This window comes from Anolis carolinensis, chromosome 2, assembly GCF_035594765.1.
Source record: "Anolis carolinensis isolate JA03-04 chromosome 2, rAnoCar3.1.pri, whole genome shotgun sequence".
In the NCBI taxonomy this organism is placed as follows: domain Eukaryota; kingdom Metazoa; phylum Chordata; class Lepidosauria; order Squamata; family Dactyloidae; genus Anolis; species Anolis carolinensis.
The window spans coordinates 155,466,093-155,605,171 of NC_085842.1; the positions used below are offsets into that span (position 1 = coordinate 155,466,093).

General features: G+C 40.1%; 6 protein-coding genes and 1 long non-coding RNA gene across 9 annotated transcripts; 3 read left to right on the forward strand and 4 right to left on the reverse strand.

Moving 5' to 3' along the window:
• Window positions 1-5,871: 5,871 nt before the first annotated feature.
• LOC100337546 (keratin, type II cuticular Hb5) lies at window positions 5,872-21,391 on the reverse strand. 2 transcript variants are annotated; one of them, XM_062969247.1, is made up of 10 exons: window positions 19,529-21,391; window positions 15,939-16,147; window positions 13,470-13,530; window positions 12,973-13,068; window positions 11,599-11,763; window positions 9,505-9,630; window positions 8,334-8,554; window positions 6,875-6,906; window positions 6,593-6,757; window positions 5,872-5,955 (listed from the first exon to the last, which is right to left on the reverse strand). In XM_062969247.1, the coding sequence occupies exons 1-10, from the start codon at window positions 20,006-20,008 to the stop codon at window positions 5,897-5,899; spliced, it is 1,614 nt and encodes a 537-aa protein (XP_062825317.1). In that variant the 5' UTR covers window positions 20,009-21,391; the 3' UTR covers window positions 5,872-5,896.
• A 6,517-nt stretch (window positions 21,392-27,908) lies between these two features.
• LOC100562208 (keratin, type II cytoskeletal 8) lies at window positions 27,909-43,633 on the forward strand. The gene is made up of 10 exons (XM_062969381.1): window positions 27,909-28,343; window positions 30,585-30,811; window positions 32,406-32,466; window positions 34,527-34,622; window positions 37,148-37,312; window positions 37,427-37,552; window positions 38,876-39,069; window positions 39,822-39,848; window positions 41,019-41,050; window positions 42,940-43,633. Exons 1-10 carry the CDS (start codon window positions 27,909-27,911, stop codon window positions 43,158-43,160), a joined length of 1,584 nt encoding a protein of 527 aa, XP_062825451.1. The 3' UTR covers window positions 43,161-43,633.
• A 2,509-nt stretch (window positions 43,634-46,142) lies between these two features.
• Window positions 46,143-55,303, reverse strand: LOC100337545 (keratin, type II cytoskeletal cochleal). Its single transcript, NM_001293121.1, is given in 9 exon segments — window positions 46,143-46,420; window positions 46,543-46,574; window positions 48,032-48,252; window positions 48,652-48,777; window positions 49,543-49,707; window positions 50,569-50,664; window positions 52,222-52,282; window positions 52,850-53,058; window positions 54,833-55,303. Coding segments are annotated over 9 exon segments (1,659 nt in total).
• A 6,853-nt stretch (window positions 55,304-62,156) lies between these two features.
• LOC134296307 (uncharacterized) lies at window positions 62,157-67,587 on the forward strand. Its single transcript, XR_010003005.1, has 2 exons — window positions 62,157-62,602; window positions 67,271-67,587. It is a non-coding gene; the product is annotated as an uncharacterized LOC134296307 (long non-coding RNA).
• On the reverse strand, window positions 64,546-86,135 carry LOC100562008 (keratin, type II cytoskeletal 5). The gene is made up of 9 exons (XM_008104077.3): window positions 85,712-86,135; window positions 83,003-83,211; window positions 77,522-77,582; window positions 76,231-76,326; window positions 75,287-75,451; window positions 74,216-74,341; window positions 73,330-73,550; window positions 71,504-71,538; window positions 64,546-67,474 (listed from the first exon to the last, which is right to left on the reverse strand). Exons 1-9 carry the CDS (start codon window positions 86,084-86,086, stop codon window positions 67,242-67,244), a joined length of 1,521 nt encoding a protein of 506 aa, XP_008102284.3. The 5' UTR covers window positions 86,087-86,135; the 3' UTR covers window positions 64,546-67,241.
• A 9,886-nt stretch (window positions 86,136-96,021) lies between these two features.
• Window positions 96,022-113,042, forward strand: etaa1 (ETAA1 activator of ATR kinase). Of its 2 annotated transcripts, none has more exons than XM_008104079.3 (6): window positions 96,022-96,184; window positions 103,100-103,237; window positions 105,304-105,380; window positions 106,995-107,113; window positions 107,809-109,796; window positions 112,431-113,042. In XM_008104079.3, exons 1-6 carry the CDS (start codon window positions 96,154-96,156, stop codon window positions 112,541-112,543), a joined length of 2,466 nt encoding a protein of 821 aa, XP_008102286.2. In that variant the 5' UTR covers window positions 96,022-96,153; the 3' UTR covers window positions 112,544-113,042. The 2 variants fall into 2 exon arrangements, with proteins under 2 accessions (XP_008102286.2, XP_008102285.2); XM_008104078.3 differs by lacking the exon at window positions 96,022-96,184 and adding an exon at window positions 99,685-99,957.
• Window positions 113,043-117,362: 4,320 nt separating this feature from the next.
• LOC100566287 (keratin, type II cytoskeletal 6A) lies at window positions 117,363-128,088 on the reverse strand. Its single transcript, XM_003216971.4, has 9 exons — window positions 127,495-128,088; window positions 124,068-124,282; window positions 123,351-123,411; window positions 122,546-122,641; window positions 121,644-121,808; window positions 121,104-121,229; window positions 119,908-120,128; window positions 118,310-118,344; window positions 117,363-117,959 (listed from the first exon to the last, which is right to left on the reverse strand). The coding sequence occupies exons 1-9, from the start codon at window positions 128,008-128,010 to the stop codon at window positions 117,688-117,690; spliced, it is 1,707 nt and encodes a 568-aa protein (XP_003217019.1). The 5' UTR covers window positions 128,011-128,088; the 3' UTR covers window positions 117,363-117,687.
• Between the last annotated feature and the right edge of the window lie 10,991 nt (window positions 128,089-139,079).

A 139,079-nucleotide genomic window follows, 5' to 3' on the forward strand; every position in this document is an offset into this window, starting at 1 on the left:
CTCCATCTGGCTTAGGCTGGCGGGTTCAGCAGTCTCAACTTGATGGAGGGGCACAGAAGGGTTTACACGTGTGATTCTAGCAAGCTATTGAATCTAATGTGCACCTGTAATTTTGCTTAAAAAGATTAGCATTAGATTCGAGTAAATATCATATTTCCATAGAAGTCACTCCCCACACAAATCCTCCCTTTTCCCATTTGTGAATATTCTTTCTGTCCCTATCAGGCACACAGCTGATGTGATCACAATTATTCTCACTTTTGTGAGAAACATTGCATTTCTGTTAAAATCTAATTACCAGTAGTATAATATTTCTAAATGTCATATCTTTTAGAGGAAGTTAGATACATTGTCACTTGATTTTTTTAACAGTAAAGCCATCCAATGTTTTGCATTGCCACGCATATAATTTTGTATGTGAGCTTCAGGCTTGTCTTCACTTGTACACAAGACAGAATATACATCTGCTTGTGAAATCTTGATCCTATGTGTTGTTGTATACTTTCAAGTTGTTCTAAGGCATATCTACCATAGGATTTTCTTGGCAAGATTTGTTAAGATTTTATAGTGAGGATCTTAGTGCTGTGGAAAACTTCCATGTCTCATAATCAGTACTAAAGCCCTCTTCTGTCACTGAGTAATGTGAGGAGGGAGCCAAGACAGAATCAGTTTAGTCCAAATTCATCAGAAAGAAGTGCCAGGACTTTTCAACAAACAGGGAAGTTGTAAGACAGAAATATATGAACCATTTGTCTCATTTTGGGGTGGGATATGTGATTCTTCAGCTATTCCAAGGAGAACTTGGCTATGAAAATGTACCTCTACCATACTGAACAGAGAACATCAATGCTGTGGATTGAATGTGGGGACTGATATCATTCCAGATTTGGTTATGACATAGTTTATTTTAGTGAACGAAAACCAGTATTATAAATATTCAGTGTAGTGCTTTGAGAACTGAACTAACCATGTTGATGCAGAAAAAAACTTGCACTGTACATTAGTTTATGGGAATAGACAGAAAAACTGCATCTATTATAACCTCTTCTCCTTTGTTTACCATCAATTCATGCTGCATCCCTCAGAAAATTGATATTCTGGTTGAGGCCAATTCTGAAATCGTCCACAGATTGAGATTTGCTGGGCAATACTTGGGAAATAGTCCAAATTTATTGTGGCAAATTGGTTACTAGGGGTGTGTACAATATTGGGTCACTGTTCCGGATTAGTGAGATTTGGTTGATTTGGCAGCTGAATCCCTGGAAATGGGGTGGGCGGGGGCAGCCATAACGGAGTGGGCAGAGGCCAGTGTTCAGCTGTATCTGCTGCATTTGGCTGCCACAAGAGAAGAGCAGTCGTGCACGAGTTTTCCCTCCCCACTTCAGACTTGCCAGAGCCAATCCAAAAAAGAAAGCAAATCATATGTCATTTTGCAAAGCTGGCATTTGAAAGGGAGAGATGTGCTAGCTCCGTGTGTGTCAGTGGCACTGTTTAGTGCTTAGGGAATGGATCGCTTTTTTAGAATTCCTTTTTCTTCTGCATTAAACTTTCTTAGTTAAATATCTTTCAATCCTTTTTTACTTTTACTTGTAATTTAGCTAGGGAAGGCCTGAAAGACATTAAACTAAGTTATTTTCCCTCTTTCACCTCTTTGATTCTCAGTCACTGCTTTACCCTCCCCAGCCCTATCTTCTGACTTGTGTGCCTGCACCAGTACACCAGCCTTCCACCACCCCCAGCCCTTCTTGTTAGTTCACATCTTTGAATTTCTCTTTCCTTTAAAAAAATCCTTAAAATCCATGGATAATCCAAACACTCTGAAGCTTAGGGGGCTTAGAGTGGTAAATGTGTTCTCCAAGTATGGCCATTTTCGTCCTGATAGCCATAAATGACGGAAAGAGGAGCCTCACTATTTTCCCCATTGAAACCAATAGCTGGATCTTCCCAAAGTGAAAATTGAGCTTCTGGCTGCCAGATCTGAGAAACGGCATTTCCCCCCCCCCCCTCCCAATTTCAGGAACTTCCTGAAAAACAGAACAGGAGAATGGCTGAAAATGGGATTAGTTTTTCCCGAATTGCACACCCCTATTGTTTCCACTATAATGTGTACTGGTCAGGTTTCCTCTGATGTTCTGGAAGCTTCATTTTAAGGAGGATATTGAAAGCTGGAACAGTCTCCAAGAGTGCAACAAGCAAGATAAGTATGAAGAACAACACTGAATCATAAAGTTGTAAGAGACCACATGGGCTACAAGTTGAAGGATGTAGGCATGTTTGGCTTGAAGAGAAGACTAAGGGATAACATCAATGCATTATTTAAATACCTCAAGGGCTCCAAAAATAGAAGGATACAGGTTTGTTCTCTGCTGTCCCAGATGATAGAACAAGGGATGCATCTACACTGTAGAATTAATGCACTGACATGTCTCAGTCCTATGTAATCCTGGTATTTATAGTTTGATGAGGCGTCAACTCTCTTTAGCAGAGAATGTTAAAAACCTTGTGAGCCATGATTCCCATAATTCCATAGCAATGAGCCATGACAGATAAAGTGTTGTCACACTGCATTAATTCTACAGCATAGATGCATTTGTGTCTAATGGTTTGAAATAAGAGGAAAGTAGATCTCAACTGATTGTTAGAAGCAACCTCTTGACAGTAAGAGTGGTTCAGCAATGAAACCAATTAGCTAGAGGTGATGGGTTCTCCTTATCTGGATATCTTCAAAAAGAGATATAAAAGCTCTACACAGGGTTGGGAGTTGGACTCAATGACCCATGAGCCCCCTTCCAACTCTATAATTAAGGCTTAGCAATAAAAAAAACTAGAATGGAATTTTAGGTCATACAATGTTCTCATTTGCTATTCTTTGCTAACTAGCTTGCAAAAGGCAGAGTTGGCAGATTCACAAGTAGCAGCCCTGCTTCTGTGTCCATTCACCACAAAAGATTTCTTTCTTCATTTGCCGTTGTGACAGGTAAAACATTTAGACTGTCTAATTCCTTCCTCGCTATCACAGAGACTGCTTTGTCTCGTTTTACTATATATTCTGTGCTTGAGTTAAAAAAGTAAACCAGAGTCTAGCTTAAACCAGACATTAAAAAGACATAGGGCCTTATCACATGTTCCTTTTTGTTGCACTATTCATTTTGAAATTTGTTTCAGCCAGTCTCATGGGGGTAGCTGATTGTGGACATTCTCTATCGCATCCTTACTACATTTGCACTTGAAGAGCATCATTTGCCTTATTTTTTCATCTGAATTAATGGCAACATTTCTAATTCCTGTAGCCTGTGCCTTGCTTTGTGATTGGTTTTTGTTTAAAAAAATATAGTTGTAATAATGCCATGATTCTATGACAGTAGGATGTGCTATAACAGGCACACTGAATAATTACTGAATTGCTGTAGGAAAGGGGGATCAGTAATGTTTTATTTCCAGTGTGGGGGAAAAGCACATTTTGAACAACAATGCAACAACATCATGTTATAAGGCTAAGGCAAAAGTGATCCTAATACATCGATTGCTATAAAACAGCATGCTGTGATATTGCCCAAATGCCCATAGACACATTTTTGTTGCATATTTTATTAATAGATAATAGTTAATATAAAACTACATGTAAGGTAGAATACACATAATAAAGAAAAAGAAATAATAAAGCATACAGCATACATACATATTTAGAAAACTATTTACTAACTACAATGACACTACATAAACAAACTATCTAACTTTTACATAAACTAACATAGAGATATAGATTATTTCTAACATGCTTGTATAACATATCCTTTACACTTTTCTCCACTATGCTGTTTGGAAAACACAAATATGTAAACTCTATCATAGTATTGCTTCTACTTATTTATAAATTTTATTATCCACCAGAACCTAAAATTACTTTTGTTCTCTATTTTATTCTCATCTATTCACTCACTAGTCTCCATTATTCTTTAAACTTTTCCAGTATCTTTTAGATTACATTTGCCAGTTTGTTCACTTGCACAAAATTGTATAATTTTGTTAGTCAATTTTTGTAGGTACAGCTGTATCTTCCATCTTTATGCATATAAGAATGTACCTGAAATTGTCATATACTGAAAAAAATCTTCTCTTTGTGCTCATGGCATAGTCGAACAACAAAAAAATCACATTTCAATTGTATCTTAATTTTAAAATCTTTCTCATCCCATCATGAATCTGAATTCAGGTTTTTTGCTTGTTCACAAATCTATCACATATAATAAAAGGTTCTTTCTTTTTGTTTACAATCTATCACATGTGATAAAAGGTTCCTTCTTTTTGCTTACAATTCCAACATATACAGTTTTTCTTTAATATCATAACATAAATTTCAAACCTTCTTTCCATATCTTTTCCATCATTTTATTTCTATTTTGAGCCATTTTGCAGTACAATCCTTAACTTGTTTACCTTCCATTTCTACTTTTAATAGTAAGTTACACATATCTGCAATTAAAGGATCATATTTAGTACACAGTAACAATTCAAAATTCCATTTTTTATCTCAAAACCATGTAACTCCTTATCTATTTTAAAACATTTTATTAATCATGTATAGAAGTACAAGGGGAAAGATATTCCTCCTAATTCAAACTCTTTAAATTTTTTCATTCCAAATTGTCCTCCTTCCAGAAACAGATCCTTATACAGTATATTATATATTTGTTCTTACATTTTTGTTTTCTCACATAAAAAGTTTCATGCAGTTAGACTCATAAGGGCATCCTATATTTATTTCATATTCTTTAAAAAGCTCTTCTAATAAAATAACAAAATGATTAAGATCAGCATGTGCCTTGATCTTATCATACCATAAATAACCATGTCAACCAAATCTCAAATCAGAACCTTCTAGTTGTAATTTTTTAACGTTATCTCATCTTTTGTCCTAACTAAACTACAAAATTTTCAGGCCAGAGAGTTCCAAGGCCACATTTTTGCTTATCATTTTGTAGTAATTTAAATCTAATTTTTGGCTTTTTGCCTTGCCAAATAAATTGTGTCATGGCCGCCTGCCATTGCTTAAATGGAAGCCCATAGCCAAATCCTAGAACAATGAACCAAACCCGGCTATTAATTAAAACAGTAAAATGGGACATTCAAATTCAAAGGCTATATACTTTTAAATCAAAGACCCTTCTGATTTCAGATTTGAATTGGCCCGCAACATTTCACCATCTGGCCTGCAAAGGTTTTGAAGAAATCCCCCCATCAAGCCGCACCCCTTCCTCTAAAATTTTTCAACTGCAAGGAGAGCCAAAGCATAGGGGGATAATCTTCCTCTTATTGCTGATCCCCTTCCATGTGTGCACTTCCAGCCCTTCTAAAAAGGATGACACTAGATAGGTTGCAGTGCCAGGAAGTGGGAGCGGGGGGGGGGGGGGTTCATTCTTATCTCAGATCACTTATTAATGTAAAAACAGTTGCATTTCCCCATTCCAAACCCTACTGCTCAGTACAATGAAAACAGTAAAGTGGACATGTTTTATGTTTTGTTTTGTTTTTTTTAAAAAACAATCTCATTGTCCTCATCAGTCAGTTGAAATGGCAAGCCCCAAAGAGATACTTTTGCTAGTGCTTGGATGAGCACCACTCAGAGAAAATGGGGAAGTGTTCAGCTTGCCCTCATTTGATGTCTCCAAGCTCATAATGGAAGAAAATAGTTCCCCATTTTTTAGGGTCACATAAAAATTTATCAGGCGGAAAGGTTTCATGAACGAAAAAAGTTTAAGAAGCCCTGGTCCAAACAAGGATGCAAATCCAGATCAGAGGGAAAAGAAACTCAGAAGGGTGAAACACAAAATGCTTTTAGATGAAAAATAACCCTTTGATACATTTCTCCCCTGAATGACCAAATTTCCTTTTTTAATCAGGCAGACACAGAGGCAGAAAAAGAACTTCCAGTGATCTTCGACACCAATAGTATTACTTTAAAAAAAAGGGAAAAAAAGGAAACTGTCAGTATATTGCAGTATTGTAGCTGTTATAGTTTGATTTTTCTAATCAGCCAACCTGAAACAAACAATATCTACTCTACTAAAGGTTTATGAAAGCCCCTATTTCACCATTACCTTTTTTGCCTTAAAATATACGAGAATATGGAAAAACCTGGTGGCATTCAGAATACACTGAAGGCATTCTCTGAACTGAAACAGGCTTGATTTAGAGAGCAAAATTTAAGAGAAACTCACTGGAATTATCAAGAAATGTTGAAGGATTACTAACCCAGGTTGAGAATGCTGACTGTAGTAAGTTGATAAAGTGGACTGGAATCCACGTTGGTTTATGCTAGAAAAATTTTCTTTCTTTCAATTAATTTCTTAAAAAGATATAATGTGTCCTTACATCTTTTTAGGTGTCAGCAAACTAACATGACTATGTTTTGGAGTGCCACTACAACTGTTTAGGCAGTGACTTCAGGCCTCCCTGTACAAGAAGACCCCTGGAATAGCTTAACCTCTTGAGGCACAAGGAGCAGGTGTAGCTCCAACATTCACATTAGGGCCCTTCCCACTTTTGATTCCATGTGGCTGAGGTGGTGGAGGAGGGTTACACATGTCTCCACCTGGGGGACTTTGAACTGCACAAGGGGCACCACATGATGACAGGCTTTGTTTGTATCCTGCAGGGTTGCAGGTGTCTCTTCCATTCATCATAATGCTTCCTCCTCTCTTTGGCCCACCAATGAGGTCACTGTTGCACACAACGGCCCCTTGGCTCCTTTGGACGGCTGGCAAAAGAAGGAGAAAGAAAGGGATACATGGTAACAGTTACAGGAAGGTTCCACCAGAAATAATGAAATTAGTAAGACTAATTTGGGGAAAGGGGATCTTTCTGAGTTACTTACAGATATTCACCGCACATTCTCCATCATTGATCCTGGAGGGATTTCAAGAAAGAGATTGAAAGATCGCAGTAGCTAATAGATGAAGACTCAATTCACAACCAGTGTCATATCTGCACTCTGATGAGGCTTCAGACCTAGGATGGGCTTTTACCAGGTGGTTGGGCCAAAACATACAGCACTAGAAAGTGGATTTATAACTTAACAGAACGGGCAAGTGTCAGAGATAGGATTTTTTTTCATCAGCAGGGATGAGGCCCCTCAGACTTCTCTTTACTCTTTAAACTTTACTGCTGTTCTCACACCAGTTTGTAAACATGGACTTTCTTTACCGTACCTTGGTGCAAGCTATCCCTATTGTCAGGGGATCAGCTGGTGAAATCTGTGAGAACTGACTCCTATTGCTTCAAAGAGTTAGTAACGATGGAGCTCCCATGCAACTTTGAGTAGCTACCAGAGAAGCATCAGTAAAATACACTGTGGATGACCTGCTGCATGATGGCAGATCATCAAGCATCTTGCCTAATGTACTACAATATATTTGGTACTGAGATTCATTAGCTGCTCAAAAAAGATCTGTACCTGATGGAGGTGAACTGTTAGAAACTAGCTTGTTTTTCGTGTGTTTTTGGACTCTTCAGGAATCAGATGGATTCAGCCCATGTGATCCTCCAGATGCTGTATTGAAATTTGCAGTAGCTATGCTAGCTGAGGCTGATGCGAATTGCAATCCAACAACATTTGTAGGGCAGTATACCCTATCCTTTTTCTACCACTGCAAACACACATATACTCGTATCAACTAGAGTTACCTGGGCCTTTAAGGCAGCAAGCTGCATTGTCCAGATCAGAGGAATAGTAAGAGTTTACATATAAATAATATCAAACACAATCAACAATAATACAATTTTAGAAAGAAAATCACTACCACTGTCAATACTACCCCTGCTTAGTCTGGATGACTATAGGGATAGTATTGGCATTAGTGGCGAGTCGTGCAGCACCTTAAAAGATGGCAATGCATACGCTCTTGCAGACAATATCTACATCCCTGTATACTTGTAGAAAGCTTTGTTTATACAGAATGAGTAAGTGTGAAATTTGCTGCAACAGAGCAGATGAAATCCAGGGAGAAAGAGGCCTATACTTTGCAGTTTTCAGTACTGAATTGTTGTTCAGACTTGAGCACTGCATCAACTTATTGCAAGCCTTCAAGATATTTCTGACTTACAGTGACCCTAAGGCAAACATAAGACAGATTTCTTCACAGAGGGCTAGCCTTTGCTCAGAGACACAGTATGACTCTTTCAAGGTCACCTATACAGAGATGTATATTTCCAAACAAGCCTAACATTTATATCTGTTGATTGTTAATCTGCTGCCAATAACATTACTTTAGTTTTCCAACAGAGTTTCATAAACAGCTGTCCTATTATATATCAGAAACCTTTCTGTCTTTTACCTGCATTCCTCTCCTTCTAGCAGTTTTCTGTAGGTTGCAATCTCAATATCTAGGGCCAGCTTGAGATGCATTAATTCCTGATATTCTCGTAGCTGGCAAGCCATGTCTTGCTTGGCCTTGTGCAGGGCATCCTCCAGATCAAACAGCTTGCATTTGGCATCTTTCACAGCCATCTCCCCACGCTCCTCTGCTCCAGCCACCTCCTCTTCCAGTTTGCAGCGCTGTAAGGGATGGGAGACAGAAGAGAGATGAGAAATAAGGGGAGGAATGTGCATGTGAAAGGTGGCATAGCATTAACAGAGGAAAATAAATACAGTATACTTGTATTGCACCCTGGTCATAATCACATAACTATGATTTAGGAAAACTTCTGCAACAAATCGTGAATGGGGTAATATTTGAATTGTTGTTGTGTTACTACAAGTTGTTTCTGACCCCTGGCAACAGGGTTTACTTGTTCATAAGAGGCTTGCCATTGCCTTTCTCTATGTCTGAAAGAGTGTGTACAAGCATATTATTCAAACAGCTCAAAGCACAACTTCCTCTTGTTTCTTGGTGTAGTTTTTTTTTTTACCATTGTCTCTTATTAAACTTGATAGGGACTGGTCACTGTACCACCACAAACTCACCACAACAACACAACCATAGGTCCACATATAAGGGCTCAACTAGAGATACAAGTACCCAACCTAGGAAGGGAGTAAGTGGTAAACAAGGATAGGGTGAGTGACAGGATTTCAAGGATTGAAACTGCCAGGCTATTCTGGAAAGGTGATCTGTCACAGTCACCTTTATACTTCATACAGAAATGTCTGTCTATTTCCATGCAATTTTTAGGATATTGATCCATTCTTGTGTATTTTCTTTCAAATGGACAGATTTTTTCAAATGCATTATATTTATTTTGTGAAGTTTTTTCAGCTCTAAAATACTGACAGTTGTGCTTATTTTGTGTTTGTTCCATAAGATATATATATTTGCATTAAATGTGAAACCAACCAATTTGTCACTACTGGAAACATGACCTCAACTGATGTCCCCATTTTCCAATACAGGCCCAATAGTTCTCCAGGAATACATTTCTTTGCTAGCTTGACAGCAGTTAATTAGGAATCCCATTTTATGTACTCACCATGGATATGACAATCTGTGTAGCATTATTAATGCTTACCTGAGCTTTCACATTGGCAATCTCTGCTTGCAATCGGTTAACTGTCCTGGTCAGTTCTTCAAGTTCATCTTTGAAATTGCGGAGATTGTCAGAGTGTTTGGCAGCTGTTGTCTTCAATTCTTGATACTGGAATTATACACATATACAGATGAGCATTGTGTCAATGTACCAGAAATCTTCATGGATATATGGAGGCTTGACCTTGCAGCTGAAATCTTTGGTATTCTCATACAGTAGACCCATTGAGTTAATGGGATTTAAATAAATGTTGACTAATAACTATACAATTGATCCAACTAGTTTGACTCTCTTTGGGACCCACCAACTTAGTTCTGGCCAATGTGTGTATTTCTATTAATTGGAGGTGGAAAATTAGAGATGCTAAGCCTTGAAGGTGGAAAATTAGAGATGCTAAGCCTTGAAGGCAGTCAATCACAGTTCAGTATGGTGGAGAGGGGTACAGATATATCAAAAGGTAAAGTCTTGCCTCTGTGATTTTTCAGTGTTTTGAAATGGCACTGAGAGATGTTGAACTGACACAGACAGAGTTTAAGCTGACAAAGAAAGGATTTGGATAGAACAGAGAACTGCTTGTGCTTTTGGGGAACCTAAAGAACACATTTTCAAGGTTATTTCTCTCCTGAGTTTAACAAACCTGTTCTTGTTGTTTTAAACCTTGCTCTGGCTCTCTATCAAGCCTGAAATTGAGTCAGGCCACATGTATCAAGTCTCAAGAAATGATACAAAACACTGACACAAGACTATGGGGGCTTGAGGAGTCTAAAGAGGAGGGGGCACTTCAACCCAGCAACCAAATCCAGCAAGGGAATAATTGGGGGAACAAAGGCAGGTTGAGTGGCAGGATTCCTAGGGTTTGGAATTTAGGGACAAACGAGGCTAAAGGATCTGTTATTCTCTGCAAAAGGTTTTAAAGTTTAGCATTCTATTAAAAACAATTGTTTTTTCTTCTGGAACTGATAGACATGCAGCAAGAAAAGAGTTATGGTAGATTGCTCCAATATATAAAAATGTTAGCAAGATTATTGCATGTGCTAAGACGGAGGAATTCAGCACAGCCTATCATAGAAGAATGGTTGATAAAATTGATACATTTAGCAAAAATTGAAAAATTATCCGATGTGATTTTTAAGAGTTGATTTTGGGTTCATCTACATTGGTTTACCCCATGGAAATCTGCCCTGGAGCAGCTTACACTGAATCTGGGCTGTTGTCAGGACAGCTCAGGAACTTATTTGCTCAGTCATGGTTTCATCTCATCTCCTCCATGTCATCACCACCACCAGTCCCAACTGATCACAGAGCACTGTGTAGGTTTCTGGTTATTGTGGCTGCCTTTGCTCACATCAGAAAAGGATGCCCCCATGCCCAAGAAGGGGACAATCTCCTCTCCTTACTGGTTTTTCAGGTGCCCCATTCTGACATCAGGAGAGGTACCTGTGATGTGTTCAGAAATTCCTGGCAAGGTAGGAGTGGCAGCAGTGGTGACATGGATATGATCTAGCCTCCTTTCTTGCACTGATGAATACAGGGAAAGGGTACTGGTGCTAGTTTCCAATCTGGATAGTGGATCAGGCCATTCCAACTGTCCAGACTGATTTGAAGCCATGGGATACACCAAAGTTTCTAGCAAAATCAAAAATCAATTTAAATTTTTTTTAAAAACCCCACAATACTCAATGGTAGACTCTAGATGTCATGGGAACAGCTTTATTGTTCAACCCTTATAAATGCTGATAGTTGGGTTTATATCTCATCAAAATTCAGCTGAAGCACCTTCATCTTCAAAGATCCACATACTATTTGCTCCCTGAATCCATGAATTCTGCATCCATGAATTCTGCACCCATGAATTCAACGATCCATAACTTGAATATATATATATATATCCCCAAAAAGAAAACATTGATTTTTTTTCATTTTATATAAGGGACATTATTTTACTATGCCATTTTATGTAACGGGACATGAGCATCCACAGATTTTGGTATTGGGGTGGGGGAAAGGTGTCCAGAAACCACATTGTAGTGAATACCACAAGAGCACACTGTAGTAAGGATGGTGAAATCAATATACCTGGCACTGACACCAAGCCTCGGCTTCTGCTCGACTTCGGGATGCAATATCTTCATACCGACAACGGAACTCTTCAATGATGCAGGCCACATCCAAGTCTCGACTGTTGTCCATTTTCACTGTGACACAAGTGTCTGAAATGCTGGACTGCATCTCACAGATTTCCTGTAAAGAACGCAAACTGTTTCACATGATGCTGTTGGACTGTCTTGTTTTCATGGCATAGTTCTTTTGTTGTTGCTAAATGCTAACCAATACTGACCTATAACAAAAAAAATAATAATTCAGGGGCAGTTTGCTACTGCCTTCCTCTGTAGCCTCTAAGAGAATGTGAATTGCCTAAGATCACCCAATGACCACACTCTGACATAACCCAGTTTTTAATGTTGGAGAGTATATGGGCCCAAAGAAAGCCATGTCTTTGCTTGGAGTCCCCAACTACCATATGCAATCATGTATAAGTTGCCCTCGTGTACAAATCAAGGGAAGATTTTGGGACCATACTTATGAATTTTAATATGATCCATGGATATGTTATGGTCATTTCCCCGAAAAGTAAAAGCACCAATGTCACCACAGGGCACCAGCCATTCCTGGCCACTTAACCATTTCCCAATCAGGCTTTCAGAAAGACCAGAAGAAGTTTCACAGAAGAGGGAATCTACTCCTTCTTTTAGGTTCTTCCAGTATAGACTAAGCTTTTGTTTTTCACCACTCCACACAGAGAAGGGGATGGTTCCTTTTTTAAATATGAGTTAAGGTACAGTATTTGTATTGGACCATGGATAAGTAAACCCAGTTTTATTTTGTTGATTTTTTTAAAAATTAAAAATTCTAGACTTATACATGAGTTATATAAGATACACTAATTTGTCTTTGTCAACTCAGAGTCTAATCATAATATCTTTTAGTACATTTCCTAGTCTCTCTATTTAAAGCAGGATAGGCCACCAAGATGGGTCTGGGGGATTAATTTTCTGTCCCTGAAAGCTTTTGGGGTTGAAGTGCATGACAAAAATACCACTTCTGTCCCCACCTGGGAGTGGCTAGAAATCTACTGCTGATTTTGAAAAGCAGTATTGCAGTTAAACAGTGCAAGAGCCTGCAATCTATTTATCATTTAAATTGCCATTTCTATTGGCTCCCCCTTCATACAATTGTAGCATTGGCTGTCTCCTATGAAAATCTCAAGATTGGTAGTTTGCGCAGAGGCAACAGAGTAGATCTTGAATTTAAATACCTCATGAAACTATGCTCTGTGAAGGACATTCATCCTTTTTTTTTTTTTTTTTTTTTTGCAGGGAGGAAAGGGGAAACTGGGGAGTTTGGGACATGTCAGGAGCATTATTGATGGAACCAACAAATTGTTGTTACCTCCTCAAAGGTAGTTTTATAAAAGAAAATGTCTTGCATCAATGTCTCCACCTTGGCTTCTTTTTCAGATTTCTCCATGAAAATATAATCCACTTCCTAGAGGAAAGCAGAAATGTGGAATGATAGTAAAGCAAAATGTAATCGACATTCAACATTCAGTAAGTCTCCAAATGAGAAAATATCTAATTTGTACTCAAAAGTCAATATATTATGTTCAGGACATAATGAAAAAGAAAACCAACTATTAGAACAAAGCATTCTTTTCCCACAAACATTGTCTCATCTCTGCCTCAACATCTGAAATATATATAGTTTTGATAAATCTAATCCGGCTTTGGTCTGGAATCCTGCTGATGATTTATACGTGTGTAAATATCTTATGGCTAACTGATCTTTCCTAAACCCAGGACATTTTCATTTTTAAACTAAAAACTGACTGCTCAGAATAAAGTGATTCTTTCAATGGCTAACAATGATATATTTTTGTCACTACTCACCTTTTTAAGTGTCACATATTCATTTTCAGCACTGGCCCTCCTGTTGTATTCTTCTTCATATCTGGGATCATTAGCAAGACAAAGTTTATATATTAATAAGGAAACTAATAACCATTAGTCAGTAATCCTATATCCACATAACAACAACAACAACAACAACAACAACAACAACAACAACAACAACAACCCTCCTGTCCCTGTGCCTTTAGGCGGCATACAACATCATTCAAACAAGATATAAAACACTATTAAAAGATATAGAACAAGATACACAGATGTAAAATACAAGTTAAATCCACTGATAAAATGCAGATTAAAATTCACTACTTAAAATTAACTGGGTAGGCCTGCCAGAAGAGATGGGTCCTCAATTGTGTCTTCAATTCTGACAGCTGGTCTAGCTGTCAAATCTTCTGGCAGGTCATTTCATAGTCTTAGGGAAGCTGATGGAAAAGTCAGCTTTTGACAGCTGCTAGTCGGGTTCTGGCAAACTGGAATAGCCGGACCTAAGCGTGCGGAGTGGATTGTACAGGAGAAGGTGATTCTGTAGGTAACCTGGGCCCAAACCATATAAGGCTTTAAATGTCAAGATCAACACTTTGTATTTTGCTTGGAAACTGACACCCAGTTGAGTGACTTTAGGATAGGTATAATATGCTCACTCCTGGATATTCCTCTGACCATTCTGGCTGCTGCGTTTTGAACTAATTGGAGTTTCCGAACTTGGCACAGAGGTAGCCCAATGTAAAATGCATTACAGAAGTCCAACCTTGAGGTTACCAGCATGTGCAGTGCACTACCATTTTTAGGTCCTCCAAATCTTGGAAAAGGCAGAGCTGGCGTATCAGCTGAAGCTGATATTAAGCACTCCTGACCGTCACATCTACCTCAGCTGACATTTGGAGAGATGGATCCAGGAGCACTCCCAAGCTGCGAACACAGTCTTTCAGGGGGAGTGTAACCCCATCCAGAACTGGTTGACACACCTCCATCCCTAGATGGCAAGCACCTCTGTTTGGTCTAGATTCAGTTTCAATTTGTTTGTCCTTATCCAGCCAATTACCTTCTTCAGGTATTCATTCAGAGGAAACATGCTATCTTTAGCTAGATACGTGACTAGGCGTAAGACATACTGAACTTACAGGAACTTTTTTTTCTAAGCATGTGTTAGATTGTATTGTCGACCTATTATGCTGCAGCTTATTGACAGCAAAGCCTTCAGAAATGTAAAATATGCATGTAGCTGAATACATGGATGTGGTAAAGCTGTCTTCTTTGTGGATTGGACTAGAGGGACAGTGGTCTCAACACTCCTACTCAGCATATCCACTAGATATTCTAATATAAGATGTGATCTAACCCAGTGGTTCTCAACTTTTGGTCCTCTAGATGTTTTGAACTCCATTTCCTACAATTCTTAAAAGCTGTTACGCTGCCTGGGACTTCTGGGTATTTGAAGTCCAAAACACCTCGAGGACCAAAGTCTGAGAAGCACTGATATAACCCTTCAAAGGGGAGCAGTTATGATAGACCTTATTAATTCCAGATCTTAGAAACATTAGTTTTTTTGGATCACAACTAACACTGCCTCTAGATATGTTCATAGATGTGAAGCGATCAAATAGTGCTGATCCAAAAAAGTAACTGTTCCTCCGATCCTTGCCTGTCTCCTGGAATACTATCATATAAGGTGCTTCTATGGCTACTAATCAAAAGGTCCAATAGATAGATAGATGATATAGATATAGATGCATTCTGAATTTTCTCTTTAAAGGATTTCCCCCGATATACACAAAAAACAGTGGTGTGGAAATCATTGGAAGATTATAAATGGAAGTCAGCAGTGTCAAAGTACCGTCCGCCCTAAAATTCCATTTTAGATAGAAATAGGACAAATGAAAATATTGGAAAGCACTTCTACACTTCAAACACACTGTTCATCAGTGTCAATTTACAATACACTTACTTTTCTCCCCATTATTGTGTTGTTTTTGAAATAATTCAGTGTTGTTTTTCAGACAATTCGGTACCCTGCCCCCCCCCCCCCCCCCCCGGAATTTGAGTTAATTTCAGACTTCCCAATGTCTTTAATGTTTAATAACTCTCTCCCTTCTATCCATTTCTTCCTTTTTATTTCCTTTCGAGTGGTTGCCTTTGGCCATCTCAGTTTAATTCCCTGGGTGAAACTCATCACCACTATCCTTTGCCAATCTGTCCCCTCCTATTTCTTTTGTAGGTTCCAGTTTCTTCCTTACTTTCTCCTGACATCTGAGCAATTCAGTCAATAATACACTTATACCTTTTGGTTTACCCTGTCCTTCCCTAATACTGCCCAATTGGAAAATCTATTTGTACAATATGTTAAGCACAGTAGGCCTCCAGATGATTGAAGTGAAGTAATTGGTGTTGCATTGGAACACCAGTGTTCAGAGTAATTAATATAATACTTAATACAGCCCCACTGCTCACTTCTTCTTGTTCCCTTCCATTGTATCTCTCCAGTTGTTCACTTCCACCTGCAGCTGATTCCTCTCCCATTGTAGGCGCTCCAGTTCCTTCCTTAGTCTACTGATATATTCATGAAACATGGGGTCCATGTTGCTTTTCTGGCACTTTTTTTCTTTCAAGAAATCCCATTTGGTCTTCAGCATCAAGTTGTGCTGCTCCAGAAATCTCACCTAAAAAGGACAGGGACAGCAATGATTGGTGGGAATATTTACAAGAAAACTGAGCACATTCATTTTCTTACTTTGGTTTCTTACATTTTACTATACAGACTGATTAACCCTTATTTCAAATGCTAGTGCTGTGGCGCAGGCTGGTTAGCAGCCATCTCCAACAAATCACTCTGACCAAGAGGTCATGAGTTCGAGGCCAGCCCGTGCCTATGTTTGTCTCTGTCTCTGTTCTATGTTATGGCATTGAATGTTTGCCTTATATGTGTGCAATGTGATCCGCCCTGAGTCCCCTTCGGGGTGAGAAGGGTGGAATATAAATACTGTAAATAAATAAATAATAATAATAATAATAATAATAATAATAATAATAATAAGGACCAGAAGTGTCTTGGATTGTGGATTTCTTTTCAAATTTTGGAATATTGTATTTGTACATATCTATATAATGATATATCTTGAAAATGGGACCCAAGTCTAAACATGAAATTCATTTATGTATGCACCTCATACATATGGACAGAAAGAAATTTTATATACAATATTTTAATCCTTTTGTGTAACATTAAAAATTACTTGGTAACACTTTTGCGCATGAAACAAAATTTGTGTACATTGTATCATCGGAAAACATAGGTGCCACTATCTCAGCCACCCATGTGCACAGTTTGGGGGCATTTCAAATTTTGGGATCTTGGATAAGGAATGTTCAGCAAGGATAAACAAGAGGAACAAATGCTAACTGGGACTAAAGATAAAATTCTGTGTTGTGCATGTGATAGTATTATCCCTGTGTTTTCAACAAAGGAAGAAGAGGTTCATGGGAAGTGATGCTTTCACTGGGCTTCCTGCATTTGAAATGATCCTGTGTGTCCATTGTATATATCATGCAACCATTGGCCATGAAAAGTAAACTGTCTGGAGCAGCATGACCCTGAATACCAGATGCTACAGATCAGAGATGTAAGTTTTCATAAATGACATTCTCACAGGCAAGAATGAAACATTTTTGTCCTTGCTTCAAGAAAGTCATTAAAATTGCAATCTTTTTTTAGTACAGAAGATTCGTTTCCTTGACAGAGAAGAGCTTTTTCTAGGCAGAAAATCCTTTTGTCTTTGTTGATTAGAATAAATAAAACTGTAAAAACATTGCAACATTCAAGAAAGCCATTGCTCATGTAAATTAAATGAATGTTTGTGCATCCTTCAGACTGATGTTGAAATAGGGTGGAATGGAGTTATGACTGATTATATACAACAGAAAAATATTGTTTTGCTAATTGTTACCTCCATGTCCTCTGCTAGTTCTCCCGGGCATTCTAGCAGAATACTGGACTAGACTTGCCCAAGACCACAAAATAAGCATACAGAGCAGACATGAGGTCTGAACCTTAAAATCCCATTCTTTCCATATTTCTTTTTTCAGCATCTTTTTTACAGAACACATATGGAATGAGTGACTTGACTAAAATCACACAAATCTAATCCTATGGCACCAAACCACCTGTGCATTTAACTGTCAAAATACCAGTATTAATGACTTCAATGGAGAGATAGGGTGGTAAATCCATTTTAGTGCCAGTTAAAAAATCTTTCCAAGGGTGCAGCTACACTGTAGAATTAGTTCAGTTTATACCACCTTATTAATCAGGGTTCAATGCTATGGAATGTGGGAGTTGTAATTTTATAAGTTCTTTGGCCTTTTCTGGCAAATGGTGCTGCTGCCTCTCCAAACTACAAATCCCAGACATGAGCCATGGCAAATAAACTAGTGTTAAACTGGTGTTCATTCTACAGTGTAGATGCACCCTTGAATGGCTTCCATAAAGTTCAGACTAAAACCCACAGGAATTACAACCACTGAAGGTATTTGTTGGCATTGAGGCCTTTCCCCTGATAAGCTGAAGATGACCTCACAGTCATCATGTGAGCCTACGCTACCATATAATCCAGTTCAAAGCAGATAATATGGATTTTATATAGCAGTGTAGAAGGGGCCTGACTGGCCCAAGATCACTCTGTGAATGTATGGCTCAGGCCCCTTCTACATTCCCATTTTTGTGTGTGTGTCAGGAGCAACTTGAGAAACTGCAAGTCACATCTGGTGTGAGAGAACTGGCCGTCTGCAAGGACGTTGCCTAGGGGATGTTTGATATCCGGATGTTTGATATTTTACCATCCTTATGGGAGCCTCTCTCATGTCCCTGCATGGGGAGCTAGAGCTGACAGAAGGAGCTCACCCACTCTCCCCGGATTTGAACCCCTAATCTGTCAGTCAGCAGTCCTGCAGGCACAAGGGTTTAACCCATAGTGCCACCGGATTTTATATTGCCATATAAAATCTACATTATATGCTTTGAACTTGATTATGTGGCAGTGTAGAAGGGGCCTCAGTGGTCACTTGAATGCAAGCCTCCATAGTCTTACTGCTCTGGGGTCCTTTTCACACTACATATTTACAGCACCATAATTCCATTTTAATTACCATGGTTCCACTCTATGAAATCCTGGCAGTTACAGTGCAACAGGGATTAACCAGTGTTCTGATACCTCACAAAGCTATAAAACTCCAGCATTCCATGGGATGGAGCCATGGCAGTCAGAATGGAAAAATGGTGTTACATTGTGTGATGCAAAATCGTTTGGCTCCTTTTCAATATGTTTCTCAGTATTTTATATATACAAGTGCAATTGCTTTGAAGGATTTGAAACAAATGTGATACACACGTTGGGTTTCAAAGATCTAAAGTTTTTGCAACCACTATACAATAAGGATGACCAGATCTGTCAGTTTTGGTTTCTCTACACTTATCCTTTTTCCAATCTGAAGTGTGATTTTTTCCCCAATGTTACACCTGATTTTTCAAAATGGATGTTGTTATTTCTGTGACTGGACACATTTCTGTATGTATTTGTCAACAGAATAACCAAATGGTGAAATGTCAAGAGTCTATGTATTGCTGAACAAATAACATTTGATTCATAAATCAGTTCAAAAAGATGAATTTATTATGAATACATAAATAAAAAGAATTTAACCTTCAGTTGGGAGCTCCCAATGGTGCAGTGGACTAAACCGCAGAGCTGCTGAACTTGCTGACTGAAAGCGGGGTGAGCTCCCGTTGTTAACCCCAGCTTCTGCCCACCTAGCAGTTCGAAAACATGCAAATGTGAGTAGATTAATAAGTACCATTCCAGTGGGAAGGTAACAGCGCTCCATGCAGTCATGTTGGCCATATGACCTAGGAGGTGTCTATGGACAACGCTGGTTCTTCGTCTTAGAAATGGAGATAAGCATCAAGCACCAGAGTCGGACATGACAAGATTTAATGTCAAGGGAAAACCTTTACCTTTGCTATCCTTAAATCTATTTTATTTCCTTACCTTGTCAATGAAACAGGCAAACTTGCTGTTCAGGCACTGAAGTTGGTTCTTCTCTTGGCATTTCACTGCTTGGGCTGCTGAGTTGATCTCTAGGTTGAGTGGTTGCAATAGAGTCATGTTACAAATTACTGGTGTGATAGCAGGAGTACCAGATGTACCAATTCCGGCTTGATTGAACCCGTAGGGGCCATATAAACTGTAACTACATCCAGTGCCAGAGTAGCCATATCCTGCACCAATTCCTCGATGGCCATATCCATATATTGCAGGATGGCAACTAGCCCCTGTGATCTTAGGACCATGAGAACTCGAACCACTCAGACTTTGGCTGCTAAAGTAACCAGCTCCCTTGAATCCAGAGCTGTATCCTTTGGAAGTGGAAGGAAAACCAAAGTAATTTCTGCTCTCAGTTGATGGGAGGAGAGCTGAGCAAGAAGTAAAGTTACTGGGTCTTTTTGCAGGACTTGGTGGAGAAGACATGGTTTCTTCAAAGAGGGTGGTTCCAAAATGAAGAAGTTAAAATTGCAGGAAGGGCAAGCAAGAAACACTCTGATTCCTTCTGAAAAGTGTGTGGCCTTTATATTTCTTTGTGGATCTGGGCTTGGTTGCTTCATTATAGGGAGATCAGAAAAAATTTCTAGCATTTATGAGCTTCAAAGGTTTTACTTTTGCTTCATAAAAAAAGGAGAGTGTGGCTCATGGAGTCTATAAATGATACTCAGAACGCTACCAATCATGGGAGAAAATGCAAAGCTTTAAAAAAATCTACACTTTTCCCACTAGTTACTCTTCTTCCCATGATTGATTAGAGCATTAAGTGATTCAATTCAGTAGGTTTGAAAACTGAAAATGCAACACCAGGAAAGGAGATGTATTTTTATGCCTGCATTTTCATTTTACTACAATGAAACGTGGACAAATTACATTTTGGGAATACAATGAACTAGAGACACTCTGCTCACACAAACATTGCTTCTGCAAACAGTTGTATCTTGTTTGCACAAGAAGACATCTATTGATGTATTACTCAAGCAGTTCTCTTAGAAAGTTGTTGCTTCCACCCCCAAAACCAAGGTGGTCATTCAGAGACCTAATAGGGGATGTGCATGGAAGATCTCTGGTGGCTCTTGAGTGTTGCTTCTGTTCTCCCATTATTCCCCTCCTAAGCTCAATGTTCCCAATTTTTCCAGGCCATAAGTTCAAGATCTTGTCTAAGTATTGTAATGTGGCCTGATGCTCCACAAGTGTTCTATTGCATGTCCTAGGTTGACATCCTCAAATTTTCTAGTTGGCACAGCCATTGACTATGTTGCCTGGATCGTTCTGGTAATGTAATACCCTAAAAAGTATATTTTCCAAGCTCCAAAGGTTTCAGAAGGTCCTTCTACACTGACATTACAGTAAAGTTTGGAGGTGGATTTAAATGAACTGGTTTCCCTGTGTCCTACAGCACCTACCATCTCATCATACTGGGGATTTTAGGCCCCTAGCACCTCTTTGGGACGGGGCCTACTGAGAGCCATTAGACAACGCTGGTTGGCCCAGCCCACATTCATCCCTGAAGTTGCAAGTAAGTGGGTTTTGGTTAGCTTTGACAGAGCTAAACACATTTTTGGTGCCTTTTCCTCATTTGATGGAGAAAGACCAATGCGTCTTGTCCCATTCCCCCATCTGATGGGGAAAGCAGGGTGGGTGCTGGTGAAATGGCACAAAATGGAGGTTATTGTGAAGAGGCCCCTTAACAAATGTCCCAGGACCTGATTGAAGGTTGAGATGGTGGCCACTGGGCACAATATCTGCTGATTGAGGATCAGAATTGAATACCATTTCCCCCACTTAAATAGTCCACTGAAATGTGTCGATGTGCATCAGCATGTCCATTTGGGATCAGTGTTGAAGCATAGCAAAGAAGAGAAAATGAAAACAAAGGAAAGGAAAGAGACAATTCCTTTGGGAATGATGTGTTTCCCCTCCCTGGGAAGTACTTACAGGGAGTTCCCAAGTTACAAACATCCAACTTACAAATGATGCATAGTTAAGAATGGGGTGAGACAACAGGAAGTAAGAGAAATCTATTCCTCAGAAGGGAAATTCACTCCTGAAAGAGTTCTCATGCAGGAAAGGAGCTGATCACCAATCTTTGTTTCCACTACAAGCCATTTTTTCATAATCCAATTATCACACGGACAGTTGATGACGTGAAATCTTTTGATCAAGGGCAGAGACATAAAACAAACACTACAGGAGTGTTAATCTTCCCTATGCTATTCAAAGCTTATATATGGAGTTACACTTAAAAATGTACCTGTTCTGACTTATAAACAAATTCAACTTAAGAACAAACCTACAGAACCAATCTTGTTCCTAACTTGGGGATTGTCTGTATTTACCTTCTAGACAGCTGTTTTTCAGTGTTTTTAAAGCATATCAGTGCACTTGACAAACATTCTCTCATCTCAGGATATACTCTGCATGGGATATACTCTAATAATTGCAGTGCATTATCTAACTCATTCTGGACTTTTTAATGAAGTTTTTAAACTTGTTGTTTCAAGCTTAATGTACACTACAGCATGCATTGGGTATGTACAGTTTGTCCTTCAGCCGGCTTCTAGCTGGATTATAGTGTCTGAGCCTCTCCGAGTCAACTCTCTCCTCATGGTTATGGATCAGGAGCAGGAAACTCCACTGCAGGAATGACCAAAATCAGAAAGGCCCAGACACACTTTTTTGTTGTGACTAATGGCTTCTTTTAATTGTTGAACAGTGTGAGCACGTGTAAATAGGCTGTAACTTACTTTAAATTTGAGTTGCTATTCTTGGTGGCTACCAGGACAGCTGATTCACCCTGCCTGTAAATGGTTCAAAAAAAGAGGAGGTCCAATGAAACTGGAGGGTGGAGAGATGTAAAATCACCCTTGGGGTAGGGGAATATCTAGCCTTGAGGCAACCCTTTACCCCCTAGGGGTGTGCAATTCAGTTAAATATTGTTCTGTTTTGGGTATCTGGATTTTGGTGGACCCCCAGATCCATTTTCCAGGAGCATCCCGAATTCGGATGGGGAAAAATCCATTTTTCAATCCAGCAACCAAAAGATCTGGGAAGATCCAGCCCATTGGATCTTCCTTCACTCTCCTTTCTTTCCTCAGCCTGGGTTTCATGTTGCCAGAGGCAGCCCACAGCACCGTTCTGGCTTCCTCCACATCACATGGGTGGAAGCCTCTTTAAGCCAGCTCAACACATCTTTCCTTATGGAAAGACGGGAAGCCTCCCATCCTTTCTGGGGTCCTTTCTTCTTATATCCTTCAATAAAACCTGGATTAAAGACATCTGACTTAAGAAACCACCCTTTCTGGGTTTGCCTGCCCTCAACACCCTTTAATGAAGCTGAGTTAAGGGAGGCACCCTTTTTAAACACTTATTTCAGTGGGAGCCACACCACCTGAAGGAGCATTAGACATTATTTTAAAAAGATATAAATTACTTCCTCATTTTATGGTGGCTTTAGAAATGGTAACATACGCCCTCTACCCCACATTTTCCTATCTCACCCCATGAATGCCACACATCATATTGACTCATCATGTTAACATAACCAGCCATGCATTTCCCCCTTGCAAATTTACCTTGCTGTTAGCAGGGCCATAGCCAGAAAAAAATTTCGGGAGGGGTTTTGAAAATTTCGGGGGGGGGGGGGGGTTTAACCCCTAGCACACACCCCTCCCCGCTACAAACCTGTCAATATCTGCTTGAGATAGTGCCTGGAGGGACTCTTAATGTTTTGTGTCTCATAGACTTAGCATGGGGATTTGGTTGACCAGTTAAAATTCATGAGTAAACCAGGTTTTTTTTAATAACCTGAAAAATTTCGGGGGGTGTTTGAACCCTTAACCCCCCCCCCCCTTGCTACAGGCCTGGCTGTTAGGGATTGTCCTACATTTCCAATCCCTCACATCATTTTCAGCCACACAGCTACCGGTATGAATAAATGTTTCATTTGTTCCCTGCTCCCATCATTCATGCAAACAAACATATTTTCTGTTAAGCAAGATGCACTTATGCTGATATACCTATATCTACACAACTTAAAAAAAGTCAAACTGGGAAAGACCCACTTCTTGGAAGGAAGGCTCACCTCCCAATGACCAGTGCCACCCACCATTAACTCCTTCTTTAAACTCTGTTGCTACATCTGGACTTTCTGTATAATTTCATGATGAACAGCAAAGATTTTTAAATTGATTGAAGCCCAGAGAAACACATTGCAAATGAATAGCCACAGATGTTGTGTGTCTGTCAGGATCAGAGCACCTACAAGGTAATTGTGATTTTTTTTTTAGTTCATGTAGAAAAGCTGAGTGCATTATTTTTGGAGTGTGAAACTGAGTAAAAAAAAATTAAAAGCACCATCTTGTTGGCAAATCAGATCCCCATCTCTGTTGTCTACAACTACTAAAAATGGAAAATTCTGGAACATTGAAAATGTTGAATACCAGTTTGATGGATGCTTGGAGGTAACCCAATAATTCTTCCCCCATCACCCTCCAAAACACCACCAGCCATTCTTTAGCAAATTTCTTCCGGCCCTATCTAAAACTCTCCTTCCCTCTATTCTACAATGTGAAAAAACATTTTAAAACTTTTTTCTTTATCTTTCCTTATGCTTCAGTACACAGAGCAGGGCACACACTTGACTTGGTTTTCTGCCAGGAATGGGAGGAAGGTGGTAGTGTGGAGGAGCTTACCATCGCTCTGTTGCCATGGACCGACCATCACCTGATCAGGGTTAGACTTGGTGCGCCCCCCAACCTCCGCAGGGGTGGAGAACCTATTAAAATGGTCCACCCCAGGAGACTTATGGATCCGGATGGATTCCTGACAGCTCTTGGGGAGCTTCCTGCCATCTCGACTGGTAATCATGTTGATGCTCTGGTCGCTCTCTGGAACAAGGAGGTGACTAGGGCAATAGACACGATTGCTCCAGAATGTCCCCTCTCGAGTACCCAAGCTAAACCATCTCCTTGGTTCAACGAGGAGCTGGCAGCGATGAAGCAAAAGAAGAGGGAACTAGAGAGCGTGTGGCAGTTAGAGCCGAACGAGTCAAACCGAACACAGCTATGTTCCTATCTTAGGACATATGCAGCAGCAATAGATGCTGCAAAGAACTCCTTCTTTGCAACTAATATTGCGTCCGCAAAGAACTGTCTGGCAGAGCTGTTTCGAGTTGTCAGAGGTTTGTTATATACCGTCTCCCAGGACGGGACCCCTGACAACTGGGGCAGCTCGCTGTGAAGCATTTGCTCGGTTCTTTGCAGACAAAGTCGCTTTGATCCGTTCTGGCTTTGACACCATATTAACGGCAGCTTCCGAGGATGTAACGCAAGCACCTGCTTGTCCAATTTTGATGGATTCTTTTCAATTGGTTGAGCTTGAGGATGTGGACAAGGTGCTTGGAGAGGTGAGGGCTACCACATGCATCCTAGACCCCTGCCCATCCTGGCTGGTGAGAAAAACCAGAGGGGGTTTGGCCAAGTGGGTGAAGGTGGTGGTGAATGCCTCCCTTCAGGAAGGCATATTTCCAGCGAGCCTTAAATTGGCTATGATCAAACCGCTGTTGAAAAAGCCATCACTTGACCTTACTCAATTGGACAGCTATCGGCCTATTTCCAATCTTCCCTTTTTGGGCAAGGTCATGGAACATGTGGTGGCTGCACAACTCCAGGCATTCTTGGTAGACACTGATGACCTAGATCCAGCGCTTCAGGCCGGGGCATGGTACCGAGACAGCCTTGGTCACCTTAGTAGATGATCTATGCCGTAAACTAGACAGCGGGAGTGTGTCCCTGCTGGTTCTGCTGGACCTCTCAGCGGCCTTCGATACCATCGATCACAGTATCCTTCTGGGACGCCTTGCCGGGATGGGTCTCAGAGGTACTGTCTTACAGTGGCTCCGGTCCTTCCTGGAGGGTCGTTCCCAGATGGTGTCACTGGGGGACAGCTGCTCAGCCCCAAAACCATTGACTTGTGGGGTCCCGCAGTGTCGTTTAACATATACATGAAGCCACTGGGAGAGATCATCCAGAGTTTCGGGATGCGGTGTCATCTGTACACATATGATGTCCAGCTCTGTCACTCCTTTCAACCTGTCACTAAGGAGGCTGTTCAGGTCCTGAACGGGTGCTTGGCTGCTGTGTCAGACTGGATGAGGGTGAACAAATTGAAATTGAATCCAGACAAGACAGAGGTCCTCCTGGTCAGTCGTAGGACCGAACAGGATATAGGGTTACAGACCATGTTGGATGGGGTCGCACTCCCCCTGAAGACACAGGTTCACAGCTTGGAAGTTCTCCTGGACTCATAACTGAGCCTGGAACCCCAGGTTTCAGCAGTGGCCAGGGTAGCATTCGCACAATTGAGACTCGTACACCAGCTGTGCCCGTACCTTGGGAAGTCTGACTTGGCCACGGTGGTCCACGCTCTGGTTACATCCCATTTGGACTACTGCAACACTCTCTACGTGGGGTTGCCTTTGAACACAGCTCGGAAGCTCCAATTAGTACAACGTGCGGCAGCCAGATTAATAACTGGGATGGCATACAGGGAGCGTATCACCCCCTGCTAAGCCAGCTCCACTGGCTGCCGATATGCTACTGAGCTCAATTCAAAGTGCTGGTCTTGGCCTATAAAGCCCTAAATGGTTCTGGCCCAATTTACCTGTCTGAACATATCTCCTTCTATGAGCCATCAAGAATCATCTGGAGAGGCCCTGCTCTCGGTCCCACCTGCCTCGCAAGTGCGGCTGGTGGGAACGAGGGACAGGGCCTTCTTGGTAGTGGCCCTCCAGCTGTGGAACACCCTCCCTAGCAACATCCGACAAGCCCCAACTCTTCTGGGCTTCAGAAAAGTGTTAAAGACATGGCTGTGTGCCCAAGCATTTAATGAATAATCATCAGTCGACATGGTCTGAATTAAGGTTTATATATGAGGTTCCGGATGAATGGATCTAATTATATATATGTTTTTAAGGTTTTATAATGTACTTTAATAATATTATTAATGGATCTATATGTATTATTTTGATTTTATGATTGTGTTTTTGGGCATTAAATTTTGCCATTTTCTGTAAGCCGCCCTGAGTCCCCTCAGGTGAGAAAGGTAGGGTATAAATATTGTAAATAAATAAAATAAAATAAAATAACTGCTTTCCTGGAACGAGGACTCATTACACTGAATGGCAAGAGACTTTTGAATAGGTAATTAGATTACATAGGATTACATTGACATGCTCTCTGAGTTCCTGTTTTCTTCGTTTCTCTTCGTCTTCTCACTGAATTTGTCAGCTACTGCACTAGGTTTTCATTCTTCCAGTGATCTGTGTACCACGAAAATCTCAGCGGTCAGAAGTGTGCTGGAAAAGATGGGGCATGCTCTTTATCTAGGGAATGGAAAAACAAAACAGTTCCAGGCATCCTTCCACTTCCATAGATGTCCCTTACACTAATATATATTATACCCTAGATTCTCAAAACAAAAACAACAGTACATTAGCTAGTCATCATAGAGCAACTGGTGAGCATACCTGAAATAATTGTTCTTTATTAGCTTTGCTTTTTATTTTCCTGGGACCATTAATAACAGCAAAGCAGGGCTTCCAAAGGGCGTCAGCGGCACCAGCAACAGACGCTGTCATCATAGTTTTTATTAGTAAATGAAACTAGGATGGTGTTAAAAAATACAAAGTTAATTATTACATCTGCCATATCCTCCATCATGAGGACTGGCCATTTGACTCGAGCATCATAATGGCCGTCAACATGAAACCAGTTCAGCAAGAATCACATGGTATTGCACACTTCAGAAATTATTTTTGATGTAGCCATCACAACAACTATGAGCATGTTTTCAGCCAGGACCAAAAGGATTTCTTCCTAGTTGTCTTTTCTGCTTATGGAATTAGTTAGCAAAGATGCACTTTTTAAAAAAAAGATACATGAGTAGAGAAAATCATTTTATTGAAAGACTGGCAATCACAGTAGGTTTTATCTTGCTCCAGATATCATATCCTCCAGGATGCATTTGACCCAGTAATTTTATAGGAGTTTCTTCATGTGCACACTCAGAAGAGAAACTATATTTGGCCTGTTTATTAAGCCCCGCACATGAGAAGCATTTCTGAAAGCCCATAAATGCTATGAAATTGCTGTTCCCTCACAAGCAGGCAACCAAACCCAGCTTCTCGAAATGCATATAAAGGGCAACTTGCCTTTCTTAAACCCACAAAGGCTTCACCTCTCCTTCTTCCTCTCCTCCCTTTTCTTCCCCCAGGATGCCTCTTTTATAGTTCCTTTCATCTGCTTTCATCTCAGTCCACTGACAAGCCATGCCTTACCACATCAATCCTGGATGTGGTCCAAGAAACTACAACTTCTATAATGGAGGCCAGGGCCCTGCCAGCCATGGCTTTTGCCCTCCTATAGATACTGGAATGTGTAATGGAGGAACAGGTGGCTTCGGCAGCCAAAGTGTTGGCTCCTGTGGACCTTGGCCTGCCTTCAAGAACAGCTTCCCTGGAAATGGACATCCTGGCAATGTTGGAGCCGGATACAACCACTGTGGCATTAGGCCCAGCCATGTCTTCATGAACACTGGAGGAGCAGGCGCTCCTGGGCAATCACGTATCACTTCTGTAACATGCAATGAGTCCCTGCTGAAACCTCTCGATCTGGGAATAGACACTGAAGCCCTAGCTGAGAAGAGTGAGACCAAGAATGAACTTCAGAGCCTTAACAGCAAATTGGCCAGTTTCATTAACAAGGTGAGTTGAGGGTGGAAAGGAAGAACATGGGTTTTTCTTAAAATCTAACATAGTAACATGTGTGATTGGTGATTATCTTGAAAAAGGGTTCTGAATTAGATTGTTATATTAATTATCAAGCCCATTGCAAAATCCAAGGAATCTATTTCTACTTTTTAACTCGATTAATCTAGAATTACAGCGTGCTGTAAAGTTTTTGCTTGCAAAGAGACAATCTCATCAGACAAGGCTGTTTTCTGCAGCATATGCTGGTTCCATTGTAGTTTAGCCATGGACCTCCCATCCCACAGTGTTCAGCTACTTACAATGGGACTCCATGGCTAAACTACAGTGGAACCGGTGTATGCCATTGCCGCTGAAACACAGGAGACTTCCTGTGTTGCACTAGCAACAATGGGGGAGGGGATGGACAGTAGACACTTCTCCCCTTGGGATGGAATTTCAGGTAAGTCAGGCGATGCAAGGCGTGGGGCGATGGGTTCCCCATGTGCCCCCCCAATGGGCACAGCTGGATTTGCCATGATCCATGGAGATTCCAGCAGCCAATATGATGAGGTCAATAATTAAAGGATGTTGCTGTTGTCTCTTAGTTACATGGCAGTTGATATGGGCCTGGTGTTAATATAAATACTTGATTCTGGCAAATAGCAGAACTGCCATGGAGTTTTGTATAGCTCAATGCCTTTAACAGACCTGTTTTGCAGAGCGAATGGTTCTATTTCTTGCTTTTTTGTATCAGGTTCATGGGAAGCCTCTACAGAGACAACCCCCCCCCCCCCAAATTAGGGGTCTATGGACCAAAGACCATAGATTAAGAACCCGTTTCTGAGACCTAGAATATTCATGTTTCCTAGAAGGAAAAAAATCTTGCCAGGTGTGACTTAGTAAATAGCTGTTCCCCTTATACCAGAACTTGAAGCAGCAGCTCTGCTCCAAAAGGAACCTTGAAGCAATTACAAAGAGACATAGCAATTTTCAGGTGAACTTAGTCTATTAAAACTAAGATTACTTAGTCCATGTCTACACAGGCATAATAAAGTGGATTCACCATTCAGCAGCTGCATCTAGTCATGGATGCCGATCAAGAGTACATGGGATTTACTATAGAGCTCCCAGAAAGCTCCAGGATGATCACTGAGCTTAAGGGCCCTCCCACATAGTCATATAACTCTAAATATTAAGGTAGATAATCCACAATATCTGCTTTGAACTGGATTATCTGAGTCCATACTGCCATATAATCCAGTTCAATGTGGATTTTATACAGCTATGTGGAAGGGGCCTTAGAGTATGGGCAGCTGGATCAGGCTGGCTCTGACTTGACTCATTGTCCACACCTCCAACTGATCTTTCAGTACCTCACAGACAACAAGTAGCTTCTTGCCAGTGAGTTGCTGGCAATGTTGCTTTTGGTGAGTGGCATGGCATCTTGTACAATCTTTCAGTGAAGTCCAACTTCTTGCATAACAGCATTTTTGCCTGTGTAGCTCCAGCAATGGTTGATATACTACATATAAATCATATTAAGTTAGGCATGAAAACATTTTCCAGGTTTCCATAAGCTTTGGCTAAAATGAGAAGCTGTGTGTTTACACAGAGAGTTAATCTTTAAAGTAGAAATATGTTAGTGTTATAAAAGTTTATTTTCTAATAAATTGTAGAGAAGAGTTAATATAATTGCAATCTGGCAAATCAGAAGTGACATATAACTTATTTTTGTTTACTTCAGTTATAGGAGATGTAGCATGTTAGTTGTAGAATAGGTATACAGTAGCTATGTAATTTTTTGTGACTGGTATTTGCTGGGTTTTTTCTTTTTGACTTTTTTGTATAATGATGATGATGATGATGATGATGATGATGATGATGATGATGATACTTTATTTATAACCCACCCTATCTCCCCAAGTATATGCTACAGTATATGCATAAAGAGGTTTTATGTAATTAAAATATGTTATTATTTTCAAAAGAAACCTTTTTCTGGGCTTCTTGTAGTACTTTTTTTTAACTCTCAAAGACCCAGCAGCATGTAAACTATAGGCATAAGATACATGCCCTTTCAACCTGAGCATCAACCTCCATCACAGCTAAAAATAGCTAATATCAAAGCTCACACATGTGGTGAGATCTACCATTTAAAGGTCATTGCAATGCCATGGGATGAAGTCATTGAAGTGTTTCATTGCCTTGAAGTCTGCTCTCAAATGATTTCTACAAAATATATTGTTTGTTCATTTGTTTCTTTTTGGGATTCAGGTCCAATTGCTGGAACAGCATAATCTGATGCTAAAGACAAAATGGGACTTTGTGCAAGAAATGAAACAGCACAGAAGTGACATGGAGCCCCTCTTTGATGACCATACTAGCAGACTTAAGAAGGAGCTGGAGTGCCTTGAACGCGAGAAGAAAGAGATGCAGATTGAGCATGACAGTTCAGCACAGACACTGGAGAAAAACAAAAGCAGGTGAACCAAAATATACTTGCCTTGTCCTTGTGTATAAGCCTAAAAATTTTAGTCAAAAAAATCGACCCAAAAAACCTGAGTTGATCTATCTATGAGTCTGGGTGAATGCTGTACCTGAACATTCTCTCTCCCCCTCTCTCTGTGTGTGTGTGTGTGTGTTTGTGTGTGTTTGTGTGTAAAATGGTGCTCCATGTTGTCATGCCGGTCACATGACCTTGGAGGCATTTACGGACAACACCGGCTCTTCAACTTAGAAATTGAGATGAGCACCAACCCCCAGAGTCGGACACGACTAGACTTAATGTCAGGGAAAACCTCTCTCTCTCTCTCTCTCTCTCTCTCTCTCTCTCTCTCTCTATATATATATATATATATATATATATATATATATATCCACCTCATTGTCTGAGTAGAGTGACAAAAGATAAAGAGAGTTTATCCCACTCCAGAAGGGCCTAAAGCAGTGGTTCTCAACTTGTGGGTCTCCAGGCATTTTGGCTTATAACTCTCAGAAATCCCAGCCAGTTTACCAGCTGTAAGGGAGTTGAAGGACAAAACATCCGGGGACCCACAGGTTGAGAATCACTGGCCTAAAGGAAGCACTGTCCCTTTCTTCCCACACTGGCACTGCTTCTGGACATTTTGAATGCCTAGCCAGGGAAATACTACTGCTTCCCTAAGGCAGCATTGATCCTCTCCCCTCTCTGGAATGACCCTCAACTTATCCACAGCTCATTTCAAAATTGATCATTTTAGCCTCCAAACCTGCCCTTGACGTATACATAAGATTGACATATATGAGTATATATGATACATTTTAAACACTACATTATATAAATAAGGGCCTCATCACATGGATAAGGTCCAGCGCTATGATTTGCCATCTTCCACAGTGGAAAGGCAGAGGGCCATGCTGGCGCCCCAGTTGCCAGCTGACACTTCACCATTCCATGTGGGGAAGCATTGCCGCTGCGCTAAAGCCCTGTTGTTCCTTATGGAACATGGGGTGGCGTGTGGGCAGAAGCGCCTAGAACGCTTCAGTTACCCCCATCTGATGAGGCTATAAGTTGGTATCAGAATAAGATGCATTTCTTCTATTTATGTTAGAAAGCATAAATTTCAAAAAAATTGAGTCGAGGAGATTCAAAAGCTGAACTTTATGCAAAAATCACAATACAGTTAAGCTGGAACACTGCTTGGAAAAGTGGTGGGTTTTTTTAATTGGGGGCAGAGTGTTTTGCTCTCCAGTTCCTAGCACAGAGAAAAACTAATTTTCTAATCTTCGAGCTATAACTGGATACATATATATGTCACAGATCTATCTATCTGAGCTTTTCTTGTTTTAGAACAATACTACTCAAAATGTTGCTTCATGAACTGGTGCTGGTTTGTAAGCTACTGATTGTCAGTTTCCAGAGAATTTCTAGGAAAGAAGGAAACACCTGTAGCCAATGAACACAAATATTTTACTAAATTTTGTCACATTAATGGGGGAAACTACCAGTCTCATACAGCACCCAGATTACAGTTTTGGATATCCTGTGGTGTTTGTTATTTTGCACTGATGAAAGAATATTTTTTCTAACTGGGTTAGGTATGAGGAAGAATTGAATAAGCGAGCAACTGCTGAAAATGGATTTGTCTTACTTAAAAAGGTGGGTATTTTGATGGCATTTGCTCCCTTTAGCTTCTCAACTATATTATTATTTTCATCACAATGAAGTCAACCAATGTTGGCACTTCTCCTCAGCAGATTCTGACATCTTATGAGCACTTCTGCATGCATCCCATGTATGTGTGGCCTCTTCACACAACTGTTTAGAGGTGAAGCATGGTGTCCTGATGTCCCAGAATGCCCAACATATTCCCATTTTGCCATATAGGTACACTTGAACATGAATGGATTTTTTTATTCCCTTAGTCTCAGTCTATTTACCTTCAGTTCCACTTGGGATCCTGTTGGGAAATTAGCCTTTCTTTTGTACCTACTTCAGAATTACCCTGAGGTTTTGCTAATAGAAAAGCAGATGTATGGAAATCAGGTATCTATTTACTCAGGAGTAAATCACATTGAACTACATAAGATTCACTTGTGGTGGGATCACACTACAGGGATTTAATTTTAAGGGCCCATTCAAACAGGCCCAAAACGCATGACCTGTCTCAGTTTACCTGAGGCCTCCAGTAAAAGCAAATTAATGCAGAGTAAACCAAGGTTTCCTTGGTTTATTCTGTATTAATTAAATACCTCATTAGATCTGGGCCTTATTGAAAGGCCTAGGTCTAATGAGGTATTGGGCCTGTGAAGACTGGCTTCCAGGGTTATATTCCACAATACCGGAGATAAGTCCCCACAGCCGTCTCACACTTTTGGCCTTCTGGAGCCCATAGGTGCAAGAGGGCACCCACCTCCTCTCCCCAGCCCCTCATTTGGGCCCCAAAACATACCAAGAGGCGTGCAGGTAGCATAGGCCTCTCCCTACAGTCTTGATATGAAAAAATGATGTGACCGGAGGTTGGTGGAGAGGGTGGATTTCCCTCCTCCTGACGCGTCATTTTCTTGTGCCAGGCGGGTTTCAGCAGGGGCTTCATGTCATCCTGATTTGACTCCCCCTCCCCCCCAAAAAGAGCCTGAGTTTCGGTTGGTGGGTGGAGACTAGAACCCGTGCCAAAGCGGGTTACTTTAACCCATTTTGGCATGGGTTTTAGTCATGTCTGGAAGGGCCCTATGAAGAGCCATAGATTTGGGAATGGCTGGTCTGCTCTGTGGGCAGGGAAGACCTTGGAAGCCCATTCTAAGTAGCCATGAAAAGATCTGCCACTGTTGTTTTGGTGTTATAGCTGCGTCTGTTGCAGAGAAATCCAATGAGGAAATACGGTGGATGGTGAATCTTCATGGTCCAGTGGCCTGCCATTCCATCAACACCAGTGGGAGCTAATGGCTCCTAGGTCAGTGAAGATATAAATATCCTCTTCAGAGCTGTCATTCAAAGTTTCAGTTTGAATGCTTTACATTAAATCTAGCCATGAATTTCTAAAGTTATGTAGAAACCCATCTCTCCAAAGAACTCAACAATTTTATAAAATGCTTTTGACCTTTCTTCAGATTTGTCTGATATGTTGGTTCATGCGAAAGACAAAAAGTACTACACATTTTCCTTTACATGATATTTCTGCGGCACTTTGCAAATACACACACACAAATACAGATGTAAAAATCTCAGTCTGAATTTCACTGAGCTTTGTCCAGCCGCATTTGCCTTCACTTCCCCTCCTTGTTTATATAGCTTTGATTCTAGACTTTGTGTTTGATTCCCACACTGAAATTCACTCATTTCCCTGAATATGTGTTCACTTAATTATTTTTCAGAACCTTCACAATTGTTTCTCCTTAGTTTTTATCCATTCATTTTAACTTTTATATTTTCAAAATGTCCTCATTGTTCCATGCACAGTTTATTCCTTAAATTTACCTAATAAATCTTGATGCTGTGCAAATACTTCAGGAAATGTACACTTTTTCTCATATGTCTCCTGCAAAGGAAAATGGCTCCTTCCTTAAGAATTTATCAAGTCTGACAAAAAATTTATTTGTCTTCTGTGTATATACTTCATGCCCAGACCCACATTTGTGTTCATTCTTTCTTGACTTTACCACAATAGTTGTCCAAAGAGATCTAATATGATACAACTCCCTGGTTTTTTTCTCTTGCAGGATTTGGACTTTGCCTTTGCAGACAAGGCAGAATTGGAGGCCAAGGTAGAAAAATTGGCCAAACATATCAGTTTCCTGAAACATATATATGCACAGGTGATTTTCTTTTTCTATATTAACTTTTCTAGTCAGTTTCCATAAAAAGATGCTTAAAACAATTGTATTGTATTGTGTGGCGTTTGTGTGTGTGTTTTGCTGGTCTTGCTGGACTCAGGCCTTCCTGAGTTGACTTAGTTCGGACTAAGAACTTTGTCACATTTATGAGGGGCAGTGGGCAATTTGCCAGCCTTTGTGGTGAATCTACAGGGCAGCGGGGCAATCCTGTCACTGCTACATCTGGCATCGCTTGCAGCAACACTTCCCCATCACATGTGGGGAAGCTTTGCCGTGTGGCTTCACCACACAGTGGACCCGTTGCTTTCTATAGAACACAGGAAACCTCCCATATTCTGGGCAAAGTCTCGTAGGATGCTTGTGGCACAGTTCATCTATGGAACCTCGCCAGAAGTGAGTGTGCATCATGTGATGGGCAGCAGAGGGCTCCATAGATCAATTGTGGTACAAGCATCCTATGACACTTGAGAAGACCTGGGTGATGAAATGGATAGTTTCTCATAAATGTACCTTGAGTGGACCAACATGGTCATGCTCAGTAGGGAATAGAATATGGAAAGTATCACCCTCCAGATGATGGTGGATTGCAACGTCCCTTATCCAGCATTATTGATAAGGCTGAGCAGGCAGTCACAGTCCAGCATCATTGGGGAGGGAGACAGGTTGCCACACCTGTTTGAACAGGTTATTTCTCATCCCAGCAGAAGTAAAAGTAAAGCCGCCTATGGAGAGTTGGGCAAATAGGCTCCTGGGTGCACAGCAGTGAGAGACCTTTCAACTAGTTATAGCTCAGTGATTCTGACTTAACAGTAATTATTCCATTCAAATTGAATTCTGGGATTGACAATGGAAAAAGGGGCCTTAAGAATCCTTAGCCAAGGAGCGTCTAGGCCAGTAGTTCTCAACCTGTGGGTCCCCAGATGTTTTGACCTTCATCTCCCAGAAATTCTAACAGCTGGTAAACTGACTGGGATTTCTGGGAGTTGTAGGCCAAAACACCTGGAGACCCACAGGTTGAGAACCACTGCTCTAGACCTTTCCATACAGCCATATAACCCAGAATATCAAGACAAATAATCTGCAATATCTGCTTTGAATGGGATTATCTGAGTTCACACTCCCATATGATCCAGTTCAATGTGGATTTCCAGTGGAATGAGGAGAATTACATTCCCTTCTAATAATCTTTTGGGGACTGTTTGCTAGTGATTGGCCTCACTGGAGTCAGCAGTAGGTGGGACTGAAGGTTAAAATGTCTTTTCTTTGTCATACTTTCCTCCCTCCCTACCTCACAGCCCCTTTCTTCTTCTTTCTCTTCATCTAACTGGGTTCTGGGGAAGGAGTCAAGATGTTGTTGTTGTTATTGTTGATGATGATGATGATGACGATGATATTGGTTTCTTGCCTTTTTTCCACTTCAGGAGTCAGGACAGTTTACAGAGCTTAAAAAATATACAACCAGAAAGGCGCCTCATTAATTAAACTAACAATAGAATAAGTACAGCACATTCTGAAAAGTCTGATCAGGTGATTTGTTGAGACTTCTTGAACTTAGGTTAGGGGCCACATGAGGTTGTACGGAGGAGAGCAAGTATTCCATCCCTGGTCCAGCTACTTGGGACTGTAGACTCACAGACTTCTCAGTATGACAAAAATGTTTCATCAAGCATGAAGTGTCCTAATGTGGGAAGAGGAGATTGCTCGAGTTCCTAACCAACAGCCATTTTGCCTCCTGCTGTTCTCACACGAAATTGGTGCTATGATTACCACCCCTTGACTAGAACTTAGTAGACTTGCACAGGCTGCCTCCCTATCTATCCCAATTTATGGTATTAGTCCTGAATGTAACTGACTGATCAACCTGTTTTGCTTTCTATAATTACAACATTTTTGCTATCTCCAATTACACAGAAGTTTGTGACTGTTTGTTGAAAAAGTCCAGGTCTCAATTTTTGTACACAATTCTCCTACTGAATATATTTAAATATGTGGTTCCCCTGTCTGTGCATTTTTGCAAGACATTTCCTCTAACATGTGCATATGAATGCAATTTCTCCAATATACATATCTTTTTTACACCATTTCCCCTATTTCTGTATTATTATAAGAAAATTTCTATAATGTAAATATTCCTACACACATTTTCACTGGAAAAATTAAAACACTGTTGGATACTTGCATTTGAGCTCATGTGGTAATCTGGCAAGTTTACTTTAGATCATGTTGAAAGGTGAATAAAAGCAGTTTCTTCCCTTTTCTTATTCTTGATGCAAAATGTGGGATAAAGACAATGCCCAGGGTTCAGTGTGTGCTTTCCTCTTATCTGAGGGTCCATTATGATAGTAGACGCAGTTTTACCAGGGTTGTGTAGCAGCTATCAAAGAATGGTGACAAAGTCTGCAGTGATATGAAGGGAAGGCTACCAGCTACTGACTTTGGGGTAGCAGTGGGGGAATCTTGCAGAGAGTCTGGCTTGAAAATAACGAAAGCATTCTGTGTCTCTGTAGGAAATCTCTGAACTACAGAACTGCATTTCTGAGACCTGTGTCATGGTTCAATTAGACAACAGAAGAGCCTTAGATATGAATCGTACCATTGAGGAATTCCGGCGTCAGCATGAATACATTGCATCCCGAACTCGAGCTGAGGCTGAAGCTTGGCTCCAGCATCAGGTAAACAACTGAAGGCAAGATCTGCCATTGCACCACTTAGCCTTCTCCTCCAGAAACATCTTGGAACTTTGACCCATTCCACTTCTTAACGAAGCCTTTTGTATTTCATGATAGTATCAAGAGCTCAAGACTACAGCAGCAAAGAACAATGACAACCTGAATGCTGTCAAGGAAGAAATTCAGGCTCTAACTCGCACTGCTCACCAACTGGAATCACAAATCACAAGTATCAAGACTCAGGTGAGGTGAAGGGATTTCCTATGAAATCACCAGGTGCATGATCATAAAATCTTAATATCAGGTATTAACAGAGGAGAAGATGTGAGAAACTTCTTCGATATATTTGAAAACTACAGAATGACAGATTCATATGAAACCCACATTCTTTCCTTATTGGGGACATTCTAGTCCATTCTCATTATATGTAGTTCAGTTAAGCAAAACCTTTGGCCTATTAATGCCATCCTCCTTCCAATTGCCCAGTGTTGATCTTGCAGAGAATCAGAGCAAGAAATGGGATTTGTAAAGGTTTTATCCTCATTTTCCTGATTGAGATCCAGAACTCCTCACTACCACTGTGTATATGCCTTGCTAGAGAAAATATATTTGCATATTCTTCCCAATATAGCAATAAACACAATGTGTGAGGGACAGCTTTGTTTAAGACATGAACAAATAATTTTTCCTCCAGGAGCATTGCTCTAATCCAGTCTCCAAGTCCCTAGAGGTCCCTTTAAGTGGAAATAATAATGCTGAGATTTGACCACATACTGTACTTTCCACATAAGATGTCCTATTTTGCCCTTTTCTCTTCAAACAGGAGGAAATAAATAATAAAAAATGAAGACACTGAAATGATCTTATATAAGATTGGTGTAATTGTGTTACTTCTCCATTATGAGTATTGCTTTCCAACTTGGATGACACATGTGACATTTCAGAAGTCCAGCATATATAAACATTGAACTGATTTTAGGAAAATCATAATCTTTCAAGAAGATTTTCTGAGACATGAGCCACCTCAAGCATGGTGGTAAAGCTTTGCATGCATGTCAGTTAGTTCCTTAAGCACTACCAAACCTACAGCAAAGGAACAGCTAGCTTTTCAAAGAGTTGTGAATATGTGGGGAACTGGGTGTCATGCTTGCCTGCCTCCTCAGTTGGATATTTAGGTTCTCCCTGAGAATACATACTCAACTTGAATTCCCTTCTTTTCAAGATATACCTAAAGTTGGTCAGGATATTAAGGCAGAGGAGACAGGAAATTCCTCAAGTGCTTTTTTAACTAACAAACAGTAAAAAGTCAATATAAGCAAATTACATAACTTAACAGTTGTTGGTCTATCCGGTGACTGCTGTATTTGCTCAATGGTGGGGCTTGCCCTGTATAAAGGAGGACATGTGGTTCTCCTACATCTGCATCATATGTATTTTGTCCCTGATTAATTTATTTATTAAAAGCCAATAGTAGTGCTACAGGCGGAAAAAAATACTGAGGACTGGTTCCTCAGTATTCCCTTCCAGGATCCATGGGAAAATAACCTCTATGCTCTGTATCCATAGCGTTGCAGGTTGGAAGATGAGGTGGTTGAAGCTAAAGAACATGGAGAGACGGCAGTGAAGGATGCCAGGTGCAAATTGAGTGATCTGGAAGAGGCCCTGCGCAAAGCAAAGCAGGACATGACCTGCCAGTTACGGGAATATCAGAGCCTGATGAATGTCAAGATGGCTATGAACATTGAAATTGCTACTTACAGGTAGGGATGAATGCATATTTATTTTGTTTACTTTTGCTGAGAATTTAATTTACAATCTTTTTCTTATTCACACTGGAAATAATTAAATTTTAAAATTTATAATGTAGAAGAAACTGTCCAGATTGAGGACTTTGGCTACTTAAAATCTAAAGGTCTCTATAATAGCTAAGAATTCTCAGTGGCTCTGTCTGAACGACCAGTTCCAGGATTCTGTAGTGTAGAACCAAAACAGTTAAAGTGGAATCATAGCACTAGATCCTTTTGTATAGTATGAAATAGCATTAAGTTTTAGAATGCTTTTCAATCTTTTAGGACAATAAAATATATTAAAAAAATTGGAAGCCACCCAATAATAGTGTCATGGGGGAGAAATGTAGCTGTAAATGCTAGAATACAGAAGTAGGATTGCAGTAAGGTTAGGTTCAGCTATGGGGACCAAAACTTCTACTCAACTCTATATCATCACTAAGTTCTTGGGAATTCAACTGGGCTAATTCTGTTTAGGGTTGCCATGTTTTAGTTCTGAGATGGTGGTTGTATTTAACAAGTACTTAACTGGCGAGTATGACATATCTCTCTCCATGCTGGGAAACAATTTATTATTGGGATGGAGAAATATGTTGTTGTAGACCTTTGTCAGAAGGATTTTCTAAAAGTCAGATTTCTTCATATTTAAAATAGAAGGAATTCATGTTTTTAAAAACTGGATGCAGAAAAGGCAAAACTGTTTTTTTTTCTATCTCAATTTACAGGAAGCTAATAGAAGGAGAGGAATGTTGGTAAGTATAATTTTAGCCCTCCTATGAAAACAATTTGAAATCTGTTTTTCATAGATTTGTGGGGATCTTGGATAGCTCCTTTATACCTCAGACTAAAACCTAGAGCAGATTCATAGAACCACTGACATGGGAGCCCTCTGTCACCACTGATTAGAATTAAGGTGAATTATTTTCAGAAAATTTAATATGTGACCAGTTTCCTTAATGCTTGCCTTTTGATTTGCCTGAACCCATACAGGAACACTGAAACAATACCTTTGTGTAAATAAAGGATTTAGTACCATTATTAGAGGGTTGTTTTCTCCTGGCAGATATTTTGAATTTCAGATGCAATCCAACCTTTAAAATCAATGAGATTTAAAATGTCAACTTTAAAGACTGTCTCCCAAAAAAACCCACTGTTCAAATGCAGGACATAGAAACATGGATTTCAAATCCTGTGTTTTCACTTTTAGAACTTCGGAATCATCTTTTCTTCTTTTCATCCCATGTTTGAATGCAACACTGTTATTTTTAAAAGCCATTGAAGACTGCAACCCTTTTTCTATACTTATCTGAGGGAAAATCCCATTGAACTGAATGGAACTTACTGCTGAGCAGATATGCCAAAGCTTGAGTTGTTTGTATGTGAGAAGTTTGAAAGCACACTTCATACATATCACTCAAGCAGTGTGTTTCATGTGCAGAATGGCCATCACAGATAGAACATAATTTCTAAAACTTCTGTATAGCCCTCAATCCAGCATTGAGTACTGGAGGGGATGACTGGGGGTGATATCTGTAAGCTTTTCTTTCCTTACCCACAGCTTTCAATATTTCCTTTTCTTTTTTTCCTCAGCAGTGGTGAGCCATGGCACTTTGGTCATGACTTTACTTTTCTAGTTATTCTAGTTTTAAAAATTAGAAAAATCCCACCAGGTAGCCTAAACTAGGAAAGGGGAGGTATCATCCTGGCAGTAGGAAAAAAGGTAAGGAGAATCTTACCCAGGACTCCCTCAAACCCAGACATGTTGCTTTTCATTAGATATGTTTCACTTATTGGACTGAGAGTCATTCAGCTTCAGGATACTAGGGAAGAATATCCATGTTTGTATGTGTCCTAGAAACAACCTGAGGCAACCAATGATCTTCTTGCTTCTCTTCCCCCCCCCCCCCCCCATTTCTCACTAGGTTGAATAGAGGAGACCGTGCAGTGAACATATGTAAGTTGCTTATGGACTAAAGTGCTATCTAACACATACTGGGCAGAATTTCTACTGTACAGCCTGTTAGTGATTTGAACAGAGATGTGGGCGCGGTGGGGTGCGGGGGTTGATGAATCTTCTTCCAGTGCACTTCCAAATTTCCTCATAAATCACACGTATTTACCATTCCATCTCAATAATATCATTCACAGTTCTGCCATATTTAACTGTAGTCTTGTAATTGCCTGCTGCCTTTTATGTGTTTTGACTATAATTGATGCCCCAGCCAGCATCTAAGGTGGCTTGAGATTACAGGAGGTGGACTCCAAAATATTTTAGAAAAACACCTGGAAGATATCAAATTTTCCACCTAAGATAATTACTCTTAAACCATTTAAGAGATGGCACCACCATTTAAATTAATACCTTCACCTCAGAGCATGGAGAATCAGGCATCCCACACCCTGTACCATCTGGATCCAAGGGAGGACAATCACATGGGAGGAAGCGTGAATGCACATGGTGTGCTCAGCTTTCCCCCATAGACTGTATGGCAACACAGGAGTTTTCTCATGTTGCTCTGCCTGTACCAGCTCCACTGTCCTTCACCTATGGAGCCAGTATGGCATCATGTGATAGAAACCAGTTGACTCCATGGGTAAGCTGTGACAATGTGATGAGATTGTAAGTTAAATACTTGCAACTTGTGGCTTGGAAGAGGACTCCCCTCGCTCTTTTCACAAATGTCAGAATGTTCCATCTAAAATGCTGCCTAATAGGCTGTATCAGAATATCACCTGAAATTGCCATAGTATACCCATTTTCTTCAAAAAAATACTGTTTTCTTCTAAACCATGAGGCAAAAAAGTGTTGCATCAATCAGTTAATCAGTTTTAAATTCAAAGACTCATTTGATTTAACTGAAATTTCTTTATTGCATAAGGAAGGGGTAAGTGGGAGAAGCACAAACTCATCGCCTGTTTGCTGGCTTGGGGATGCAAAAACTGTATTGATGGATCAAATCAAATCTGTATCTGGTCAAGCATTTTTCTTCCAGCATTGGCCTCGCATAAATCCTAAACAGGCCTTCGTGGAAATAGGCATCTTCTATTGCTTCTTCCCATCACTTATGATTGTGGTATGCATGTGTGTGCATGTCTTCCTTCAATCACCTATTGACCTATGGCAACGCCATTAATTTCATCAGATTTTCATAGGCAAGGAATACTCAGAGACAGTTTTGCCATTGCCTTCTGACTCCAAATATGGAGATTCCATGCATTTATATTGTGTATTTTTAAAATTATAACTAACAATTACACATAATTTGGGGTTTACCAGCTCTTGATATACTTATCTATTATTATTATTATTATTATTATTATTATTATTATTATTATTATTAATAATAATAATTATTACTACAACTATTATTATTATTACTATCTTTTTATAACTAATAGTTATGTTGAATCAGTGATGTACTGGCTTTGTACATGGAAGTTCAAGACTTAGCTGTTAATTAGAATTCCCAAACCTCAGTAGGTATTTCCCCTACATCTGTGAATCATGTGATTAATTGTGAAAGTATTGTTTTAAATGTTTTAATTGATTTAATTGTATTTTATAATTCCATTTTAAATGTTTGTTTTATTGTACATTGTTTTTAAAGGCACTGAATAGTTGCCTATATGTAAAGCCATCTTGAATCCCCTTTGGGGTTGAGAAAGGTGGGGTAGAAGTGTCGTAAATAAATAAATAATACATAAATCTACATATTTAGCTCAGTGGACTATCACCAAATGGAACCTCTTGGAGGTTTTAGTTTGAGTGTGTATTTTATTCTAACAGGAAACCAAGTCTGAGTTCTCTACAGAATGAAAATGTATGATAAACTTTTTCCTCAGGTGTTCAAAGAAGCGAGGGTGCAATTGTCAGTGGTGGCAATTTCCATCATGGATCAGGACGTACACTTCCATGTGAAACCAAGACCAGCAAAAAAGATGTTCATGACAGTGATAAAGCCACCCCTGGCAGCAGTGTCACCGCAAAAAGTAGCCCTGGAGATGCTGGAGGTTCTGGAGATGTGGGAGGCTCTTCGTCTTCCTCTTCACCTGTCCCTCATTAAAGCTTCATGTCATGAAATGACTAAGAACACCACAGTATGCTTTGTGTCCCCTGCTTACTTTATCTGTGGCTTCATGTAGAAAATAAAGATGTGATAGAGAACAAAAAAAATGAGGACTGCCAACAGAAGTGTCCCTCAAGTTGTTGCTAAGAGTGAGACAAAACAGATGAATATTTTGTGGACTTGTAATTGCGGGAGAAAGAGGGAGAGAAAGAACTCTGGTTCTCAGATAGAATATATTTTCTGGTGAAGCCACTTTCTGATCAAAAGTACCATGCTAACTTTCTGATGGTCATTTGAACCATATTTAGGTTGTTTCAGCCTGTCTAAATCCAAACCCTTGTGGGAATTGTAAATGGACATTAAATAGAATATCCTTGTCTGGACCTAATTTTATGTTGGCATTATGGCTGTGTGCCTGGTAAAAGTAATATCTTGTGTTGCTCAGTTCTGCCATCTCCTTTTCAGCCACCCCCCCCCCCTTTTTATTTTTGCTCTTTTACTGATATCTAGCAGAGGGGTTCTGCTGGCAGGACACGCCCCGAGTCTAGTACCAGCAGCAGATTTGTGCCAGCAAAAAACAGTCACCAAATTTATGTCAATGCATCTTTCAACTAGGATGGCACTGCTAGAGCACTTTCCGACATTCCCTAAGCAAAGTACGTAGTAACTGCAGCAGTTTGTCTCACGATTGAGTTGTGCTGGTGAAACAAAAGGTTAGGGGTAATGTGGGAGAAACCTGAAATATGTCCCCTTGCTACAACAGCATTGTTTTAGCTGCATACGGATGCTGCATTTGTGCAACATTACAGGTTGAGTATCCCTTATCCATAATGTTTGGGACCATAAGTGTTCCATATATCAGGGCTGTTTTTTTAGTTTTTAAAATACTTGCATATACATTATCTTGGTAATAAGATCCAAATCTAAACATGAATGTCATTTTTATTTCAAATATATCTTATGCTCATAGACTGAAGGCCATATTATATACAATTATTTTTAAAATTTTGTTCAAAAATGAAGTTTCTGTATAATATTCCAAAATTTGCTATCTGAAAACAAAGGTGCTGTGATCTCAATCATCCATTCAGAAATTTTTAGATTTTGGAGGGTTTTTTGGATTTTGTTATTACATATAAGGGGTGTTAAACTTCTATTTTCATTTTTTGCTTAGTTCTCTGAAACTCACTGGGAATCAACAGCTGATGGTTTATGGACGTCATTAGTCCATGGACCATCAGTTTAACTAGTACAGCTCTAATGGAACCAGTACTGGTAGTCATATTGGAAGGAACATTAGCATAGCTTTAATAACTACAGTTTTATGGCTACATGTATACCAACCTAAATGGATATGCCAGACAAACTTTACAATAAAAGGCTATTGGTAAATACAATCGAATTTGGATAAATTTAGGTTATAAAATGTTCCTAGGAACAGCAAAAACACTACAAAATATTAAACATGGGTTCCTCCTTGTTCTCCAATATTTTAAAAGTAATTGATATGAGTGACTGTGTTAAGCATTTTTTTTTCAAGTGTTTGTTTTTTTTCTCTCCTTGCTGTCTCCAAATCCCATGATCAGGTAATTTCTTGTTTCCAGTACAGGTTTAGCATTCCTTATATAGAATTCGGAAATCCAAAATATCCCAAAAATCCAAAATTGGCCACATGGGTGGCTGGAAATGCAACACCTTTGCTTTCTGATGGTTTAAAGTACACATAATTTGTCTCATGTTCAGTCCTTATTGAGCAATTTGGGATCAATTTCTGTAAACCCCCACTTTCCTGAATTATTTGTTATACTTCTGCAGTACCATCTCTTTCATAGAATCATAGAATAGTAGAGTTGGAAGAGACCCCATGGGCCATCCAGTCCAACCCCCTGCCAAGTAGCAGGAAATCACGTTCAAAGCACAATTTCTTTAAAATGAATGGTGTCATTTTGACTACATAGAGATCCACAATCACAGAAGGTCAGTATTGTTATCTGCTTGGAATACAACACTGGAGGCTAGGGTTTGAATCCCTGCTCAGCCATTAGAAACCCATTGGCTGACTTTAGTCAGGTCACACCCTCTCCGCCTCAAAGGAAGACAAAAGACATGCCCCTGAACATATTTTACCAAAAAAAAAAAAACAAACACCTGATAGGTTCCCCTTAGGGTTACTATAAATCAGAAAGGACTTGAAGGCATACAAGAACAACAAGGTCACATTAGGTCCCAAGCAACTCTTATATAACAGAAGCAATGTAGCAGTAGTATCCATTCATCTTTTCACACAGCTAAGAATTCACCACATTGGAAGCAGTATGCTGAACATGTTTATTAGAAATATAGAACTTAAACCAAAGAGAAATACAAACCACAGAGATAGTAGTAGGACTTCATCCACAAGAGAGCCCCATTTCTACTCAAAAGGTGAGGAAGAAGTAAGCAATTGCTAAGTAGTGGTGCTGCTGACTGACTCAATGGTCCATATACTAGGGAAAAGACAGATTTCCACATGTATATTAATTCCATGATATCTGCACAATGATTTCATGATATTACTTGCAATTTGAGACTCAATGGGCCAAGCAGTCCACATTCAGCCACATCCTACCTTATGACAAACAGCAGCGGGGTACCTCAATTTTGGGGAAACCTAGGGACTTAAAGGGATGCTTCTTTGAGAACAGCTCAGCAGAAACCAAAATAACTCTGATGTCCCACTCCTGATATTCCCTTGCCAGGGTTCAGGCTTCTGTTCTCCATTGGGCTTAGCAGAAAAAGAAGCCCTGGCAAAAGCAAACAAATATATGTGTACTACATTAATTGACAAATCTACTCATTTTTGTAGCCAGCTGTTTATAACTGGCAACAGAAAGAAATAGACAAATAGGCCTCCCACTTGCACTTTTTGGAAGACTAAACTTTCCCCACTGAAGCATAAAGTTCCCCTTTCAGAATGAGTTGCCTTTGTGTATTTCATTTTTAATATTTTGTTCTAAAGGATGTGGAAGTTGACACAAACTTGACATTAGAGCTTTTTGCGCTCCCGGTGCTATATCCTCCAGTGGGCAGGCCAGGGCTCCCCAGATCAATGCAACTGGCTGCTGAAAGGTTTCTCCCAAGGCCAGGGCTGCACATTCCTCCTCCTCCACTGGTCACAATGCCTCCACTTCTGACAAAGTTTCTGCTGCTTGAAGCATATCCACCTCCAATGCAAGGATCGGGATCACACACCAGTCCACCTTGGGTTCGACAAACAGCTGCAGCAAGAAGAAAACCAAATAATTTTAACCCATTTCCAAAATTGAAAATTCTGCGTGAGTTTCATAATAAAGATCAGGTTGAGGTGGAGAATGGAGAAAGTAACCAAAAGACTACTTACATATATTCACTGGACAGGAGTCAGCATACAACCTGTTCAAAGAAAATAGAAACATTTCACATGTCTATTTCACAATGCATATTGCATTTCTTTTGGCCACATAGCATTCATGCAACTCACCAGATGGGGACAACCTCCAGAGCTTGCCCCTGCTCTAGCTTTTCCAAGTTATTTTTTGCCCAAATTGTTTTTCAATGAGTCCAAAGTCTTTGGGTACAGATCAGAGAAGACTTGTTGGCTCCAGAAAAGAGGGTTGAAGCCAAGAGTTACATTTCCCCTACCTTTGTCTTACATCATAATACATATGGAAGAATTTGCCCTGTTTTAATTTACAACTTGTGAGCCCAGATTCATTCATTCCCATTTCTGCACTGTGAATTTCTGGTAAAAGACCAACTTAAAAATCATGGACTCATAGGGTTGGGAAAAACAATACACCATCAAAGTAGTAATCTAACCTCCATTTACAGACCTCCAAAAAAGAATTCACCACATTTTGAGACAGCTTGTTTAGCTATGGAACAGCTCTGTCAGAAAATTCTCCATAAAATTCTTGCAATTTGAATCTTCACCTTCAACATGGCTATAGTATCACCTCTCAATCTTCTTTTTCTTCAAACTAGATATGTTCCCAGTTCCCTAAGTCATTCCTTATAGAAAATGGTTTCCAGATCCTGTACCATCTTGGTTGCCCCTCCTCTGAACATTTTTCAGCTTGTCGAGATTCTTTTTTAACTGTGGTGTACAGAACTTGACAAAACACTCCAGGTGAGATCTCCAAAGCTGGGTCAAGTGATATTATTACATCTCTTGATCTCAACACTATGCTCCTATTGTGCATTTCATTTTACTGTCTATATATCCATCATTTATCCTTTTTGAAATTCATTCTGTTATTTTCCCCCTAGTTCTGCAATCTATGGCCATTTTTGAATTCTGATCCTATTCTCTAGGATAATACTCACCTATCTAATTTCATTACAAATACTTTTGTAAATGGCTCTCTCAATACATGCATTTTAGCATGCATATTAAGTAAAGTGCGTTTTTGGCACACATGACCTTGTGTATGCATTAACATACATGCCTACCAAAATTCAAATGTTTTTGTTCACCTGTCTTTTAAGGTGTTTGGGAATGGCCCCGTGTAAGCCGCCCCAAGTCCCTTTGGGGAGATGGGGCGGGGTATAAGAATAAAGTTGTTGTTGTTATTATTATTATTATTATTATTATTATTATTATTATTACATTTGTGCATACAATTTTCTCTAATATAAAGTGTACAATAAAGAAGAAATCCATATTCTGCATCATATATTTGTTCTGAGAGTGTGAATGAGCTTGGTATATATCAAAATGCAAATCAAATTAGTACATGTAAAGAAAATAAATGCAGTTAAAGTTGCAACAGCCTTTAGTCCTTACTTAGTCATTCAATTTGAGTCCTAAATTAGGAGAAAGAGGCAAATAAACCAATACAATTACATACCTGTTTTCCTCTCCTTCCAGCATCTTCCTATAAGTGGCAATTTCAATGTCCAAGGCCAGCTTGACATTCATCAGTTCCTGATACTCCCGCAGCTGGCGAGCCATGTCTGCCTTCGCTTTTATGAGGGCATCTTCCAACTCTGTCAGCTTGCACTTGGCATCTTTGAGAGCCATCTCTCCTCGCTCCTCAGCTTCTGCAACGGCAGCCTCCAGCTTGCTACGCTAAAGAGATAATACTCATTTTCAGCTATTGGGCCTTACAATACAACTGTAATGGATGAATGTAATATTCTGTTTGCAGAATGAATGGTTCTCAGCTGGGATAGGGCAAGAGCAAAAATGCTTTTCAAAGTACTGTACAATGACACCTTGAATAAACTCTATTCAGCAAGTGTGCTGCACAAGCTGAAATCCCAGTGTATAGTTTAAACCATCCTATTGAGGAGGTTTAAGGTTGAGACAATATAGCTGACTATTGCAGAAGATTAATTGGGAGTATGTTATTATAAATGTCCTTTTTTCTATTCCTAACTCGCTACTTCCTCACAGCCTTCTGTGCTGATCAGCAAAATATCATAGTTCTGAGGACATTAATATCACAGAAAGCAAAACTAGAATTACCTGGCCTTTGGCGGTGTCAATTTCAGCCTTCAGTCTTTGAATCACACGGTTCAACTCCATGATCTCATTCTTGGTGTCACGTAGGTGGTCATTATGTTTGCCAGCTGTTGCCCTCATTTCTTCATACTTAAAAAAACAAAGTTTCAGTGTGAAAAGTCTCTTAGTCTTTACAATCATTTCTGAGTCAGAGTCTTTAATGATCTATACTATTGTCCTAATCTTCTGATTTTCTTTTTCGCTTCAGTTTTTCGGTCTAAGTATTTTAGGATTTACTAAAGTTTTCTGAAGTTACAGTTATTGGATTAAGGGATGATCTGATCATACAAGTTCCATCTTGATGTGAGTTGTTTCTCTGTCTTCTCTCCTCCACTAATATTTTGCTTTCAGCCCCCCCCCCCCCATTTCTTCCTTCCTTTTGCTCATCCATTGTCTGGAGCTCATACTATTGATACAGAGCATACTTTTCACTGTTTGGTGTGCATCACCTATGGACATTGAGGGACAAATTCCTTAGTGGCAGTGCTGCCACATCTAAAGCTCTCGTGAATTGCAAAGGTCATGATGGCAAATGGATTTGCTTAAGTTATCCCTCTTTTCAACAAGCCTCTCACCTATCGACTCACATGGGATTGAATTAATTGCATGTTTTATGTATTCACATCCAATAGTGTTGGTAATAATAATAATACAAAAAATCCCACCCATCTGGAGCCAAAAGATCAAAACAGTGCTAATATTGTCCATCAATTCATGGTTCTGTATTCATGTTAAACAACACTTTCACTTGGAATTCACCTCCTTTTTTGAATGTATCAGTTTCCTGTAATAATCAGCACTATGCCCATACAAGAATTGCAGGGAGGAGGTCTTACTAAGGAATGGGACCCTCACCTTGCACTGATACCATGACTCTGCCTCATAGCGGCTCTTGTTTGCAATGTCCTCATATTGGGCTTTGACCTCGGCAATGATGCCATCCAAATCCAGTTCCCGGCTGTTATCCATCTGCACAATAACTGAAGTATCTGAGATGCAGGAGTGCAACTCCTGTAGTTCCTGCATGGAGCACAGATGAAATCCTTTAAAACAACCTATCCTTTGGTAAATTCTAGCAAGGGGAAAATCTCAGCCCCAGAATACATTTATTTCACTAATCTGAGGCCATAAATTGGCTAATGGCATCAATAGCTTAGTGGTAGGGTTGGCCTTGACTTATGCCAAGCTTGGCTGGCAGGTCCTAATGATCTTCAGTGAAGTCCTAATGATCTTCTGGCTTAGGTGTTACCAGGTAGCTTTCTTTGTTATAGTGTAGACCACCAATGGCAAGTGTTAACAGAATTATTTGGATACCATTAATTTATTCATGTTTGTAATTCCACCATTTCACTAAGTACATACACAAACATTCTTAGAAACTAACCTAAACATTTGTTTAAATTTGAAAAACAACTAGTGCTCTTAATAGCAACAACCCACAACAAGGAGTTCTTCCCATTGTTGCCTCTGGAAGGCTGATGTCCCCTGATTTTTAATGTTCTATAGGAGTGGTTCCTAACCTTTGGTTTCGGGGTGTTTTGGACTTCAGCTCCCAGTATTCCAGACAGTTGGCCAATCCTCCTGGTACTTCTGGAAGTTGAAGTCCCAAATACCTGGAAGACCAAAGGCCGGGAACCTCTGTTCTATAGTTATGTTACATGAACAATTTAAACACAATTTGCTCTTCTGAAAAATCAAATGGGTTTCTTTCTGCCACAAGTGCACATGGACTCATATGTCAAAATATTTCTACAATGATTAATCTGTTGTGTTTTATATCCTGTTTCTTCTCCTTTTTAAAAAAAATAAATCAATATAAGAACAAAGATTGATGGTGGTGGGGTTTCACATGATGTACTATTGTAAAGGAACTGTCATTACCATGTCATGCAAACACCTCAGAAAGTTGACCTCTTCCACTAAGCTTTCCACCTTGCCTTCCAGGTCCGCCTTATGCATGTATATGCAGTCAACATCCTGGGCATTAAACAAAAATGTAGTAAGCACTTACATTATTAGATTACCTTTTTATTTTATGGGTTACAAAGATTGCAGTTTAGGCATTTCCACTTTCCCCTCACTTTCCCTTCATAGCATCCTTATGAGATAAGTCAGACCGGGGAAAGTATGACTGACACACAGGCCTCTTCTACACTGTCATATAAAATCCAGATTATCCAATTTGAACTGGATTATATGGCAGAGTTGACTCAGATGATCCAGTTCAAAGTAGATAATGTGGATTATCTGCTTTGATAATCTGATTTATATGGCAGTGTAGAAGGGCCTATAGTTACTTCATGAGCTCAATGGCTCAGCAAAGGCATGATTTTGGATCTCACAAATCTCAATAACAAATTTGCACCATTGAAGCACCTAAATTCCTATTCAAAAATGTGACACAGGCCTTTTCTACACTGCCATTTAAAATCAAGATTATCTGCTTTGAAGTGGATTATATGGCAGTGTAGACAGATATAATCCACTTCAAAGCAGATAATGTGGATTATCTGCTTTGATCATCTGGATTATATGGCAGTGTAGAAAGGGCTACAGTTGAAATAGCATCACAATGATTTATGACAGTGGGAGGCAATGGTCGGGGAATGGAATAACTGACCATTGTATTTATAATGGACTTTTCTCTCTCGTTTTAGGCCCAAATTTGTAGCTGTAAGTCAATTCAGCTGCAAAGTAAAGAGTCTTTTAAAGAAGGGCTTATTGATTTTTGTTTTTCCACTCGCAACCTCTTTCTGCCTGATAATTTTTTTAACACAATCCCAGGTACAGTAGAGTCTCACTTATCCAACATAAACGGGCTGGCAGAATTTTGGATAAGCGAATATGTTGGATAATAAGGAGGCATTAAGGAAAAGCCTATTAAACATCAAATTAGGTTATGATTTTAAAAATTAAGCACCAAAACATCATGTTATACAACAAATTTGACAGAAAAAGTAGTTCAATACGCAGTAATGCTATGTAGTAGTTACTGTATTACAAATTTAGCACCAAAATATCATGATGTATTGAAAACATTGACTACAAAAATGTGTTGGATAACCCAGAATGTTGGATAAGCGAGTGTTTGATAAGTAAGACTCTACTGTATATTCATATATAAAATAGATATAAATATCTAACATTTACTGATAATAAATCAGCATATGCATGGCTTGCTAAGCAGGCTGATTTTTTATGGAGTACAGCTGAAGCAATTTCTGCAGAGCCCATTGTAAACACTGCACATTGTTGCAAAACGATTTGTATAAATGTCTCCAAATTTCCAAATTTTTCATAATCCCAACATTGGGGTTAGGATCCACAATTTAAAAGGCAGTGTTTTAAAGGGCCTAAAAGTGGTTTTGAGGAAAGTATTTTTTAGAAACACCACTTCACAAAATTTGGTAAATGATAGAACTCTAGTAGAAATCCACCAATTCCTAATTCCTGAGAAGTGAAATTCAAGCCCACACTTCTGGGATCCACTGATTTCCATATGTAGTATTTATCCTTTAAAGAGTAAATACATGCCTTTTTAAGAGTTACAAATTCATTCTCAGCACTTGTCCGCCGATTGCACTCGTCTTCGTATCTGTAAAGAGAACAGGTTTGGATGTATTATTATACTGTAAAAACAAAGATTTAAAAATAGTTTTTTAGGTTACAACTTGTAAAGTACTGCTCCAGGAAGTGGGAAATTGTAGTAAAATAACAAATAGGGTAACTTTTCCCAAACTCAGTGGAAGAAATCATAAATATGGAACAGAACAGCCAACATTATAGGAGCTTGAAGATTATGATTGTCATAGCCTATCACCCTTTTTATCTACACTAAAAAATGGACTTTTAGCAAATATTCCCATTCTCAGAGGTCAATTTGACAGTTCCTTCCTCTGAAATTTAGACAACAGAACCTGGTATTCATTGGCAATCTTCAATCTAAGTATTTAGCAGACAAGACATCTAGCTTGATATGTGCCAAGTGCAAAATATTGCAAATCTTTTCAGAATATATATGTAAACTTTGCATCTGGAAAATCTATCTACCTATTGATAAATAGCGTCAGCACCTTGTAATAACACCCATTAACATAAGATCAGCCTTTCAGATAAAGTTGAGGATATCTTAGATCTTAGATAAGTATAAACCTCCACTTACCTTTTCCTGTAATCTTCCAATATGTCCCTTGAACTGGTCAGGTCTGACTCAAGCTTATTTCGGTCACATCCCAGAGACTCAAGCTGTTTCTTTAGCTTATGAATCAAGCCATCAAACAGGGGCTCTATGTTGCTCTTGACTCTCTTCTGCTCTTGCAGTAAGCTCCATTTTGTCTCTAGAACCTTGTTTTGCTGTTCCAAGAACCGGACCTAGTTGCACCACCCCAAAGGATAACACTGGTTATCATCAGTACTTATGATATGTGGAATATTCACTTTCAAACTTATATTGATGTTATGCCACTTTATATATCACAATTCCCCAAAATAATCTAGTATAACTTGGACAGGTGAAATGCCAAATATTACCTTTGAAAATTTTAATAATTATTGTGCTGCCATACCCAGAGTACTACACAATGAAGGCTTGGAAAAATATTTTAAATACACACACTTGCACACACAAACACATATATAATTATACAATCAGCCCTCCACATTCACTGGGTATATGAGCATAGGAACCCCACAAAAGTGGGAAAGTGGAGAGTTAATAAAACCCATTATAACAGAGATGGGTAGGCATTTTATTTCAAATCAATTTGAATAAAAATTTGCAAAAACTCTGAATTTCTTCAGATGGGGAATGAAAAGAATTTAAGATTGGGGTAGGGAAGGATTAAAGGTAGGAAAGACAGATTCATTCTTTCAAGTCCAGGGCTTTGACTATTTTAACTCTTTAATATGAAACCAACCACCGCATCACACAAGGAGAATTTGGCATATAGCATGCTCCCAGGAGGCTTCCTCCTTGGAGCCCGCTGGATGCCATCACACCAGGGTCTTTTCCATGTTGGAAAAGGTTGTGTACCTATTGAATGTGGCCATTGAAAATTATGGAGAATGCAGTTTCTCTTGGGGGTGGGGGCTGAGCACAATTCACAAATTGCATATTCAGGATGGAAAGAACTTGTGAGGTTTACACAATTTCAGATGTAGAAGAAAGCAAATCTGAACAAATTCTCAGTGCGTTAAAGCGCTGAGCTGCTGAACTTGCAGAACAAAAGGTCCCAGGTTCAAATCCCGGGAGCGGAATGAGCACCCACTGTTAGCCCCAGCTCCTGCCAGCCTAGCAGTTCGAAAACATGCAAATGTGAGTAGATCAATAGGTACCGCTCCGGCAGGAAGGTAACGGCTCTCCATGCAGTCATGCTGGCCACATGACCTTGGAGGTGTCTATGGACAATGCTGGCTCTTCGGCTTAGAAATGGAGATGAGCACCAACCCCCAGAGTCGGTCACAACTGGACTTAACGTCAGGGGAAAACCTTTACCCTTAAGAGATAATAGCAAAGACTACTGACTGCAACTTTAGTGAGCTACTGTTAGTTTGAAAGGGCAACACAGGACAGGCTATGGACAAGTTACTTTTGTTCATTATACTTCCCAACATTGCCAGTGACTATGCTTTTTAGGAAATTCAGTGAATTTTAATCTTAAAGCAATTTTGCCTGAACCAGCCTGAACCAGTAATCTGACTTATATTTTATTTCATTATTATTTGTTTCTTTGTTTAATGTGCTGGCTTTTTCCTAGAGTGGAACAGAAGACAACTTTGCCATATAATTTAAAAACATTCAAAATCATATCATAATATATTTTAAAATCAGTTAAAATGTGTAGATGTTAACTGCTGTATTTTTTTACTTCCAAAGACTTATAAGAAATTATTCAGTAATTATCTCTCCCTAAGTAACACTCATAGTGTTTCAAACCAACCGAACACAATTGTAAAATGCCTGAAATATTTCAATATGTAAACTTCTAAACACAATCGCTATTAAAAATGATTTCATTGTCCCTCCATATTCTTGGTATATAAAATATATTTTCCTGATTTTTTAATTTGTAGAATTGGTACATCTCTCCATTGAAACACCTACATACATTGTCACAAATGCGGCCCGAGATCTCACAGAACTCACCTTGTCGATGAATGATGCAAATTTATTGTTGAGGGTCTTCAGCTGTTCTTTTTCTTGTTGCTTCACCATTTGGACACTGGGGTCAATGTCTAAGTGCAGAGGCTGGAGAAGGTGTGGGTTGACTGTGACAGGTGCAATACCAGCTGGGCGAGGCCCACTTACTCCACCAAACCGATAGCCAAAGCTGGGCATACCATAGCCATATCCAAGACTCGGGGCTCCCAAATTGTATCCGTATTTTACAGGCTGGTAGGTACCAAGTGCAATTCTGGGCCGGCAAGATGCAACGCCACAAAGACTCTTGCTCCCAAAGCCTAACCCTTTAGCACCAAAGCCACTGCCTCCTTTGTATGAGATGGTGCTGACAGCACTGTAGCGTTTTACATTCCTTGGGAACACAGCTGAGGATGAACTGTAATTCCTGACTCCACCATCACCCCTAGAACTAACATGGTAAGATCGGCAGGACATGGTGGCCAGTGAATAGAGGAATGAAGGCTGATGTGGCTTCAGCCCGTTAGTGTGGGAGCAGGTCGGAACGTATCTAGTGGCAGTTCTTTCTCACTGAAACCTGAACAGGAATGTTCTCCCTTTTTATTTGTGGGATAAATAGCCCTTGATTGTCTAATCCCGCTCAGATGGCCACTTAAATGGCATTTATTAGCTTGGGGTGTTAGCTAACCAATTTGCTTATCCATTTTGCTAAGCAGATATGTGGTCTTTACTTGAAAGTACATCTCCTGTAAATAGTTATTTAAAGGCAGGGAGATCCAGTTCCATAAAAACTAAACTTGCAAACCTCCCATTTTTATAGTGATTATTAAAACAGCAGGAGGAAGGGACTCCTTTGATGTTCTCTGCATCTTGTGAGTTAGGAAAGGGATGGCTGTTTTATTTTATACGTGGGAAAAGAGCAAATGCCTTGTTTATTAAGTGTATGTATTTGCCTGAGAATATCAAAGTATACAGTCTGCGGGGTTACAAAAGATGCAGAAATCCTGGATCGGTCTTGCCTTTGCTTCAAATTTGGTTATGCAAACTGGAAAAGCACACACACACACACACACACACAAACCCATACTTTTTCTATACAAAAGAATTCCTCCACAACAAATTGTGTTGTTTGAATAATATGAAAATATTGTCAATGAATATGCATTTTCTTCCTTAATTGTGAAAAACTACAGCAATAATTTGTCCTCACATGCATTTAATCCTCACAATGAGGCAGTTGCTTTGCTTGGCTGAAGCAGGGGAATGGGGCAAGATGGCAAGAACTTGGAAAAAAGAGGTATGAAATTGTGTGGCTGGCCTTCCACAACCAAGTTAGTCAGCTGCAATGAAAGGCATTGCCCCATATTCTCAGTGGCAAAATAAGAATTAGCTGCTTGGTTGGTCAGCTTCAGTACAGGGAATGTGACAAACCTAAGAGCCCTTCCAGATAGCCTCATAATGTGGAACAAAGAAGTGAGTTTAAAAATTGTGGTACCTTAAGGAAAGTTCAGACACGCAGCTGTCAGTCCTGGTAAATAGTCCCATGGCATCCTGACAGGTTCACTTGTAGCAGATTTTAGAAATCTGCAAAATGGATGCAGGAAACCCGCCGGTTTTCTTTATTATTATTATTATTATTATTACTAGCTTGAGGACCCGGCAGTGCCCAGGTTATTAGACGAAGGCATTGTTTATTTTGAGATAATATCACAGAAGTTTGGCCCAGATTCATCATTGGCTGGGTTAAGTGCTATCTGGATGAGGGTGAACTACAACTCCCAGATTCCCAGGGCAATCACCCCCAAACCCTGCCAGTATTCTCAGTTGGCCATGTTGTGTCTGTGTTCCAAGTTTAGTCCAGATACGTTGGCTGGGTTAGGGCTCTCTGGATAAGGGTGAACTACAACTGCCAAATCTGAAGTCAATCACCCCCAACATGTGTGCACAGTTGGTCATGTTGGGTCTGTGTGCCAAGTTTGGTCCAGATCTGACCTCAGCTGGGTCCAGTGCTTTCTGGATGCAGGTGAGCTACAACTCCCAAAATCAAAGTCCATTCTCACTAACCCCTGCAGTATGTTCAGTTGGTCATGGGGCTTCTCTGTGCCAAGTTTGGTCCCAGTCCATTGTTGGTGGGAGTCACAGTATCAGTGAAGGTATTGCAAGTCCCATTATCCATGGCAAGTTTGGTCCAGATCCATCGTTGGTTGGGTTAACAGTGCTCTCCGGATGTAGGTCAAGTACAACTCTTGTAAATCATGTAGCCCAATGTAGCCCAAACCTCTTGTTCAGTTGCTGATCAATTCCTCTTTTAACTGTGTGCCATACGAAGAGATAGGAAAGGTTAAGGGTTAAGGTAGAGGCAGTGGGTGGAGTCATGCAAATTGAGGAACCCTGGGATATCTATTCTGGAGGAAAAACAGAACATCTAGGATGAAATTGTCTCTGCATGAAAGCCTTCACTTGGATGGAGGGCAGAATGGTGTTTGTGGAGAACACTGGCAGGGTTTGGGCTACATGTTCATGGCACTCGCTATAACCTGCATGTCAGTGGAGGGAGGGCCATTGGTGTCTCCTGCTCAGTGGGAACTATAGCTGTTTGCGGAGGTGGGAGGCTGTCTGTGTAAGTGGACACCTCCTCCACATACACACATACACATTTTTCACTTTTATTATGTGCATAGATTATTGACTTTCTGATATGTGCTGGACTTCATAAACGCTGATGTGGATATACTAATTGTGCACACAAGCAAATTATCTCTCCTCAACCTCCTTCTGCCTTTATGTTTGCCTTCTTGAACCCTGCTTCCCTTTGGGGTCACTTGCCAGCCATGCTGGTGCCCATTCAAGCTCTATTTAATTTCATAAATATGAAAACAAAGGAATGGTAGCAGAGAGCTTCCATTTAGCTTCCATTTAGCCATCTGTGTGTCTGTGGCACCATTTGTTTTCAGCCCTCATCGGCTGTTTTGGGATTTTTTAAATGCACACATGCTCTGGAGCAGTCCACACCAGTGTATAGCAATGAAATCCCATGTTTTTCTTGAGTGTAGGAATATACAGTGATGCAAATATGCACATTTTTCAGCTGAAGTCAGATTTTAAGTGCACCTTTTTAATACATGTTTTTCAGCTGATAATGCAATCTACCACACTTTTTTTGGCAAATGTCATCTAGTCCCCACCTCCACCTTTTATCCCAGTTTCTTTTGCATTTTAGGGCCTGTGTAGAATGACCCTCAAAGATTTGCCCAAGGTCACCCAATGGGTGTCATCACTGAACAGGGATTTGAACCCTGGTCTCCCGAGTCATAATCCAACACTCATACACTATATCATACTGGTTTATTTTGCTACAACATGCTTAATTGAAGTAACACTGTGGTGAGGGGTTTGTTCTGAATAAACAACCTTGCTTATCTGAAAGGCTTTTGGATTTGGTGTTTTAGATCTGATGCCCATGCTTTGTGGTTTTTTGACATTACAGTTGTCTACATATCCATAATTCCTGCCTGACCAGTCCTCTAGCATGCTCACAGGTATTTTGTGTTTCTTTTGTGTTGCACCTGCACTAGCACCCTCTGTAGAGGTTTGTGTAAAATAAAGATGGATATGTAAACGGAAGCGTTATCACCATCTTTAAATCAAGATAAACTCTGCTGTGTAATAAGGCCTGTCACTTTAGGCTTGAGTGAAACAATAACAGTATCTTTATTCAGGTTCAAGAGTTCAAACACATACACAGGGCAACAGTATGTAACAGTCCTTTTAAATATGCCTCATTTGTCCTTTAAATGGTCAAACCTTGAAGAGCACGACAGCCAATACATTCCTGACTAAAAATCTAGTCAGCTCCTTTCTCTGACTCTCTAGAAGAGAAGACAAACTGAAATTGAAATGTCAGTTGGAAAAACCGTTGGTTTGCCTCTGCCAAGCCAAAGGCAGCAACCAATCAGAATGTTAGCTAGCTCAGCCAACAAGCTGTCGCCATAGCAACCCTTTCCAATGAACTCATCACAATATGGAATCTTTATTTCATATTCCCTCACACCCCTCCTTGAGTTTATTGGAAAGCAATACATTCCCATTTATGCAATACATTTATAAATACATAAATCATTCAACATCGCTTTACCTGGGCTTAAAAAACCAAAATAATAATCCTATGTTTACTTTAAACATTATACAAACCACCTTATTCCATTCCAGGCAGCCACGGTTGGTTACCTGCATACTAGCCCAGTAAATTAACAACAAATAAAATATCTATCCTGGTACAATGCCCATATATAACAATTGACCAGTAACGTTTCCATAGTAAAGGTAAAGGTTTCCCTTGACGTTAAGTCCAGTCGTGACCGACTCTGGGGGTTGGTGCTCATCTCCATTTCTAAGCCAAAGAGCCGACGTTGTCCATAGACATCTCCAAGGTCATGTGGCCGGCATGACTGCATGGAGCGCCATTACCTTCCCGCCGGAGCGGTACCTATTGATCTACTAACATTGGCATGTTTTCGAACTGATAGGTTGGCAGGAGCTGGGGCTAACAGCGGCCTCTCATGCCACTCCCTGGGATCTTTCAAACGTTTCCATACAATACCTTATTTAAGAAAAAAAATTGTGTCAGGCAAATTCCGCCTGCATCAACCTGTAGAGAGCTTTCCTATACTCTGTAGCTCATCCTTGATGGCTCCTAATCATAATTCCCTTTCCCTTTGAGGTATGTTTTCTAATTCTTCATAATTTTGTGGTTCATAACTTACCAAATATACTCCATACCTTTCCAGTTTCCTTATGATCCTCTTACTCCTCCTTAGATCTGAATCCCAGCTTGTGCTGGGTAACTCATCCTCCTCCTGCACTATTAGATCTTCCTTCACTTCACCCTCAGTTAATCACACATCAGGCTCATCAGGTTCCCTAGACTTACTCCTTTCTATCACAGGAGTCTTCTGTTCTTGCTCTATGTTATTCTTTTTAGCTACTTCACTAGCAGTAGGCAAGAAAACTTCACTGTTAGCGTGTATTCTCTCCAAGTTCTGACCTTTGACAAAGTTAGTAGATCTGGAGATTATTATCTTGCCATTTTTATCCAGGAATCTCCAAGCTTTCGCCCCCTGTGCATGCCCTACCATAATTAACTTCCGGGCTTTGTCCTGCCCTTTCCTTCTTATGGCCTTTGTTACATGAACCCACACTTCCAAACCAAATGTTCTTAAATGCCCTAAGGGTGGTTTCTTTTTATAAAGTAAATAATAAGGAGTATTCTGCTTTGCCTCTGACCAAAGCCTGTTAATTAAATATCCTGCAGTTAAAATTGATTCGTCCCACAAATTTGGAGCTAGGCCAGAGTCTGCAAGCAATGAATCCTTGACAATTTTAATCTGCTTAACATAACACTCTATCTTGCTGTTCCCCGCACTTTGATAAGCACACGTTAATCAATGTTTTATACATTCCTTGCTCAGGAAATTCTCTAGATTATGAGATGTAAATTCCCCACCTCTATCCGTTTGTAATGCCTTAATTCCCGCATCAAACTGTCTTTTGACATAGGCTACCCAATTCTTAAATATACCAAAAACTTCACTCTTCTGTTTTAAAATGGAAATTCCAAGCAAAATTAGAATAATCATCCAAAATACATAAACAGAAAATTCCCCCACCTTTGCTGGGTTTAAATGGTCCAATTAAATCAGTGTGAACCAAATCAAAAACCTTTTCCGAGCTTCTCAGACTCTTTTTACTAATGGGCGCAGATTGAGCCGTTGTCCTTTTACAGACATTACAATCCAGAAATTTCTGACAATCATTTAAATTAATGCTTTCAGCAAATTCCTGCATTTTATACAATACCTTGAAACGTGGGTGTCCCAAAACCCTATGTAACTCGTGAATACCCTCCTGATGCATAGGTACATTCTTGCTGAACATATTGATCTCACTTTGGTTACCCCTTTAAGTTAATACATACATATCACCTTGCAATTTGCCAGTCCCACAAAGTTTCTTTCCTTTTAAAATTTTAACTTTGCCTCCAGAAATATTTATACCACACCCCTCCTTATCTAATGAACTTACTGATAAGAAGTTATACTTAACTTCTGGTACATATAATACATTATTCAATGTTTTACCTAAATGTTTTACATAAACATCTCCCTGCCCCTCAACATGGTAACATACACCATCAGTCAGAGAAACTTTTGCACATTCAGGTTTTTCAAGATTAGAAATCAGCTCTCTCTTATTTACAATATGTTGAGAGCATCCAGAGTCAATGAAGAAAATGTCATCATCTTCTTTACTTTTTTTGGACTGGACCACATTGGCATGCAATGAGCCCCTCCTCTGGTTCATCTTCTTTCTCTGTGGCTGTGGACAGTCTCTTTTTAGATGTCCTGAAGATCCACAGATGTAGCACTTCTTTCTGACTGCATACACCTTCTTGGTATCCCTCTCAGGCCCTGTCACGACTGCTTCCGCTGACTGCTTTCCCCAATGTTCCACATCACGGTCTACCTTCTGTTCCCAATCAGCTGTCAGTCTGCTACATATATATTGCAGGTTCAGCTGACTCTGAGACGTTGACGATACCATCCGATGCATCGTTCAATGATGACAGATCAATATAACATTAGTTCTCATCAGAGAGATAAAACCCTCTCTCATTCAGCTGTAAAAATAATTTCTGTATTGTTTGCAAGTGTTCTTTTAAATTTTCATTCCTTTGCAAATGGGTTCTATACAGCTTCCTTGACAGAACAGCTATTGAGACATGTATTTCCTTTAGTTTGACCCAAATCTCATGTGCCGTTGCCAGGCCTGCAATGTGAATCAGTTCATTGTCATCCACACTCAAAATCAGTATTGATTTGGCCCTCTCATCTTCTTTCCGATGCTCATCTGCATCTTGCCCTTGTATCAGAGCTACTGCGCACTCCCATAATGACTGTTGCTTTAAATAACTCTCCATCTTAATTTTCCATGTGGAGTAGTTACTTGCTCCAAGCCTTGCCATGGGAAATCCCGCAAGATTCACCACCATTTCTGAGGTAATTTGCCTCCTTGCCGATGCACAGCCTTATAAAAATTATGCCACTGCCTCTTTAAAGTGACATTCACACACAAGCAGATGTTTAAATGGTTTAAACTGGTGATAATCTGGGAATTCTGGGCCCATAACCTGTAGATGTTTGTGTAAAATAAAGATGGATATGTAAACGGAAGCGTTATCACCATCTTTAAATCAAGATAAACTCTGCTGTGTAATAAGGCTTGTCACTTTAGGCTTGAGTGAAACAATAACAGTATCTGTATTCAGGTTCAAGAGTTCAAACACATACACAGAGCAACAGTATGTAACAGTCATTTTGAATATGTCTCATTCCTTCTTTAAATAGTCAAACTTTGAAGAGCATGACAGCCATTACATTCCTGACTAAAAATCTACTCAGCGTCTTTCTCTGACTCTCCAGAAGAGAAGACAAACTGAAACTGAAACCTCAGTTGGAAAAACTGTTGGTTTGCCTCTGCCAAGCCAAAGGCAGCAACCAATCAGAATGTTAGCTAGCTCAGCCAACCAGCTGTTGCCATAGCAACCCTTTCCAGTGAACTCATCACAATATGGAGTCCTTATTTCACATTCCCTCAGACCCTCACAGTGAGTTTTGTCAGTGACTTTGTCTCATGCCCTGATGAGTGGTGTGCCACCGCAGCCTAAGATCACTTGTGCCAACCTGATCCATTTGATTCCTTATCTGCCAGGTCATGGAAGTAGGTATCAAAGGCTAAGCCACATCATGTAGAACCTTCTAATTTGCCTTTACCTCAAAGAATTGTGGAGCTTTTTTCCAGATTGGGATCCGTATGTATGCACAAGGGAAGTATAAATCATTCTCCCACCTTTTTCCTAAATTTGCACCATGAGCACCATGCAAGGGCTCAAAGGAACCCTTCATTGATGCCAGTCCTCCCCCTTTCTTCCCTCCTTCCTTCCTTCCTTTCTTCCCTCCTTCCTTCCTTCCTTCCTTCCTTCCTGAGAAAGGGAGACTTAGGAAAATTAGCTCTTTGTGTGTATAGAAATTTAAATCTCATGTACCCCAAAGCATAAATCCCAAACTAGATTGCATGCTTACTTGAAAATATAGAGGACACTGCAGGCTCACAGATATTGACAAATAAGCCGTTATTTTTTTCAGAACAAATAAAAGACATTATGTCTGAAAAAATACATGTTGTATATGGGTAGGGGGCATCTGGCTAGGATCTGGTTCCAAACGTGTTCTACTAAATGTTAAGGGACACAGTGGGCAGTTCTACTCTGAAGCTTTTCAAACATTATCCCTATGGTCAAACTGCACATGGGTAGTGATACAATCAGTTTGCATTAATAAAGTGGCTTTTTAAAAGACCTCTTTGTGGACTAGAACTTGCTTTTAGGAAGAATTGCACTGTAGAATGTTATGTATCACTCCCTTTGGCATCCCAGGAAGCTATCTAACGTTCTGTTTCATGGAATGTATATTTACAATGGGCCAGTTAGCTGGCTATGATTTTTTAGAGACACTTTCCATATTGTCAGTGGCATTTAAGAAGAGATTTGAAAAGATTTGCTGAACCAGTTAAAGTGGGGCTCAAAATGTTACAGTAGGAGAATACACAATGGCAGCTGGCAGCTCCCCATGTCCGTGGTGGGAACTGAATCTAAAGGAGAAATATAGTGTGCCATCCCATATATCTTTTAAACCTGGGCTATCACCTAGAGTGGATTCACTTTCTTATTCCATTCTGATCCACCAGCCACTTCAAAGAGCTCATTATTTGCATAATGAAGGTCCCAGCATCTCCAGGTCTGAAATGCCAGATAGTCTGCAGACAGACATTGTTGACACTACTGAGAAACATGGCCTGGCATAGTTTTGTACTTTTCTAAATGCCAAGGCTGATTCTTGGTTACTAACAAGATCATGGGTTTAAGCCTAGTTCAGATAAAAAGACTTGCCTTTCCAAAAAACATAATTCTGTTTTCATAGAAGCTACATGTTGAGAGCTGGATGAGAATAATAGAGCTGGAAGCGATGGCAATATTTATCGAGCCCAAACCTCAATGATGAAGAAATACACAAATACACCACTCACAAAAGATGCTCATCCAGTCTGTTTAAAGGCCTCCAAACAGAGCCGGCCCTAGGTATTTTTCAAGTGTAGGTGAACAGAATTTCGCCCCCCCCCCCCCAAACCAATCACTGAAAAATAAAAGGGTTGGATAAACGAAAATGTTGGATAATAAGGAGGGATTAAGGGAAAGCCTATTAAACATCAAATTACATTAAGATTTTACAAACTAAGCACCAAAACATGTTTTACAACAAATCAACAGAAAAAGCAGTCTCGACTGTGCCCTCATATGTTTTGCGCCACAGGCGACTGCCTAATTTGCCTCATTGTTGGACCGCCTCTGCCTCCAAAGTAGGAAAGTCTCCCCAGCTTCATTTTAGCCGTCTATTCCACTGTTCAACCATTCTTATAGGAAACATATTCTACCCAGTGTTTAAGTGGAACCTCTTTTCTTGTGGTTCAAGTGTAGTGAAGGAGCAGAAAAAAAGTGTGTTCCACCTTCTACATAACATCCCCTAAGATATTTAAATAAGGCTATCAAGGAACTTCTCAATTGTTTCTTCTCCAAGTTAAAATCATAATCAATGGACACAACTTGGGTTAACAGCAATTTATTAAGGCAATTCCTTGAAACCTGAAAGATTTCAATGCAAATACAAAGTAACAAGTGGAGCAGTAGTCTGATTACAATGATTCTCTTCTTTAGAGGGCACAAACAATAAACATGCCTAGAGACAATCCACAAATGTGGCCATTTTGCTTATGACAAGTGATTCTAGGGGGTGGTAATGGATACATCCTTATGGTTTTTATCTGAGTTTTAATCTTGCTGCCATATCACACTCATGTTATGTAACAGTTGGTAAAACTAATTTGCCATTTTTCCATAACTGAATTTTAGGATTTCAGATTAAGAATATCTAATAGTCTTAATATTTTTAATTCCAACATTGTAGTTTACAATTATTTCATAGTTTTGTTGTAAAATATTGTGTTTCTCCAAGTCCAAACAGTTTATTTCATTGGCAGTTCCATGGGGTGCCTTGTGGCACCCCGCACACCCTCCTTCCTTCCCCTATTACATGGTGGGGACAGGACAAGGTGTGTTGGCACCCTGTCCCTATCAGATGGAGGAAAGGGTGTGCATTGTCACATTCCCATTCCCCCATCAGATGGAGCAAAGGGCAAAAGAATGTGTGTAGCCCCAATGGAGCTACCCAAAACATTCTTACCATTCCCTTGTTGCCAAGGAAGCTTCCTCAGCACTTGGAGGATAAAGAAGGTGGGGCCTGCCAAGTATCATGTGATGGTGCTCTGCAGGGACCATCTCCAAAGTGCTACGAGGGGCAAAAAGCCCCAATATGATAAGGTGGTTATATTCATAATGCTTTCAGTGTGCCAGCACTAGAAACACCATTCAAAGATCCTCAAAAGTTTTGAAAACTAAAAATATATAATGTTATACAAAAGTATTTTGTAGCTCAAGAAAGGTGCACACCTGTTGTTTAACTGTATCTTTTAAAGATGATTTTCTGTGATAGGATAATAAATCCAGCTTTTTTCTGGGATTTTAAAAGAACAAACACAATGCCTATGAAAACTTTTATTTTTTCCCGGCCCTATAAAATAATACATATGAAAAGAAAAAAAATAGATTGTTATAATTTCCATGGCTTGTCTTATGCAGGACATGATTCAGCCAAAGGTAGCCATAATGTAAGGTCATAGCTAACTCTTCTTAGGTCAAAACTATTATTGGCACTTTTAATTTTTACTTCATTTTCTGGAGACTGAATGATTGCTAGTTTTGGATTTGTGCTGTAGATGATGTGGTCTCTTTTGTACTATTTGCCCTTCAGCACCCCATTCTCTATTAGCCATGGAAGATGGTGGTAACTTCACACATTTATTTGACAGAGTGAATCAGCAGCACTTGACCTATTTAACTTTAGGTGGGTTGTGACTGTTTTTAAGCAAATAACAAATGGTTTAATTACTAAGTAGTTATGGGATTTTAAATCAAATCATTGAATAGGTTAATTACCAAGTTGTTAAAGGGTTTTAAAATTGCAATTACCCCCTAAGATATGATTATCAGGGGGAAAAAACAGAATACTACCATATTGTTCAGTAAGGTATAGTACAGTATCTGCTGATAGACTATGCAGGTTTACGATATCTTTGAAAAGCGGCAGTTATCACATATCTATTAAAAATCAAGAATAGGATGAAAGATAGACTACTGGATAATTATATTCCTAATGTGACAAAATCCTGTGAAAAGCCATTAATGCTGACAAAACAAAGCTGGAATCATGCATATAGAGGAGCTTGTCAGGATCAAATGTAGCTTCTCGCGCTGATCAAATATAATGTTTTTCAGTATGGACTTGAGTGGCCCTTTTATAAATAACCAGATTCAGCTATTTGTGCAACGAATATGGAATCTAAAGTGTAGATGAGAAACTCCTCAGAGGCTTCCTATTCATTTCAGTAGAAGAGTATAGTTGTTGCAAGAGAACCAAGTATGGATGCTAGAGTACATGCAAAATATTTTAAATATATCAGACAAATGGGAACCTTTGGCATTGGCAACTCACTGTCCAAAATTTGTGGGTTGTAGAGCAGCACTATTTTAGCCCAGAATGAAGAGAACTTGGAATCCAAATCGGAGGCTGTTGAACCACTGAGACTTTGGAGAAGTATACATTAGTTAGGAAAGGTTATATGTATAGCAAGAATCACTTGACAAGAAGCTTTTGGATTTCTGATGCAAGATGAGGGATAGGAGCAAGCTAGACTTAATGGAAACACAACCTGCATGATAGAATGGGGCTTGTGAAAAAATTCTGCAAAGCATGGGCCAAGTTAAAACCACACAGCAAAACTAAGCCAGAATACTGCATGTGAACTGAACCCTTCTTTGGCTAATGACTTTGTACCTCTAAAATGTTTCTCTCCAGCTGGTTTGATTGCATCAAAATTAAAACAGCTGGAGTCCTTTGCGGGAGAAAGTAGCCCTGTCCCCCATGTCCGTGCTATGCTAGAAATTGCCCCATGCTTTATAGAAGGAATGAGAAACATTTAGTCTCCCAGCTGGTTTTGGATTGCAACTCTCATCATCCCTCACCACTTACTACACTAGAAAGGCTGATGAAAACTGCAATGAAAAAACAACTAAAAGATAACAGAATTCCCCCACATGCTGAGTTAGAGATATTGGTGGTAATGCCATGTGTTGTTTGTTCTGCCTGGAGTGGGGATTTGGTCTAACTGATTTTTACAGCCAAAGCCTTTAGCTCTGATAGCTCTTTCTGGTTGTAGATGTTTTGGATACAATTTTCATACTGGAACTGCTCCCCCTACCCGAACCTATGCTCCCGGCAAGCCCTCTTCCACTAGCGGAGCTGATGCTGGTTCCTCCCATGCTGAGGCCTCCTCCTCCATAGCCGAGACCAGCTCCTCCTGCAAGGCCCATGGCACTGCTGCCGCCACCATAGCTCATGCCTCCGGATGAATGGACAACAGCTGCAAAGAAAATGAGCAGGTTGGCGATGAAGATAGTCAGAGATATGGAACAAGCTCAGCAAACACATAGGTGGGTGAGGGAGGCATAAAGAGATGGGAGATGTATCACACCACCTTTAGAAGTAAGTGTGTGTGTGTGTGTGTGATAGGGATGGAAAGAATATTCTGTAATAGTCACAGCCACAAGAACAACAAATGGTGACACTTGAGATATCCCACCAATGGAAGGGAAACCAGAGATAAGCTTCCTTACACTTCAGAACTTGTGTGTGTGTGTGTGTGTGTGTGTGTGTGTGTGTGGTAGGAGGATTAATGAAAGAATTAATATAGTTTTTGTCCTCAGAAAATGTGTTTTTTCTGCAAAACACTTTGTTTCTGCACAAAAATGTCCTTCTTGCAAACTCCAAATCTGTGATTCACACAGTTTGCAAAAAATACAGATTTCTGTGCAAAAAACTTACCTATGTGCAGTTCATCAGTGTGTATTTTCTGTAAGAAAAAACCTACAATATTTCGGCATGGGAATCAGTATATTTTGTGCAAGATGTGCATTTTCTGTACACACATATAAAATCTTTGCACAAGAATACCACATGAGCTTTATGCAAAGAGGATTCTGAAGCACAACTAGTGTTTCATGTTTATGCAGAAACCTTGTTTTCTTGTGGAACTAAAATTATAGTCAGCTGTCCACATTTGTGAATTTGATTATTCATGGATTTGATTAAAATGTTATTTCCAGGAATCGCTAGCTTTTCCAATGTGACTCTGTGGTCAACTTCCAATGGAGGCTGACCACAGAGTTAGTAGACGTAAGAGATTCCTAGAGAGGTGTTCCTTTAGATATAAAATACCAGGGTACTGTGCCCTAATGCCAGCAAATGTGGATGACTAATTCAATTTCTTCTTGCACTTAGGAAATGAAACAAGCAAAGATTTACATCCCATGTTGGTATGTGACTACATTTATGTACTTGGGTCAGATTAATTGACATGGGAGAGCCAGCAACTTTCAGATGCTTATTGCAAAGGTAGCCCAGTAAAGGCATGCTAAGCAGACAAGCACATTTACTCCAGAGCCCCATTGAATTCAATAGAACACATTCCTAAGCAAATCCTCCACACAACCCTTTCAGAACAGGCTGTACTGGTTATTCCACAACCGACACATACGTTATTGTCAGATACTGTTTGTCACATATAAGAATCCCTTTTCAATATGGGTTGATGGAAACGTCATTCCTGAAAGCTGAATTCTACATATGAAAGTGGGGAAACATGGCCAGTTTACCAGCATTTGTGTGCTGGTACAGCTGTACCAGAACCTTCTACTTTACTTTATTGCTGCAAATGTTTGCATTCATAGGACAGGCCACCTGTCAATCACCATTAAGTTTGGTTCCGCCCCTTGTTCAGGGCTCTGGGAGGGAAGGAGCCATTTTTAAGTTAGTCTCACTTAGGAAGCTCATCTATAGGACATAGAGCAGCTCGTCCCGTAAAAAGCTACATATTTAAAGAACACCGGGGATATTGACCATCCGAGGATACAGAACAACAGCACAGAAACATCTGAAAGCCTTGGCTGGTAGGTCCACTCGACAACCAGACGCACTTGGGAGTTGGCAGTGGGTCCCAGACCAGCTAGGCCCAGATAATAGATAGCCTGGGAGAGGTTATAAGAGGGTTTTCACAGTTATTCAAAGCCTATCGCCTGTCCTGTGGGGACAAGACTCCTTGAAGATTTATTATTTGTTCGTCAATAAAGACTTTGTTATTTCTTTAAAGACTTCAAGACCATCTTTTCAGGGAAATTCCTCAACAACCTTTCTTTAGGCACCCTGGCTTCCCGCTGGGCATAAAGCGTACGTCCTATATAATAGACAATCAGTAACAGGCCCAGCGTGTGACGGAACAATTTGCATAACGGAATCTTACACAGCTAACTGCACATTTTAGTGCATAGCCAAGAGCCTGCCTCAAAAGCCAGTTTCATTGCAACGCTTTCTCTTTATCATTTCTTTTCTTCCTCTATATGATTATCTCTATAGGCTAATGTCCTGGCACTGTTATTTACATGTGCTTTTGAAAAAGGGTGTAATTCCCAACAGTCTTCCAGTCATTCTGCCACTTGTCCTTCAGTGCTGCTTTGGCTGCAAGAGTGCTCTTTGCCTCTTCTCTCCACCCAGTGCTAACAATCTTCATAAAGGGCCTTCCAGAGAGGCTGCCTGAGAAATCATGGGGCAAAGTTCTAGATGCTTCTGCCAAAGAGTGTTCTAAATTGCCTTTTTAATTCCATCAAAGATAGATTCATTCCTTTGTACTGTTAAAATGGCTTCAAACTACAGGAAAGGAGATTCCACCTGAACATCAGGAAGAACTTCCTCACTGTGAGGGCTGTTCGACAGTGGAACTCTCTCCCCCGGGCTGTGGTGGAGGCCCCTTCCTTGGAGGCTTTTAAGCAGAGGCTGGATGGCCATCTGTCGGGGGTGCTTTGAATGCGATTTCCTGCTTCTTGGCAGGGGGTTGGACTGGATGGCCCATGAGGTCTCTTCCAACTCTACTATTCTATGATTCTATGATTCTATGAAAAATAAGAAACTGTTTTATCTGGCAACACATCACAAATACATAGCTAAAATCAACACTAAATTGAAAATACTTCATGTGTCAAATCCTATATTTTAAACTGTATTTTAAAGTGATAACATTACTTTTAACAGGATTGGTTACATAACAATTTAAACTTTTATGCTGGATAGTTTTTATAGCTGTTTTCTATTTTTCCATATTGGAAGCAAGATGGAATATAAATGATAAAAAAACAAATAAACCTAACTGATATATGATTAAGACAAACAAGTGAAGCCGGTGCATATCTGTCCATGTATGCATGTATGTATGTATGTATGCATGCATGCATGTATCCACACACATTAAAACCTACACATACACATACTTTTTGGGGATAGTATTAGCTTGTGAATTCTAGTAGCTGTGAGCCCTAGGATTGAAGGCCGCATGCTTCTGAAGACTAGATGTTGAGGAAAAACAGCAAGTGTCTTATCCTCTCTTGAACTGTTTATGGGTTTTGTAGAGGCATCTCACTGCAACTCTTGGAAATCTAGGCAGCAATTTAATCTGGCCTAGTGGACAATCTTCTAGCTTGTACTTTCATAGCATTTGTGGTGCATAGGAAACATTCAGATTAGGCTACAGCTTCTGATAATGCCTGCTGGCTGGCTATGTTGGCTGGGGCTAATGGCATCTGGGAACCCCAAAACAACTAGAACCCATTTTAGGTCTAAAGCAGAAGTTGATAACTTCTGGGTTATAATTCCCATTGGGTCTATCCAACACTGCTAACAGTGAGCCAACATGGTTAACAGTCCACCGAAAAGAGTCCAAGAGCATCTGGGTCCCATTCACATTATAGAATGACCATGCTGTAATCCCACTTTAATTGTCCCACTCTGGAATCCTGGGACTTGTGGTTGAGGAAAGGATCTTTAGCATCTTCTGCCAGGGAGCTCCCTTGATGCCTCTTAGCAAACTATAAACCCCAAGATTTCTTAGGAGGCAGCAATAAAAGTCAAAGTGCTACATTTGTATAGCAGACAAGAGACCCTGGAAGGTGACAGGTTGAACCCTGACTGACAGAGTAATTCTGAAGCAAGTCTGGTGATTTTACATCAGGCCAAAACAGAAGGAAACAAATGGCATCTGTGTACCCTTGGGTTGCTCATCAGGGGTTGCTGAAAGCAAACTTGGGGTCATTCTAAATTTTAAAAATTGAGAAATGTCAATAAAAGTTAAGAGTTTTTTTTAAAAAAAATGATAAATTTTCAGGGGCTTTTGCAAATTCCTGATGATGGCAACCATCATGGTTTGTGCAGCTGTTTCAGTATGAAGGCTCTGCAGTTCTTTGAGTACCTTTTGCCAGAAGGGAAGGAGGGAGACTAGAAGGATGACATTATACATAAGAGGCTCATAACTTACTGACTTTTTGTGGTTCATGTGTATGTTACTTACAAATGTTTACTGCACCAACTCCCTCTCCAGCAAGCCTGTTAAAAAAGGAACAAGGAAAGTTATTGTTGTGCTCAGTATCTTGAAAGCCAGGTGCAGCTGTTCAGAAGTTGCTGCAAACATACCCCACACCTTAGTCACTGCATATATGAGGTCTTACTAAGGACTGAGATGCCCAAGTGAATCAACCAATTTGATCATCCATCCACAGAGAGCAAGAGGTTGTGTCTTCTACAATATAGTAATACTGTGGTCTGAATTCTGGAATACTGAAGGATGCTCCAGGATCAAACTGTCACCCAGGAGAGCCTTGATTGAACCAGGCATGAAAATTGTGCCCTCCAGAGATTTTAAATTGCAACTCCTAGAAGCAGAGTCATCATTGAAGAAAGCTGGGAGGTACAGTTCAACATCTGCAGGGCCACACAATTCCTACCCTGATTCCAATGGTGGCTCTCTTCATTTTCTTCCTGAATATAATGTTTAAAATGTTCTCTGAGGCATGAAGATTTTTTTTTAAATGGCAATATGCATATAGGTTATGGCTAATGATAATGATGATGCAACCATGACCTGGCTAAATGGGGGACCCAGGAGACATTGCTATTGGCAATAGGTCCACATAGGTGTTCCTTTTGGCAGTGGATCCCAGCTAAGCATGTTTTCAAGAATACCCTATGGCAACTCCAAGGGAAAGTGCTCCTTTTCTAAAACAGGCATGAACAACTGTGGCCCTCCTAATTTTGAGAAATTTCAGCTTTCAGCATTGCTTGCAATTAAGAATTCTAGCTCAGTTCGATGGACTCTGTTACCCAGCAAGATCTAGAGAACTACATTTGTCTACTCCTTTTCTAAATCATACCTAGGGTAGAACTTCATGCTTTTAAAACAGCCACAGAATTTGTTCACGAGTAGTGATTTCTGAATTCATGTCTTGGACTTTAGCTCCCAAATGCCTCTGATGCTTTGGTTAATAATCTGGGATTCTGAGAGCTGATGTCCAAAACATCTGGAAGACCAGGGTTTGGGAAACCCTGAGTTAAAAGAAATTGCTTGCCTCTTCAGTTCCTCATGAGAAATTTCTGCAAGTTGTTAATGTCCAGGTGAAAAAGTTGTCATTGGGATTTAATTTTAGGCTCTTTTACTGAAAGATATTAGCTCTCTCATATAAACAAAGTGAAGGGGACTTGGTCAAGAGTTTCTTTAGAAAACATCTAAAAGGTAAAAAAAAATGTGGAAAAATAATCAAGAGTAAAAAGTAAAAGTAAAAAGTAGAGCTTGGAAAGTTAATATTGGGGCTACAACTCCATGTGAGGGTTGTTGTATGTCTTTCGGGCTGCGTGGCCATGTTCCAGAACATGGCCACACAGCCCGAAAGACATACCACAACCCTGTGATCCCGGCCATGAAAGCCTTTGACAACTCCATGTGAGATGAGGTGTTCCTGGAGATGTTGTTTTAAAAGTGATATTTATAAGCTGTGCCTCAAATCTAGTATTCTGGATTCCTTCTTGGTTAGATATGTATGTTGCAGTCATGGAAAGAATAGGCCAATTTTCTCCAACCTGGTGACTTCCAGATGTTTGGGACTGTGACTCCCAGCATCTCCATCCCTTGATGAGCCCAGCTGGCATAGATGGGAGTTGCAGTCTAGACCTCAAGGCTGGGTTTTGTTTGAGTGATAAGAAGTCAAGTAGGATATCTCAGATGAAAAAAGGTCCCTGCCCCCTGCAAATGTGACTGCAGTACAGTTGTGCGTCCTGTGCTTCTGTCCATGCCAAATTACTTCACAGGATAAAGTACTGTTTAGCATTTCACAGTCCACCTACCTGCTCTCCTCTCCTTCCAGTAGCTTCCTGTAGGTGGCAATCTCAATGTCCAAGGCCAGCTTGACATTCATCAGCTCCTGGTACTCTCGTAGCTGACGGGCCATGTCCGCCTTGGCCTTCGTCAGAGCCTCCTCCAATCCAGCTAGCTTGTTCCTGGCATCTTTCAGGGCAAGTTCTCCACGCTGCTCTGCATCAGCAATGGATGCTTGCAGGCCGGCACACTGCAAGATGCACAGGCAAGAACTTGGTTGAGAGCACAATATCTTTCAGTTGGTGGCCTTAATAGAGTGTTTTCATGATAGTACATTCCCACTGATGTCTCTGATTCTGCATTCATCTGCACATCTTTGTGATGGACAGGGATAGTCCTGCAAATGTTATTAAACTATGGATTCCATCATCCCTCACATTAACTATAGTGCCTAAGATTATAGGAATTCCAACTGAATACAATTCAGAAAACCAAACCATTCCTTGCCCTTAATGATATAATCACTTAATGTTGACAGTTTTGCATCTTCAAGGAACCTGTGTCCTGATGAGTGAACATCTTATAATAATGTTTTTGTTATGTAATGGCTTTCATGGCTAAGTGGAGATACAAACCTTGGTCTCTGGAGTTTTAGCCTAGAGGTCAAACTGCTACAGTATGCTGGCTATCTCTATGAATCACTCAAGCAAGAGTTTCCATTTGGGGTTAAATAAATGTTTAGATCAAATATGGTGATAGCTCAGAGACCTGAGAACTACAGTCCCAACCCTTCGAATGCTGCTTGTCTTATTTGACTATTTTTTCACTTCCCTCCAAGCTTTATTTCCACATATAAAAGCCTCAACCCCCAAAATATTTTTGACACAATATGTTGTTTCCTCTGCAGAGCAGTACCTGCTTTTTAACATTGTCAATCTCGGAGTGGAGCCTTTGGATCATGCGGTTCAACTCTGAGATCTCAATCTTTGTATTATGCAGATCATCTCCATGCCTTCCAGCTGACAGCTGCAACTCCTCATACTGAAAAGAAAAAAGAGGGACCCAACTAAATGAAATGGTTTCAAACCCCTATATCTCAACTATGATATCTGGTGAAGAATTATAGAGACAATTTTGAACACATAGAGATGCTTCATATATTATTTATGCCAAAAGAGCAGCAACCTCAAATTCAGAAAAATTGGTATGCAATAGGCCTGTCACTTTTGTCAAGCTTGTTACTCAGTACTCCAACAAAAGTGGGGAAAATGCAAACAGAAAAACAATTTCTTTTAACTTAAGGAAACATCCATCTAGGAATTTGTCGGTTCTCCAGTAGAACTCTATGGTCAACTTCCAGTTGACTGTAGAGTTGGGTTGGAGGAGCTAGAGATTCATAGAAAGAACATATTTATCAAATCCATAAATGATAAAATACATAAAGTTAAATTCAAAAATGCGGAGGGTCAACTATAAAATACTTTTTGTGCAGCATCGTTTTGAATGTTACTTCTAGAAATGTTGATGACTACCTAACAATGCTCATTTGTGGGCTAACTTAATATCTCAGCAGAATAAACAGGAGGGTTCTCATTAGAAACCAGGGCTGCCTTAACAAATGCAGAAGTGAGGAATAATGCATGACCATCTAAAACGGGTTCTCAACCTGGGGTCCCCGGATGTTTTTGGCCTACAATTCCCAGAAATCCCAGCCAGTGTACCAGCTGTTAGGATTTCTGGGAGTTGAAGGCCAAAAAACATCTGGGGACCCCAGATTGAGAATCACTAATCTAAACAGACACCTACCATTTCTCTGGTATGACAGCTAAGTCAATTGCCTTATATTAGTCATCAATATCCCTTCTGGCTAGGACCACACAGAGTTCCTATGCCATTAACAAAATGGAACCCACTCATATCTCAATCTTTAAGCTCAGGATCTTTTTTAAATTTGACCCAAAAGAAAAGAATTCTGGCCCTTCTCACCTTGCTTTGATACCATGATTCTGCCTCTGCTCGGCTCCTGTTGGCAATATCTTCATACTGAGCTTTAACTTCAGCAATGATGCTATCCAGGTCCAGGTTTCGGCTGTTGTCCATTTGGAGAATTACAGAGGTGTCTGAAACTTGGGCATGCATCTGGGCTAATTCCTACAATTTTTTTCCCAAAGCAAAACACATGAAATATGTTCCAGTTTCCTTCTCAGACAGGAAGTGACTTCACAAAACTTAATGAAGAAATAAGCCTTACAAGAAACAAATGGGAAGCACTGGCAGAGGCTATGGATCAGGACCAGACCAAAGTATCTTGCTATCTGATGCAAAACAGCAAAAATATCCCCACCCACAATAAATGACAAGAAAGTGCATAGTATATTGGAGACACAAGTTATTTGGCATACAGAACAGAGAAGGAACATTCAGGTACTTCCCCCTTCATCTTTGTCAGTAGAAATTGAATAATAACAAATTTATCAACTAACAGTTCATCGTCTTTTCTTGAAAAGATACCTGAAATCTACTGCTTGGACCAACTGCTTCACCCTGTCTAATCATAGAGACATATCTTTGTTACTTAGTAATTGACGAAAATTTCAGACTCCAGCACAACTAATCTAATGCAGTTTGAAATAGATATGTCTTCAGGTTTCTTTTAAAAACCAGAAATGGGCCCATGTACATCATTTTGGGAAGGGAATTCCTTTCATAGAATCGTAGAAACATATTGCTGAAAGACACCACTTGGACCATCCAGCTCAACCCCTTGCCATGCAGGAAAAGACAATCAAAGCACCTCTGACTGATGTTTAAAAGCTTTCCTTTTTGCATCTATTCTCCAAATCAGACTTCTCCAGCCTGCAGAAGAATTGGACAATAATTCCCACCAACTCTTTAGCATCCAATAAAGACCAGAAAATGCTATTCCTTACGGCGTCATAGAAACTTTTCAGGAAAGTGGCTTCATCATTTATGGAATCCACTCTGGCCTCCAGTTCAACCTTGTTCATAAAGGCAGCATCCACATCCTGGAAAAAAGAAAAAGACTGAATACTGCACTTGCTATGAAACCGAAGCCACAATTTCCCCTGAGAGGTTAAAACTGGGTGAACATTTGGCCTTCCAGATGCTTTAGGCTACTATTCCCATCAGTTCTGCCCAGCAATAAGCTAAAACATATTGAAAAGACCTCATTAGAAAAAGGAAAAACTTGGAAGTGCATGTTTAAAATGTCATTAGTTATAGTTGTTTTGGGGGATGAGCAAACTCCTATTGTACAGTATGACCCGCATATTCATGGGACTGGTATCCATAGCTTCATTTATCCACATCCTCTTTAGGCATTCTCTAGGTCCTCCAGGTTGACTTTATGGCATTCTTGGGCTGGAAGTCCTTCATTTCAGTGGATTCACTAAAAGTCATCTAAAAAGCCTAGCTCTTCCAGCAGGCCTACCTAGCCAGTTGAAAGCATGAATTTTAAACTCATGCCCTACGTTTTGGTTTCTGTCCTGTGTGATTAATGCGTATTTTATAGAAATACTTTGATATGTATCTTTTATGGAACTTCATTTTAATATGCGTATCTGTAAAATTCTCATAGTATTTGTGGTTTTGACTAGGCTGTGACCCGCCTCGAGCCATGAGGAGAGGCGGGTGAGAAATAAAATTATTATTATTAATTATTATTCACACAAAGTCTGGGAATTTATCCCCTAAGGATATGGGGGATACTCTACACTCACAATTTTTAATACTACCTTCTTTCGCTTCCCCTGTTTCTCAAAAGTAATTTCATTTCATGGCTTGCACATCCACAGCACACCCCATGACAACATAAATCAACTTTTGAATGATAGGATACTCCTCCACCACTATTTACTGTGACCATATACCTATCATTATCAGCATTTTAAGAAGGTTGCAGTTATACTTTGGCTTTCTCCTGCATGAGAATATTGTTAATTTTAGATACATTCTGATAAACACTATCCCTATGGGAAGACTAGATCTGTTTGGTTCCATTTTGATTTAAAGAAAAAAACAAAGCAAAATGAATTTTTACCCTATCCCTAGTTAAAATGAGCGGCTGTCTCTTGCCAAATTACAATTGGAAGGTAAAATGACTATGCTTTAGCTATGGCAACATTTTAAATAATTACAAGGAACCTGTTATTTGCTTTGTGTGCATATATGGCTCAGACAGACAAATATTTAGTTTCTCACCTTTTTGAGAACAACAAATTCATTTTCTGCAGCTGTACGCTTGTTAATTTCATCTTCATACCTATTAATAGGAAAGAGGAATTATGTAAATCATTAGTGCTTAAAAATACAAGACACAGAGAGAGAGACAGACAGAGAGAGACAGACAGACAGAGCGCACAGAAGTGGAATTTTGTGTGGAAGGACTATGTATTCCAGTTTGGTCTTCATGGGGTCAAAACTCTATCATAGTGTGTATCTTTCCAAAATAACTTTAATATTGCTGTTGATATTTTATATAGTTATTAATCTAGATTATTTTTAATAAGTTGTAAGCTACCTTGAGTCCCGTTATGGGTTGGAGGGGGAGATATAAATGAATAAAAATAATTATAAATAATACCTAGTAAAAAAAAGGTATGATTTTGCAAACCAGTATGTTTTTAAAATAGAAGACTGTTGACCTCTTCTCATGGCCCTTTTGGACCAGGCCATTTTGGTGAAAGGGAAAGTGCACAAGGTGACTTGTGGCACTCCATGCGCTCTCCATCCTTCCCCCATCACATAGTGGGGATGGGCACCCTGTCCCCATCAGATGGTAAAATGGGCGGCAATTACCCCGCCGCTCTTTCCCCATCATACAGGGAAAGGGGGAGGAAAGTGCGGGTAGCTCCATCAGAGCTACCCAAAACACACTTTCCTCCCCGTGATGAAGGAGGAAGTGCCTTTCATCTCATAGTGCTCGGCAGGCCCCATTCAAGCTGCTAATAAAAGTGGCAAAACGGATCTATTTTGCCCCGTGTGAAGAGGTCTTTAATATCTTAGTTAGAATTAAGTAAAGCTAAAAGCAACTAGCATGATCTAGCATGAGAACATAAAACAAGCCTACAGGGGCAGAAGCAGAGATCATCTAAACTAGCAAAGGTAGCCAGATAGACAATTTCAGAAAGCTCAGAAAGGCAGTTGTCAGTCAATTCCCAATTTTTGGTACTCAGAGGTAATGTGATCATGCACATGGAGATTCCATTTGACTATCAAGCCAATTTTAAAATAATCAGACAGATCTTTTATATATTTCATCAAATTATTCTGAAACCTTCTAAACTGATGACCAGAACCATAATCAACATTTCATCAGGTCCGTTTGTGTATATTGACTGTATCACATCAGCTGCCAGAATTGCCACGGATCGTGGTGAATCCAGAGGTGCCCGGCATGGGCCTGGGGAACCTATCACCTCACGTCCAGCATCTCTCAACTTATCACAAACCTCATCCCACGGGGATGTGTCTGTGTGAGGTTTCCCCCATTGATCCCTACGAAACACGGGAAGCTTGGCTACAAGTGTTCTAACATTCAGACTTGGGTCAGGAAAATAGTGTCAGGAAGCCAGAACTATGTCCTCAAAAACAGAGTTCAGGAAAATGACCTGGTTGGAGCAGAACTCCTAGAATCCCCCAGTCAGCATTCCTAAAGCTGGGTTCCCAAAAAACTTTTCCAAACTCTGTCTAAATTTTCTGGTTGGATAACACAACTGTTGGGACCATTTTCCAGAGAGATGAGGAATTATCAGGTTTTTCGGGGTCAAGAATCACTATAAGTAATGGCAGCACTCTACATTCTTTCATTTCCCTTAATGAGGCTTGATCGTTAAGCTATTGATCCATGACCAAGATTGGCATCCTTTACAATGATGCACAACTAATGTCATTTTGGGGATTGTATATATGTGATTTTCTTTAATGTGGTTGCCATCATATGCCAAAAGAAAATTGAGAAGAAAGTTTGGAGGAAATTGTACAACATAGTCATTGTTCAGGGATAGGCAGTAAAAAGTCTCAGAAAAATACAATCACATAAATTTTCTGACAAAGATAGCTTCTTTGAGAAATGGAAGGTTTAACATGTCCTTTACCATTGCAATTGGTTTTGTAGCAGGACACGCCAGTATGATTTTTCAGATATCATGTGTACTTCACCTGAGAGGGCAGGACACACTAATGTTATTGTTCTATAAATAATATCTAATTCCAATAAAATAATTCAATCTGAATTTCAGCAGCAGGATGTGAAGTTCCTAACCATATTTTTGAAAGAGGGATGAATTAATTGGCTTATATCATACACTTATCAATTTTCCTATATTCATAAAGCTGTTCCATCCAATATCTGTATCAGTCTCTATTTTATAACACATTTCATAAAAATGTGCATTCTTTTTTCTATGCAGTTTCCTCTGTCATACACATTTCTTCACACAATCTTCTTTAATATGTGCATTTCCAGATGAAGTTTTACAATCGGGAATTACACTGCAAAATATAGGGATGTGTGTAGAACTGCGTTTCAACCTTCAATCCAGGAAGGATAAACTTCCTCATTTTGCATTAAAAAAAAGTAAGGCCACAAATCCTCAGCTGTCTCTGTTTTTGAATCCACTCGATTTCTCAGATATGCTTCTGAAGTTGAGTATGTCTGTGTTAGTGTCCTTGTAGGCTGGATAACCCTTAAATACCTTCATGTTTCCATTTTGGGCACTCTCTTTATGATGAATGTTTCCAAAGGAATGCAAACATGAGTATGCCCAGACTGGCTTTATTGCCTTGACTTTGAGGAGAGGCCAACATAAATCTATCCATTTTTGCTTTTCAAATGGTGCCAGATAGGAGGCTGCCAAAAGGTGTTGTAGAAACTGGTCTTTGAGGGAAAAGGTGTCATCATATGACCAATCCTTGGGAGGAAATGGCATTCTCCAGAACTTAGGCATGGAAGCAGGCCATCAGACAACTGCCAAGCCCTCATGAAAGAGATATCTCTTTCAAAACTCAAATAATTTCATACTTAATTTGAAAATTAAAGCTTTTATTAGCCCTTTGTGACATTATTTCCATGTTCCTGGAACTTGGCAATGAAGTAATTAACACCTCACCCATAAATTAGTTAGAGAAGCATGAATGCCATCCCAATGATTTCAGAAGCTTTATAGTCACATAGCCACAAAAAGAAAAAAAAATCAGGTTGGAATTTCCCTCTAGGTGAAATTGTACTGCAGTGGCTAGGGAAGTTACTGGTACAAATTACAAATTACTATCAATTATTGGCAACCAAGGAGAAGACAAAATGTCTTTGGCACTATACATATATGAGGCTGATGACACTGGATACTTACTCTTGATTCTGATATCTGGGGAAACAATAAATCTCAAACATACTTTTAACATAGTGAGATCATTTCTTCACTGTGTTGATCAGCAATGTGTATTTTCTTTTGTACCTGCAGGTGCAAATCCTTGCTTTGATGGCTGAAAATATTACCACAGTTATTGGTTTTCTGATGAAAAATCAATTTGTGTAAAAACCCTTTATTTTTTCTAAAAAACAGTTTTGTGCAAGACCCTAGCACATTTTGCACCAACACAATATAAGTAAAGTAAAGGTTTCCCTTGACCTTAAGTCTAGTTGTGTCCAACTCTGGGAGATGGTGCTCATTTCAATTTTTAAGCCTAAGAGCTGGCATTGTCCATAGATGCCTCCAAGGTCATGTGGCCAGCACGACTACATGGAACCCTGTTACCTTCCTGCAGAAGCCGTACCTATTGATCTACTCACATTAGCTTGTTTTCGAACTGCTAGGTTGGCAGAAGCTGGGCCTAACAGCAGGAGCTCATTCTTTTCGGTCAGCAAGTTCAGCAGCTCAGCAGTTTAACCCACTGAGCCATCAGGGAGCCAATGCAATATATCCCATCCTAAATCTGTATTTGACACAAGATAGGGTTGTTGTTGTTTTTTTTTTTTGAAGAAACAAATGTTTGCCCACTTCAACCTTCATTGCGTTAAACTACCTTCAGTGGGAAAGAGCATGAGGAGTCATCAATAGGGTGTGCATTTGCATGTCTACAGAACTTCAAACTCAAGTCTTCAAATGAAAGAGAGCAAAAAAGGTGGGACCTTGCTTTAAAAAACCTGCCACAATGTGGTCTGAACATTTTCAGCAGGTACAAAATGCTGACTGATTGATAGGAGGAAGTGATGGATAGATTGGGAATGGAATGGAATATCCTGAAAGGAAGACGAGGCTGCTTGACTGGAAACATAAAAAGGATACTATGATACTTATATTAAGCCACATTTGGAATTTCAGTTCTACTTCCCTCCCTGGAAATATCTGTAGTTCTTTCATTCTCTCTTGGTTATAACCTGTCAAATTCATTTGGTATTTGTCAGCAATTATTTAAGGCTGTTTCTTGCAAAAAGCATAATCCAACTGATGGGATCAGGAAACTGGACTAGTTAAGGTTGTACTCCTAATCCAGCAGGGTTTGCTTTGGCCCCTTCTACATTGCCATATAATTCAGATTATCAAAGCAGATAATCCACATTATCTGTTTGAAACTGGATTATTTGAGACTACACTGCCAGATAATCCACTTCAAAGCCAATAATCTCGTAGTGTAGATGGGGCCTTAGTGTTCTGCTCTGAAACCTTTTTTGGTACTCATTCTTGTTTAGATACTATAACTCTCCGATATCATCTTGAAAGATGAACAAAAACTCCTCAGATTTGTAAAAACAAAATTTGCAGCAAATAAGGGATTTTCCACTTAGACCCCTTCTACACTGCCATATAATCCAGATTATCTAAGAAGATAGTCCACATTATCTGCTTTGAATTGGGTTATATGAGTACAGTACCATATAATCCAGTTCCAAGCAGAAGAGGCCCGAGAAAAGGTATCTGAGGCTGGAACTACACTGTCCTATATCCCAGGATCTGATCCCAGATTATCTGATTTAAACTGGATTGTATGAGTCCACACTGACAGATAATCTGGGATAAACAGATAATCTGGGATCAGATCCTGGGATACCGGATAGTGTAGATCTAGCCTGAGAGGCAAATCAGAACAATTTCAAGGCTAATGCTAAATACATATGTCCCCCTCATGCCTTTACTATTTATAAGGAACCACTGGAGCCCCAGGTGGCGCAGTGGGTCAAACACTTGTGCCAGCAGGACTGATGACTTGAAGGTTGGTTTGCTGTCCTCAAGGTTGCTGGTTCGAATCCAACTCGGGGAGAGAGTGGATGAGCTCCCTCTATCAGCTCTAGCTCTATGTGGGGACATGAGAGAAGCCTCCCACAAGGATGGTAAAAAACATCAAAAACATCCGGGCGTCTCCTGGGCAACGTCCTTGCAGACAGCCAATTCTCTCACACCAGAAGCGACTTGCAGTTTCTCAAGTCGCTCCTGACACAAAGACAAAAAAAAAAAAGACCCCTTGAAATAACTCATCCAATAGTTTGGGCTGAAGTATAATCAGGATGCAGAAGAGGAAGAGAAAGAGGAGAAAGAAGAAGCCTGGAAGAAGGTTCCAAAGATACACATGATGTGAAAATTATTGTGTGGTCTACAAAAACATATCTAAGAAAGTTTGTGGCAGAACAAGACAGGACCTCTTTTGAGAAACAATCTTCATTAATATTCTTTTTATGTTGCCCACCTGATCCTGAAGTCTTCCACAGTATCCTGCATATTCTTCAGCTCTGACTCTAGCCGTGGTCTCTCTCCCAAAATACCCTCCAGTTGCCTCCTTAGATTAGTGATGTATGCCTCAAACATTGCATCAAAATTATGGCGGGTGATCTTTTGGTCTTGCAGGAGGCTCCATTTTGTCTCTAACACTTTGTTTTGTTGCTCTAGGAAGCGGACCTACCAAAGGAAAACCAAGTTGCATATTAACAAAGTTCACGGACAAAACAAAACATCTTAGTGCTAAACTGGACCATCACCAAAGAAAAATAACATCCTAGCATCTTCTCCCTCTATTTTAATTGGACAGGAAGGAATTCTCATAAAGGTGTCAACACTGGAAAGAAATAGAAATGTGTCAGGTCTCACCTGTAACAGTCTCTTATACAGAGACTGATGTCAGGGGATCAAAAAAGTGATAGATCCCTGCAGTTGTTACAGAATGAGAAGATGTGGCAATGAACCAGGGAACTGCTGTTTTCAGGAATTGGGATCTAATTGTGATGGCTTGCATGGATTCTAATAGCTTTAAAACAGCTTCACAGAGAACCAGGATTACAAATGTAGTTACAAATGCAAACTATGTAACCTTTCCTGAACAGACTCCCCAACCCTATTTTAACAGTCATCAGCTGCACCAAGGGGTCTTTTCTGCTGATAACTGGGAAGCTGCAGGGTGAGATTTCTAGACCCAACAATGAATGATGCTGCAACGATCAGAGCAGGAGACTTGTCAAAAATTCTAATTATTGCCTTAGAATATTCTAATTATTCCTTCCAGAGGAGGATGAAAACATCATCGTGTAGTGCTTTGATCACCAACAAAATGAACAATCATTTATCAATAGAAATGCTGCCTATTAAGGTCGGCCAGGAGAACATTTGTAATGGCAACCCAGTTTGAGCATCCCTTATCCAGAATTCCTAAATTCAAAATGGTCCACATAGGTGGCTGAGAAAGTGGATCAATGTACGCAAACAGAAAAATTATTTTAAAATTTTCACATAAAATACTGTCAGGTTATCTTTATATAGTGTATATAAAACATAAATGAATTTCATGTTTAGTCCTTTCTCCAAGATATCTCATTCTATATGTGGATACAAATAGAGGCATTCCAAAATCTAATAAAATCCAAAACAAGTCCCTTCGGGTGAGAAAGGTGGGATAGAAATGATGGAAATAAATAAAACACTTGGGCCCAAGCATATTGGAGAAGGTATACTCAGCCTGTAGTATCACAATGATCTAAAATTCTTGACCATCACAATCCATTGAAGCTATTTCAACCATAAAATTTTGTCTGTTATCAGTAACAAACTAGATGATGGCAAATAAACTGAAACCTCCAAAAAAGATAAAAGTGCTCCTGGTTAGTCAGAAGGCAGATCAGAGAACAGGTATTAAACTTGTGCTAGATGGGGTTACACTCATGGAAAAGATACAAGTCTGCAGTTTGGATGTATTCCTGGATTATATCCTAGGCCTGGAAGCTCAAGTTTCAGTGGTGGCCAGGAGTGCATTTGCACAGTTAATACTTCTTCACCAGCTGTGCCTGTCCCTTAAGACATCAGATCAGATTTATTGCATCCTGGTTCGTTCACTATAACATGCTTTAATTGGGGCTGCCCTTTAATAACATGCACAATTTTCATCTGGTCCAAAGAGCTGCAGACAGATTGTAAACTTGGCCTGACTACAAGGCGCACACAACTCCCCTGTCACAAACTTCTTCTGGCTAGCCAATCCACTTGGAGGTCAAGTGGAAAGTCCTGGTTTTGACCTATAAAGCCCTATGCGGATCAAGTCCAAGTTATTTGAAGGATTGTATTAAAAATCTGCCTATAATTTGAGATCTACTGGAAGGATTCTTCTCCCTGCCTTAGCATTTTTTTCCCCACCACCTCATAACAAGAAGATGAATTTTAAATATATCTTCCATTATTTAAAAATAGGAAATGACAAGAAGGTCCTTTTTGTGTGAAGTAGCTCTTTGGATCTCAGACTATAGTCACAGTGCAATCATATATATGTCTACCACAAAGTAAGCTCCATCAAGTTCTGAGATTTACTCCTGTGATCCAGGATAATACAACCAGTGAACTGGAAGGAACCTACAAAGTCATTTATTCCAGATCCTGACCCAATGCAGGATGAATTGGTAATATCATGGAGATAACGGTTAGTCGATCTAGGCTTAAGCATCTCCAGTCAAAGAGAGCCAACCAAAATCTGTTCTATTCTTCAACAGTTCCTAGTATTAGGACATTTGTCTCAATATAGCAAAAAACAGCTTTCTTCCAAGTTCCAGCTGTGGAATCTGTTTATGAAGAATAATTTCTTTTGAGTTTGCAATGTTTCCCACATTTTCTTTTTGATACCTTTACAATATTGCTAGTACACACACACACACACACACACACACACACACACACACACACACACAAATGCTCTTCAGGTTTCAACTTGATCACCCTGCCTCTAAATCATGCCATTTTCTTAAGCTCATTTCTGCGTCATATTACTTTTGAACCTCTTTTCCCACCAAATATGTGCTCCAAAAAAAAACTGGAGAAGAGCAAAAAATAGAAAGATAACAATGTTCCAGTCTGTATACAAGTTCACATTGCTCAAAATCCCTAATCATGCCCAAAGGACAATATGAGGAGGAATACTTACCTTGTCAATGAAGGAGGCAAATTTGTTGTTGAGTGTCTTGATCTGCTCCTTCTCTTCCTTCCTTACTCTTTGGATGGTTGGGTCAATCTCCAAGTTGAGAGGAGCCAGAAGGTTTTGGTTGACCGTCACCTCATGGATGCCACCAGCTCCAACTCCGTACCCAGAACCACCGACGATCCTGTACCCAACTCCTCCGTGACCTAACCCATAACCGTATCCAGATCGGGCAGTGCGATAGCCACCCATGGAGATTCTTTTACTTCCTCCAAAACCATGAAGGCTCCTGCTCCCGAAGCCACCAACACCATGTCCAAGGCCTGCTCCACCTCCCCGGGATACTGAAACTGTGCTAAAGCCAGTTCGGCTACCTGGCATAACAGCCGAAGATGCACTAAAATTCTTAGTAACTCTGACTGATTTTTGAGCCATTGCTTTCAAACACAAGGAGTAAGTGGGAAGAGAGAGATGGAAAGATGAACCAAGACAAGGTTCCTGGACTATGAAGGTGAAATAATCCTTCTGAAACCTCTCAAGTTTCCCCCTTTTATCTAATTCACGAGTTGGGTTTGGCCACTGGAGATCATAGGACAGTGGGCTGAATTAATCATTTTGGTATGTTGGGCATAAAGCCATTTTTTCCATTCTGCTCATCACTGGATGTTCCTAACGTAATGCCCTGGCATTCTGGGGGCTTGTAAAATCCAACAGGAGCTTCTAACCCTGTATTTTACAGTGCCAGAGGTTCCCTCAAGGCATTCCTTTTAACTGCATATAAATCAACACATGCATTTTTCCCTCTTCTTCTTTTTTGAACTTGATGGGAACAGAATTGTCCCAGGAGGGAACTAAGAGCTGCTCAGGCAGCTCCCTTGACAATGATTCTCATGGTGCGCATCCTTACATCCGTTCCTTACTTATGCAACTACAATCACCATGAGATCAACAAAAGCACAAGTTAGGACATAAATATTCAAGAACTCATCCACCTCCAATCTGCTAGGTCTCATCTCTGAGGAAGGTTCTCCTTTCCTCCCTCTGCCTTGTCTATCCATATGCCTAGGTCTCTGTTTGTTTTTTATCTCCAATCATACCCTTCTTTCCACTGTTTGTTTAAGTAAGAATTCTCTACTGCCATCACTTCTACAGTGTAGGCCCTATTATCGTTGTGGTGATTCATTAATATCCCACGTTTTGCCAGGTAATAGGACTCAACATGCAGTTAGCAACATATTAAATAGAAGATATTTTTACCTCTCCTGTGTCTTTTAATCATATTTACCTTACTTCACTCCATAATTGTTTAATTTCCTCACATTTTTGTCAATTGACTTTATTTTATGACAACCAGAATAAACTGCCTGAAATGACTTCTTGACTATGTCCATTGGTTAGGGCAGCCCTAGAGATGAAAGAAAATGGAGAAACAACGTGAATGATTCCAGAATAAAGTGGATCCTCTGCATCTGCTGGGAGTTGGTTTTAGGACCACCCCCACCCTATGGATACAAAAATCCATGGATGCGCAAAACTCATTATGTACAACAGTGTATAAAATGGTATTCTGTATATAAAATTGCAAAAAAAATCCCAATGTTTGTTTTGGAAATGAAAAAAAATATTTTCAAATTGTGAATGCAGTATCCATGGATACAGTGGGCAAACTGTAATAAAAAGCACCCATAATATGTGGTTCAATGTCATGAGGAGATTCTGACACAGTCAATAGACTGGATCCAATTGACAATCTACACTAGAGAAGATCCACTGAAGCAGTCCAAATAATACCTCAAATAAAAGAGGAACAATTCAAGACAAAGCAGGTAAACCCTGCTTTGTCCCGAATTATTTAGATACCCCATTAGATCTGGGCATTCTTGAAAGCCACATTTTTCAAAATCAATTATCACAGGGACAGAAAATGAGATGAAATCTTTTGAACAGGGACACAGATAGCAAAACAAACACCAAAGGGGTGTTAACCCTTCCTATGCTATGCTGGAGTTACACTTCAAAAATGTACCTGTTCTGACTTACATACAAATTCAACTTAAGAACAAACCTACAGAACCTATCTTGTTTATAACTTGGGGACTGCCTATATAAACCTGGATAACATTTCATGTACTTGGGAAAGTCGACAACAGTCTATAAAAGTTTGTGATATATGTTGTTAGTCTTTAAAGTACCACAGGGAGAGGCAGTGTGGTTTAGTGGTTTGAGTATTGAACTAGGCTACTGGAAGACTAGGGTTTGAATCCTCACTTAGCTGTGAAAAGCCACTGAGGACCTTGGGCAAGCCTTGGTCTTTGAAATTCAGAGGAGGACAGGGACAAACACTTCTGAACAAATTTTGTCAAGAAAACCCTATGATATGGTCACTCTAAGTCAGAAATAACTGGAATGAACACAACAACAATAACGTTAGACTCCTTATTCTTGCTAGAACAGACTAATACAGCTACTTATTTTGAAACAAAATTTTGATGCAACTACTTGTACAAGCACACTATCAAGGTTGCATTCTCTTTTGGAACAGTGTTTTATTGATACACAGAGTTGCAAATCAATCATGGTTAAACTCACAAATTAAAAAACATATACTAGACTATGTTTGCAAACTTTACGAACACAGAACACTTCTGTGTTATATTTGGGGGGGGGGGTGAATTTTAAAAAATCACAAAAATCTCTGTTATGGCCTCCAAATTCTGAGGATTAAAAATTAGATAAGGATAATTTGAAAACATCTGAATGTTTAAGTTTCCTCCTTCAAAAACCTGGACATCCCCAAGGCATTGCCTCTGCTTCCTATTTCCCGTAACTACCATCAGGGGACTCTGTTCTTCTTTGGATGGGACAAATGTAGCACTTGAATAGGGGCATTTTTGTTTCTAATGGGAATGATGTAACTTCATTAGATTTTATTAGGCCCTATGGCAATTATCTGTATAGTACAAGGTGAACTAGAATGGTTGCCATGAGGAAACACCCCACTGTTTCTCACCATGTAAAATCACTTTATAAAGCTTTTCTTCTTCTTCCTAACATTGAAAACAAGCCCTTGGGTGGATCACAAAAACCTTGGCTTTGCACATACAGAGTTAGCTCTGCTCTGATTGATCTAGTTAGTGCAACTCTGTGGTTGTGGAATATTAAATTATTAAGGGAATTGTGTCATTTGCATTGTTCACCTCATGTGAACAAAGGCAGTTATCACAGGGGGCAAAATCTCAGTTCTCTGAGGAAGACAGGAAAGGGGGAGGGGAGGCGTTCCCTAAATCCAGTTGCTAGTCCAAGCCAGAGGAGACCCGTTGAATCAACAGGATCTACACAAGTTACCATTAGCAATTGATTCATTGAGTCCGCTCCAGCTGTGACAGTTGTTCGAGACCAGGACTTCATAATTTTTTTCCCTACTTGTGACCCTTTTTACCCAAGAAATGTTTACACAACCCTAGGTATATAGACATATAAAACAGGTACAAATATCAAATGTTTACTGATAATAAATGATAAAGAAATTTATTTAAAACATTTTAATATATATAGCATATAATTATACTACTTATTAAAGATTAAAGCAAATTTGTATACTAATGAGATGGATTTGCTTGTTTATTTTTTACATATAGAATTAAATCTTGGCTGAATATTTGATACTGCACAACGTTGAGCATCTTCAACATTTTTCATGCTATGCTTGTATGCTTGGTTTGTAGGCTAAAGTAGCAAAATATACTACACTGGTTTTTCCTTTTTTCTCCTGAATTTGGGGACTACAATGTATTGGGAGTTCATACCTCCAAATTAAAAGATCCCAGGTTGCAGAGTGAGCCATGTTCCTGAAACAGACCCACATCCACTTCTTCCTTGTTCCCATTATGGTCTGCTCATATACATGCACACAATCCATATTCTTTCCTCCACCGCCCCCCGCCCCCCAAAAAGAAGGTTTTATTTACCCTTCTCTCTCTGCACAGGTTTCAAGCAAATTCTTCTTGAATTTTTAAAGGCAGATGACTGACATTTTTTATTTCAGTTGAGTATGGTTTATGAACCCAACTCAGTTTTTTTAAAAATCAAATTTGAAGAGAAGTATTTCTGAAACTTAAAGGTATCAAGTAAAACCAGTATTTTTGGAAAATCAGTTTACTAAACAAGGCAAGCCGATTTTACTTTTTGAGAAAGACAGATGCCAGTCACATAGAATAGAGTGATCCTTCAGCGTTTGGTTCAAAACGGCACAGCCTTATAAAGGGACCCATCTGTTTGAGCTCCTTTTTCCTATCCCCAGCTCAACAGCTAACTGGGCCCCTTCCATAATGCTCAATATTCCAGGATCCAATCCCAGGTTATCTTCTTTGAATTGAATTATATGAGGCTCCTTCTACACTGCCATATAAAATCAAGATTATCTGCTTTGAACTGGATTAAAGACTAACAACTGGCAGTGTAGACTCATATTTCCTTTTGTTTTTTTGGGCTTGGCCCCATGTTAGCCACCCCGAGTGCCTGCAGGGAGATGGAGGCGGGATAGAAAAATAAAGTATTATTATTATTATTATTATTATTATTATTATTATTATTATTATTATTATTATCTGCCTTGATATTCTGGGTTATATGGCTTTGTGGAAGGGCCAAGATTCAGGACTTCTGTCCTTAAAGAGTCCTTAAAATGGTCAGGCTAATACAGTATCATCTTTTCAGATAAGTTCCACTGTTCACTGTGGTTGTATAAGGATCCATCCAGACAAGAAAAATATCCAAGTCTTCCTCATGTCATATACATGCCTTTCAGATATGCTTACAGATCAAATTATATAGTGGCAGTATTTCCCGAATTCATTAACTTTGCTGCCTGCAGGGCAATCTCTAAAACCTAACTGCCCCGTTCCATGTTTAAGAGTTATAAATAGAGTTTCAAAATCACACTGTTAACCAGAATTTTACACCATGCTAGTAAAATGTAATCATAGGAGGCGATTTATGAGCCTGGTGAAAAATATACCTGGTTTAAGCATTCCAACATGATACATTCAATTTAATCAAGGGTGATTGTTTAACATTTAATTGTGCCCAACAATAAGGCAAATCAGGATTTTTGGACTTCATGAAAAAGCAAGTTAGGCAAGTGCTGTTTTTTCTCACTTCAGTACAGAGCAATGTGTGGTCCCAGCTGTACTTCCATATAATGCAGTTTGCAAATACATTATATGGTCAGTGTAGACTCATATAATGCAGTTTATCTGCATCGAACCAGATGAGTCTACACTGACCATATAGTGCAGTTTCAAATTGCATTATATTAAGGCAGGAATGAAGGGGTAGGAGGAAATGGCCATATAAGGAGGTACGAGCAGGCCAGGAACACAGCCGATGGGTTATCACATGGTTTCCCTGAAATCATGTGTTTTGAGAGAAACGAAAGTAATGAAATGTAATACTGCACCACAAATATGCACCAATGGTTTGATATGTGGGCGGTCGTAAACTGAACCCACTGAATTGTATAAATAGACACTCGACCCTGTCTGCGGGGTTCTCCCTTTTCAGCATCTAGTTGTGCGTGGGATGAACCTCTGCAGCTGCAGGAAACTTTTAGTAAACTGCTTTCTTTGGAAAAAACCTCCAGTTGTCTGTCTCCTACTTCCACTGCGTCCGCACAGACACACAAGCCGAGAAGAGGGGAAGTCTGGTTTCCGCTACATTTTCTGGTGACCCCGACGTGATTCCACAATAAGACGGGCCAGGAGATCGGAGACAGATCCCGTTGGCGGGACGGTCCCAACTCGGCGGTGGGGGCCAGAGGCAACTACCGTGAGACGAGAAGGGGCCCCTGAATATTGTAAGACCGGCTGCGGTACTTGCCTCTGATGCCAACGCCGGCCGACGGTGGGAGCCGCAACGACAGCGAGGTTCCAAAGAAACCAGGCAGGGAAAAGGATCCAGGGAAAAGTCCAGGGGCGAAGGTTGGTCCGACGTCTACAGCAATCTGGCAAGTATAGTGGTTAAAATGAGACACTAAGGGAACAGCGCCGGGAGGGACACAAAGGTTCCCAGGGAGGTATAAAGGGGTTCTGTCTTGTTATTCCTGACACACACCGTTGAGTGTCCAGGTGCCCAGTCCAAGGCAGTCCCCTCTATTAGGCAGGATGGGAGGCAGTGGGTTCAAATCCACCACCCCATTACAGTGTATGTTAGACAATTTCGGCTCAGTTGCAAGTAGAGCCGTAGAAGGAATTCCCCAGAGAACAAGACTTGTGAGGGTGCCCCAAGACCAAGTCGTGCAGGACTCATGAGGAGTCGCAACTCCCGGGGAAAGGAAAAAAAAAACTGTTTGATTTCTTTGTTATGTGTGGGGAATAATGAGTTTCAAGTTCTGCATGTTTCGTGGAAATATTGAAGTGAAAATGAAAAATGAGTCTATAGATTTACACAAAAAATGTTGAGCACAAATATCTAGAAATGTTTTATTACGGTTGAAAAAATCTGATCCGAAGAGGGTCTGTCTGTGTTAGTTTGCTTTTGCTGACAAGCTGCAGAGAGGCGAGAAAAAGGGAGGGAGTTAAAGTGGTGTTGAGGCTCAGAAAGTTTTTTTTTTTTCCTTGTTATTTCTGAGGAACAAAGGCTGTTTTCTTAAAAAGTTTTCCTTTGCACCTGGGCCTCATGCCAAAAAGATAGTGGGAAAATCTTGGCAACAGTTCAAGGTAAAAACTCCCTGTTATTCTTGTTAAAACTCAGGCGAAATGCCCAGAGAAAGATAATGGAATTCCAGTGGACAGCCAAGGTCAATGAAAGCCGCTGTAAAAATGTAATGTGAATTTAATATGAAAAAAAGAAAGAAAGAAAATGATGATGTAAATGTGTGTATATATATATATATATTGGGGTTCTGTCTTTCACCTGGATCTTAAATCCTTGCTTTTGGACTTATTTTGGGACAACTGGGTGAGAATGTTTCATGAGCTGAGATAGAGTGTGTGACTTTATCTAAACAACTAACCACTAATCAGAATTCCTGTGGACCTTGTGTGAATGAGATGTATGTGTTGAATTCAAAATGCATAAAGAGTTATAAACAATGTTAGTAGATTTGTTCAGAAGCAATTCGGAAGCTGTAGATATTTTTTTTGGAAAAAAAAATGGTCTTAGGCTTGAAAAAAAAAAAAATCCTTGTTTTGAAAGAACAATGCTTCAGTGTTTTTAGAGAACATGGTGCTACAGACTTTAAACCCCTTACAGGTTATAGGGAAATGTTGGAGGTTCTTTTTTTTTGCAGCACTTTGGAATACAAGGAGAGGAGTTATTGGTTGTAGAGACTTTGTATGGAAAACTGTCACAAGTTGGCAGTGCAAGAAAAATATATATATATATATTTGTTTTTGAAAAAAAAAATTGACCCCATATTCCTGACACAGAAGGATTAAGAACTGACATTGATTTTTAAATTTTTGATTGACATTTTATTCAAAAAGGGAGCTAGTGCCCAAGTGATAAAAAGTTATCCTTTTGAGAACCAAAGACATGATATAATTGGCTACGTCTCATGTTGCTTCATAATAATTTTGTGAGATTTGGATTCTGGACTTTGTGATTTTGGCCCAACTCTTTCTAAAGGTTACGGAAAGGAAGGACTAGGACTTTTGTAAACGGGACATTAGATCATGCAAATAGGGGCATTTTTTTCCATCGCCCCCAGCCTGGATTTTGCCAGATTTGAGAAGCGGCAGGAGGCTTTTCAACGTGTGTTACTAACAAATTTTGAGCTGTTCAACGAGTCGGTGTAAAAGGGGAATTGAGTAAGTTTAACACTGCAGCAGGACTGGAGTGGAAGATTGCATTGCAGCAAGTGGATACACGATTGTTAAATCGTTTGCGGAAAGGAAAAGAAAAAGATGTGGAGAAGAAAGATTTTGTTGGATTTCAAGACAGATGAGTGTGTTGTCAAAGGCACAACCTCTGAGGAGGCCTGCCTTGGATGTGAGCGAAACGACTAGAGAGAGTGCTTCAAGAGCCATACAGCCTGGAAGGATGAGTATTTCCCTCCCCTTCTTTTCCCTCTCATTGTTTTTTGCTACAGGTCCTGAACTCCTGTATGGGATAAACCCAGAAGTCTATGAGACAAGTTTATTGAGAGGCCTGGGAGGGCCTATAGGTGTTGCTGAGTGCTAAGGCTGTGATGGAGTGTGGCATAAGGCTGGAGGCTGTAAGGGCTGACCAACTCAACAACATACAATTTTCTATTTTGACCCAACTCTCCTGGATAGGACCTTTTGTAATGGGACATTGCAAATAATTCGGATTTTTGACGGATTTGAGAGACAATGAGGGACTTTTTCATATGCCATCTAACAACCTTGCTTTTTAAGCCAAAAGGAGGATATAGCACGGAGGCAATGTGACAAAGAATAAAATAAGTTAACCATTGCAGCAGGACCAGAGTAAAAAGGATTACTGCAGATCGCGAAAGAAGGCCCATGGAGGAATCATTTCTCAAGAGGCCATGGAGGGGTCGTTAGGGAGCTGAATAGTGGCCTACCTGCCTCACCCGTGGAGAGACAAGGGATTTCAACAAGATTGGCTGAGACAAAAGTGATGCCGAACAGGATGATCGACAGATGGGTAATCCGTTCCCCCTCCCCCATTCTCTCTCACTGTCTTCCTGCTTTCTTTTTCAGCTTTTTGGACTCCTGTTCCTAAATTGGAGATCCATAAGGCATTGTTACTGAGAGGCCTGTTTTCCAAAATGGAGATCCATAAGGCATTATTACTGGAAGGCCTGTTTTGGAATCAAAAACCCGTAGGAGTTTAAGTCTACCCCACGCCACACATACTGGGTATAACAGCTAAAGCCCTGTGAGAGATGGAGATTTTCTTTACAGACTTTTCTTTACACAGAGACAATTCTTAGAGACTAGAGACTTGATTGGACAAAGAGACTTTCTTCAAATTAACTGAACATTATTCCTTTGATCAAGGAAGAGGAAACACACCCCCAGTTTGACTTTATGCCAAAGACTGAAAAGACCTGAAAGTTGGACATGTATGTGAATGGCCACCTCTGGCCATAGCAACAAATCCATCATCGGAAGAAGCCAAATGACTGGGCTAGATCAGAATTCTACTGTGGACTATGTCCTTTCTAAAACCTGATTAATATTTTTAATCCTCATGTGTTGTTTACCTCTGGTGATGAAACTATGTACAAATGCTATTCTGCGCTCATTTTCCACTGAAAAGATAGCTTGGCTGCAAGCTAGAAGGGATTGGAGGGACCCATAAGTCTGCTCATTTAGTTTGCTTCAGCTTTTGTATACACGCTTCGCAAAAAAAAAAAAAAAAAAAATGGGGGAATAAGGCAGGAATGAAGGGGTAGGAGGAAATGGCCATATAAGGAGGTACGAGCAGGCCAGGAACACAGCCGATGGGTTATCACATGGTTTCCCTGAAATCATGTGTTTTGAGAGAAACGAAAGTAATGAAATGTAATACTGCACCACAAATATGCACCAATGGTTTGATATGTGGGCGGTCGTAAACTGAACCCACTGAATTGTATAAATAGACACTCGACCCTGTCTGCGGGGTTCTCCCTTTTCAGCATCTAGTTGTGCGTGGGATGAACCTCTGCAGCTGCAGGAAACTTTTAGTAAACTGCTTTCTTTGGAAAAAACCTCCAGTTGTCTGTCTCCTACTTCCACTGCGTCCGCACAGACACACAAGCCGAGAAGAGGGGAAGTCTGGTTTCCGCTACAATATGGCAGCGTAGATGGGACCTGGATCTGACAAAATTTCCTTCTCTTTTGCGGAATACTTTCCTTATGTCCAGACCATGAGGATAACTTTAAATATACATCAGAATTCAATTGCCAAAAATACTAATAAATCAGAGTCTGGAAAAGTCACATTTTGTACTACAGTGCCCAGAATACCCTCACGGTCCAGGGATTCTGGAGTTGTGGGCAAAACATTAGCAGAGAATGCTTCTGGAACATGGCCATACCGCCTGGAAACCTCACAACAACCCAGTTCAACATCACTTTAACAATCATGGCTCAGTGCTATGGAATCCTGGAGGTTGCCGTTTGGAGGGGCACCAGCACTTTTTAACAGAGAAGACTAAAGGCCTTGTAAAACTACAGCTCTTGTGATTCATAGCACTGAGCCACAGTTGGTCAAACAGGATATTAATTCTACAATGTAGGTGTTCCCCACATTTCTAACTGTAACCCATTCCTTGGAGTGTGTTCTGATTCAGCCAATGGGATGAAGAGGAGGAAGAGTCACATGGTTGGTTGCCTTGTGCTGCAGCAGAGCATCCAGCAACAAGAAGGAGAAATGAGCTGCTTTGAGAACCAGGCTCACTGGATGTATTTATTTTTATTTAGAAAAACTATCCAGTTTTAGGTATACTTGCCTCCCTTCCTCCATCTGCTCAAATGAAAAGGACTTCTGCCACTGCCAGAAAAAGTAAGTCGTTATGAGGGCTGCTTTGCAAAGCTGGCTACTCCAAAATAACAGGACAGGACATACACTTGGCCTTTGTTTGCTTTTTCTGAATGGATTTTGAGAAGAGATGCCTCTCAGTACCCTTGAAGTTGACTCAGGCATGAGATACAATATTTGGAAGAGATGCAGGACAAAGGAGATATGAATGACTGAATTCAGTTTCAGCCATAGCTTGAGGTTCCGGGGTTTAGCCTGCCACTTTTGGACTCCAGCTTGCTGAGGTGTTCTTGCGAGCATCTCTGTAGATCTTAGAAAACTATTTCTTGATTTAAGGCATTGGTGTGCTGGCTATAATAGTAAAATGACCTTATATAAAATGAAAAAATCAAGCCATTTTGGAACGTTTTCAAGCATGGGTATTTGAATCCATGGTACAGAGGGCTGCCTGTACATCTTAATTTGGCCCCTTGTTTTCTTGTTCCTCCCTCCCCTTGTTCTAAGTGAAATCATATGTTGTCCATATATAATTATTAGGGAAGGAGTCAATGTGTATATTGAAAACAGCTGAGCAGTTTGGGTAGAGAAGGGCTAATAAAATAGCCCCTCATATGCACTTATTTGGGAGTCATCTTGCTTATCCTGGCCTTACCTCTGAATTATAATAATAATACATAGTAATACACTTTAAAACTGTAACGTCGTGGGGATTTGGGTATACTTACAGTGAAACAATTTAATTTAGTAGCTGTCCATCCCAAAATAATCATGGTGAGAATGACTTCCTGGATAAACACACAGGTGTGCAGCCCCAGACACATTGGTTAGAAATGTATTCCTGGCATTCTGGGCAGGTGCTTATGATTGTAAGACAGAAAAACAAGTGTGTTACAGAAAGCTTTGCAGCTGAGCTAAACTGTATGAAATTGGGCAGGCGAGGTCTTGTAAAAGAGAGAGGCCAAAAGTCCTATTACTACAGCATTGTCATTGTGGGGCTCCATCTACACTGCCATATACAGGATGTTTGAAAAAGAACTCCCTAGTTTTAGTATAAATTGAATGGTGAAATGGGAGTTCTTTTTCAAACACCCTGTTATAATGAAACTGTGTTATATGGCAATATAGATGGGGCCCAAAACACTTCTGGGAAATAGAGAAGTAAAAATATAAAGGATACTCCATTCCTGTTGCATGCTTGCTTTTCAGAAGTATGATACCCCTTTCCATGGAGGCCTCACTGAAGCCTATGTAGGGTACTCTGTCGGTTGTGTGCCTGCAAGCCTTTCAAACTTCAGGCGAAACCTCTCATGAGGTCCTTTTGGCAAGATTTGTTCAAAAGAGACTTGTCCTTGCCTTCCTCTGAGGCTGAGAGAGTGTGACTTGCCCAAGGCCACCCAGTAGGTTTCTATGGCTGAGCAGGGATTCAACCCCACCCTTAACCCCAGAGCCGCAAACCACAACACCACCAGATATTTGGCCCTCTCTGGTTGCAGGTACCCTCATTCTATGCTACCTGTGGCTTCTGGGAGCTGTAATCCAAAATATGTGAAGGGGCCTTTAATCTCAGGGTGCAGCTACACTGCAAATTTGATGCAGTTCGACATCACTTGAATAACTGTGGTTCAGTGATACGGAATATTGGGAGCTGTAATTTACTGAGACACTTGTGCTCTTTGGCAGAGGAGGCTAAAGACTTTTTCAATCTACAAATTCTAGACTTCCATAGCAGTAAGTCCAGGCAGTTAAAAAGGTGTCAAACTGCAGAGATTTTGCAATATAGAGCAGTGGTTCTCAGCCTGTGGGTCTCCAGCTGTTTTGTCCCACAACTCCCAGAAATCCCAGCCAGTTTACCAGCTGTTAGGATTTCTGGGAGTTGGAGGCCAAAACATCTGGGACCCACAGGTTGAGGATCACTGGTGTAGAAGCACCCCATGCTTTCACAAAACAGTTAAACTGCTATTTTGCAGGGCCCTGCCTAAAGAAACTGAGCCCCCTTCCACAGAGCTGAATAAAATCCCACATTCTCTGCTTTGAACTGGAATAGATGGCAGCGTGGACTCAGATAACCCAGGGCTCTTCCACACAGCCATATAACTCAGAATATCAAGGCAGAAAATCTACTTTGAACTGTGTTATCTGAGTCCACACTGTCATATATTCCAGTTCAAAGCAGAAATTTGGGATTTTATTCAGATGTGTGGAAAGGCCCTGTTCAAAGCAGGTATTGTTGGATATATATTGCCTTGCTATTCTGGGTTATATGGCTGTGTGGAAGGGCCCCGAGTGTGCCCTTGGACAGGTATCACTCTCTCAGCCTCAGAGAAAAGACAAAGAAATCTGGCCAGCTCCATGAAACCTTAGGGTTACTATAAGGCCCCTTCTATACTGCCATATAAAATTCAGATTACCTACTTTGAACTGGATTATATGACAGTGTAGACTCAGATAATCCAGTTCAAAGCAGGTAATGTGGATTATCTGCCTTGATATTCTGGATTATATGGCAGTATAGAGGGGCCTCTAAATCAAACTACTTGAAACCATGAAACAACAAATGTCCATGGAATCCTCTTTCGAGATCAATGGTTTTGGAATTTAACTCCCAGAAGCCCCACCCAGCTTGTCTAATGATCAGAGATTCTGGGAATTGAAATCCCAAAGCTTGAGAGGATCAAAGTTGGGTGACCACTGAGGGCCCTTCCACATAGCCATATAACCCAGAATATCAAAGAGGTGTCTTCGGATTAGAAATGGAGATGAGCACCCAACCTGAGTCGGACACAACTAGATTTAGGGCCCTTCCACACAGCCTTATATCCCAGAATATCAAGGCAGAAAATCCTACAATATCTGATTTGAACTGGGTTGTTTCAGTCAACACTCAGATCATGTGGGATTTTCTGCTTTGATATTTTGGGATTTAGGGCTGTGTGGAAGGGCCCTTAATATCAGGGGAAAATCTTTACCTTTATTATCAAGGCAGAAAATCCCACAAAATCTGCTTTGAACTGGGTTATCTGAGTCCACACTGCCGTATATTCCAGTTCAAAGCAGATAATGTGGGATTTTATTTAGCTGTGTGGAAGGGGCCGTAATTGTCTGAGTTCACACTGCCATATAGCCCAGGCCCCTTCCACACAGCTGAATAAAATCCCACATTTTCTGCTTTGAACTGGAATGTATGGCAGTGTGGACTCGGATAACCCAGTTCAAAGCAGATCTTGTGGGTTTTTCTGCCTTGATATTCTGGGTTACCTAGCTGTGTGGAAGGGCCCCCACTTCAAAGGAGATGTGGGATTGTATACAGCTGTGTGGATGGGGCCTGACTGGCATCAGGAGTTTACAAAGCACCTTTAGTCGTTGAACAAAAGCAAGCAGCCCTCCATCCCTTTGGCCGCTTCTGTGTGAATCCCCTCCTTTCATCATTCCCGGCCTCTCCCACGTGATTGGGCTAGCCTCCTCTCCGCCTGCCCCCTTCGCAAAAAAGCTGAACCAATCCTCGCCTCCGCAGAGTCGGGTTGAGCCAATCAGCGGCGGCCTCCGAGCTCCAACCAAGATGGCGGCGTGATGAACGGGTGGTGAGTTGCCGCCGCCGCCCCTGCCGCGGGAGTTTTGTATTTTCATAATGGCGAGTAAACGGCGGGCGGCGGCGGCAAAAAACGCGGAGGAGCTTCGCCTCAAGAGTCCCACGATGAGGAGGAGCAGGCGGAAGGCTGCCGCCGCGGCTGAGGCTACCCAAGAGGGAAAGGGAGGCGAAGCGGCGGGAGAAGCCCCCGCCTCCCCCCGGGGCCCTCCAGGTACTCGCCCCCTGCTTCCCAAGAGCAGATCCCTGCCTTTGGTTACAATGCCTATCATCCCTAATCACAGGCTGGAGCGGATGGGAATTGTTTCTCCACCCCTCATGAGAAAAACAATAGCAACAACTAGTTTTCTAGTAAAGCTGACAATGGACCCTGTGGAAATGTTGCACTTCTAAACAATGAGCTCCTTCCCAAGAAAAGGAACTTGTTTGGGATTACAATCCCCATTATCTCCGAACACTGCTTGAAGCTGATGAAAGTTGTGCTTCCCAAAATGTCTGGGGAAGGCTCCTTGGTTGCTTAGACTGGAATCCATAGAAATGCTTGCCTCTTCCGATGCAAGAAAGGATCCTTTTCTAATGTTTTGATCCTGAGCAGGTTCCTCTGCTTGCCTCTTTTCCTTCTGTAATCTCTTCCCGCTGTAGCTTTCAGGTGTCCTTCCACTGCAAAAAGGAAGTGTCACATCCTGCCTCAGAAACTACTATAACAATAATAAACCTTATTTATATCCCACCCTATTTCCCTGTAGGGAGTCATAATAACTAATGAAATTATAAAAACCTTCTTTCTTTGTGGCATAAGTATATTATAAACTGTCCTGAGTTGTGCATAATAATATGCAGCATCCATACATGCATACAAAGGATGCTGACCTTTTTATTTTTCCTTGTTCAGAGCTGAGAAATGTACAGTAGAGTCTCGCTTATCCAACATAAATGGATCAGCAGAACATTGGATAAGCAAAAATGTTGGATAATAAGAATGGATTCAGGAAAAGCCTATTAAACATCAAATTACATTATGGTTTTACAAATTAAGCATCAAAACATGTTTTACAACAAATCGACAGAAAAAGCAGTTCAATACACAGTAACCTTATGTAGTAATTGCTGTATTTACAAATTTAACAACAAAACATCGCGATGTATTGAAAACATTTACTACAAAAACATTGACTACTAAAAAATTGACTACAAATAAAGATAGAATTGAACTTACAGTAACAACATTGTCGGAAGTTACATCCATTAAAAAATCAGTCCTTGCTGCCTAGAGAAACAGCTGTGGATCCGGGCAGGAGGCAGACTTTGTTGGATAATCAAGACTCTACTATAGTTCTCTTTGGTTCTTACTGGCCAAGTTAGGCAAAGTTTATGCTTCCATCATTAAGCCAAAGTCAAGTGATAACCTAAACCCCAACCTTTGGTCCTCCAGGTGTTTTGGACTTCAACTTCCAGAAATCCCAGCCTTTTTACCAGCTGTTAGGAACTGTGGGAGCTGAAGTCCTAAACACCTGGAGGACCAAAGGCTGGGAACCACTGTCCTAAACAAATCTATTCAGGATAAACTCCCTTTTTGCATAGAAATGCCAAAAGCATAACATGCTTTCAAGTAAGTTAAATCAAAATTGATGATTTTGTTATCCACAGTTGAGGCCATACCAGGTTCACTTAAAGATATTAATCCATGTCATTAATGGTTTACTAAATAATAAATTGATACTTTTGAGTCACTCCCACATAGTATGGCCAGTGGGTTGGGATTATGGAAAGTGCAATCAGAAATATTTTAAGGTAATGCATATGTGTCCAAGTTGCCTGTCAATTTATGGCAACCCCATGCATTTCATAGAATTTAATCCACAGGTATACAATGGTTAGACAGAGCTGGGATAAGGTATTGCTATCCCAGAGTGGTTCTTCTTTCCCTGAAATATTCATTTATGGCTGCAGGGAACTGTTACCTTGGGACTGATATGAAGTGATGACATCCATATTATTGACTCAAGTGGGCAGGAGAAAAATACAAATCTTACATGAATCATTTTTATTCCCCTCTTCGGCCATATTATATGTCCAGACCTGGTCCTGACAACAAGAAACAACGGTTCCCTTGGCCTGAGTTTTAGAAGGCACAATACTACAGGCAAAGTGGAGTAGGAAATAAGAAAAGTGCTCAGCATTGCAAACTGGTATTGAAACCGTTGAAGGAAGGAGAAACCAAAAATATTTGGTTCAAATGTGTTAAAGTGGCTCTGCTTTTTATTACCTGATGATTTCTGTATGAAAGGGAGGGAGGGTAAGTTGTGAAGTTGACTTCTAGCAGAACTTATATTGACCATTTTCTCAATACGGCTGCCCTCCTGAGACAGTTCTGGCCTGTGGAATAACCCTCAAACTTGTCGACAGGTCATACCAAAATGTAGTTTTGGAGGGCCACAAATTCTGTCCTTGACTTGTAGAAGTAATTTGTTTATACACAAGTATATATGGTATCTAGGAGCCCGTGGTGGTGCAGTGGATTAAATCACTGAGCTGCTGAACTTGCTGACTGAAAGGTTGGAGATTTGAATTTGGAGAGTGGGGTGAGCTCCCGCGGTTAGCCCCAGCTTCTGCCAACCTAGCCATTCAAAAACATGCAAATGTGAGTAGATCAATAGGTACCACTCTGGTGGGAAGGTAACGGCGCTCATGACCTATACTAGCTACATGACCTAGGAGGTGTCTATGGACAACGGCGGCTCTTCGGCTTAGAAATGGAGAAGAGCACCAACTCCCAGAGTCGAACGCAACTAGACTTAACATCAGGGGGAAACTTTACCTTTACTATCTTCTTAGGCCATCCCTCGTAGTTCGAGGATGATGGTCCTCCATTTCTTGGAAGACGCCTGTACGTGATTTTTTTTAATGTATGGAGGATGGTGCACGGCCGGTCGATCCACAGTCTTCACAGATTGAGGTCCCAGCAGTGGTGTGATTAATAAACGAGAGTGTCTTCTCAGTCTGTTGCCGCCTTCTTCCGCCTTCACAGCCGTTGTAATATGTACTATGTTATCCTCCGCCTGCTCCGTCGTTGAGGTCTTTGGGTCTTCGGATTGTTCTTGGTCTGGATCCTCCCCTGTGGCCACTCCTGAGAGTGCATGATTTCAGTAGTTGGGCCCTCAGGTTCATTGGAACATGCAAGCCCCCTCACCATGTCAAGGTGACAATCCATTGAGGGGGACCTTTACTACATATGGTACCTATTGCTGCTTGCTCATGTTCATCAGAAGAGCACAGATGTCCATGCATTGTTACTCATTTTATTCAAGAATGTTGCTTTTTTAATTAAAATACCTTTTTGCATGTCTATCACACAGAAACTAACTCATATAAGACTCCCAAAAGAACACGAGCCAGCAGGTCACGCATGCCAACGTTCAGTTCTCCTGCAAATGAAACTGATGTGCAGCAAGAGATCTTCTGGGATCCTCAGTCACCAATTACATATAAGCTGGGTAACTATTCATTGCAATTATCTATTTAAACTCTTCCTTTTAAGGTGTAACCAATCCTTTAAATTGTGGAGTAAAAGAGCTTAACTGTTTGAGGTCAGATTATCTTTTTAGGATAACAATATAATACTTTGTTAAGGCCATTGGTGAATACCTTGCTATGGATCTCCCATCCTTGGTGGTGAGATTGCTTCCCATATTGGACCATCTTTGCTATTGTGCCCTAAATTAGACAAGTCTTCCCAGATTGATTTTCCTGGAATTTACTCATTTGTGTTTACTAAGTGAAAAGTGTTCTCTTTGTCTGGAATCTTGTAGGTCACCTATGTGGCTGCAACTCCTTGTCCAGGTAGCAGTAACAATTGCTGCTGTTTCCTCTCCATAATGCAAATCAGCTAGAGAGAGTCTGTATTCATGTAGTGTTGGGAAAATGGGCATTACTATGCCCAGAAGTCTTTGGCTGCTATTGCATATCTAAAGGAGCTAAAGAAGAAGCTGGTCCCTGGATTAACAGCATAATTATCCTGGTGGATAATTACAATCTGCTCATATAACTATTGGATTTCAGGTGTTTTCCCGAGTATTTAAAGGCATTTGAGTTTAGTTAAATGTACAATTATGCTGGTTTTTAATGTATATTTTAATTTTAATTCTTAATTTGAAAGACTTTTAAATTTGATGTAAACTGTTTTTCTGATGTATATGGTTGTATTGTAAGCCGCCCTGAGTCCCCTGATGGGTGAGAAGGGCGGGGTAGAAATGATGTAATAAATAAATAATAAATAATAGTTACCTTGGTACTCTGATTTTTATCACATTGGTATTTAACTGAATTGGTTTTGTGTGTATTTTTTAAAGTAAGCTGCCCTATTGATCTTAGAGCTGAAAAGCAGGACAAGAAATACTAAATAAATAGTTCTTACTTCAATATTTATTTTGTAGTAGATTTTCAGATTTTCACTACAGTTCGACTAGAAACAGCTACACTGCCGACTTAGGTCGGATGGGCTCTGGAGCAGCAACATGAAGCAATAATTCTTCAACATGATATTTCCTCTGCAAAAAGTTGGAGGACAATACAAATTCTAATCCAGAATCCAGAGTATCTTCTGACTTTTGGCCCATCTGAATAATTGGCATTTGGGGGGGGGGGGGGGGGGTACAGTTTACCCACCCCAGTGCCTGGCATATACCATGCTGGATCAGCCCTGATTTTTAGTAGGTCAGCGTAAGTACAACACAAATGCTATGTGTAATGGAATGGCCTATCTTGCAGGGTTGGTGTGTAAAGAAAGTCCTGGGCCTTGGTAGAAAAAGCAGAGCCAGGCAAGGGGAGGAGAAATCAGGCAGCTCCATATATGGTAGTGGAGTCTAATTGGTTGTTGGAATTGGGAGGAGTTGCCTAGCAACAGGAGGTAGGCTGCGCCAGAGAGACAGAAAGAGCTAGTCAGTCAGAGAGAGTTAAGTCATGGAGTGGAGTTTAAAGAGAAAGGAAGGGAGAGTTTGGGAGCTGTTAGTAAAGAACCTCTTTGAGGAGAAAAGTTAAATTAGCCTTCGGGGAGAAGTGCTAGATATTGAAAAGAGCCTCTAAGGGATAGAGTGCTTAAGTTTAGTGCCTCTGGAAGGGAGGACTGTGAGGTTTTTAAAAGCCTGTTTTGTTCTCTTGTGTGGGAACATAGTTTCTGAAGAAGTCAAGTTAAAGAACCATTTTATTTTAATTAACCATCCTGTTATTCTTCTGTAACCAATACGCAAACTTTTGTTATGTTCTAATAAATTACAGAATTCTATTTTACTTCACCTCAAGTTTTCATATGTTTTTCTGTTCATCATAATAAAGAGATGGCCTGTCTGCTTATTAACCCTCGCTCTATAAGTCAGAGTTTGCCTTCATTTTTGGGTCTCTCTGTATGTTGGCAGCAAGGGTACATATAATATAATTGGTGGCAGCCAATGGCTTCTCCCACTAGACTCTGCATATTCATTTATGGGCTTTAATTGACTTCTGAGGCTAAAAGATTTTCATTTCTATAATGTTGAAAAATTGCTCAACTTTTTTTTTTTTTTAGGCAATGAACAAAAGAAGCAGACAGTTAATGGGCACACGGTTGAAATCTCAGAAATCGTTAATCGGATTGCTCCCCAGGTAATTACTTCTTAGAGTAAAGCTGCAGTATCTTGACACATTTTTTTTCTTTTATGAACATAGTCTGCTTTAAAAGAATGCTGGGGAAAACATGGCAAAAACCATACTGCAGTATTGTTAAATGAAACTTTCTAATGTCTGCGTAATTATAATACTTAATATAAACTAAAATCATATTTGTACAGCTTTAGGCAGTTAACAAGTTAGTATACATTCAACTGATGCTATAACTAATATTAACAGCTATATTAGGGTTTTTGGGATACAAGTGGCACATGCCACATTTTGCTGGAGTGTGTCTTCTCACTTAATTTGGGTGTTCCTTTGTAGGCCTAAAAGGTTTTTCACCCATTTTTCAGTCATCTGTTTTATTTTTTTCTGAGTGACATTTGCTGCTCTTTGACCACTTCTCAATCACGAATGAACTGTTTATTTCTTCATAACTCTTCAAATCTACTTCCATAAGTCTTAGGATTCACTTTTTGTTTCTTCAATGTAGTTGGCATTCAAAATAGGACTTAGTTCATAAAAGGAAAAATACCAGTTGCACTGGGAAAACTCAATGCTTGTTATAATGCTGATTACACATTCTGTAATGTCAGTGTTTTTATGGAGATCTGTTCTGCTTTGGAGACTATGGATAATATATAAAGATATGTCTTTATGTATGATATCTCAACCTAGTGTTAATAGGAAGGCTGGCATACTTCCAGCCAGTATCATTATGACTGCATTATTATTCCCAGCCATTTTAAAAAATGACCTGTATGTATTTTGAAAATTTCTTATCTTTTATGACTAGTGGTACTTGTTCTGCCTCATATGTACTTATTTAATTGAATGGTGGTGCTCTTTTTCATAAATTTAAGTTGCAGATTTGCAACCTTATTTTTGAAAACCCATTCAATTTAATTTCTAGTAAATAAATAGAATGTGACATATCGGCTCATATTGACAATAAATTGTGGACTGCTATCCACCCGTATTTGTACAGATTAACATTTTAAAACTGTGGGCCCAGAACTGAAACCTGCAATGTCACTATGGTGAGAAAACTTTCAAAATATAATTTTGCACCCTGGATAATGAGAAAAGATAATTGGTAGGATAAAGTTGTATGCCTGTTTTGGGTGGAAACTGTACAGTATCTTCAGAACCAAATCATGTTGACTGAACTGGACATCCCAAATCTTTAAAGGTTTTGCCTTTCCCATTCTTTAAAAGAAAAGTGCACTTATATTAATTTCTAACCCATGTATGTCTTTAATCTTTGACACAGTCTGTTTTAAATTTGTATTATTGCTTCAGACATTGCATTGGAATGTTTTTTTGTTTAAATATAATTTCCAGCTTGGACTTTTTGGAGTATGTATTTTATGCATCTTTATTTAGTAGACTAGTTGTGTCACTTAGTGACATTGTGAATTGTGTCACAGTCTTTTTTTTCTCTTTAATCTTAGATTTAATTGTTTGTTCCCTCCTTCTAATTTAATTATAATAACTGCCCTGAATTTGATAGAAGAACAAGTTAAATACATGAAAATCTGGAAGGTTGCCAGATGTACAATCTTCATAACATCCATGGTGTTTACTTATTTGATTCTTCTTGTTCAGGATGAAAAACCTGCCTGTCATGAAGGAAATCTTCTTGGGTTTTGGATTGGAGATGATGCAATTCCTTGTACTCCGGCAATTACAAAAGGACGATTGAGAAGAAAAGTAAATGGTGTCAGGTATACTAAGAGTTGCTTCACTTTATAAAAAAATCTGAAATGATTTCTCCCAACATGATCCCTTCACAAAATATTCAAGTATACTTGCTATGTTGTGCACTAAGATGAGGGAGATATATTTTTGGAGATTTTGTCCAGTGGCTTTACCTATGTAGCTTTGTTAGAACTCCACTGTGTTTTCTCTTCATCTGCTTTTAGACTGTTAAGTAAAACATTTTGTTCCAAGAAGGTTTTAGAATACAGTGTGGACTGTTAGGTTCTTCTTCAGGAGTAGGCAGTTTACAGCTCTTCAGATTATGTGGACTGCAGCTCCCATCAATCGTAGCCAGTACAGTCAACAAGGAGTGGACACTGAGAACTGCAATCCAACAGCTTCTAGAGATCCACAAATTGGCAGTAGTACATCTACTATATTTTGTTGCTCTTTATCCTTTAAAAATTGTTTTTGTATAATGTTATATTTTGTATTATTCAGTGACAATGTAGTCTACCCCTCCCATCTTTTATTTCCATCCCTTTTATATCTAAGCTGCTTTGCATATTTTCTCTTAAAAAGCAGGATAAAAAATAATCTGTTGAACTGTAAAAAGCTAGAATCTCATTGTATTTGAATTCTGAAAAAAAAGTTGGCCTTTCCATTTTGGAATAAACTGTGGCATCAATGTATGTATGTTCAATTGTGTTTGCTCTTGTAGAGGCCGCCAGTCAAAACACAGAGAAGAGGAGCTTATGGAACTAGCAAAGCAATTTGACAAAAACCTAACAGATGCCATCCAAGATCAAAATTCTTCAGTCCACACCATTACCCACTTTACGTCTGAAGCAGAAAGGTCCACTGAACATGAAGATGAGCCTGGGATGCAAAATCAGCAGGGGTTTCTTGAAGAAAATCCTAAAGCTAATCCTACCTTTGGGACTGTTGGCAGGAGCACCAAAGCTCTTGAGCCCTGTGAAGACAGTAGACAGGAACCCCTCAATCTTGATGCTGAAATAGCGCTTAACGAACTTTTCGATGGTCCCACTCAGAAATGTAGTGGTCGTCTCAGCCAAGGCCTTTCAGATTGTTCATCAAACTCTAGTTTCCACGAAAATCAAAACATGCTCTTGGAGGAGGATAATATTACAGCTGCTAGTAAACAAACAATTGGAGAAGCACATCTGAGGGAAGGCATTGCAGTGCTGCTTACCGAATGTGTGGCAACTGCCCTTGCTCCAAATTCTAAAGGATCTTCTGGACAAACAGCTCCAAAAATCAGTTCTTGTACAACTGGGTCCATTGTCTCCAGTAACGTGGACCGAATTGCCAATGATGACTTTGATGACTGGGGGGATGATTCCTTTCTTATGCAAATTACCCAAAATCCTGAACTGATCCAGGAAAGTCCCTCATCTCATGTGTCTGATAAAAATATGGAACAAAAAGAAAGTAGTGTAGTTTCTGCTCAGAGTGCACTGTTTCATTCCTTTAAGAATGACCCAACATTGTCTGCTTTACAGAAATACAGAGATACAGGAAATACAGAGAGAGTCCTTCCGCATAGTAATCTTACTATAAAAACTGAGAAGACAAAATTCATTTCAACAAGTGGAGATAACAAAATCACTTGCCATAATCCTCTTCCAGTGAAACCGGGAACCAAGAGCAAACAGGAGGGATTTACTCAACTCAAATGTCCAGACAGTGGGAGTTTTCCTGAAAAAAGATCTCTTTCTGTTTCAGAACCATCTGCTCTTCCTAAACCACAGGTAGAAAAATATGAGAGCAGCATCTCCAATACCAACCATCAGTCATCTTTTGTTTGTTTCAGCATGAAAGCTCTTAACATCACGAAAGCAAGTGGTCCAGACAGTGCATGTCATTTGAAGCAGAAAGAATTGCCCAAGAATAGTGCTTTTGCATTTGAGAACTGGGATGAGCCTAAGTTCTCAGATGAAGTTTTGGACTTATTTTGTGAATCAGATAGTCTTTGGGACACAAATGGTGATGATGACGATGATTTGCTTTGTCAAGTATGTGACGATGTGGAAAAAAACACTCTGAGCCAAAAGGTGGTGAAAGAGAAGGAAAATGCCACACCAACATTGGGAAATCCTTCCAAGTTGGAAGTCAGTAGTTGCCTCACAGGAGCCAATCAAGCGATTTCTAATTGCCCATTGGTCCAGAAGGGCCACATGGGGAGGAAAACTTTCTCCTTGGGAACTCCTGTTAAAATTGCAACACTTCCAAAGAATGAGAATTGTAGAAATCCTGTTCAGACTAACTGGCAAGCCTTTAAAACTGAAAGCACAAACTGCATTCAAGGAAAATGGTCCAGATCTCATTCGGCGCCCGGAGGAGACTTTAGTTCTGGATCAAGCTCAGCTGCTCCCTCAAATGGTTATTTAAATGACAGTAATGTACAGTGGCAGAAAGGCCTAAGTAACATAGGCAGAGTACCAAATAACAGCAATATTAATCAACTGCCAACTGAGAAGTCAAAATATGTGTTCAGGAAGACAAATCCTTCTCAAACTCTTGCTTTGGATTATAGAAGTGTAAATGTAGGTCAGACTTTGAAAATTATTCCAGGGTTTGGAGAAAACAAGAATGCACCAAACATCCAATTTCAAACAGCAAATCAGACAAACACGAAGCTACCTTTTAAGAGGCACCTCTCTGATTGCCTTACACAGTATGAAACAGGTAAGTTATGGATGGCTGTGGAATTTTTCCGAATCTCAAATTGAGATCAGATCCAAGCTACCATTTCACCATCCTTGGGGTACCCTTTCCTGCAGTCAGACATGGTTGGAAAAAACCGGAACTGTCACTCTTCTTTTCACTTTGAAGTCATGATAAGGCTTTGTATCATGTTTTCCTTTGTCCCAGATCTCTACTGGAATGCTAGCCATAGTCCTTAAGTGTAAATGGTTGGAATTATTATTTTTGACTTCCAGTATGAGGTTGTGGTTTGAGTGTTGGATTATAACTGAGACCAGGGTTCAAACCTTTGCTCAGCCATGAAAACCCACTGAATGACTGCATCAGTCAAACACTCTTAGCTACAGATAACCATGTGATTAGGTTTGCCTTGGAGCTGCCATAAGTTAGAAACAATGTGAAAGAACATAACAAAATGAACTAATCAATTCTGTAAAATATCAGTCCTGTTCTCCACTTTCACTTAATTCATAAGTTGACAGTTAATTTTTGGATTCTTCATTAATTTGTTTTAAAGTCTCCTTCTAGAGAAGATAAAATTAAATCTAGAACGTGAAGAAAGGGGAAGACCACAAAGAATATTTACCTTTTTAATGGGATTAAGTAATTATTTTTCTCATTTGAGTCTTCCCCTATGACATCTTCCTGCTCAGTGTGCTGCAGGGCCAGCCAATTCTCCAGAACAGACCTTTGATAACATCACTTTGGTACCCATATTATGCACTGCCCTGAAGTTGTACGATATCGTTCAGGTTACACATTTCTTATTTAAAGATACCGGACTGTTGTAGTTTTAAAATCTTTGCTCTTCCATGTATAGGATGTCTTAGTTGGTGGAGTTGTCATTTGCAGTTCCCATTCCAGCCCATTCTGTATGGTGTACTCTTTGCAGTATTTGCTGACCTCAGGAAGTCCTAACTCATACTAACTGGGATATGAGATGTGGAACAATATGTTACTAGCCACAGTGTTTGTGAATTTTTCAAATCCATAATACTTTGATAAAGATCAGATTTGTTGTTAGGGGAGAAAGATCTTGGCCAGCAAGAGAGAGTAGCTGGAGCAAGAGACTTCAGAAAACGTTAAATCATTGTCTTTAAACCTACAGGTTGTCCCCATTTCTTTCCAGTTGTGATTTCTGAGCCTTCAGTGGTGGCTGTTTTTCATGGATGATGAATGAGTAAAATAGGAAAGAGAGTTCTATCTGTGTGTTTTATGTTTCTGCTAAATTGATGGGACTTCTCCTGCAAGGAAAGCCAAATAATACAGAAATATTCTACATGCCAATTAAAATTGTATGATATACGTATTTTGCACAGATAATGATTTACATGAATGGTCAGGAATAATGATTGGCCAGCCTGCTAGAGTAATGTATTATTCAGGAACAGAAGATGTACTGTGTGAAAATGGAAGAATTTTGTATTTGCTATCTGTTTACAAAATGCACCTCTATATCCATAAGGATTAGATTCCCCCTCCCTCCCCCCAAAAAAAAGATAGTTCTGCTCTAGCCTGTCTCTGGGCTTTTGTACACTGACATCTATAAAGATCGCAGGTAATGCTATCTCAAGTTGCATTTTAAGTTTGCTCACAAACTTAATTCAGCACTGCACAGGATTGAGATAGTACATGTTCTGTATATGACAGTGGTCTCCTAGGGTAACATTTAGAATAATACATGTGCTTAGTTTAGTGTGGTGTTATCATTGCAAAAGATAGATTTGTTTGACAATTGTGTCATGTAATTGTGACTTGGAAGTTGTTTTTTATCTTTGATTTATTCCCATGATGTTACTTGTGTTAAATTTTCATCAAACATGAATACAGTAGAGTCTCTCGCTTATCCAACATAAATGGGCCAGCAGAACGTTGGATAAGCGAAAATGTCAGATAATAAGGAGGGATTAAGGAAAGGCCTATTAAACGTCGAATTACGTTACAATTTTACAAATTAAACACCAAAACATAATGTTTTACAACAAATCGACAGAAAAAGCAGTTCAGTACACGGTAATGCTATGTAGTAATTACTTTATTTACGAATTTAGCACCAAAACATCACAATGTATTGAAAATATTGACTACAAAAACATTAGCTACTAACACATTGACTACAAATAAAGATAGAATTGTATAAAATGAACTTACAGTAACAACATTGTCGGAAGTTAAATCCGTAAAAAGTTTAGTCCTTGCTGCCTAGAGAAACAGCTATGGATCCAGGCAGGAGGCAGACTGCATTGGATAATCCAGAATGTTGGATAAGTGAAGGTTGGATAAGCGAGAGACTATTGTATTTCCCAATGTTGATGGCTGCTGACCCCCTGTCTGTTTCTTGATGTTCTAGCTCCATTACAACTCCAGAGAGACTTATGAAAGCAGTTTTATGCAAAAGATATGGGGTCTTTTCTCTTTTCCCTCTTTTATCTTAGACATAGACATGGGAATACTGAAGAGTATTGAATCAGTATTCTTGCATCAAGATTTTCAGAGGTTAGGCATAGATCATATCTCTGCTTTTCAGTTAAATTATATTGGAGCCATAGAAATGTAGCTAACTTCAGACCATGGTATTGCATAACACAGGCTATTAATAGGTATTTTCTATTACAGAACAGAAAAGTACAAAGTGTTCTCAAGAAGAAATCGCAAGGAAGAAACAAGAGGCTCTTGAGCGGAGAAAATGTAAAATGCAAGCCTTGCTCAAAAATACAGCACCTACCTGAGTGGGCTCAGTAAATTGAATGGGAAAGAATAATTGACAGCAGGTCAGAAGAATAATTAAAATCACTAAATTGTCAACAGGTAGTGGGTTGAAAGTCCAGCATCTGAACAACTTTACAAATTCTTCTCCACTCTTTGTGTTTAGAGTTGTCATCTGATTTTGTCAGAACTAAGACAGTGCCAGCTTTAATTATGAGTGTATAAGAAACCAGACATCTAGAAATGTTTTTTCTTGAAAGGACAATGTGGGTCTCATAATTGCAGCATATATATTTACATCAGGATCATCATAAACACTGTTCCAGGCCTAATGGTTTCTGATTGTAATGATTTGGCAAATGCAGAGTCATCATGTTAAATCCAGGCAAGCAGTCAGTTCACAACTTGGGGCCATTTTTAAATTTTGTATTCTCAAAGTACAGAGAAGGTTTGAGCTATGTAGGATTTATTTATCTGTGTAAACTACGTTGTAAATTACGATTAAAATCACAGCTTTTTCTATGCCAATGAGTTTTTTTTCCTAATCTGCAATGGGAAATACAGTGTTCCCACACTTAGTGTGGGGGTTAGTTTTCAGGACCACCTGCAATAAGTGAAAATCTGCAAAGTAGGGATGCTATATATTTATACATTATTTTAGTAGTTATAAACCATTTTTAGTCTTTATCAACCAATTGTGTGTTGATAAATCGCCTCCTTCACCTCTCATTGCCATTTGGGCTCCTTTTCTCTCCCTTTGGCTTCTTCCTCCGTTCCTTAGGCTGTAAATTGATTTTTTTTATGATTTATAATATTCTTTTAGAGTTTATTGAAAAACCATGAAACAGCGAATCCGCAAAAAGCAAATCGCGAAGTAGTGAGGGAACAGTGTATATTATAATGAGAGCTTGCTTCTTTTCAAATGCATGAGAAGTGGTATATTCTGGTGTAGAAAATGTCATCGGCCTGAACCAAAATTGGTATGACAAAAGTATGTGTTGTGTGTCACATGGACTGATACAGCAGATTTCACAGTGCCTAAAAAACATGAACAACAGGCGTCTTTTACAGCACTTGAAAACGTATTGTGGGGTTTGGCAATGAAGTCTCTTGGCTGTCTCACTAGGAATGAACAGACAATTCCACAGGAGGGTTCATAATGTCATGCAGTGAAAGTATTTGAAAGAATACGAGATGAAAGGCTATGAAATCACACAGCCATTACACCAAATCAGTAGCTTTGTCACGGTGTGTGGCAGAATAGATGCAATAAATGCTGTCTGATTACTCATGGAAAAACATCGGGAAAAGATAGCCACTGCACTTTGCATTCCTTGATTTTGAATAAGCATTTGATTGAGTTCCCCATGACCTGATCTGGCGAGCACTATGGTCACATGGAATACCAAAAGACTATGTAACATGGATAAGCCTACTATACTATAATACAACAAGTATTGTCCACTGCCCTGCAGGGATTTCTCCACCCTTCAACATCACTATTGGCATTCATCAGGGATCAGCACTCTCGCCGTTACTATTCATACTCTGCATGGACACTGCTATAGCAGATTTGCAGACTACATCCCTGGACACTGCTATATGCAGAGGGCATAGCACTCGGCCACCAAAAACACAGCCCTCCAACAACAGCAGACATGGAGTGGTAGATCAAGTGAAAATGGATTTCAACTGAACATACCCAAAACTAGAATGTGGCCTTCAAACTGGAAAAAATTCAAATTAATGGACAAGCACTAAAGGCCATCCAATTTAAATACCTAGGGTCACTGGTTTCCGTAGATGGTGACACAATGCCAGACAGTCACTAATAAATGCAGCCTGGTTGAAATTGCGGAAAACTACTGGCATTCTGTGTAATTCAAAAATGCCAGAACAACTCGAGGCTAAGATCTACACTACAGTTGTTCACCCAGTAGCCCTCTACGGGGCAGAGTGCTGGCCAACAACAGAAAAATGAACAAGCCCTTAATAATGCTGAGGTGGACACTTGGCTTGACACTTCTTGACCATGTGCCAAATGATGACATCTGTCAAAGACATGGAATAAAAGTGAATAGCAAAAATAATGCAAGTAGCAAGACTACAGTGGTATGGCTAAGTCATGAGAAGAGAACCAACATCAGTAGCATAAACATAACATAAGCCCTACATTTGGAGATTGCAGGACGACGACCACGTGGACAGCCAAAGAAGAGATGGATAGACACCATCAACAAAGACGTGCTGTCAACCTGAGACCTGAGGATGTCCAAAACAATGCCCTGTGGAAATGACAGTCAGTGCTAACCCCTCCATTGGGAAAATAGCTTAGAAAGAGTTCTGAATGGATCCATCCACAACTTACAGTCTTCTGATAGGTTTTGAAGAAAAGAGGACTGATTTGATCCCATAACTGGATTTGTATTTGTCAAAAGAAGGCACCACTGTTTCTGTAAGAACCCAGCATTCATTAATGAGAGGACGTGTTAAAGACTTTAGCCAATCTTGCAATAAGGGTAATGGGAATGCTTCAGTGCCACAGGGAGTTATTGACTATTAAGCTTCTGATAACTTGTGATTTAAATTCAATTTAAATACTTGCTAGCAATACTAGCAATAGGATGAAGGTTAATTAGAAGACTACAAATTTCCAAATGTCCTCGACATAATTCATCTCACTGGAACTATGCTTTAGTATGTTTGGTTGAATCTTGCATTGTGATTCTTGACCCCAAAAATTAATACTACTGTGCAGAGTAAAGGCTAACCAACATAGAAGAGTATAAAATAGATTAGAAAAGGAAATCATTTTTTAAAATGAAGTTGCTGTTTAGCATGGTAAACAAACAGCAGTGACCAACTGACAAGGCTGTTGGTTATTTCATTCATGTAATTGCATGAACATATGCCATCTCTAATTTGTAGGCTTTTGTATTTCAACCCCCTACTGCTTTTTTATTTTGTTCATAGTATAGAAAAGCCATTAAATAGAGAAAGATTCCAGTGTAGGAGAGCTAGTGGTTTGTATGTTGGAGTAGGACATTTTAGAAATGAGTTAGAATTTCTGCTCAAATAACCATAGGCAAATCACACTTTCAGTCTAAAGAGAAGGCAAAGGCAAACATTTGGAGAAAGCTTACCAAAAAAACCCTATGATTGGGTTGCCATAAGAGATGAATTGAAGGCACATTACAACAACAACAAAAGAATGATGGCATGTCTTTTTGTTATGCTATGGGAGCATTTAATTTTGTCTGAGAGCATCCAAGAATTTAGTAATCGTTTGTCCAACTTGCACTCAAAGCAATAGATGGTCTACAATTTTGTTTTGAACTAAATAAAATACCTTACAAAATCACTTGTTCATTTTGTTCCATGTGATATTTCCCATTGCATAGTTGGACTACTTTGAAGTGAGAAGTTAGTATTTTATAACTAGCTAACTCATTGGTCAAGAGGTGAGCTACAAAGTTCCTAGTTCAAAGTTCCTCCTACTTGAGGGACTGTATCTCCTTCTACCAACCCACTTGAGCCCTGAGATCCGCAGGAGAGGCCCTTCTCGGTCCCACCACAATCACAGATGCGTTTTGGTGGGAACAAGAGAGGGCCTTTTTGGTCGTGGCTCTGGAACTCCCTCCCTAATGAGGTACAATCAGCCCCCTCCTTAATGGCCTTTTGTTCGCAAATTAAAACCTTTCTGTGGAGCCGCCAGGTCTTCCCAGACGAATGAAAATAGGCACTGCCAGTCTGATAAATTTGATAATACTTGACAAATAACTTCAGTGGCTGGAGGTTATTGATATCTTTAATATGGTGCTTGTTGTAAGTTTTAAAATTGTTTTATTTGATATCTTAATTGGATTTTAATTGGGATATGATGTTTTATTTGATTGTGTATTGCTGTCCAATGCATTTGTATGTATTTTATATGTTGTATGCTGCTTTGAATCCCACCCACAGGAGAAAAGCGGGATAGAAATGAATAAATTATTATTATTATTTAAACACATTTCCTAGATGGTTTTAGGAAAGTCATTGTGGACAACAATGTGGACAACAAGTTAAACATGAGCCAACAATGTGATGCAGCTGCTAAAAAAGCCAACAGGATTTTGGCCTGCATCAATAGGAGTATAGTGTCTAGATCCAGGGAAGTCATGCTACCCCTCTATTCTGCTTTGGTCAGACCACACCTGGAATACTGTGTCCAGTTCTGGGCACCGCATTTGAAGGGAGATGTTGACAAGCTGGAATGTGTCCAGAGGAGGGCAACTAAAATGATCAAAGGTCAGGAGAACAAGCCCTATGAGGAGCGGCTTAAAGAACTGGGCATGTTTAGCCTGCAGAAGAGAAGGCTAAGAGGAGACATGATAGCCATGTACAAATATGTGAGGGGAAGTCATAGGGAGGAGGAAGCAAGCTTGTTTTCTGCTGCCCTGGAGACTAGGATGCGGAACAATGGCTTCAAATTACAGGAAAGGAGATTCCACCTGAATATCAGGAAGAACTTCTTCGCTGTGAAGGCTGTTCGGCAGTGGAACTCTCTCCCCCGGACTGTGGTGGAGGCTCCTTCTTTGGAGGCTTTTAAGCAGAGGCTGGATGGCCATCTGTCGGGGGTGCTTTGAATGCAATTTCCTGCTTCTTGGCAGGGGGTTGGACTGGATGGCCCATGAGGTCTCTTCCAACTCTACTATTCTATGATTCTGCTAGCAGCAAACTGTAATCTTGGCCTGTAAGGCACCTCAGATTTTTAAAATCTGCTATAAAAGAACTAAATCACTTTAAACACCCTTGGAATCTTGATGTTTGTATTAGGTATTCAAAAGGAGCAAAAAACTATAAATTACAATATGCATTTTATTGGACAATAACAAACAAACCAAAGCGCAAAGAATAAACTAGTTTATACAAAATCTGAAAATTTAGCACTCAACCTTGAAAGACAACAAGGAGGGGAAAGTAAAGTGACAGATGTGTACAAAATGAGCTGTTAGCAGATCTCAGTACAGTATGGAGGGATCATTTGAAAAGCAGGTTATTGCATATTGCCAAGTGAGAGCAAACAAACTGGCTGTCCAAAGTTATGTGTACTATGTAGACAAAAGTCCAAGTCGGGTGGTTCATGTTCCATTTCCATGTTTAAAGGGCTGCCTGATCTTTAGGTTTAGCTTCTGTAACTTTTCTGAGACGTGGAGACATATTTCACACTTTTCACACTGGAGGAGCCACCACCTCCCAGGCTCATGCCTCCTCCGATCCCTCTTCCGCTTGCAGAGCTGTAGCTGCCTCCTCCAATGCCGTGCCCGCTGCCAATTCCCAGGCCGCCTCCTCCTACTCCAAAACCACTGCCTCCTCCTAGGCTGAGGCTGCTCCCACCGCCATAGCCAATGCCGCAGCCAGCAGCACCTCCACGCGAAACAGTTGAAGACACAACAGCTGTATAAAGAAAGGAGCATAAAGCTCAATCTCATTCAGAATTTGCAAGTTGATAAAGCAAAATAAATGAACGGGATAGTTGAAAACTGTCAAGTAGAAAACAGTGCAAACCAGCTGCAAAGAACCTTTTGTCAATGCTGACCCAAGCAGGATTAAGGCACCAGCTCTGGGAATGCCACTTGGCACACCAAATGCAGAATTGGGACATCAATAACTAGTACCACTGATATGCATAGCATGTGCGCAGAACAAATAAAATGCAAGAAATATGTATGGTTGGGGAAGAAACAGCATGAAGAGTGATTGGCAGCATTATCCCCTCACACAGTTACACTCCACAGAATACTTACAGATGTTCACAGCTCCTGATGCATCACTAGCCAGCCTGTCAGGACAAGAAAGTGGAGGTAAAAATTCTGAGCATAATCTGAGCATTTTGAGGTACTTCAAAAGTGGCAGAATTATATGCCACATTGTGACAAAGTCTTGATGTCCCTTCAGGTAACGTTATGTGGAACATACACTTTGCATTAGTCTTCTGTAAGAGTCTGCTTATACCTACCAAGTTGTCATTTGGATGTCTAGTGTGGCCCCAGCAAACAGATAAGAATACCTTTTACTTTGATTAGCCCAAGCATTGAGAAATCACAATGTCTAAACTTCCTGCATATTAGAATAGCTACGATCACCTTTGGATAATATGACAAAATCGTTACTACAGTGGAGTCTTGTTTATCCAACACAAACGGGTTGGCAGAACGTTGGATAAGTGAAAATGTTGGATAAGTAAGGATTAAGGAAAAGCCTATTAAATGTTACATTACATTATGATTTTAGAAATTGAGCACTAAAACATCATGTTTCCAACGAATCAACAGAAAAAGCAGTTCAATACATGGTTTGTGTGTGTGTGTGTGTGTGTGCGTGCGTGTCAGGAGCAACCTGAGTCACTTCTGGAGTGAGAGAATTGGCCATCTGCAAGGACGTTGCCCAGGGGACGCCCAGATGTTTTTGATGTTTTTACCATCCTTGTGGGAGGCTTCTCTCATGTCCCTGCATAGAGCTGGAGCTGATAGAGGGAGCTCATCCGCGCTCTCCCCGGGTGGGATTCGAACCTGGCAGCCTTCAGGTCAGCAACCCAACCTTCAAGTCACAAGGCTTTAATCCACTATGCCACCGGGGGCTCCTAATACATGGTAACATCATGTAATAATTATGTAGAAATTATAAATTTAGCACCAAAACATCACAATGTATTGAAAACATTGACTACAAAAACATTGACTACTAAAAGGCAGACTGCGTTGGATAATGCAGAACGAAATGAAGGTTAGATAAGCGAGACTCTACTGTACCTCTAAGTCCTGAGAGCAGAAACTTCTACAATTGGTTGCTTTTATACCTTCAGGAGAAGGTATAAAGATAAAGGGATGGGCTTAAAGGGAGAGCATGCTCAGGAAAAGAGGTTGCAAATGCGCACCTGATGTCCAAGGTTTGCAAGTCTCATCTATGTTGCCAGAGTTTTTGATGCTGCAAATGCAGCAAACAGCAGATATCCTGTCAATAAAAGTGAGTAGAGAGTGTATGTGCCCCTCTGCTGCATTTGAAGTATGTGTGTGTGTGTGGGGGGGGGGGGGGGGATAGAGAATGAGAAGGAGGAATTTCCCCATCTTATTACAGACCACCATGAGCTTGGCCTGATATGAGGCACAGCAACTTTCCAGTTGTTGATTGAAAGGGTCCAAGACCTTCTGTTTGGGCTTCAAGAGAGGCAGTTATTTAAAATCATTGCACGGATTCCTTAATGTTACTAAATGTTACTAAATGTTTCACAGTGAGCATGGTAAAAAGATGTGAAATCCCAATACCAAAGACTGAGACTGAGTACAGATGAAGCAAGTAAGGATATGGTGTGTGTCTGTGTGTGTTACAATTGTATCTCACTGACCGGCATTCTTCTCCTTCCAGCAGCTTCCTGTAGGTGGCAATCTCAATATCTAGGGCCAGCTTGACATTCATCAGGTCCTGGTACTCCTTCAGCTGGCGAGCCATATCTTGTTTGGCTTTCTGGAGAGCATCCTCAAGCTCAGCCAATTTCTGCCTTGCATCTTTGAGAGCAAGCTCGCCACGTTCTTCTGCTTCAGCAATGGCTGCCTGCAGATTGGCACACTAGGGAGGGGAAACCAAAGAGCTATTCTTTTGAACCAGGTCAATTCTTGCAGCCAAGAGAACTTTTCTTTCTGTTACTCCATATGGAACTTGTTGTCGCCAAAATAATTGGAATTTCCAATGCAATACCACATTGAGCAGCCTTCCTTCACAGCTTGCTGCTGTGTGAAAAGTATCACAAATTAACCTATCTGCTGGCACATCAATAATGCCAGGACTGATGTTGAAACTATCCTAACAATGATGCCACTGTAGAAGCAAACATTCATGAGGACAATGCTCATGGATGCATGTAGTAGTATAATATAAAGGCACAAAATTAAGGTTCTAGAATTTTTTGTGACCCCAGAACCCTTATTGGCCAAAAATAAATCCCAAATACTCTTGAGGTGATGTGGTCACATTTTAAACACATTATCCACCATTGGTCTAATTTAGACAAACAGAGACCCTTCTTAAAAAACAATAAGAAGAAGTGAACTGGAAATGTTCTTCGATTTCATTCCATGTTTAAAAAGAGCATTTTTCCCATGGAAGCGGGGGGCGGGGGAGCTCTTAGGTCCATGGGGTTGTTTGAGGCCATCTGGGAAAAATATTATTTGGTTTTGCAGTAGTATGTGGAAGGGAGCATGGCTTTCCTAAGCTAGGGTAATAATGAGCAAACTGGCTGGGATGAGAACTCTAAATCATAAAAATGATCTACTGTGGAAAGGTCCATAGCTAGAAAAAAATTCGGCGTGGGGGGTGAAACTTTTTTTTTTAGTGAATTATGAAGAGTAGTTCCATAACGCAAAATAATTTAGAAATCAACCAGTTAAAATTCATGAGTAAACCTGGGTTTCTTTTAAAAACCTGAGAAATTTTGAAGGGGGGGGGGTTGAACCCCTAACCCCACCTTCTTTGCCAACAGCCCTGACTGTGGATGAGAACAGAGATCAAAAACAATGATTATATTAGTAGAGGACCATAGCATACCTGCTTTTTCACATTGTCAATTTCAGCTCGCAGTCTGTGGATGTGTCGATTTATTTCTGAGATCTCTTGCTTGGTGTTGCGAAGGTCATCACCATGTCTTCCAGCTGCAGTCTGGAGTTCTTCATACTAATATGTACAGAAAACATAACAACTCAACGTAAATCCCATTTGGAGCAACTATACTAACTGATTCATGTGTGTACCAGATACACAGCTTTTGCAATACATCAAAGGGAAAAAAAATTTCACCAGAGCTCCTTTGCTCTTTCGTTTTTTTATGCCACCCACCACACAGAAGAGATAAAATCTTAGCAGACCCACATGCCACTAGTTCCCTGGCCAGATTCATGTTGTACGTGGGAAGTGGATTAGAGATCAGTAAAGAAGAGAGAGTAGTGCAAAATAATATCTAAAATATGACTGGCCTTGAAAAAAAAGCTAGGGCCTTTTCATTCTGCAGCAGGGGAAAATGTCTTGTCATTAAGACCAATGCAACATGAACCAAAAGGGTGCTCTTATTCTCTAGTTATGATGATTTACCTTGCATTGGTAGAAAGTTTCAGATTCAGCCCTGCTCTTGTTTGCAATGTCTTCATATTGGGCTTTTACTTCAGCAATGATGCTGTCCATGTCCAGGTTTCGGTTGTTGTCCATTGAGAGAACCACGGAAGTGTCAGAGATTTGTGTGTGCATCTGGGCAAGTTCCTGCAGATGATACAAGAATTAAAGGTACATATTGAACTATGCATGCATCTGTCTGTCTATCTATCTATCTATCTATCAACTATATATATATATATATATATATAGAGAGAGAGAGAGAGAGAGAGAGAGTAAGTTTCCAGGCAGCAAGTGAACTCTCAAGTGTAGAACTATGCCAATAAGGAAAACACGACACTCTTACACAGTGTGTAATGATTCTGCTTCATTTTTTCTTCCTCTCAGAAAAGAGTAGGAGCATTAACCAGAAGTTTCAACCCTTTCCTTTTTGGGGGGAACACTTACATTTTCTTAAAAGTTCCCAGCAGGAACATTATTTTTTGCCTCAGTTTCACTGTAACTAAAACTGACAATTTAATGGTGAATCACATTCTTGGGAAATCTTATCAATCTTTTCCATAGAAATATTGCTAATTGTCCATGGGAAAAATGGAGAGGGATAGTTTGATGCTTTCTTTGACATGCCTTGTTATGGTAAGATGTGTGTGTGTGTGTTGGCTTTTTGTTCTGTTAGAAACATAAAGATTTGCTCTAAATTCTCTTTTAGGAAAGTTTGTGATAGTCTGTGATGGAAAACAACTACCGGTAAATGACCATCTGTGACCATTAGGCAGTATTCTTCTTTTCTACAGAAATGTCTCAAACTCGGCAGAAAATAAAATAAACAGCTGAGCAGTTTGCACAGAAAATGACTGTTTAAAGAAAATAAAAGTAATCCTTACCTCTTCATACAGGGCTCTGAGGAAGTTGACTTCACAATTCAAAGAATCAGCCTTGCTTTCTAACTCTACTTTGTTCAGGTAGGCAGCATCCACATCCTGGAATTGCGGGGTGAGAGGGAAGGCAAGATATTATTGAACCAGAATTTGGAAATTTGTTGGCAGATAACACTATGAAAATGTTCTGTTCCTGACTTGAAAGTGTTATTTCCTATTCTACTGTACAGTTCTCACTTTGAAAGTAGTTGTTATATTCCAGAAACTTTGTTTTTGTGGCTACCACAAACTATGTTGAATTGATTGAGATTCTGAGATATTCAATGAAAAACTATAGCAAAGCTTTTGCAGTTTAATAAACTTGTCCCATGTTTTTATGATATAATCAATTAAGAAATTACATTTATAACCCAGGAACAAAAATCGTGTTACATAGTGTAGTCAGAAGTTGTAGGGGTGTATACTGTGACCCAAACTGTGAATGACTCAGAATCCTATTTCATCCTCACACACAACAAATAGTGACAGCCACAACAACCAATGATTTTTCTCCACTGGCTGAGATTATAAAACTTTATGTGTATTTTTAAAACAACTTTTTCATATTTTGAGACTTTTTGGTTGCAAAAAGGTTGTTTTTGGAAAAAGTTTTGTACAACACCCTGAAGTTTGCATATAAAATATAGATTTCTATAAAATATCCCTGTATATTTGGACACAATACTTTTTTTTACTACAACATGAGAAAATGATGTTTTGAATATGTGAGTGAGTAACTGTGTACCTATATTGTCTACATACAATAACCCACCTTCTTGAGTGTGACAAAATCATTCTCTGCAGTTGCCCGCTTGTTGATCTCATCTTCATATCTATGAGGGCACAAAAGGCAGGGGAAAACACCAGACTTTATTTAATCAAATGTGCATGGACTACAATGTTTATGCAATTTCCAAATGGTCAAAAAGATTACAGTACTTTTGAGCATATTGCCTGCCAGCAATAGAAGTGTCACAGAAGAGATTATATATAAATCAATTAGCCATGCTTTTACTGCTTTGTTGTTAAACCAAACTGGATGGAATATTTTTAATATAGCTAGTCATCTCACCATCTAGTTGTCTTTACAGTGGTGGATGGTGGTGTCATTCGGGTTGTGAATCTGGGTTTCAGTCAGAAGTTTTGAGTTTAGTTTAAGAATAGTGCTCAGCTCTTTACATACATTCTTTAAACGTAAACCTACAACATAGGTGGCTTCATTACTCAACTGACCCCAAAACTGCCAGCCAGAACTGCTATTCTCTTACGAAGGTCAGAGGTATGTTGAAATCTACCATGTGTCAGATCTGCATTATTTAGACACAACCAGGTTGCATACAGAACAGCCTCGATGCCTTTTGAATTGAAATACAGTATACCCTTAGATGGTTGTTTGTGCAGAGTGTGACTTTAGTTGCAGTATAGGAAGGAAACAAAGGTGTAGATGGAGAGAAGGAATGGAATAGTCCTAAGAAAGAGAGAGGCTTACTTATTCTTGCAGTCCTCCACAAGGTTTTGGATGTTATTCAGTTCTCCAAGGAGTCTTCCTCTATCATTTTCCAGGTTATTCAGCTTTTTCCTCAGATCGTTGATATACATTTCAAAAAGAGGTTCTATGTTGCTTTTACATGTTTTCTGGCCTTGTTCCTGAAGCAAGGTCAACTTGGTTTCCAATACCTTATTCTGCTGTTCAAGGAAACGTACCTGAAGAGGAAAAGGCCCCACATTATAACAACATGCATTCTAAAAAGGTAAATTTCAGTTTGGGATTTAAGACAGCTCAGCTCCCTTAGCTGCAGCACAGATATGGGATCCCTTCTCACTGTCTCTTGGAAATTCATCTGTTAGCCCAGGACCAGGCATGCCTTAAAGGAGTCTTTCTCTTTCTTTCCACTCAGCTTGGCTGTTGGTATTATGGTGAGATCTCTAGAACAGTGATCCCCTTCCATTTGTTACCCATGAGGCTTGGACTTCAACTCCCAGAAACCCCATCCAACATGGTGAATGGTCAGGAATTCTGGGATCAGAAGTCCAGCAGCATCTGGAGGGCCAACAGCTGAGAATTGCACTATAGAAGAATGAAAATCCATGTTATTTTTTAAAATATTTTTGCAGTATTGGTTCTTTTAACTGAACTTTTTATACTGCAGTTCTAGCCACATTTCATAGAATCATAGAAACATAGAGTTGGACGAGACCTCATGGGGCATCCAGTCTAACCCCTTGCCAAGAAGCTGGAAAACCACTTACTTGAAGATAAGACCTCCAAATGCTGGAAATTGAGCCTGCATAAGCATAGGCTGCTAAATAATTGGGTTTTTTTTTCACATGTTGTAACTGTGTTAAAACTGTAGAATTAGAAAAGCTATAATTGTGAATAACTAGCCAGATAAATGAATGAATAGAAAGGTGAGTGAGTAAATGAATGAATGAATGTGTGAATGGAGAGCCACTCAAGCCTCAGCATGCATGCATACTCAGTGCTCTCTTGCCTCTCCCCATGTGTCATTCTTATTCATCATGAGTCATCTAGCCTTCCAAGAATATGCTATCCATTCAGTGGAAAGACCCTAAATTGAAACACACATCCTTGTTAAAAACTCACCTTTTCTGGACTAGGTTACCAATTAATTTTTTTAATGGATTTGGTTGTACATCTAACAACATTATGGCTTATAGTACTTCTCAAAGAAAGGGGTGTGGGGAACTCCCCAAAATCTTGCTTCTCCTAGGACCAAGCTTATAAATCATTAATGAGAAGTAAACCCAATATGAGTTCAGGAGGATTAACTTCCCAATAACCTTGCCTTAATGCCATAATCTGTAAGCCACCCTGAGGTCTCCTTCAGGGTTGAGAAGGGCTAGGTATAAATATAGTAAATAAATAAATTGAAACTACTAAATACTCAGATCTTTGCAAGCAGGAACCTACAACATTGGCTCAAATTTCTATTTCATGAAAGAAAGAAAAATCAAAACTTGAGGAACTTTTTCCATCACTGTATTTTCATGCTGAAAATTCATTGCTAAACAATTTATGCATGTTAGGATGCTGATGACAGCATAGGGATAGAGCAAGGGTAGTGATTTCTGCATTGTATTATCCCCATGGGCAATATATTCCTGGATTAAAAGTGATAATGGCATGAACTAGAATTTTAGAAGTACAGTAGAGTCTCGCTTATCCAACCTTCGCTTATTCAACATTCTGTATTATCCAACGCAGTTTGCCATTTAGTAGTCAATGTTTTTGTAGTTAGATTTTCAATACATTGTGAAGTTTTGGTGCTAAATTCATAAATACAGTAATTATTACATAACGTTATCATGTACTGAACTGCTTTTTCTGTTGTAAAACATGATATTTTGGTGCTTAATTTGTAAAATCATAATGTAATTTGATGTTTAATGGGCTTTTCCTTAATCCCTCCTTATTATCCAAAATTTTTGCTTTCCAACTTTCTGGCGGCCCGTTTATGTTGGATAAGTGAGACTCTACTGTACATAGATTCTTGCGATATTAGACCTGTTTTGGTGTTGCTATTGTGTGCCTTCCTTTCTAACTTACAGCAATCATAAGATGAACCTATCATAACTTTTTCTATGACTTGCCCAGGCTTCCCAGTTGGTTTCCATTGCTAAGTGTGGAATCAAATCCAGGTCTCTAGACTCATAGTCCAACGCTGAAAACACAATACCATGCAAGCAATGACAAAAGAGCATGTCTGTAAAACTCTTCAGGATTTCACAGACAAACAGATGAAATGTATGGTCAAGAGGCAAAAGTTTTTAATGAACAAAATCTGAGCTAGGAGAAAATTATAGAGTTAGGAGAGACCACAAGGGCCATCCAGTTCAACCCCCTGCTATGCAGAAACACTCTATCAAAGCCCTCTTGACTGACAACCAATCATGGTTATCCAACCTCTGCTTAAAATCTTTTAGACAATAAGACTTCATCACCCTCTGAGACAGCATATTTCACTGCCAAACAGCATTCTCTACCTGGAAGTTCTTCCGGAAGTTGAGGTGGAATCTCTTATCCTACAATTTGAATCTATTGCACTGTGTTTCTATAACAGGAGAAAAAATGTTTGCTCCCTCCTCAGTGTATCTCTTTTCAAATATTTAAACATGGCTATAATGTTCACACTCAACCTTCCCTTCTCTAAACTACACATAGCCAGTTCCCTAACCTGCTCCTCTTTGAACTTGGCCTTCTTTTGGTTGCTATTCCCTGGACACATTCCAGTCTGTCAATATCCTTCTTCAGTTGTGCTGCCCAGATAAAGGACGCAGTATTCCTGTTAATTTTGGACCAGATTAGAATACTTCCCTCAATTTAAACACTATTCCTGTTGATGCAGCCTAAAGTTGCATTTGCTTTTTAAGCTGGTGCATTATATTGCTGACTCGTGTTGTACTTGTGGTCTAAAAATATTCCTAGACTGGATCTACACTGCCATATCATGCTGATTGAAACTACATTATGTAAAGAATGTAGATGCATATATGCAATTCAATGCAATTATTAAACTGCATTATATGGATCTACACTGACCATGTAATGCAGTTCAAACTGCATTGTATAGTAGTGTCGATTCAGGCCTATATCTCTTACATATGTCCTTTTTCAAGCCAGCCTTGTAAAAGAGGCTCCAACCATTTGCATTTTCCCAAACCACCTGGGGAGGGAAAATTCTATCCCCCTCCTCTCCTCCCCACTAATTCTGCACTTCAAACTAAATGTATAACCATTGAAAAAAAATTGGGGGAAGGGGGATGGGAAGTGAGAAGAGAAGAAAGAACCTGGGACATTTCAAACAGCAGCATAAAAGTAGGATCACAGAGGATTAATCAGGACTTTCCTTTTCAAGTCAAGACAATGGGAGGGTATGGAAATCCCATTCATTTACCTTATCAATGAAAGAAGCAAATTTGTTATTGAGTGTCTTGATTTGCTCCCTCTCTTCTTTGCGGACTTTCTGTATGGTAGGGTCGATCTCCAGATTAAGGGGTGTCAGCAGGTGTTGATTGATGGTCACTTCTTGGATTCCACCAGGTGGGCAAACAGGGAAGCCAGGGCCACCAAAACCAGTTCCAATTACCCCAAAGCCACTACCAATGCCTCCACCAAGCCCATAGCTGCTGCCTCCACCAAGCCCATAGCCACCACCAATGCTGGCACAGTAACCAGCACCAGAAACTCCTCCAAAACCTGAGATCCTCTTAGATCCACCAAAATTGTAGAGGCTTCGGCTGCCAAAGCCAGCACCACCACCAACTCTACCAAACCCTGCACCACCAGCACTGCAGCTTCCACCCCTGGACACGGTGCGTGAACTGAAGCTGGTGCGGCTAGTGCTAGGCAGGATGGCAGAGGAATTGCTGAAGCCTTTCCTCTGGATCTTGACAGTGGCTTGGTGAGACATTGTAGCCCAGCTGGAGTGCAAAGAAGGGAGATGAAGAAGACAGAGGAAGCGAGAGAATGGGTACACACAGGGGCTGGTGCGCTTGTCTTCTGTGACACTTTGGGACTCTTCTTTTATTTATATCCCCGAGGAAGTAGGATTGGTTGTGAAAAAGAATGTGGATCATCTTTCTGATTAATGGGGCCGGGCATGCCCTGAGGTGTTTGTGAACAGTGACATCAGCAAGCTTTGCCACACACGCCTGTACAAAAAGGCTAAGTGCAAGTGCCACAACTTAAGCTTCCTGCCTGTGAGTAATTTGGAATAATGATCACCTTTCTTAGCTTATACACTAGGCAAAGGAGATTGGGGATATTAATGAGTTCAGTTTGTTCTTGGGCTGGGGAACAAGAAGCTAGGAAGAACCAGTTACTCAAGGGAAAGATGTCCTGTTTTCTACCATTTCCCTATACCAAGACAAAGCTAAGGAGGGGATGGACATGCCTAATCCCTTTCTAGGCACAAATCTAATGAAAATGAACATCAACACAAGACTAGTGGTCTCTTAAATTTCAGATGTGTAGTGTTGGATAAACAAGACTATTACCAAGTTGCTTCTAAAGGAGATTGCAAGATAGCTCCTAGATAGTGTAAATGCTAAGAGAGGAGTAAATGGTCTCCTGAGTATGATATGTGAAGTATAGCAAAGCAAATCTGCTCCACTTGCATGACACTTCCTTCACTTGCCAGTGGCATTACAGACCTGTGAGCATACTCTCAGCCACCCACTCCAATTCCATCTTGCTCTTGAGCATACAGTGAGCAAATGCTGTGTAAAGAATTGTACTGTGGTATTTGAACATTCATAGAAATCTGAAGACTGCAACTAAATTTACAGTAATTCAGTTCCCTATCATATGAATTTGCACTAGTTATTCTGAGTGCAGAGGCAGGTTTTCTCTGTTCACTCTGGATTTGTGTATACTCAGAATATAGGCAACACAGTTACTTAGTAGCTCTTTATTATTACATGTCAAGAGAGAGGAGTTGCACCACTTAGGGAGGGATGCTTAGTTCACAATACAGAAACTGTAATTTAGAAATGTTTAAGAACATGTTCATCCCATCAGACATACACCCTTTGGGAAGCACGGTCTGTGTGTTTTCTCTGCACACAACACAGCCCAACAAAAAAATCTTGGTATTTTGGTTTTTAGGCCTGTTCCTGGGATTATTTGCAATGCAAATTTTTGAAATGTTTCACGATTATGTCTGACGGTTTGTATAGGTTTTTTTAATGATCTTAATTTACAGTTATATGTTCTTGTTTTAGATATGCAATGTGTTGTTTTTATATGTATGTGAGGCATTGAATGTTTGCCACTTATTATGCTGTACACCACTTTGAGTCCTCCTAGCAGTGAGAAAAGCAGTATAGAATACAATAAATAAATAAATAAATTATTTGGGGCAATGATTCAGAAAATTAGATTGGATAGGCCACACCACCTCTAGTTTGTGGTAGCCGGTGTACCCATACTAGTTTGGGTACCTGGTGATGCCCGGGTTATTTGAGAAAGACATTGTTTGTGTTTGTATTTTTGGTAATATCAGTTTGGTAATTTGTAATGCTATTTATTAGAGAAAAAGACAGCCTTTGCCTTTTTTTAATGAATGTTCTCATTAGAAAATGAATAAGGATGTGGGTGAACTACAGTTCCCAAAAACGTGGGCCAGTCACCCCCAGACCCCACCAGTATACAAACTTGATCATGTTGGGTTTATGTACCAAATTTGGTCTAGATCCAGCATTGGCTAGGTTCAGTGCTTTCTGGGTGCTGGTGAACTAAAACTCCCAGATTCCAAGGTCAATCACCCACAAACCCCGCTTGTATTCAAAGTTGATTATGTTGGGTTTGTGTGTCAAATGTGGTCTAGATCTGTAATCGGTGTGATTCAGAGTGCTCTCTAGATGCAGTTTGAACTACAACACACACCTGGATGGGTCAGTCCCCCCAAACTCCTCCAGTATGTTCAGTTGGTCAACAGGGTTCTGTGTGCCAAATTTGATTCAGAGTGCTCTCCGGATGCAGGGTGAACTACAACTTTCACCTGGGTGGGTGGATAGTCCCTCCCCCACCAACCCCTCCACTATGTTCTGTTGGTCATCAAGGTTCTGTGTGCCAAGTTTGGTCCAGATTAGTGGGGGCCACAGTGGTCTGTAGAAGTGGAAGCGAATAGGAAAGCTGCCGCAAACATATACCACCACATACATACATATGCTCAATTTTTTATATATAGATTGTTATCATATGAGCAGAGGAACATTGGTATACAGCATATGTTCTAGATCTCAAAAACTAGAGATGATAGGGGGAAACGTACCATTTTTGGAATCATCAGGTCAAATATACCCAGAAACAGGGCTAACATTTGAGGAAACAAAATGTATGCTAGACAGTGTTATTGCTTTCAGAAAGGTATCATGTTCACACATCCTTTCACAACTGAAAGCAGCTGCTAGCAAAGTAGATAGAATAAGGAATGCAACGGATAATACAGTATCAGTTTAATCCATAGATCCATTTAGTCCAGAATTGTTTTCATTGTTTATCTGGAGAAACGTGGGTCTTCACCAATTTTAAAGTATGTTCTCTACTCTTGACCAATAATTCCTCTCCAAAAGCAAGGCAGAAGGACTCAGCACCCACGAAATGTGTCTCTAGCCATTCTTTGCTTTTCATAGATGCTCCCAGAGGAAGCTTTTCTTCTGCAATTTTGTGTTCAGTTTAATAGCAATAGTTGATCAAAATGAGTCATTGCTGAAATGCTAGTTACCAGACGGTAGGCAAAATATATAAATTTTGATAGTTCAGCTTCCATTTAGCCAAAACACTCCTTAAAAGATTTACTCTGGGATTTCAGAGATCTTGGAGGCTGAAAAACCTAAAGAGCAGATAATCCACAGTATCTATGATTCACATTGTTCAGAAGGGATGGGCCCTCTTATTTCATTTAGTAACTTGCATATTATATAGTTTTATTTCTTCCCTGACTATTCAGAGAAGAGGTGATTCACACCAAAATCTGTTTACACAAGCAGTCTCCTAGACAAGTACCAGAAGGAAAGAACCATTGTTCACATTTTAGAGTGTCTGCAAGTTGCAAAAATGGGATGGTGCAGTGAGGGTACTTCAAAAATTTCTTTATGTCTTGTTCTTTAAGACGTCACCCTAATCCTTTGACTTTTCTTATTCTTGGCTGAAACAAGCCAGATTTATCCCTCCTTTTAGTGTTCAATACAATGTATGTGTACAATTAAGCCATCCATGTTTGGCAATGTGAATCTGAAATGTGTTTATGTAAGCACTTCCAATGCACACATAATGCCTACACATAGCCATCTCTTGTTGCCCTTCCCTTTGTTGTTGTCTTTACCTGTAAAGATCGCAAGGTAGGGTTTGAGACCAGCCATAAGATAAATATACAGTAGAGTCTCACTTCTCCAAGCTAAACGGGCTGGCAGAAGCTTGGATAAGCGAATATCTTGGATAATAAGGAGGGATTAAGGAAAAGCCTATTAAACATCAAATTAGGTTATGATTTTACAAATTAAGCACCAAAACTTCATGTTATACAACAAATTTGACAGAAAAAGTAGTTCAATACGCAGTAATGTTATGTTGTAATTACTGTATTTACGAATTTAGCACCAAAATATCACGATATATTGAAAACATTGACTACAAAAATGGCTTGGATTATCCAGAGGCTTGGATAAGCGAGGCTTGGATAAGTGAGACTCTACTGTAATCGCAAGTATGTTCAGTGGGCTTGCAGCTTTTCTAACTTGGGCTGCTTCACGTATTTTGCCTTACAAATGTGATGTTTCCTAAAATGCCCTTAGAGGATATGGACATAGAGAGCATAGTGTTCTGTTTTATGACTGTGTGCGGCTGTTGTTATGTTCACTTCAAAATCCCAACTGAAATCCCTGACATAGTCAGCCATTTGAAACTAGTATTGAATAGTAAACAGTAATGATCAAGGGCTCATCTACACTAGCCACTTAAGTCAGTGTGTAGATGGATCAGGCCCGGTTCAACGTGGTGGCCATTGAAGCGGCCACGTCGGATGCACGTTGGGGGGGGGGTTGCTGTCAAGGCCTCGACAGCGCCCCGGTGTAAATTTACTGAGGAGGGAGGCGGCAGCAGCGGCGGTGGGGACCATCACCTCCCTTCTTGGTGAAGAGCTAGGCCTCAGATGAGGCCTTCGCCGAGGAGGGAGGCGATGGTCCCTGCCACCGCCTCCCTCCTTGGCAAACAGGGAAGGCCTATCTGAGGCCTAGCTATTCTCACGAGGTCTTGCGAGGACTCACGAGACCTTGCGAGAAAAGCTAGGCCTCAGTAGGCCTTCCGCGTTCACCAAGGAGGGAGGCGGCAGCGGGGACCATCGCCTCCCTCCTCGGCGAAGGCCTCATCGGAGGCCTAGCTCTTCGCTGAGGAGGGAGGCGATGGTCCCCACCACCGCCTCCCTCCTTGGCGAACGGGGAAGGTCTATTTGAGACCTAGCTATTCTTGCACATATATATGGTCACTAGTTATGCAATGTCACCATCCACCTGATACTGACAACACAATGCAATCACCAATGCAGGCACTGATTGGTGCTATGCCTCCAGCATCTCCAGTTTAAGGACCTCCAACAGTAGGACTAGATTGAATACTCTGTCTAAAATGCTAGAGCATTGCTGAAAGGGAAGACAGAACTAGGCTACTTGGATCAGAATTCCCTTCCCTAGTGTATGGACAGCACTGAATCATGTAAAAAGCATGACTTGTTCCATGGGGTTTTTAAAAAAGGGGGTGGGTTACTTTAAGGAGGATACAGACAAACAAGCAAAACAAAACTTTGGGACTATTTAAAGAATGGCATAAAACTTGTAAAATTTCCACAATATACTGTAAAATGTTATATTACTGACACACAACACACAAACCAAACATTTCTTCTCCTTACACAATTTTTGTAAAATAGTTTTGTTTAAAAAAGTAACTTTCCACAGCTTACTGCATTACTTCTAAGCTCTGACTTAGGACAAAGGGTTTTCGCATAGGATGGGTGGCTACAGTGGCGGTTTCCCCACACAGTGCAGAACAAAGGCGGAAACCTCAAATTCTGCTTTTACATGACATGCTGTGGACCTTTTGTCTTTGATGGATCCACTCTGGTACATTTGTGTCCCGCTTTTGGTGTCCAATGCAGTGTATGTGTACTGTGTTCCATGTTTGGAAATGTGTTCCTCCAATGTGAGCACTTACATTGTTGAGGTGGATTAGGTATGGACCTGAACACAGCCAGAAACCAACCCTGAGTTTTCTAAGCCTTTATATTCAAACAGTGACAAAGATAACTGGTATCTGTCTTGTAACTGCTTGCCTTTGTGGTTTCCCTAGATGTATATAGGATTTTACTTTCCATGATCCCACAAGGACTCCCCCACCCACCTTATCTCTGAATATGAGTGAAAATCATACTGGTTGCACATTCCGACTGTGGTTACTTTCTATTTTTCTTGTGCATGCTCCTCTACTATGGGTAAGTAGATTTGAGCATTTGCATGTTAAGACCTGTGATCAAAACTTTTTTAACATTGGGAATCTTGAGCCTGAAGGGTGGGTACCTGAGTCAAAGAGGGCTAAAAATGGAGACAATGATAATGGGACCATCAGGGTGTTGGCTGGGTGTTTAGACTTTGCAACAAGTATTATTTCTATATTGTTTGTTTCTGTGGATGTGGAGATGTCAGTTCCTAGTCACGCATTATATACACAAGTGAAGACACAATATTTTGAGTAATAAAAGGTCAAAACCTTTTGCATACAGTCCACAAGGGTTGTCTCCCACCTGCTCCAATGGGTCTGGATCCTGTCCTTGGTCAGCCTGCCTGCTGGCCACCATTGTCTTGTGACCCGCCCAATCCTGGTTATCAGACATGGCTGCCTGAGACAATCTTCTGAGCCACCCCAACCATGATCTGTTTCAGGCCCTAATCCTGGTGTGGTCTGTGTCTGCTCCCACCTAGATGGTACCCATCACAACCACACTCTCAATTCCCTGGTGGAAATCCCTGGACTGCGACCATTGTGTCATTAGCTCCTTTCTGCCCACTAGAGGAAGAAACTTCAATGAAGTCGGACTCAGCTAGAACTGTCTTACTTTCTGTATGAAAACAAACACATTCTGAAAATGAGTTGACATACAAAGCAGGACGAACATAAGCCCAGAAAGTCCCACCTTCCAACAATCATGATTTTGATGGCCACTGATATAAGACCACAATTGCTAGCCACTGTTACTGCCCTGATAGTGAAAGAATGCTCCAGAAATACCTTGACAAGGAACTCTAATTTGACAAGTATCAGACAGAAAACCACCATGAATTGCAAGCTGAATGGCGATGTGCAATCATCATGGAGGAATTACACCTTTCCCACCTGACTGAATAGCCAAATGAATTACCAGATGTCTCCTCCTCATCATCGATGATCACTCATGTCCAAGTATTATTGTCTTCCAAATGTAATGTCCTGGCAGTGGGTTCATAGGTGACTATAGACCTATTCTTGATCCGCATGTTCTTCCACAATGAGGACATTGATTTCCAGGTGGAAGGCCCTGGTCAAGTTTGGTTTGACGCACCTTCCTCTTGACAAGTTTCTCCATCTTTAAATCTCTTTTGCTGTCCACCAACATTCAATTTTCCATTCTTGAGTTGGGAGTATGGTAACAGCTTTGGGAGGTGGTGATCAGGCATTCGGACAACAGACCAGTCTAGAAAGTTGGTGGTGGAGGATCGCCACTTAAATGCTGGTGGTCTTGGCTTCGTCCAGAATACTGATATTTGTCTGCCTGTCTTCCAAAATATTTGCAGAGTTTTTTGGAGGCATCACTGATGGAATCATTCCAGAAGTTGAATATAGCTTTATAAACAAGGATCATAGTGTCTCTACGAATGTCCCAATGCTCAAATACTCTCCGCTTTATTCAGAAAAATGCTGCACTTGCAGAGCTCAAATGGTGTTGTGTTTCAGTGTCAATGTTGACTTTTGTGGCGAGGTGGCTGGCAAGGTAGTGGAAATGGTCAACATTTTCTAACATTGCACCAGTAAGCTGTATTTCTGGCATTGTAGAAGGATTAGCTGATGCCTGCTGAAAAAGCACTTTGGTTTTCTCGATGTTCAGTGAGAGGCCAAGCTTTTCATATGCTTCTGCAAAGGTGCTTAGAGTGCTTGTAGATCTTCTTCTGAATAAGCACAGATTACATTATCACCAGCATACTGGAGTTCTATAACAGATGTTGTTGTGACCTTGGTTTTGGCTTTCAGTCTGCTGAAGTTAAAAAGCTTGTCATCTGTCCAATAGATGATTTCCGCACCAGTAGGAAGCTTCCCATCAACAAGGTGCAGTACCATAGCAGTGAAGATGGAGAATAAGGTTAGAGCAATAATACATCCCTGTTTGACCAAATGCCTATATGGAGTAGGATCCACCACCAGAAACGCATGAATATGTGCATAAGTACTCCACTTCCAGATCCTCCAATTGCAGTTTTGATTTGTTATGCAATTGCTTCTAAAATTGGAGATTTGTTCTTCCTTCCTTCCTTCCTTCCTTCCTTCCTTCCTTCCTTCCTTCCTTCCTTCCTTCCTTCCTTCCTTTTCTCCGCCCCCAGATTTTGGTGCAGTCCATGAAACTTCCTAGCACTGGAGGTTGCTGCCCACCTTTCTTCTCACATCAGGAGGGAAATTCCAAGAAGAATTCCCAATTGAGTCAACAAAATCTCATTGATTCAGTGAGTCTATTCCACTGTCTTCAAATCTGGACCTTTCACTTGGCTTTTGAATCCCAGCAACAGGTATGGACAGAGAAGCTATTCCTTAAGCATAGATCCCCATCTAATTTGAATGGCGCTTTTCATGCAGAATAGGGAATTCTGTTATTTGCAATAAGAAGGAGAAGATTCAGAAAAAGCTTCTTTTAGCCAAAGTTTCAGGCAGAGGAGCCAAGGACTGAGATGCATCCAGTGGAGTCATGCTCATTTGGCACAGATTAGAGAAATACATGAAGATGACACACATATAATAAAGCTACATCTACAACTATTATTATTATATTATAATTTTGGGGTGTGTCTAATAAAGTTTTTGAAGAAGTCATTTTTTCCTCCAGAAAACAACCTTCATTTAGGTCATAAAGAAATTTATTAAGCATACACATGAGAGATTGGCTGGATTTTTTTGTCAATTACAATGGGATAAGTGGGTGGGTGGGTGGATGTGGGGAAGACATGTGTTTTATTAGTCTTTAAAAAAAAACAAAGAACAGCCTGCACTCAGTATTCAAAGGAAGGCCAGTACAGTTGGTTCTTATTAACCTGAAAGGAATTCTAAGGAAAACCTGATTACAAAAGACAAACTATGTGTAAGGAGATGTAGCTACAGGTTTGGGAGTGACTGATGATGAGAGCAGAGCTACCACCCTCTATTGTTTTAGCAACAGTTCGTTTCTTAATACCATAACAGTTTTATCCACGTTCACCAGGGTAACACTGTTCATGTTCATCATATTCACTTTGCCTTCATTGTGGCATACTTTAAGAGCTATGGTTAATGGGTTTGCTGGAAACATTTTACAAGGAATTTCTGATCTCATATCCATAGTTTAGGTGTGATTCTAATACAGAAATTATCTCCACTCTATTTACTATGCATGGTATTCCTGATTAGCGCTATATTAGTACACCAAATATTGCTTGCAGTAACTAATCCCATATGATATAGAGTAGAGTTGGATAAATAAGTCAATTCTGTCAGAAGATGAGGGGGGGATTTCCCTCCCCCCTCCTGATGCATCATTTTTAAGCATCAAGGTACTCTACAGAGGAGCCAGCAAAGCGGCTGATGATCTGTACACACATCTGGGGCATATCTCTGATTGGTGCCAGGAAAATGTCCATCCTTATTGCCCATGCACAATAGACGGGCAATCTGCAAGGGCTGGAAATTCCCCAGGGGCACATCTGGACATTCCTGTGCCCCCTGCCAGGTCAGGCAGACATAATAATCTCCTGCACTTGTCAGGATATGTTTCATATACTTTATATAGAATAGACCAGTGGTTTTGGAGGGAAATGCAGGGTGGGGGAGGTGGCTGGATGCAATCCCGGGTCAACCTTTGGCATCTAGCCATTCCCTGAGGGAAAGTCTGGGGTTGTGGGGACAGAAACCCAGGACAAAGTGGGTTATTCTAACCCACTTCCTCCTGGATTTCGGCCCTGTGTTGAAGAGCCCTTAGTAAATCACAAGCTGAACATGGGTCAACAGAGTGAAGCAGCAGCTTTAAAAGCTAATCTGATTCTAGGCAACATCCACAGAAGTATAGTGTCTAGATCAAAGGGCATAATAGTACCACTTGATTCAGCTTCGGTCAGATCTCTCTTGTGTTCTCTTCTATTCTATAATTGTTAGAAACTACCAGAATTTGGATGATACCATAAAGAAAAGGTTCTCACCCAAGGATTCTATGAAACCCTAGGATACATAAGAGTTATCAGGACTTTGCCAGATTGAGGGTGAGGGGAAGGGGAAGTGGAGAGAACTGTATTACCCCTTTCCCTCCTGTCTTTTCCCATCTTTCCTCCCCACTTTATGCTCTTTGGGGTCTGGTAACACCCAACTCCTGAAGATACACTACTTTACATGAACTACAATTCATGTGATGAAGTCCTAAGTGTACTGCAAGAGATTATGATTGAGAACAGTAACAATTGTTACTATATAGAGATAATAATTTTTATGGGACTTGAACATTCTTTCAAGGGCTCCTCCAGGGTAAAAATATTGAGAAAGGATTTCATAAAGTGTTCTAGTATGTTTTCAACCTGGATGGGAAAGCTCAGTGACATCTTTAATTTTGACTCACTCTTTGTTGAATGGGATTATCCACTTGTATATGGGATGCACCAAGTTGCCTTGTTTTATTGTGGAAGAAGTAAAGTCCAAACTAGGCGGGATGAGAGTGATTTGTAATTGGACCTACTCTTCTTTTACTAAAAACAGCCAGTTCTAGAACTTCTGTGTCATGTCCCAATTTGATCTTAATTTGGCCCTAAAATTCTGCAGTTCCTGGTACCTGTTAACATGCTTTATCCTCCATTGATTTCTGTACTCCTTCAGTTATTATAGTCATTGGCCGAAGCTGGGAGTCACAGGGGGTTAAAAAAGTGTAGAATTAATCCAACTTGACATGTTAACTGCCATGGCTCAATGTTATGGAATTCTGGTAGCTGTAGTTTGGTCAGGCAGCAGCATTCTTTGGCAGAGTGGGCTAAATATACCATGTAAAACTGCAGCTCTCGGGATTCCATAATACTGAGTCACAGAAGTTATAGTATCAAACCTCAATAATTCTACAGTACAGATATAGCCAAGTCAGTTGCCATCCTGAGCATACAAAATCAGATTTTTTTAGTCATGTCAAAAGTGACTTGAGAACATACTACAAGTTGCTTCTGGTGTGAGAAAATTGACTCTCTACAGAGATGTTGCCCAGATGTGTTGCTGAGAGGCTTCTCTCATGTCCCTGCAAACTAGAGCTGACAGTAAATTTGGTTACTCTACAGATGTACAAACAGCACGTGAAGTTGAGAACCAGGCAGAAATCTTTTTTCATTTAGAGAATCCCAGCCAGTCTCTTTAGGTGTCACAACACCTTCTCTTCTGGAAAGTCACCTCTTTGACCTTTGCCTTTACTTTCTCATGACTTCACTCTGAAAGGCTCTTCTTAGGCTAGAATACCTTGTGAGTTACTCAAGGTCCTTTGAAGTAGAGGTGTGGTTTCCAGGAACTATCAGATACTTTGGGGAATCCTCATTCCTTTGCCAAAGAAAACACATCATTTTACCCGAGTGTGTATCTGTACACTGCGCACATTCTAATGTACAGAATCACGGTCTGTAAATGCCTATCTGGACTGCACAATAAATAACTCTGTGTCTGCACTGACAGTTGTCCTATGTGAAGTTTATA

Bases quoted from the DNA above. Each gene is read 5' to 3' on its own strand.
- LOC100562208 (XM_062969381.1), top strand. From the start codon at position 27,909: ATGCCTTACCACATCAATCCTGGATGTGGTCCAAGAAACTACAACTTC. The intron at 37,313-37,426 runs GTAAACAACTGA...ATTTCATGATAG, and splicing joins AAGCTTGGCTCCAGCATCAG to TATCAAGAGCTCAAGACTAC. The intron at 41,051-42,939 runs GTAAGTTGCTTA...CTTTTTCCTCAG, and splicing joins AGACCGTGCAGTGAACATAT to GTGTTCAAAGAAGCGAGGGT.
- LOC100337546 (XM_062969247.1), bottom strand. From the start codon at position 20,008: ATGTCTTCTCCACCAAGTCCTGCAAAAAGACCCAGTAACTTTACTTCT. The intron at 16,148-19,528 runs GTAAGGAAATAA...TGTCCTTTTTAG, and splicing joins TTGCCTGTTTCATTGACAAG to GTGAGATTTCTGGAGCAGCA. The intron at 13,069-13,469 runs GTGAGTAGTGAC...GCTTTCCTCTAG, and splicing joins AATATGTGACACTTAAAAAG to GAAGTGGATTATATTTTCAT.
- etaa1 (XM_008104078.3), top strand. From the start codon at position 99,786: ATGGCGAGTAAACGGCGGGCGGCGGCGGCAAAAAACGCGGAGGAGCTT. The intron at 99,958-103,099 runs GTACTCGCCCCC...TCTATCACACAG, and splicing joins CTCCCCCCGGGGCCCTCCAG to AAACTAACTCATATAAGACT. The intron at 105,381-106,994 runs GTAATTACTTCT...CTTCTTGTTCAG, and splicing joins TTAATCGGATTGCTCCCCAG to GATGAAAAACCTGCCTGTCA.
- LOC100562008 (XM_008104077.3), bottom strand. From the start codon at position 86,086: ATGCCAGGTAGCCGAACTGGCTTTAGCACAGTTTCAGTATCCCGGGGA. The intron at 83,212-85,711 runs GTAAGTATTCCT...TTCCTTTGGTAG, and splicing joins TTGCCTCCTTCATTGACAAG to GTCCGCTTCCTAGAGCAACA. The intron at 76,327-77,521 runs GTGAGAAACTAA...TCTTTTTTCCAG, and splicing joins AATTTGTTGTTCTCAAAAAG to GATGTGGATGCTGCCTTTAT.
- LOC100566287 (XM_003216971.4), bottom strand. From the start codon at position 128,010: ATGTCTCACCAAGCCACTGTCAAGATCCAGAGGAAAGGCTTCAGCAAT. The intron at 121,809-122,545 runs GTAAGGATTACT...TATCATCTGCAG, and splicing joins TCAGAGCCCTGTATGAAGAG to GAACTTGCCCAGATGCACAC. The intron at 121,230-121,643 runs GTAAATCATCAT...TGTACATATTAG, and splicing joins AAACTTTCTACCAATGCAAG to TATGAAGAACTCCAGACTGC.